This window comes from Hetaerina americana, unplaced genomic scaffold (genome assembly GCF_022747635.1).
Source record: "Hetaerina americana unplaced genomic scaffold, ioHetAmer1.1.p SCAF_3, whole genome shotgun sequence".
Taxonomy (NCBI): Eukaryota; Metazoa; Arthropoda; class Insecta; order Odonata; family Calopterygidae; genus Hetaerina; species Hetaerina americana.
In genome coordinates, this window is record NW_027286874.1 from 79,552,689 (window position 1) to 79,687,635 (window position 134,947).

At 35.3% G+C, this 134,947-nt stretch overlaps 6 protein-coding genes across 8 annotated transcripts; 4 read left to right on the forward strand and 2 right to left on the reverse strand.

Annotated features, from left to right (window-relative positions):
- Positions 1-24,673: 24,673 nt before the first annotated feature.
- sta (stubarista 40S ribosomal protein SA) lies at positions 24,674-26,332 on the reverse strand. Its single transcript, XM_071588377.1, has 7 exons — positions 26,261-26,332; positions 25,898-26,060; positions 25,617-25,822; positions 25,393-25,551; positions 25,178-25,306; positions 24,914-25,105; positions 24,674-24,822 (listed from the first exon to the last, which is right to left on the reverse strand). The coding sequence occupies exons 2-7, from the start codon at positions 26,028-26,030 to the stop codon at positions 24,709-24,711; spliced, it is 933 nt and encodes a 310-aa protein (XP_071444478.1). The 5' UTR covers positions 26,031-26,060; positions 26,261-26,332; the 3' UTR covers positions 24,674-24,708.
- Positions 26,333-35,393: 9,061 nt separating this feature from the next.
- drk (growth factor receptor-bound protein 2 drk) lies at positions 35,394-44,016 on the reverse strand. Its single transcript, XM_071587533.1, has 5 exons — positions 43,458-44,016; positions 43,220-43,317; positions 42,909-43,028; positions 39,235-39,400; positions 35,394-38,831 (listed from the first exon to the last, which is right to left on the reverse strand). Exons 1-5 carry the CDS (start codon positions 43,533-43,535, stop codon positions 38,658-38,660), a joined length of 636 nt encoding a protein of 211 aa, XP_071443634.1. The 5' UTR covers positions 43,536-44,016; the 3' UTR covers positions 35,394-38,657.
- Positions 44,017-44,051: 35 nt separating this feature from the next.
- Positions 44,052-93,158, forward strand: Ucp4A (Uncoupling protein 4A). 2 transcript variants are annotated; one of them, XM_071587965.1, is made up of 8 exons: positions 44,052-44,115; positions 44,471-44,626; positions 52,363-52,442; positions 54,669-54,856; positions 57,204-57,326; positions 79,243-79,440; positions 90,149-90,241; positions 92,352-93,158. In XM_071587965.1, exons 2-8 carry the CDS (start codon positions 44,533-44,535, stop codon positions 92,524-92,526), a joined length of 951 nt encoding a protein of 316 aa, XP_071444066.1. In that variant the 5' UTR covers positions 44,052-44,115; positions 44,471-44,532; the 3' UTR covers positions 92,527-93,158. The 2 variants fall into 2 exon arrangements, with proteins under 2 accessions (XP_071444066.1, XP_071444065.1); XM_071587964.1 differs by lacking the exon at positions 44,052-44,115 and adding an exon at positions 44,116-44,226.
- Positions 93,159-93,382: 224 nt separating this feature from the next.
- Amun (protein amun) lies at positions 93,383-113,147 on the forward strand. 2 transcript variants are annotated; one of them, XM_071587379.1, is made up of 6 exons: positions 93,383-93,536; positions 94,412-94,508; positions 94,584-94,743; positions 97,934-98,089; positions 103,097-103,272; positions 109,518-113,147. In XM_071587379.1, exons 1-6 carry the CDS (start codon positions 93,388-93,390, stop codon positions 109,851-109,853), a joined length of 1,074 nt encoding a protein of 357 aa, XP_071443480.1. In that variant the 5' UTR covers positions 93,383-93,387; the 3' UTR covers positions 109,854-113,147. The 2 variants fall into 2 exon arrangements, with proteins under 2 accessions (XP_071443480.1, XP_071443481.1); XM_071587380.1 differs by lacking the exon at positions 93,383-93,536 and adding an exon at positions 93,891-94,280.
- Positions 113,148-116,099: 2,952 nt separating this feature from the next.
- On the forward strand, positions 116,100-119,664 carry LOC139690253 (MKI67 FHA domain-interacting nucleolar phosphoprotein-like). Its single transcript, XM_071587593.1, has 6 exons — positions 116,100-116,305; positions 116,390-116,542; positions 116,653-116,761; positions 118,710-118,924; positions 118,998-119,136; positions 119,233-119,664. Exons 1-6 carry the CDS (start codon positions 116,222-116,224, stop codon positions 119,541-119,543), a joined length of 1,011 nt encoding a protein of 336 aa, XP_071443694.1. The 5' UTR covers positions 116,100-116,221; the 3' UTR covers positions 119,544-119,664.
- A 4,325-nt stretch (positions 119,665-123,989) lies between these two features.
- Positions 123,990-131,152, forward strand: LOC139690252 (protein AAR2 homolog). The gene is made up of 5 exons (XM_071587592.1): positions 123,990-124,379; positions 124,464-124,579; positions 124,665-124,784; positions 127,824-128,136; positions 130,404-131,152. Exons 1-5 carry the CDS (start codon positions 124,189-124,191, stop codon positions 130,846-130,848), a joined length of 1,185 nt encoding a protein of 394 aa, XP_071443693.1. The 5' UTR covers positions 123,990-124,188; the 3' UTR covers positions 130,849-131,152.
- Positions 131,153-134,947: the final 3,795 nt, after the last annotated feature.

Sequence of the window (134,947 nt, forward strand, 5' to 3'; positions counted from 1 at the left end):
GTGTTGGGATGACCAGTGCTCATAAGAGGGGAAGATAGGATTGTCCATTTTCACCTGTGTTTTTCAACACATGTTGAGCATAGTAATCAACCAAAATGTTCGCATGATAGGTGAGGGTAGACTACAGCTCACTTAATACTGAGCCCTATCATATTTACACACCAGGGTAGGGTGGAGCCCTATATATTCACCTATCCCTTCCCCGTTCCCCGCTTTGGTTTCTTTGGAAGAGCTCCAAAAATCACGCAGGTTTTTACCAGTGGAGGGGTGCCCAGAAGCATCTTCCAAAAATGAACCCAGGCCCTAAACTTAGTGTTCTACCACTAGACTTCCATACCCCTCCATTTCATCTATGATGAGCCAATATGTTTTCATATGTCCTGGTGTCTCGATTGTAATGCAGCCTTAAACCAAGGTATATAATTCAGAGCATATTTTGATGGCTGAATACTCAATATAAATTGGTTGATTTGTGCTCCATTACCATACTGTACAGGGTAAGGTTGATGTGCCTTTGATGTAATGATGTGTCTACGATGTTACTACAACATTTACAACAGAACAATATTCATGGTCATACAATATTCAAAATACAAATGAATATTTGGAATAAAAAACCATTACAGATGAGTTTCAAAGAAACTGCATGAGATGCAGCACCAGTAAATTTTAACGGAGTCATCCGCTAAGTGTTGCATTACAGACAAGGGTTTACATATAACGTGCAGTGATTTTCAATGTTTGAAGTAAGAAATAAAGTATTTGCAAAAGTGATTATCTTCTAGTGCCAATAAAGCTGTATCAAATTGAACTTAAAAGTCTATTTCTATTGCAAATTAATCCACTTGCCTTTCTCAGGCAACTGATTTTTTTTGGCATTATATACTGCCAACGTTGTGGGTCGTGGTAGTAGAGCGTTGTTTAAGAATGTTATGCCAGGTATTCATATCTCTTCAAACGTGTGGTTATCATGTCTATTAGCAAGAAAATGACAAAAACCACTTTTATAAACATCTGTTCAAACAAATAGTGTATTTTTTAATTTTGAAACATATTCTATTATATTATTAAATTTCCAATACTTTATACCAATTTCCATGGACTATATATATCTGAAATTATATTAGCTGAGATTAAAAAACGTATAGACATCATGAGATACTTTCCTGCCGCATCTTATTATTTTACCTTTCAGTGTTGATCATCGGACCATCTAAGCAATATAAACTTTCTCAGGTTTGAAACCTTTCTGTTATAATCTTGCCTGTCCTGGTTTACCTATTACTAAGAAGCAATATATCATTATAGTAAGCTGTCCAAAGTACTCCTATCTTAAATTCATATTTCAGCAAGAAATATTACAGTTAGGAGTTGAGGAAAAAGATACTCCAAATTCATCAATTACTTCCATGAAAAATGAAGATTTAAAAGAGGTAATGTATAGAAGAGTGTGGATAAATAATGAACCTGAAGTGGAAATGAACCGATTATATCATGTCATCAGTGCCAGATCAGCACTGACCAAATAACTGAAAACAAAGAAAAATGGTTCAATAATTGACTTTTTTAATGATATTTTAACTAATTCAATGACTCTTAAGTAACTAATCCAGAGCTGTTATAAAGCAGATAGCAGTGAAAAATGTAAAGAAAAATGATTCTTATACAGTCAAAGTGTCGAGTGTTGCTAAAGAAAACGATGGATATAACTCTAATCAATTTCCTTTAACCAAAGGAAATGAGGTAAATTTTTATTACTAATGTAATTTTTTACCATGAAAATACTAGAGTAGAGGCATTGAATGTTTGTAATTAACTTATCGTTTTGATTTTTTAAAGCCAGTGCTGCTGGAATCAAATATAAAATGCTCAACATCTAGTTTCAACAAACTTTCTCAGCACCATATGATGTACCAATTAGCTGACTTTTTCATAATTTATTTTTCTGACGGAGTTATTTACTTGAAAATATTATTGATAGATTTCTTCTCTCTATCTCAATGATATGCTCTCCTTCCTGATTCTTTCCTGTCTTGAACTATATATTTTTTGTATTCGATGATCTATGGATTGAGATAAGGGTTTTAGGGTCATTATGATTGTCACAAAGACCCCTTTGAACCTCATGCCAAAGAATATGGGATTTTGTGATGATTGGAAGATTTAAAGAAATTGCTATGTTAATTTTTTTTTAAAGAATAGGTGCAAACTTTCTTAGGATCATTTGATTTCCATTGGTGGCTAAACTAATTCGATCATTTCAAGACTACATCTTATAATTAAGATAAAACCGACTGGGAAAATCACTGATGTACAGGAACAATAATCTGTTGTGGCCAGCACATTATTAACTTCATGTGATTTTCCTTTTTATGGCAAAAAATAAGGATAGCATTTATAATTGATGGTAACTTACTGTGTTTTACAGGTAAATTAAAAGTTCTTCTTTGTGCCTGTGCAAGGTAAAATAAAGGTATAATCTGCAATTATTTTCCTCATATTTTCCTATGAAACTCATTTTTATCCTAAAATTGACAAATTTTAAAGTTTTCGGTCATTTTATTCATGTTACATGATAAAGAGAAATTTTGGTGGTTTTGTGGGGGAAAAGCTCTGGTGGCTGATTATCCCCTTATAGTGGTTGGAATCTGCCATATTGGAAGATTTTTTCTCAAAATATATAGCAAAGATTATGAAAGTCAAATATTTTTTTGGCAGACAAGCAAAAGAGAAATATTCAGGTATAAACTCAATATGAAGAGAATGCAGTCAGATTCAATTTAAACCACATAGAGCCTTTGTGAGAACCTCAGCAACCATAGCTTACACTTAATGAGCTCTCTGAAATCTGCTCTGCCAAGTGGAGGTGATAATGGACACCCTTATCTTACCCCCCTTCCTAACACTGCACATCCTGTCTCCCTCCTGCCACACACCTGAGCAGTCTGAGACATTTACAGGTTACAGATAAGTCTCCTCTCCATCCAATCTACTCCATTTTTTTACTGCATATTAATTCATTCAATTCAACTCACTCTATTGAACAACTTCTCAAAATCTACAAAACAGACATCTTGATTCCATGTTCCTCTCTAGTAGTGACCTCATTACTGCAATGCCATCAAGCTTGCCTCTACCCTTTCTGAACCCAAACTGATTATCCCCTACGTTATATTTTGGCCTGCTCTCCATGATCAAAAGTACAACTTTATTTGTATGCATAATCAGACTTATTGCTGTAGTCCTCACATATTACTGCCTTTCCCTTTTTTAAGATAGGAACTAATACTGATGTGATGAAGTCTTTCGGCCAAATGCCACCTTCATAAATACTACAAATTAGTCGATAAAAACTCTTCCTTCCATATTTTCCTAAAATCTGAGGTTATTCCATGGGTATATTATCTATTCCCACTGCCTTATTTGATTTCAATTCCTTAAATGCCCTTTCTATCTTGCTAGCAAGTATGCCAGGACCCAAGCTATCCTCATCTGCATTACCTTTCTATATCCAAGCTTGCTGGTCTCATGTCGCAATCATTTAGTTCCTCTATATATTTCTTCCATCTCTTTTGATCTTTCCTGGTTTCATAAAAAATTTTCCTGGCTTATCTTTAATTTTTGGCACAGATTTTTCTACACCCATTTCACCCTTCCCTTTTTAGTATTCCATATGGTCACACTTCATCTTCCGTTATGCTTCTTTTGCCCTATTTTTTCCTTGTTTCATTTTATTTTTCAACAAGTTGTACTTTCTTCTACCTAACTCTGTGTTCACATTCTTCCATTTTCTTCTCTCAATTATTTTTCAAATTAAATTGCCAGTAATCCATGGTGTTCTTATCCTTTTGATTTTAACCTTTTGATATCCCTTTATTGATATGTCCCCATTTTTCTTCTATTGTTCCCAACTCCTTTTCTTTCATATTTTTCTCTACCAATGGTTGATACTCCTTTCTTTTTGTTCTCAGTATTATTCTACATTCCATTTGTTAAACCTTCTTTCCTGTTCTATCCTGTTTTATCCTTTTTAATCTGACATTACCCTTCATTAGTACTAAATAATGATCAGAATCTGCATCTCCTCCTGGGGAGCAGTGCGAATTAATCCCACTTTTCCTTAATATTTCCCTAACCATAATATAGTCAGTCAATCAATCATTTATTTTTATCTATCCAATATCTTCCCAAATCTCCGGGAATTTTCCATGTTTACCTGTGACTGTGTTTGTTTAACAAATCAAGTGTTTGTTATGATTAACCTGTCCCACACAGAACTCTCTCATCACTTCCATCTCTTCCTTTGCCTACCATCATGTTCCAAGCCTCCATCACTACAACATGTTTCCCTTCAGGAACACCTGCAATTATTGTCCTCTAACTGGCTGTATACCCTGATGACTTCTTCCTTTCAATGATTGGTTGGTGGCATGTAGACCTGAACAATAACCAAGTCTGTTGGTTCACCTTTTACATCTGCTAATAATATTTTTTCAGTTGCTTACTCTATGTTTACTACGTTTCTTCCTACCTTTTTGTTCAATATTATTTACACCTCTTGCTCACACTCTTCCCCTGTGCTGTACAGTACTCTATAGCTATTGCTCCTCTTATCATCACTATCTTTCCATCTTACCTTACACAGCCCTGAAATATCTATATTGCCTTTCTACATCTTTACTTAAATCTATGAGTTTAGTCCTGTGTAGCAGACCTACAGTAAATTCTGAAGAGAAAACAAGTCTTTTCAAGGAGAAACTACTATCCTTTATTTAAAATAATAAACCATGCAGTAAGCTGATATGCAAACTGAGATAATATGACATTAATGACATTTCCATGATTTGGGTGCAGGATTATATTTTTGAGCCCAAACAAATAGTTTCAATTTTTGGGAGTTATTTCCAATTTTGTCAAGGTATACATCCCACTGGGAATCATAATTCGTTGCCTAATTTTCTAATTTACATAAATCAAATTAATTCTAAAATGATCAGCATTCTCATGTTATTCACTTGTGACATGAGATATATAACACAAAATAGACTGTGAGGTTCCTTCCAGCAATAATAATAATAATAAATTTATTGGTCCTGTTGATATGTTAGTACATATATAGGCCTTGTCAAATATACATTAAAATAGTAGTACATATTACAAGATTTAAACATCATACAGCAATATTAACAGTCATTTAAACAAGAATTCTTTTACATTGTAAAAACAATTGTCAAGTAAATATTTTTTTAATTTAATTTTAAGATACACCAGTCTTTGCTCATTTTTTATTTCTATTGGCAAATTGTTAAATAATTTACAACCCATATACGTAGGCCCATTGCTGAACATAGAAAGTTTATGAGAACTTGTTACATAATTGGATTTTTTTCTGGTATCATAGTTATGCACATTTTTATTTGTTTTTAAGTTAAATTTACCTTCAAAAGTTTTTACAAATAATATGGATTCATACATATAAATGCAGAATAGAGGCATAATCCTCAGCTTTTTAAATAGGCCTCTACAGCTCTCTTTTTGACTAGCATTACAAATTGTTCTTATTGCCCACTTTTGGAGTTTAAAAATTCTCTCAGATGGAGGGGAATTTCCCCATGCCACTATGCCATATTTCAATCTGCTATAGACATGTGCATAATATAGACTTATGGCTGTGTCAGTATTCGTAAGTTTTTTCATCCTTCTGATTAAATAACAACCAGAGGCAATTTGAGATGCAAGATTATCAATGTGACTATCCCAACTAAGACATTCATTTAAGAACAAACCAAGGAATTTAATACCTGTTGTACGTCCTAGACTGTTGTCTGTAAACTTAATGTATGGACTACAGTCAATTTTCTTCTGTGGCGTATGAAACAGCATATAGGATGATTTACTCTTATTTATTAGAACCTTATTATTAGAACACCAACTGTCCATGTTTGTGATAGCTTCCTGAGCTGGTAGAACCACATTTCCTGCCTGCTTTAACAGATGATTGGTATCGTCTGCATACATGAATACCTCACCATTTAATGAGTTTGGCAGATCATTAATGTATAACAGAAATAGCAGTGGCCCCAGAATGGATCCTTGGGGAACCCCTCTAATAATCTCCTGGTAGGAGGATGACCATTTTTTCATATTTGCACTGGAAATAGTTACACATTGCATTCTCTTTGTCAAGAAGGACCTTATTAATTTGGTTGCAATACCTCTTAGTCCATAGCAATGGAGTTTATGCAGAAGAATTACATGGTCAACAGAGTCAAAAGCCTTTCTAAGATCATAAAATATACAAAGTGTCTTGGCGTTATTATCTATGCCATCAAGAACAGAGTCAATAAACTTGTATAAAGCGAGCTCAGCAGAAAGTCCTTTAATAAAGCCAAATTGGGACTTTGATAAAATACTGTTTTTTATTAGGAATTCCATTATTCTGTTTGCAATGACAGATTCAAGTATTTTTGAGAACACAGAAACTTTTGTTATCGGGTGGTAATTGTCCATTACCTCCTGATTCCCACTTTTGTATAGCGGAATGACTACTGAGAATTTCAGCTTGTCAGGAAATACACCTGATGATAGAGAAGCATTTACTAAGTGAGTAATGGGAGCTAAAAGATAATTGCTACATTTCCCCTTAAGGAGTGAGCAGGGAACCTCATCCCATCCAGCTGAGTCTTTTTTGCTAATTTTTTTTATGATTAGTTTCACTTCTTGTTCACATGTTGGGCGAAAATAAATATTACTTGAAACTGAGATGACGGAGTTTTGTCCTCTATATAGTTGGGGAGCAAGATTTAGAGGCAATGACTTTTCAAGGAAGTTAAGAAAATGGTGATTGAAATGGTTGGCAATATCATTGGGATCAGAAACCAGTTCTTTTTCACAGAAGACAGAGTCAATAGAAAATTTTCTCTGTGACTTAACAGAGTTATTATTGATGATTTCCCATGCTGCTTTGGTTTTATTTTCAGAAGAATAGATGTAGTTTACATTGAAATTTCTTTTTGTATCAATTATTAATTTGGAATAGTACTTCTTATAATCTGAATACTGTTGTTTTACCTTGATATCATTAGTCTCTCTATATCTTGACCAAAGGGACTTTAATTCCCTTGAGATACAAGAAATTTCTGGGGTTACCCAAGATTTATAATGTGGCTTTCTTGATTTGGTTGGTTTCAAAGGAAAGCAACCATTGAAAGTGGAGATGAAGATATTGAGGAAAATGTCAAACTTTTCACTAACAGAATTTGTGCCATACACTAATTCCCAATCTGTTTTTTGTAAAATATTACAGAATTCTTCCATTGCCTCTTCTGTGAAGAATCTTTTTTTAGGGCGAATAACACTGTTGTTTAGAGCTTTTGAAACAACTGGTACATTAACTGATGTTATTAAGGCCTTGTGATCAGAGAGATGGGATTCTATCACAGTACCACAAGTGAAAGTCAAGTTTGTGAATATGTTATCAATTATAGTTGCACTATTCATCGATTCTCTGGTAGGTAGGAAAATGGTTTGCTTTAGATCAAATGATGAGAATAAATCCACTAGTTTGCCCTTCTCATTATCATTTTGACTTAGATCGATATTAAAATCTCCACATATTATCAGGAATTTGGTTGCACAAAAGGATTTCTCTACAACTTTAGCTAGATTAGTTAAAAATAACTGTTGATTACCTATTGGTGATCTATATAGACTCATTACGTAAATGTGCTGCTTTTCGATGAGGAGGTCAACCACACAGCATTCGAAGTCCTTCTCCACACACAAATCATCCGATATTTTACATTCATTGGAACATAAACCATTTCGAAAAAAAATAAGGACTCCACCGCATTTGAAGTTCTGCCTACAGAACATTGCGGCAATGTAAAAACCATCAATATTCACAGTAACTAGTTCAGCTGGCCTGAGCCAATGTTCGGTGATACAAACCACATCAGCATTATCAAAATACAGCAATACAGCAATTTCAAATACATTATTACTTTGGATCAGGAATAAGTTCTCTAGTTAAATCTGAGAAATTGCTTTTTTGGGAAAGCTAATCAAATTCATTCACAAATGGACTCAGAGGTAAACCTAAGCATGACAGACCAAGAAAAATATTTGGATTTCATGTGGTAAATGTATTATAAATATATACAAAACTATTTAAGAAAATGTATCCAATAAATATTTATCAAATATTTGGACCACAAAGTTCATGAGAAGTGTTACTTTGCATTTATCAGATCTCATCATGAATATAAATTAGTGATCAGGACCATACACAGACAGATTATAGAACAGGATACAGAGATTAAATGAGATATAGAAAAAAGCTGTCTGTTCATAAAAAATTACTGGATTGCAAAATGTGAGCCACTGGAAGCATGATTATTACATGCGAGAATGAAAATAGGTACTAGTTTAATAAAAATCTGGTGAGTTTAATGCCGAAATAGAAGGAATAACTCTAGACTTACAGTACATTGGTAGTCGAAGCCATAACAAGAAGTTGAGAGAAATTAATTATCAGAAAGGGCAATGTAAGAGATCCTTTTTCCACAAAAAATTAATGAACACATTAATCACCACATATGACATCCCAAAAATAAAATGATTTGTATGTGAATAATCATCAATTACACCCCTAGTGGCTTCCCACCCAGAGGGCGCGGGTTCAAATCCCGGCGGTGTTGAATATTTTTCAGAGGTATCTCGATCCCTACTTGAGGTACTTTGTGGAGGGCACTTTGAGTGAGTACGCCGTCCGTCGGATGGGACGTTAAACTGCGGACCCCTTGTCACCTTTCGTAAAGAGTAGGCTAATGCCGACGCCGGGTTTCTTTCCACCCTTCATCCTTTCCTGTCCATCCCCTATGGCGCAAATGACCTCAGCAGTTGGTCGCTTCCCCTAAAAACTACTACTACTACACCCCTAGTGTACTTCAAATCTCAGAACTGAGAAATTATGCTTCTATCCTGACATATCCTGATTGTTAAAGTAATAGAAAAAAGATGCAAAGGTTTCTCATTATATTTATGGCTACAGTTAAGTGCAAATGAATAGTTGTTAGTAGAGTAGTTGTATGTAAAATGATCTTTTAACTCAGCATTCAAAGTGACTAATTTTTTCAGTTGTGTCATCGAAAGTCACTGTTAATTTCCCCAAGTAAAATCAAATTCAGGAGGAAAAATCATACCTTAGTCAAAGGAACTTCGGCTTTACTTGATTACCACAAAAACAATAAAAATGAAGAGAGTGATTTGAAGAGTAAATTTCCTGAAGCAACAACTGACATTACTAAAAAAATATCAGATTTAGAAAACATTCTGAACCATTTAAGTGCAGAAATTGAGCACATACAGGTAACTATGTATTCAAAATATACTGAGGTTATTAATTGAAAATGGTTACCCAAATCATATTCTATGATTTACACTTTAATTACAGGTCGATATTTTGCCAAAGGAACAATTACGAGAAGGTAATTGACATCGCTGGAAATTGTTTTTAATTTATCCAGGTAGGAATGTATATTCCCCAAAATTAAATGAATTTTGAAATATTTCAGAAACAAAAATAAGGAAAATTGTTCATGAAGAGATTGTTGAAGTAGAAAAAGAAAAACTTGGTCTCCCAGATTTTGCTCTGGAGGCATCAGGTAACTCTTATTGCTGATTTTTTTTTTACTCAAGAGCCAATAATTATTTAATGTGTTAATTTCAACTTGGTACTAGCACTTGTTCGATCAACGTAAAGTCACATCATGCCACTCCATGTTTGCATATTTATTAAATTAAACTTAGTGTGTCAATATATAAAAATATGCTGCATACATATTTGAATATCCAGAGGATTGGCTTCTGGGGACAGAATGGGCAGTTGTTTCCCCAACCTTTTAAGCCCAATCACATATTCATGGGTATGGATTTAAAAGGGTGACTACCAACCTGGAAAACTCAACATTTGGCAGGTGTTTTGAAAAAATTTGTATTTGACACATTGTATGTGAAAAAGTTTTCCTTCACATATATTAATATGCTTTTAAGAGATCCTACTAATTTGCTTATAGGAATCTCTGTTCTTATTTGCAACTCTTATCTTACTTGACTCCTCCATTTAAGGACAATGCATGGCACAAATTGAGGCAGTACCTCATACTCTATGTAAACATTTGGTGTAAATGTTTCATTTCTGAATAACTTTGATCCAGAAGTTTCATTTTGTATTCATTTTTACTCTGGTATCTTGGTATTTGTGAATTATTTTATTTGTTTTGTTGAACTGTTTTATTTTATTCCTTAGCCATTTAGTTGCCAAGAAATTATATTCTTATGCTTGTGAGTTTTCTGTTGATCAAAGTGAATGATGATTTTTTATTGTTACTACAATGATACTGATATGATAAAATGACTCATGGTCAAAGTTGGAATACTTGTTCAGGGCTACAACTAAGATAAATGGTACATCACAATTTTCTTAGAATATTGGTTTCATTTTCCTGTACATATATCCATGTTGGCCTATGAATGGTCATTTTTCAATAAGTAGTATGGTCATTTTTCAATAAGTAGTAATAGCAAGAGAGTTTCATATGAGGATGCTGTACTCACTTGATAATTTTTACATGGTCACATTACTTCATGGTTGTCATCAAATGAAATCCTTGTACAGCTGAGTGGATGGCAAAAGAACAGACAGAGAGGAACTCCATGAGAATAGGACCTTGGAATGTTAGAATAAGGCTGAGGGCAGGAAAGTTGGAAAACATGAAGCAAGAAAGGAAGAGAGGAAATATAGACTTGTTAAGCCTATGCAAGGTGAAATGGAAAGACAGCGGGGGTTATTGGAGCAATAGTTACTGAGATATATATAGTGGAGGGATGGAGAGTAAATGTAGGTAGCCATAGTACTGGATAAGGAACTGGGTAGTACGGTGGTGAATGAGAAACATGTTTCATAACAGAATACAATTATTAGAAATAAGAGCAGACCCAGCCAATCTAGTGGTAATCCAGGTGTACCAGTCATAGAGGAGAAGAAGTAGATAGCGTACATAAATGATCAGTTAGGTGAAATGATTGTGAATATAGGTACTTGGAAGAAAACACTTGGTGGTGATGGGGGACTGGAATGTGGTGAAAGAGGTGATTGAGATAGTAGAATACGGTTTAGGAGAAATTATTTCCCATGAGGCAAAAAACACCACTGTAGATTTAGATGCATATGCTGGGAGATATCAGTTAAACTATGTTATGGTTAGTCATAGATTTAAGTAAAGCATGAATGATGAAATCACATAATTTCCCAGAAGCAGACATGGATTTGGTTCACTACTTTGTTCTAATGATTTTTAATGTTTAATTTAGTGACTGAGAAAGTGAGTGAACATTAGAAAATGGAATGTAGACGACTTAACTATGGCAAAAAGGAATGAGTATCAGGAGGTAGTTAATCATATTCTGAGTGAGAATAAGTGGATAGGTGCAGTAAATATGGGAATATCTGAAGTAAGAAATAATGAAAGTGGTGAAAGATATTCTGTTTACACTATTGCAGATGTAACAGATTAAATATTAATCAAAGAAGAAGAGGTTCTGAAAATATGTAAAACACATATGTATAGAGGAACTATAGGGCAAAGATGAAAACCCGGGTTTTTGAACTAGAAAGGTTTTATGATGTAGATAATGAGAACTCAGTGCTAGAAATACTTGAATACAAGATAGAAAAGACAGACTTGCAGAATTACTCAAGAATTGAGGAAAACAAGGAAAGGCCAGTTTTTATGTGCTCATTTGTAGCATTTATTAAGGGAGAAATTTGGGCAAAATAATTGACTAGACCATATTAATTTCATCATAAAATAGGGGAAAGCAGCATTGCGTTAGGACTATAGGTTTGATTGCCCATGCAGCAGAAGTATTATCTAGGATAATCAACAAAAGGATGGGAAATATAGGAATTGAGTACTTAAGCAAGTATTAGTTTGGGTTTAGAAAGGGAATGGGTATGCATGCTGCCAAATCAATATTGATGTTAATAGCTCAATATTGAGTACAACCAGGATGTATTTGTATTATTTGTAGATTTTGAGGTGTTTGACCAAATAAACTATGCTCAATTAATGCTCATTTTTGTAAAAGATAGGAGTGCTCATATATAGTGATATAGACAACTTATTTGGAGCCTTTACATTTCTGAGTCTGTACATTGGTGGATAGGAAATGGAGAGTAGGGATGGATAGTGCTAAGCTGTGGAGTTGGGCAGGCATTCCCATCATCACCTATTATTTTCAATATACGTATATGCAGAGAAAATGGCAAGAGAGTGATGGGAAGTGCTCTAGGCTAAATGAAATATGGTGGGGAAGTCATAAAACCAGTTCAATTCGTGAATGGGCAAACGCTAAATTAGTCAGTCAGCCAGTCATACCTTAGTGCATCACAGAATCAGCTTGATTGGTATGGGATGACAGTTGATAATAAGTAAATGAAGGTAAAGGAATTTTCAAGAAATAGGAAGGCTAAGACAAACATTAAAGTTGAAAGAAAAACTAGAACAGTTCACCTATTTAGGAAGTTTTTGAGAAGAAGTTGGGAAAAGCAGTTACTACATTAAAAGAATTGCATTTAGTAAAGAAGCATATACAAAACTTATACCAAGAGAACGGAGTACATGACAGGTGCCCTGAATAAAGAAATAAAGAAAAGATAAGCAAAAACTTTCATATGGAGCATAGTTCTGTATTGCCTGTGGAGACATAGTTATTGGGTCAAGAGGATAAGCATAGATTTTGAGGTTTTCAAAATTTTGGCATAGAGAAGAATGAACAAATAAAATGGATGGGATGGAAAGCAAGCAATGAAGCTGTCGACTTGTTAGGGGCAGAGAGAAGTTTGTAGGGAGACATTTGAAGAATACGCAGTGGATGAAGGAGATATTGAGAGGCAATGGAATTCTGAAGATGCCAAATGGAGGGTAGAATACTGGGCAAGCTAGAGGGAGGAAAAGAATAGGCATTTTGGATGGAACTAAGGAGTGGATAAGGAAAAGAAATATAGCAATGTGTAGTGTCATGTGGTTTATCAATAACCTATCATAACTTGGTATACTATTGCTTATAATAATAACTCAGAATAACTACTGTCCTGTAGGATAGGGTTGATAATATTTCTTATTATCACAATTTGAGCCCTTAAATCCTTTACAAAATCATTTCTATGGTTTGGAAATGGTCAGTAGTCCAACACTACCCCTGGACTACCGCGACCCACTATATATATGCATAATAACCATAAACACAGTTATCAACCCGAAGGTCGATTTGGTAGGTGATGGTAGAGTTCACCCAGTACTAAGCCCAACGGCATATGAAATTCACACATCAGGGTAGGGGGCAGTCCAACGCTCTACCCCCTGGGCTACCGCAACCCACATTTATATATATATATACAGAAAAAAAAAAAATATATATATATATATATATATATTATATATATATATATATTATATATATATATATATATATATATATATATATATATATATATATATAAACCATAAACACAGTAATCAACCTGAAGGTCGGTTTGGTAGGTGATGTTAGAGTTCACCCAGTACTAAGCCCGACAGCGTGTGAAATTCACACATCAGGGTAGGGGGGCCAGTTCCTTTCCCAGTGCCGGTTATGGTTTCCATAATTGTCAGTTAACAGTAATTGAATGACTTCATTACAGAGCTTTATCATTGAACTGCAATTTTTTTTCTTAATATATGACAGGATTCGTAGAAGTTTTGTTGCATTTTTTAAAGCTTGGAAGATCCTGCCAAAATGTAGCCAGATGGTGAGCATTCATTTAGCTTCTAAGGAAAACTAATATTAAAAAAAAACTTAACCTCCTATTTGAAACTGTTCAGAAATATTCAATATTCTTATTGCAAAGAAAAAAGTTAATGCTAACTATGTGCCAAAAGAAAAGGTACCTCTTGTACTGATTATAAATTAAGGAAAATTTTGAAAAGGTTCAGGGTCGCACGAATCCTTGCTACCTTAGTTAGAATATAATAAATTAACTTTATATAGGTAGGTAGTTTCTTGAAATATTCATGTGTTGATTAAAACTAGAAGTTCAAACAATGAAATGGAAGGAGTGTATGAATAATATTCTCTGAATCATTTTTGTGCTTATGAACGCTTATAGGTGGAAGTATCATTGGAACACCTAATACCAAAACTTATGCCACAAGGACTGTTGTCCAGTTATTTGGATTCCCTTTGTGGTATGTTGAGACTAGTCCTAGGAATGCCATTCAGGTTTGTAAAAAGGCATTATATTATTTAAAATTGACATGCTTTATATTCCTTTTCTAAAAAGCATGTGTGATGTGAGAGTTACTTCACAATATCATGAAATACTTTTGGAATACCTTCAGGCATCAGTGAGTCCAGGAGAATGTTGGACTTTCCATGGTACAGTTGGAAACCTGCGGATCCAACTGGCTGCACCAGCCATATTGTATGGCTTTTCTTTGTATCACATACCTAAGGAAATATCCCTTTCTGGAGATATTACATCAGCACCAAGAGAGTTTTCTGTAGTGGTAGGTATATACCCACTCTTTTTTTTATCATTTGAAAAATCATCTATATAAAATGATAAAGCTTCATTGCTTGAAATTATTGGTGGGTCATTTATGTATAAATGCACATGCATAGAGGGTCAACCCATTCATCTGTGCAGATTGCGCAACATGATGGGGGTCTTGTCAAGAGAGGGCACAATTCAGCGTTATGGGGGTGGGGGCGGGGGCACCACTAACCTCGCCTAATGGCACTCGAGTGGAAACTGAATTGAAACATTTCCACTGATGATGGCACTAACACAAATCATACTTATGTTTTGTTGCTCTTTACACTTCAGGACTTATTCATAGCCAGCACAGATTCTATTCAATCAATATCGGGGTGTATTATGGCAAAAGTTGTGTCTGTGTACCATATCTTATTTAATTTACAGTTAAGTTTCTAGATGATCAGTGCATCTTTGTGGGTAAGACGGACTTAATTCCTGACTTGCATATGATATGAAAATGTTTCTCAAGTTGGCTAATTAATAGCTGCAGTTTTTTTCAACCTGTAGTTAATTTGTGAACAAAAATATAATTCTCTACAAACCTAGCACAACCACTTACTATTATACACTGTCAAGCCAGAAATAAAGTTCATTTGTGAGAATATATATCACATGACTAAAAAATTAAGTTGAAAGAGATTAATGACAAATCAGCAATTCATAGTGCATAAAGTCATTTTGACTGACACAAACATCTTGGTAATACCTACACCATAAATTCTTCTTAACCAAGGCTATGCTACTTAACAATTTGTTAACAGGATAGCACAATATCCTTGGTGTCCTTCACCAGTGGTGGCATAGTAATTATTGGTGACTCTTTATTTTAGATGTTGACCACTCACCAAAAATAAGCAATATACACCATTAATATGGGGAGCAATCTGCCTCTCCTTATGTAGGAAATAAGAAGGGTTGTATTTGATGAGAAAGAAATTTGTAGAAATACACCAGGAATGATAAAAGCTGCACCAAAGTGACAATACCTTCTACTGCTACCCACAATAGATGTTCCAGAGATTTTGATGGACAGAATGGAATGACCCTTTTAGTATACAAAGTTATATGCTTGTAGTAATAACCATGAGAAAGACTAAAAAGAGACTTTTCAGACGTGATATGGTAGAATATCATGATTAATTAAAAATTGCCAATTTTTAATTAATAATGAGAGAGACTGATAAAGATAAAACTCAGGAAATATTTCAAAGCTAAGTTGTGAAAATAAGCTAATTGTTCTCTTCTAGTTAGGTATGCACACACACACACAGGTGAGGAAAATGTTTATGCAAGTATAATTATTCAATATTGCAATCAAATCCTATTTGAACAGGTTCTTGATTTGAAAAATGGCTGATTTCAGCTGACAGTATTTGCCATTTCTTCAAAGAACCAAACCATTACTGCATCTGATTCTTTTTTAATTTAATCATTTTAGAAGGAAAGAAAATTGACTTATTTTGTGGTGAATTGTGTGATTTTCATGGGAATAGGAAAGTTGTTTTCAATATGTTCAGATTTTTGTATGCATGGATTTCCATTCCTGAGACATAATATTCTTTGTCTTGGAATTATCTTTAACTGCATTCTCCCTCCATTCTCTTCTCAACATCACCAAAACACTGTAACATTGTTCTTTCGTATTGATATACAGTTGCCCTGTATTACCAGTGTATATGAACCACATTCTTTAAGGACATCTTACATTTTATGGTAGGGGCTCAGCAAAGGTTAGTCACGTAGCCATCCTTTCCTACTCGTCAAGGAAAATCCTTGGACAACCCCAAGGTGATGATGGGCAGTGTAGGTCATATAACATTGGTTCATCATGTAATGGACAAAGTAGAGTCACGTACACTATTAGTTCTTAGAGTATGAAAGATGTGACAGGAAGGAAAAAATGTAGATGTATGGTGTGATTTTGAATGATATGAATGCATATGTAAAGATAAGCACAAGAATTGTGATGTTGTCAAAATAATAACTGGTGAGTCCTCAGAAAACCAGAATGGGAAAAATTTGTTGGGTGTATGCATGCAAAAAATATTGCTTGCCTCAAATATATGGTTCAATTACATTGAATTTGTATACATGCCAAAAGGGTTATTCTAAGAGCATAACTGATATCATTGTATCTGATTAAAGACAGAGTATGAATAATATAACCGCAATGGTAAGTGCTAAATGTAAACTGACTATAGTATTTGGCCATCTCTGAAGTGAGATAGTTAACAGCAAGGAAGATTAGAGGGGAAAAGCATTGAGAGAAAAGTATAAACATTGAAGGGTAAATATGTAAGCATGCAGTATGAATGCATGCCAGAGGATATGCTGTGCTTCAATTAGTTGGAATGAAAACATTATTATGATTCTTGGGAATGATTGTTGGATATACTGAAATCATCTGATAGAAAGATTTGGTTGGGGAAAGATAATGAATACCTGATGTTTTGAAGATATGAAATATACTTTTAGTACAAAAAAATATGCATATTAGATGATGATTGTAGTTAAAGGTGAGTAAGAGAGCATATGGTTTGTACAGGGTGCGGCAACTTAACTTCCTTTTTTCAAATGAAAAACAAATTCAAAATAGGAAGTTATGTTGTCACACCCAGTACTAACATAATTAGAACTAGTGAAAATAACTCGTTTAAGAAAGTAATGAAAAATACAAATGATAAAAACTGTGGAAATGCCAATTGGCCCAAGGAAATAATAATTTGTTTTGGAAATGAGTTAAATGACATCATGGTTAAACAATGTAATAATACTAGAAGTAGTTAAAACATTTGGGATGAATTACTGAGAATTGCTGCTAGAGGCCTGAACTATTTTAGCTACATGTGCCCCTAAACTGCCAACATATGCGTTCATCAGTTCAGTTGGCTGCTCTTTCTCATGTTAAAATATAATCTAAATTACCATTATTTTATAAATTGTAAGATAAAAGTGCATATCATTTACCTACCATATTCTGCCCTCCTTTGTATTGTTGTGGATTTTATGCTCCCTCGGTTTGGATTTTTCCTCAAGTGTTTCTTTCTAAGCAGATTGCCATTGTTTTCCAATGAATATTGCATGATGATGCAGGAAAATAAAAAAATTGTCCATATAACCATATTTAACTAGGATTGTAATTGAGACATTATTTCCTATATATCCTCAGTAAACGTTTTTTATATGCAGGAAAGTGTTTTAAGTTGGCATTTTGTCGGTGGTAACTTACATTCAGTTTACATTTATGCATACAATTTATTAATAACAGTGTGGATATTATATATAGGCAAATATAGTTAACTTTTTTTAAATATATTTAAAATGCTTGGCAAGGGCTCGAATAGTTCTGCAGGCAGTCAAAGAGCGTTTTGTTGAGAAATGCAACTTTTCATATTTTTTCCTTGCACTAAGTATTTCTCCTTGTATTTATGATTATTTTTTCCTATAAAGTTAGGATTTGCGACATCCTGCTTTAATTTCCTCAATGCTTTTTCTCCTGCAATCATATGGAACATTCCACAGAGCCTGCTTCTATTTCTCCTTATTTTTAAAGATTCCCATCCAAGTATTTTTAATATTGCTGTCACAATCTTTGTCCTCCTGTGCTTCCTTAATACATTACTAGCAGCTTTTCTCAGTACCTTCCCTTGTTTTGTATGCCTTTTCCTTAGCTGCTCTATTGCTCCCTTTGAGCTCTCTCATCACCCGATGCAACATTTTGAAAGATTTTTTGCCTATGAAGTCCACATTTGGCCTCCACCTTAAATCCTCGGTTGAATGAACAACCAAGTATTTACAGCTATCACATTTAGGGATGACATTTTCAGAACATTTGTATTCCATTTTGGTTATGTTACCTTATTGATAAATGTGACAGATTCAAATTTACTAACATTAATATTCATGCTGTAATTTAAAATACAATCAGCCTATTTAGTTACATCACTTCACATGACTTTGTTATCCTTCTCATCTTTCCTGTAGATAATGCAGTCATCCGCAAAAAGTCTAATTTAAAAATTAATTTTAGCTGGGAGATCTATTTTGTAATTCTCATATTACCACGCTAACAAAACGAGCATGTTTATTTTTATTTAAATAATTTTTTTAACAAGACATCAATGGTATTGATGGTATATTTTGGTGGTAATCACAATTATTTGAGGTAGCTACTGGGTGAATAACAATTACTTTGTTAAATTATAAAAGAAAAATTTGGTTTCAGGGGTTCCACAACTTGGAAGAACCAAATCTTGAAATTCTTTTGGGCGAGTATGAATATAACAGTAATGGTCCTCCTCTGCAAACATTCGCTATACAGGTAATTTTTCAAAATATATCATGGTTCTCACTGGACATTTATCTGGCCTTACTTTGTGGAGCTTTATATACAGCTTCAATTGGCTCCACTATCAGTTGGAAAATTTCAGATACTAGAATATTTTATGCACAGAATTTTGATAAAAAATACATTAATAGAGACCATATCAAGTAATGTGTAGAGCATTATTTTTCATTAAGGCAATATTTTCATCCCAAACGAAGAACTAAGTCCTATAGGGTTATGGTTGGCATATTTATGAGTCAGAGATTTCCCTCGATTTTTAGGGGATAAAAGGAGAATACTTGGGGAAAGATTGAAATAATGGATATGAAAAATGTGGGTATGCGGATTTGGTCTTAAAAATCCTAATATTTGAAGTCTTTATCTTTAATTAAAATGTCAATGAGACAATTAGTGACACTTATTACAATCTAATAAAAGGAAATCATGTTAGTATTACTCTTAATTCACAACTGGGTGTTTGAAATTGTTGTTGAGTAGGTAATTAATAAAGAAATTTATGGCAATAATCAGGTAGGTACAACCTAAAGATACAAAACTGGAAGTTTCTTATTTGCTTATTTTGTAACCAGTGTTTTTAACTTTGATAGCTAATTATAATATCATCAAAATATTATTTTACAGAGGGATGTATCAGTTCCTCTAAGCAACGTGGAGTTACGGATTCATTCAAATTATGGCCAACCTGAATTCACTAGCCTCTACAGATTTCAAGTACATGGAAGAATTTTTGTTTAATTATCTCATTATGCATGAAGTTACCCATTTATGTATTTTAATTAAAATGAATTGAGCAAATATTCTCGGATAGGTAGAATCAATTCAATATGTACAATCATACTGATTCAACACGTATGAGGAGACCGAATAGATACAACACCTATAAGCACAAAATGTACATGGTTTATTTCCATAGCTTGATCTCTGGGACACACTCAAAACCCTACCAATCATTAATTTTCTGATAGATTTATTCGTCAGAGAACAATAAATTATTGTATGGGCTTTTTCAAGATTCAATTAAATTTACAGGTACATTAGATTTACATATATATAAATTCATAGGAATAATTAGGTACATGAAATGTATGGGCATTAAAGATTAAAACAAAACAGATTTCCCTGCATTGGCTCTTTCTATGTACTCGTGGACACAATAAAAAAATATTATTTACCAAATCTTTTAACATTTTTTTAAATTTATTTCCTGAGGGAATAGAGAGTAACAATTAGTAGTGATTAAGAATAGATAGTAACAACTTTCCACTAGATAATCGAGTGTACAAGTTAGTCTATGTTCCAATTCCACCACATCATGCCTGAAATTACTTCATTTATTAATTTTCTGAGTAGATAAGCATGTCTTTAGTTGAAAGGTACCTACTTGCATGTGTGAGAAAATCAAGGGGCAATTCAAGAAAAGAATCTGAAGGTATATTTCACAAGCAGCAGGTTAAGTCTTATACATTATATTCATTTTATTTGATAAAAAATATTCCTGCTTCACAAGGATTCAAATGTCAATGCTAACTAAATTTGTGGATTAACCAGAATCACCTGAGTAATAGATGGTCAAGGCACATTGGACATAAGTTGCATATGCAAGCAAAAAATTTCACAACAGATATAGATGTTTTATAATATATCACTTAACTTTATACTACTTTTCCAATAAATACATGACCTGAGCCCATAAAAACTTTATTTTACAAAATTTAGTCTCGCATGTCCCAGTCCAATGTGAAGGTCATGCTGGTGCTCCTTCGATTGGCAAGGGCTGATTCATTACGAATATGTCCCTCAAGGTTTAACCGTCAACAAAGAATTCTACTTAAAGGCTATGAAGAGGGTAAGGGTTGCAGTGAGCCGGAAGAGGCCGGACATGTGGAGAAACAGTGCATGGCGTTTCCACCACGAAAACGCAGCGGCTCACACGGCGCTGACTGTGATGGAGTTTTTCGCCAGGCCCAGAACTTCCGTGATCCCACAGCCACCCTATTCTCCAGACGTGGCTCCATCAGACTTATTTTTGTTTCCAATGTTAAGATCAACCTTGAAAGGGGCCGATAAGACTCCATTGTGGACATTAAAACTATTTGTACGGTGGTCCTGAAGAGGATCCCTAAGGAAGTTCAAGGGTTCAAGAGCTGGAAGAAACGTTGCCAAAGGTGTGACATCAGCCGAGGCATGCCCTTTGAGGGAGACAAGTTCAATTAAGCTGTATCCGTCCGAATAAACAAGTTATAAAATCAGTTGTCTTTTTTGGTCACACCTTATATAAGTAAATTTTTGGGTTTGGAGAGGGGAGACAACATTAACAGAAAGGAATAAACCAAAATTTGCTGGTGACGTACCATTTCTACTTGTCAACCCAGAGGTCACGGGGTTCTATCCCCCTAGGGGGATTTCTTTCCACCTAGGGCTTGGGTGTTTGTTAATGCCATAGTCATTTTTCTATAGTATAAATCCAGTGTGAAGGCCAAAAAATGCATTTTTTGACTAGTGAAAAATAAAGATTTCTGCATGTGCTGTTAGGATTTCGAAAAGGAATATTTAAGCTGTGTGAGGAAAATTATTCAAAGAGCAGCAGAACATGGTTGAAGGAATAGTTATTTGAAATCTCTTTGATAGCTCTTCAGTGACACTCGTTCCTAGTGCTCCACTGCTTTCCAGATTGTGCCTTTTCTGAGTCTGTAAATTTGTGAAGCATATGACATAAATAAAGGTAGTTGGAGGAGAATTGGGATTTTGTTATGAGGAGATGAATAAGACCTAAGGGGTCACCTTTCATCACTTCTTTTTAATTTATATACTGAGGAAATATAACACCCGACATAGGAAGGGAAGGAATTGGAAAAAAAGTGGGCGACGTCAATTAATCCTGCATATGATCAAGCAATAAGGGATCTTCGTTATTGCTCTGTATTCCATAAGGTCAGCGTTTGAAATAAGGTATGAGAATTAATTAAAAAATAAAGTATAAAGATTCTCTATTATAAAGCTTAAGCTAATATTATGCAGGATGGAAAGAGCTTGGGTTACTTCATATGCTACGGATTACTGTGGAGGAAAAGGGGCACAGTAGTATTAGGGACATCAGAGGATTTGGGCTGGGAAAATCAGTTTCAAGAAAGAGGAATCTATAACAGGAAGACTAAGATTATATGAAAAGATTATTATGATCTTCCATGTGAATTTTTATCACTGGATCTGAAACCTGAAACTTTTTCAGATTTATTTTGATTATCTTTGCTTAATAATTTGTGGAATCGTATTATAAATGACAGTAACACAATGGTGAGGATCCTTATAAACTAGATGCAACAATTCATAACAGGTTATTAACATTTTTTTGCTCGTCATCCATCTAGTATTGTGGTGATATTTTAATTTTGGAGGGAATAAGGATGGAGTTTCCCTGATTAACAGTGACCAGGAAAACGATTACAGAGGGGGAGAGCAAGGACTCCCTGAGATGGAATGTTATTTTTTCCCGGTAAGCAGGAGTTAACCAGAAGCATATCTTTTATTGCCAACCCTTAAGGGAAAACCAATTGTTAATTACGAATGAATTTGGCATAAAACAGAATTTAGTTTAAGGGAATCCACACATTTTGCTATTCATGTACCATGGAAGTTGCAGTGGCAACTGTATTCAATTTATGGAATTTTATATCGAAATATTTTGACTTTTCCAACCTAAAACCTTGGAAACCTATATGGGAGAGGTTGATTACAATGTCACAATTTACGAAGCGAGTTATCATCATTTAATACTGGTTTATTACTAATGGACGAAACAGGTGAATCATTGATAAATAATGAAGATGATTAAGTATTGAGTTTTTAAAAATATCCATGAGCTAACTTGATTGACTTGGATATTATCATCATAAACATTTCAGTACTTTATTGATTGATGCTGGTCAGATAGGAAGGGTGAAAGCCTATCTAGTTATATTTCCTAGTATCACTAATCTGATTTAGAATACCTTTTCAAGTATTCCGAAGAAAACACGATTGAAATGTAACTTTATGGGGAGATTCTTTATGGAACAGAAATAAATGTGAAAATCTGAGACTGTCAGGAGAGTTCCTCAGAGGACTGATTAATGACACCAGCTCGAGCAGACTGCATTAAGGCCTGGACTACATGGAGGTATCATTTGGACATGTTCATTTCCTTGCCAAGAAATACATAACATCCACCAGTTAGTGGGAATAAGGACAGAGCAGTTAATGTTTGCAGCTGGAGAATCTAGACATTCAGAAGGATAGTGTCCAATAGTTTAAAGAATTGGTTAAGTAAGTTCTTAACGATGAATATTGGCCCATGAAGCACTTATTGTAAAATCCAATGAGACAAATTTAGTTTAGAATGGGATGTGACCGTAGGTAGTTATTTTGATTAACTCCCATACTGATGCAATACCATTACAAGATGTATTTTAACTTTCAATGGATGCCTTTTTGTTCTGGCACACACTTGAATTCAGATAATTTTGGTTATATTCCCCCAGGATCCTATGAATTTACATTCAAAATGCATTTATTAAGTGACCAGCAAATTGTTTAAGTATCACGCCCTTATGCACTCGCTTTTATCCCAGGGATAAATAAAATGTTTCCCTACATTGGTAACATCCCCAGAATATGTTTAAGTCACCACTCGTGAGTTCCAAAGAAACTGTGGGAGATGCCTCAACAGTTACTTTCAACGGAGTCATCCGCTAATATGCATTGCAAAGCAACGATTTCAGTGTAAAAATTGGTCAAGGTGAATGATTTCTACGCCAATTGTTGCACCACTCAGAGATCGATACACCCAAAAATTACCTTACTTAACAGACCATTCATTCTGCAGGGTTATGCATCATTCAAAATGTCTTTGATGCTCTGTTACAGCTATACATCTAGGTTGAGACCACATTTGGTTTAGCATCTGATATGGCAAAAGTAGGGAGGCCATGTTCTAAGGATAAAGGAGACTCTGGGATGGGTGGTAAACACCATGAAGACAATTTTGTCTTGCAAACAAGAGGGAAGGCTTACACAGTCCATGGTCTAGTCAAGCGACATTAAAAACTTACCAGTTTGACATCTTACCTATCAATGATATCAGTATGTGTAATCCCCCTCCCTTATATTATTGTTAGTGTTATAATGTTAAAAGTTTTAGGTGGAGTCTTGAACTTTTCCCTTTTTCATAATGGAAACTACCATTCACCTTATAGCATTTCTGACCTCTTCATTAGCAATGCTGGGGGTAAAATTTAATCTTAACAGGGTAATAGTACCTGATTTAATAATTGTGATAGAAATTCTCCCTTAAATAGGCTAAAATATCCAATGAAAAACTTGCTTCTATTAGACATTCCATAAATATTTGAAGATGGTGTTACCAAAAATGAACTTCAGCTTCGACAGTGTGAGTCCCTGATATTAAATATTAAGGAAATTAGTCTACGAGAAGTTTGTGGTTGAAGGGCGAAGTTGCAACAGCCTACCACATCTCAATCAGACCAAGTATACACCTCACCCGAGTAGGTTGCCAGCAAAAACTGAGAAACTGATCTGAACAACACTACGGTTTAAAAATGCCATCCATCAACACTATCCAATATATTTAAGCATTCAACATTACACAAGGAGTTTCAGCCTTTGAAAAAGGTAAACGCATTAGAAAATTCATGTCACCTTTTATTAAGGAAGATTTAGTTAATTACAAATTTGGCACAACATTCCAAGCTGAACTCGTATTTGCGCCCCAATTTGGTGTTGCAGCTGGCTGTGTAGCAACTGGCACGGGCTCTGATTCACTCCAATCTTCAACTCTCTGAAAACATAGGAAGAATGACCTCAGTATTTATCCTCTTACTAACCTATCAATGAAATTTTTTAACTTCTGTAGAGAAATTACTACGCACCCGCGTGGCCCACTCTTCTTGAGGGGCGATGTTAGAGACGGCAGGGGCGGCATCAATAACAGGTGGAGCAGGGTCGGCAGGCCAACTAACACTGGCATCCTGGTTCATCCAATTTTCTGATTCCACTGCCTCAGGAATCTTAACAGCAGGCGTCGGCAAAACTTCTTTGGGAGCCTGCTCTTCCTTTTCAGCCTTAAAATACATTTGCTATTAGTAATCACGTTATAACGTATCAATCTGTGAGAAAATAATAAATCAACGCACCTCCTCTGGTTCCCTGAAGAAGAATAGATCCACAACTACATCCCACTTTCCATCGCGGGCAATTGATCCCCGCAGACGAAGTACCTCTCTGGCAAGGAGCCACCACATCAAACCAATTGAATGTGGAGACTGAAAGGGCACAAATTACAAATTAAGTGACTTCCAATGAAAATGATACACCCAACTAAGAGTCGCGCAACTCCACCATTACATACCTTATTGTTGCAAGGAATAGCAATGTCAACAAAGAGCAGAGGTGAATCAATGTTGCAAAATGCTATGACGGGGATGTTCACATATGAGGCTTCAATAATAGGCTGACGATCAATCATTGGATCCGTCACCACCAACAACCTCGGTTCACGGAACGCCGCCTAAACGTACTAAAATTAGAGAGGTTCAACAGGAAAAACTACGAAAATTAAACGAATACTGTTACCTGAATCTGATTGGTGAAAGCACCGGGTGTGAAACGTCCAGCAATGGGAGTAGCTCCAGTATGAGCAGCAAACTTGAGAACAGCTCGTTGCCCGTACGGCCGAGATGAAATAACGTAGACTTCCGAAGGATGTTCAATTGCAACAATTGCCCTTGCGGCGAGCATTAGCTTTTCCCATGTTCTTCTAAGATTGATAATGTGGATACCTGAAAATATAACCTCTCATACATGCTGGCAAACGATTCATATAAACTGTAAATTAAAATCGATTCACACCTTACCATCTTGCCGTCTTTTGTAAACGTATTGTTCCATTTGAAAATCAACATTTTCCGTCCCCACGTGGGTGGAAGCCGCCAACATTTTCGTGACATCGTCTTCTTTAAGACTAAGAACCTCTAAACCTCCCGACATCTTAACGTTCTTTGTGAGTTACGGATGAACCTAAGATAGAAATTTAATTTCTTTCATTCGCGAAAACACAAGTTCACACCAGTACTATCAATTAAAACTTTATTACAAAAAGAAAACTTAGGAGGAAAATAGGTGATTCTACCTATTTCATTTAGGTATATATTTCAGTTAATAGTTTACCGGGATTTTACAATTATACTCAACACAATAATAATTATTTCTAAACTTACGTTAGCAATGCCACATGGAAGGACCAACAACTTTGAGAGGAAATTGAGGAAGTAGATGGAGTCAAGTGTAAGCGATCCTACACAACGTAACCATATTGCATAAAAGGATAAGTAAAACCAATGCATAAACTATTTTAAAATAAATTTGTAAAATAAAATAATATTATGATGAATCAAATGTCTTTTTTTAAGTATCATTAATATGTCGGGCCATTGTTCATGACGTACCCAATTTTAGCGGGAAGCTTGAATGCAGGCCATCATTTTTCGTTCACTCCATTGGCACAGCTTAAAGAAAAAATTATAAAATTGTATTTGAGGAATCTTTATAGTAATTAAACTATATAAAATTACTATTTGAAGGCACTATGATTCTGCATCTTTATTCTTGTGAACACTTGTCCCATAAATTTTAAGATCAAGACAATCCGGTCGCCAGGTGGGATTCTCTAATATACCTATTTTCAGCGAAAAATTTGTTTTTTTTTTCAATAATAAAATGTCGTTTTGATTTAAATTAAAATTGCTCACAGTAAACAATTAATTTTTCTGCTAGAGGTAATTCTTTCCTTAAATATTCCAGGCAATCATTTTGTATACAGGCACCTTATTTCTGCTATAATTTCTAAATAACTTGGGCATAATTCAATATTGAAATTTTCTCTACATTATTTAAACTATATATGTGTGTATGTGTATATATATATAATATAACACAAATAGAATAGAATAGCAACATTTAAAAGGACACTCACACGGTAAATTGTTTAACAATAACAATTTACCGTGTGAGTGTCCTTTTAAATGTTGCTATTCTATCTGTGTTATATTGTGTCAGCCTATTATTGTGCCGCTCGTGTGAGTTTTTCCGTACAATCGTTATATATATATATATATATATATATATATATATATATATATATATATATATATATATATATAGGGGGCATTTGGGAATGTATGAATTTATATATATATATATATATATATATGTGAATAATAATGTATAACACTTAGCACTAGTGGACACAGACAAAAACACAGAAACACACAAAAAAGAGACTCACTATTTTTCGAATTTTCGGTGGTCGTGACCACCTTTATCAAGGAAGAGAGGGACAGAACTGAAGGGAATACGAGGGCTAGAGCGATGGATGGAAGGGGGATCGGGAGAGAATTCCGAAGGGACAGGTTTGGAGGGGCAGCGTTAGAAGGGTGGGGAAAATGAAGAAGGTGATGGGGATGGAAGGGGGATGAAAATATAGTTGGAGCAGGGTAATTAATGCCTAATATTGATTCCTGGCCAATTCCAGGACTCCAAGAGCCGGATGAAGGATTGCTCTAATGTTTTCAGTTTCAGTGGAGGATCAGAGGGTGGGAGGGATGCTATGATGGATACACTATAGCATTTATCAGAGGGAGTGTTGTGTTCGGAGGTGTGTTTGGGGATAGGGAGCATATCAATTAAGGAAGAGGTTTTGCATGAGGCTCGGTGGTTGTTGATTCTGATATTGAGGGGTGTGGTGCACTGCCCAATATAATAGGCAGGGTAAAGTTGGCACTTCAGCAGGTACACTACATTGCTAGATGTGCAAGTAGAGGAGGGAATTGGTGGGAGAGAGTTAAAAAGCGGGTGGGAGAAAGATGGGATTTTGGTTTTGAAAATAGGGTATGTTTTGCATCTAGGTTTATTGCATGGCGTGGGAGTGGTTTTGGGACGGGTTGGGGATTTAAGGAGTGGATTAGTTGATTTGAGGAGATCGGATAGGTTGGCGGGGCGTTTAAAAGTAACTGAGGGGCATTTGGGAAAAAGGTTGGCAGTGGCATTATGATTTTTTAGGATAGGGTAGAGGTCTTTTAGGATTGATCGTAGAGATTCTGGAGATTGGAGAGAGTCCTGGAATTGGCCAGGAATCAATAATAGGCATTATTACCCTGCTCCAATTATATTTTCATCCCCCTTCCATCCCCATCACCTTCTACATTTTCCCCACCCTTCTAACGCTGCCCCTCCAAACCTGTCCCTTCGGAATTCTCTCCCCACCTTCCCCTTCCATCCATCGCTCCAGCCCTCGTATTCCCTTCAGTTCTGTCCCTCTATTCCTTGATGAAGGTGGTCATGACCACCGAAAATTCGAAAAATAGTGAGTCTCTTTTTTGTGTGTTTCTGTGTTTTTGTCTGTGTCCACTAGTGCTAAGTGTTATACATTATATATATATATATATATATATATATATATATATATATATATATATGTATATAACTAACAAAACACAAAATCCATCATCCTACTCTATATCAGGTCCCTCTTCATGTCTGAGTACTTTCTTCCTCCCTTCATCCCATCCAACATCCCTATCCTGTTCCTTCCCTTTCCTCTTTTGCCCAACATTTTCCCCTCTATCACAGTCTTCAACATCCCACTGCCGGTCAACACCCCCTTCATCCACTTTTCCTGCCTCAATAGGATTGCTCCCAACAAACCCCTCTCTTCGCCCACCATACCAAGTACTTCCTCGTTTGTTTTCTTCTCTGTCCATTTCACCTTCTCCATTCTTCTCCACACCCACATTTCAAAAGCCTCCAATCTACGTCTATCCTCCTGCTTCAATGACCACGTTTCATAACTATGATCCATATCAAAGTTTTTACGAGTCTTTTCTTAATATCCTTACTCAACGTCCCTGTAATCAACTCCCTCCTCCTTGTGAAAGCCCTTTTGCCTATCGCAATTCTTCTCTTTACGTCCCTACTACTTTGACCATGTTGGTCCAAAACACTACCAAGATACATAAACTGTTCCACCTGCTCTAGTTTTTGCCTCCTATATTAATGTTTAGCTTAGCCTTTTTCTTTCTAGAAAATCGCATAACCTTTGTTTTATTAATATTGATTTTCATCCCATACCTGTTGCACTGAATTTCCAATTCACTAAGCAATGCTTGCAGCCCCTTGGCTGACTGACAAACTAAAGCTTGGTCATCAGCAAACCTAACTGATTTTACGAATTCCCCGCCCACTTTCATTCCTACCTCGAGTTCTTCCCATGCCTCTTTGATCATTTCTTCTGCATACAGGTTGAACAGCAATGGTGATAATGGGCAACCCTGCCTTGCGCCCCTTCCTAACACTGCCCATCCGGACTCCCCGTTTCCCACCCGCACCTGAGCAGTCTAAGACATGTACAGGTTGCGGATTAGCCTCCTTTCCCTCCAATCTATTCCTATTTCCTGCAATATACTCATTAGTTTTTCCCAGTTCACTCTATCAAAAGCTTTTTTGAAATCTACAAACAGGCAAGTACCTCCTGGTTGTGTTCTATATTCCTCTCGATTAATAATCTCATTACTGCAATGGCATCACGCATACCTCTCCCCTTTCTAAACCCAAACTGTTCATCTCCTAAGTAATCATTTGTCCTACTCTCTATCCTTTTGTTTATGATCCTAAGAACAACTTTAGCTGCGTGGGACATCAAACTTATCGTCCTGTAGTGCCCACATGATGTAGCCTTTACCTTTTTCGGAATAGGAACTAAAACTGATCTCACAAAGTCTTCCGGCTAGATTCCTTCCTCATAAATACTACGAATCAACCCATATAACCTCTTCCTCCCACATTTTCCTAAAAAAATATATATATATATAAAATTTTTTTTTAAGCAGAGATGAAAAAGCCAATGGGCAAGAAGTGGTTTTCAAGATGACAACTCTTATATCAGTATAACTGAAAGGTCACAAGTTATTAATTGTAAAATGATGAATTAATTGTGCAATATCTGGATCTATATAATAACTTGGTAAGTGTACACAATGCATCACTACAGTTCATTATCAATATTATAATTGTTAGTGTGCTTATGCAAAATTATCTCTTGGTAAATTTCCCCATCTCTTCTCAAATGTTCAAAAAAATATTAAAGGGGTGCAGTGTTCCCGCGAAAGTTCGGAAACTTTTTACCCTTTACAACTATGTTCACTTTGGCCTGCCATTAAGATTGCATCTCATGAACACCAACCCTCCTCCACCATCTCAGTACCCAGTCAAACCTGACCTAATAATTTTTTTTCCATCTACCAGAATCCTTACCCTCAATTCCCAAGATTTCTCCGAAAATTGTTTCATGCAATTTAATTGAAAAATATATCATGCAACCCATTATTAAAAATTATTGAATCCAACATTCTTTGGCAGCCAAATCCCAGAAATTGACTGCAGTGAGGACCTTGATTAGATCACTCACTCCAATCTTCCATCCAGAAAACTCTCTAGAGACATTCGTGCAAAGAATTGAGCACAAATTACCTCTATTTACACCTTAAAAATAGTTTAACAAGCTAATATGCACCACCATTTTTCATATGGTATATTCATCTCCTGCAATTCAAGGGCTGCAAAAATATTCATTCTCATTGCAAAAGAATCTGCTAAGCCATATCTTAAAATCTTTTCTCTCCCTTGTTTCACTCTAAACAAGCACATCAATCACTTTGAGGAAAAACATAGAGAGTAGCAGTTTGGAAAAGGAAGGGGGAACATTTCAGCATCTACCCAGAGTCAAAAGACTTCGGGCTGATCATTAAAATGGGGCTAGGTAAGTTGTGACTTCAATGTGAAGAGAATGGAGAGAAAGGGGAATTATAAACATACAGGAGGTAATTCAATAAAGATCTCATAGCATGTTTGGCAATTTCCAACTGTTTGAAGACATCCCATCTCAGGTCTTTTTGTTTCAGACAGAATCTCAGCACCGAAAAGGCACTAGTGGGAAGTATTGATGGGATATTTAGCCAGAAGGAAGAATAACTGATTACCTAGCACCTCTTAATGTTCTTTTTATCAGGTGACCAAGTTTCTTCCCAACTGACTGATGTACCACTTTCCAAAGTCATCACAACAATCTTTACACACTCCTGATTGAAGAAGGGGTATCCTTATTTTTACATCAGTGACTGGCTTGGGTATCACGGTTATCAAATCATCCTCGAAATTAGGCCTTGGGAAACTTTGTTGCCAATTTAAGGAGTAAAGTTCCTAACAATAATTATCTGCATTTTGTAAATTGAGGAAGGGTTAAAGCATAGGCTTTGGATATGACTTTTTTACTAGTATTTTCTGTAATAGCTTGGCAATGAATTCATCTTTATAGCCAATATATTTAGCTATGCTTATAATAATAGTTCTTATGTGAACCAACCTTTAAGCAAGGGTAAACTCACCAACCTATAGAGTATTGAATGGAAGGTGGCTAGTTCATAGGTGGGGTGGCCAGAATCATCAAGGATGATGGCATCAGACAACAGTTTCTCTACCTTAACCTTCATACCCCTTCCATTACTTTGGCTATATACTGGTTTTATTGTGTTGTTCTTTGTCTAGCGACTACCTGAAGACTATGTAGTTTAATGAGCACAGTAAAGTTTCTCTTCGTTAACCTTATCCTTCAAATTCCTTCCCTTACTTCGGCTATATACTGGTTTTATTGTGTTGTCCTTTGTCTTGCAACTACTTGAAAACTACATAGTTTAATGAGCTTAGTAAAGTTATATTTTATATAGGTGGCAAAAGTGCAGCACTTTTATTCTGTATTTCTTATAAGTACAAATCATGTACTTTCTTAAAGACAAGAGGTCCCCATGAAGGCATATAAAAAAAAGAAATCTCTACTCTCTCTCTGCCTAATCCTAGCACCTCCTCAGCTCTAGACTCCCAAAAGTTGATGAACATAACTCCACCAACCCATTTTTTCTTCCTTAAACCCCTCGACTGAACAATATCTGTTTTGAAAGTGAAACTTGAACCTCTAGTCCAGTCCCTAGCATTACACATATGATTCAATTTCATTGGAAAACAATTCAAACTCCATTTCCCAGAATGCAGACAATTATGGCCACAATTGATGTGAACTCACTCTACACATTAATCCAGTATGAAGGTCTCTCCACCTTGATATTTCATTTCTGAACACCCTTCTCAACAAATCCCAGAAAATATTTCCTTTTCAAGCTGACACATTTCTTTCTGACCCACGATTTGTCATATTTAACACGTTACTCCAGGTAAGAGGTTGCACCATTAGAAGCTGGTTCAGCCCATTTATACTAATCTGTACACCAGGCTCTTCAAACAAAATTTTTCCTACTAAAACCTTAATTTGGCCAAGGCACAAAGATAAAATTTTCCTCATTTGATAACATGGCATTGGCTTCCTCAAAATTTTTATTTCTTTCCTCAACACACCATCCTGTTTTCTCCATCATCTCCTAATTTAAAATAAATTTCCTTATGTCTAAATCTCTCACCCCATCAACAGATTGCACACCTCAGTCCATTTTAACCTGCATAAAACAACTATTTTAACCTTAATAATTGACACTTTTCACATATTTTACCCGTATTCTCTTTCTATACACGGCCTCATCTACAATACCACTGATTCCTGACATGAATCCTTATCAGATTTCATGCCCGCTCCTCTATCATGGCTACCTAGACTCCCTCCTACCTAATAAACTTCTCTAACATTTATTTACCCCTGAAACCACCCAAAGTAAGTAATATGAAACTCCTTCCACTTACACAACCTACTTGTTGTGCAGTCCCCAGAGATAATCCTAAGATGACCTTTGCTCACAATTTCAAACAAAACAACAGTGAATCTACTGCCCAAATGTACCTCTGTAACATTTAATTGTTCTGTGAACTGATCTCACATTCTTTAGACTACCAGTTCCCTTTCTAAATCCACAACAATTTTCAAAATCCCTCTTAACTCCATGTTACCACACAAGAAGCAAAATCTACTCTGTACTAATCATGGATTCTCTTCCTTAAAAGCATCATCTCCTTTCCTTTCTGGCTTCTTCCTCCACCTTCAGTAAAACAATACTTTCTCTAATGTCTACAATGCCCAGGCTTTTTCATCAGCTAATGAACCCTGCCTCCCAATATAAGAATTAACAACCACCAAGCATCCTGCAACTTCTTCTTAGGGGTTGGCGGTAGAAGAGACTAGTCTTAATCTTGCCCCAAAATAAAGATGGCTAAGTATCCAACCAGTTCTCTGACACACTGCTACCCTCTACAAATATTTCCAACAGTAACTCAAATGTAATCATTATTTGCATCCTTCCTTCCTAAACTGCATCAATCCAATCAAGGAAAATATAATTCACATGCATATGGCTATTTAATTCCTTTAAACTTCCAGTTAGATCTTAATTGTTAGCAATATTCCCATCCTGATCTCTCTCCAGCCATTCATTAAAAAAGTTCCACTTTAGAGATTTACCCGTTTGGCAAACATTGGGGTCTTCATCAAATTTGTAATGTATTTTTCAAACTACCATGGGTGATTTAAAAAACTCAGAGCTTGGAAATGCCCATATTTATGTACTACATAAAAAAATGGTTATCAAGTAGTTTTGGTTCATGTTAAAGTAAACTTCTCAATGCCAACAGGAAAGGATGAAGGGTGAAGAAAAACCTGGGTCCGGCATTAGCCTACTCTTAACAAAAAGTGCCATGGGGTCTGCAACTTAATGTCCCATCTGACAGATGGCATAATCACTCGAAGTGGCTCAAAAATATCTGCCACCTCCAGGATTTGAAACCGCATCCTCTGGTTGGGGATCAAGTACAAGTACGTTAGCCACCGTCCCAATCCCCTCCAGTTTATCCTGAACTTCTTCACTAAAATTATTATTTTTACAATAACAGCACCATATTAGACAATAGATCTGAAAATGCTTGAAGAAATAAAACAAAATGGTGTTTCAATCTCATTAGCTTACTGTGGATGTGGTGTAGCAAGATTCGAATTCTCTTAGCATAGTAAGACCTTCATTTTAATGCTAAGGACCATTTTGTTCTCAGTACTGCCAATTTGCCACAAAAAATCCTTAAATATGCACTTCACAATGCCAAAATCTCTTTCCAAGTCCCTTCCTGATCAAATGCATTTAATTTCCCATAAAATGCACAACACACTAATTTGATTTTATGAAAGTAAAGTTAATACGAAGACAGCATTGCACATAATGAGGTGAAAATAATTTCATGCATCACCCAATGATTTTGTTAACTTTCAAACGTAGGCCTATATTTATCAAGCAACAATTAGGAACCACAACATTTTCTAGTTATTTTTATGTTTGGTGTACCTCTCTCAACGACTTAATGAAGGCTATCATAAAAACTGAGATTTAGCATTAAGCACCATGGATTTGAATAATTTTCTTCAGAATATTGATGCAGCTGAGATTATAAAAGATATGTGGCAATCTCTTCTACAACATTCACTCACCAAGTAAACGTGTCTGCTCGGACATTACCGAGACCTTTCATGACAAAATATCAAACATAATTGTAACTAAACGTAATTTACTTTATGATCATTGAAAAAGTCCATTAATAACCCCACTCCCACGTCCATTCCTGATAAATAAATAAGAGCATCTACACATAGACGATAAGGTTTACACACTCGAAAATTTCATGAAACACGGATAGTATTGATATATACTTATCATAAAATTCATTTTCAGTTCCCCAAGTCAAATAATAAAACCACCACAGAATATACAAAATGACATTTCCAGGGAAAATATATTGGTGTTATGACAAGCAATGCAGAATATCTGTAAATGCTCAAAATTATTCTTCAATCATCAGTATCTATAATATTAATTTAATTTTTCCCTGAGAATACTGTTTCTTGTTACTGTTCAATATTCCTGCATGTTAGTCCTTGCTATTTGATAGGTCTTCCTCATTTAATGAAATCGGTTTACATCTCAGGTAACTGAGCTGGAAGGACTGAACAAACTGAATAATTCAGTTTATGCCACATGCAGTGTAAGAGAATAGGGAATTATTAAACAAAATATACATGCATATATTAAATTTCTGGTTTTATGGACATAATTAAAGCGGAAACAATTTATTACCCATTTTTGAAATAAAAATTTGGAAGTTTTTAGGACACTATTGAAAATTACATGAAATTTTGCAGGTCTCAATGCACTTACATTTCAAAACAGTAGTAAGAGGAGTTTTCTAACATGCATTACTTTTTCGTCACCATGTAGCAATGCCGTCATAGGCTAAGAAAATAATTTGGATGTAACAATATCAGAAGCAAATAATAAATTTTATCTTTTTTAAGATACTATGCTTTTCTATAGTACCATTTACAGCTAATTCACAATGCCACATCAATAAACAATTTACCTTGTGAATAGCCCATGCTGATATGCATAAGTCAATATGTACTTCAACTAACCAAACTATACCACTCTCATTGGCTCAACTGATGAACTTAACAGAATAAGCACAAAAAATTAAGTTTGAATTGAAATCATTATGGTGGTAAGACTAATAAAATTCCAGTATTGGAAAGAATCGACATCCAATTAACAGAACAAATTGATATTTAGTTAAACTGGTGAATACCATCATTATTTCTGACAGAATTCTTTATGTACCAATGAAAACACTTTCATGTAATGTAATAATTTCTAATCATTTGGAGTACAAAGTATTTCATCTTTTAAACTTTTACAAGTTGACAAAAGACATTGCAAAATGTATACCATTAAGTTCCATAGCAAATCAAAGAAAATTGTTTTATTGCTGCTTAAATGATCAATGTAAAATTTAGCACCAATTATTTTCAATAGCAACAATTTCGTAGCAAAATATTCCTGAAATCTCCAAAAAACATTTTCCCTCACATCTATTAATTCATTTTTCTCATAGCATAGATTTCGATTTTATGCCTTACTGCAGTTATTTTACAATGAAATTACTATGACCACGGGAATCAACCCAAAAATTGGTTTCAAGGGTGAGGGTAGAGCTCACCTCAAACTAAGCTTAAGGCATATGAAATTCACACATTCAAGGAATGGGAGGGTCAAATCCTTTTCCTATGCCACTATTTGGTTTCCCCGGAAATTATATTCACCAGAAAATGACACTTGTTGGAATTTAGATAGGGTTGTCCAAGAGTAAAACCCAGGTTTTGAACCCGGGACACATTGGTAGGTAGCCATATACTACCCACTTAGCAACTACACCCCATTAAAAAAATGAAATTACTATTATGTTCACTGTTCACTATTATCATATTAACTCTACATCACTTTTATCCCATAATGACCTTAAAATTTCAAGGATAAGTTTTACTTTTCTAACTGAGAGTTGGCGGAAACAAATAATTTTAGCTTTTAAGAACAAATTTAAATAATCATACATTTTTTATTTATATTTTTTACGCTACAAACAGGATTGCGACCAAAGGAATAGCTATAGCACTGGTTTTGTTAAAATAAAATTTGTTCTGAGTTTTTAACTAACTGAAAATGTCAACACCAACTCTCAGCAAATGGATAATACACATGCATCTCAACTGTGAGGTCTGTACTTAATTATAAAAAAATTTCAAACTAAATAGAAGATTACAGACATTTTAAAAATACATTTCCAACCAAAGCACTCAAATGACATATTTTTGATTAAATAATATTCACAGGCATGTCGAGCACATAGAGTATACATGGCAGTTATTGTGATTACCAATATATATATAATTTATTTTACAGAGCACTTCATGGGGCTATAATAATTCATTTAACCATGTTTTGCCTTCTATCATTCCTTAATTTTGATTGCCCTGCATTCTACCAAATTAAAAATGTTCATCCTTAGAATATATTGTTTTCAGTGAGCCGGTTATGTTAGTCACTTCTGCTTTCAAACACAAGGGGAAATACAAGGATATTGTCACATTAATTGATGTATGTAAATATAGCTGGAGTAAAGAATGCATCTATTTATAATTTTTTCTTATCATCATGGTGTCAATCATTTCAAAATATTTAAATGCCATCATTAATTGGAACACCATTCCTTTCTAACAAAAACTTAATTAATATAGAGCATTTTCTCTAACAAGGGCCAAGTAAAAGTCTTGTGACAATTTCGCAATTTTGGTAACAGATGTTTTTATTCCTTAACGTGGAAGTTCTCCGTTCCTTCATTTTTTAACTCTAGAGGGTACACCTTAGATACAATCCAAAGGTGAGAAGATTATAAAAATATGGTTAAAAATGTAGCCTATATGAGAAAGGCATATTTTTAAGTTCTTGAATGAATTAAACAACAAAAATCTTCAAAAACTACTAGATAAAAGTTATACTCCCCATAGACATCACTAGTTAATCATAAAATCAATTCACAACCACAACAGTCAAAGATATATTTTTCACATTTTAAAACAAATTTTCCATAACAAATGCATTCTTTTTATCAGCAGGGTTTCTATCAATTGCACTCAGACTTACAAAAGGCAATTAACATTGTTAAAAAAATCTGAAATTTTATAAAAGCATAAAAAGACAGTCCTGTTGCCATACCATGACAGGATTGTTATGATTCAAAACAGCCATTATCAAGAAAGGTCAGCTTTAAAATTATGTACAAATCTCAAATGTAAAGCATAAACCTATTGCCACGCACACCTCTGAATGCAGCAAATAGTCCTATTTTACAAATACAAAATGCTATTCTTCTTTAACCCATTAATGTATATTCAAGCCGCTATTCAATCACTTATGGCAGTGTTTCCCACAACTTACCTGGCTTTTTTGACACTCATGTGTCAAATGAATTTGCGGATGAAATGGGAAGGAGAGTTTGGTGCTTTCCTGGTGTATTATGTGAGTAGTCTTTGTGGATCTACAACCAGGCAGTTATTGAATTGCTGATGTCCGACTCTGCCCTTGTCCCAGAGACAATGAGTAACTCAATACTTGAGGGCAATGTCAGAGTCAGCCAATAAAGCATTGGTAGCTGAATACCCAATCTGGAGGAAGACCCACAAAGACTTTGCTTAAGTAGGAAGCAATTTGCCTTCATTTTGGGAAACACTTATTTGTCTTTCAAAAATGTACACCATAAATGATTTAGCAGATAAGTGGGTGTAATGATGTTGAACACAAAATGGTTATCAAACTACAGCCATTGCCTCAAACTTTCGTTTCAACTTCTTACAAATAAGTGCATTTCATATACTTGATAAAAATAGTATTTTCACAGGTATTTTCCCTCCCACAAAAGTTTTGGTATAAAAGGCAATGGGGCATTAGGGTAATTCGATGGCTAAAAAATAGTCGCATTGATTACTTACACACAGCTCAAACACACAATATTCAAGGCTAATCATGTAACCAACATTTCCTGTTAATACATACGTGGGAATACAGAACTGGGAGAGAATGCTCTTTCCTCGAGTGTCTTTTGGAAAAATTCCTTTAGCACTACACCCATTCTGTCAGCACAAGCTTATGGACAAACCAGAGTTTACAAATTACAAGAAAGAAGCAATCACAGTCTTTAAGAGTGGTAAGGTGTAACATATGTAGCAGGGAATAATCCCTTGCGAGCACCTATTTCCCCGTGCCACCAATGTTGATCACTTCGATCAGTCACAGTGATAACATCCCCACGACGGAACTCCAACTCACCAGGCTCTTGTGGAGTGAAGTCATACAACGCTTGCACCAAACACTAAGTGACAATGAGAAGTAGAAAAATACATTTGCAATTGATATATAACATGACTACAATTAAAAGATTCCAATCTTAAAAATTACTTCTCTTTAGAAGAAAGAAGTTGATCAAAATTTAGGGCCAAGCAAACATTGTATGGTGAACTGCACCATTGGTATGGATGATAAATACCACATATTAATTATATTTTATTTCTGATAAGGCCATTATTGTTTGGAATCCAATCATTATGTTCATGCAGATGTGACAATTGGCAATTTGACATGATTAAAACTAAACTTACAACTTAAGTTTCAATGTTGAAACATCATCAAATGGAAACATGAGAACAATTTCACATTTATGTGCTTTTGGCAGAGAGTAGAGTAAAACTAATTTTGGCTGTGAGCACTTAAGTTACCTCTTCCGGTACCATGTCTTTCAGCTTTACATCTTGTGAACGAGAAACTGAGGCCGTTCTATGATATTCCACCAGTTCATTAAGGCTATTGAACTTAACGACCCACAAGAAGAACTTTCCCTGGGCATCACGCAGAACTTTAAAATGCTGAACGCCATCTGAACACCTTAAACAAAAAGAAATTGAAAGGTAATGCATACTTAAGAGTGACTGGTTGACAATTTCCAAAATGGAAGAAATGTTTATAATACAGCTGGCACTAAAGAGTTAATTAAAAAAAAATATTTAGTTCTTAGTTGTGCAATCAAAATATTTATTCAATTCATATGGATGCAAAGAGCAAGATTCTCAATGCATATTTTGAGATATTAAACATGACCCCATTAACAAGCTACCAAAAAAAAAAAAAGTAATTTGCTTTGAGTAAAATCTATTGCAATTTCTGCAAAGAATAAAGCATAAAGATATCACTCCTCGTCATGTGAAAACCTAATTAACAGACAAAAGTTATTCTCAGAATGATACAAAAATTGATAGCCACTACCTATGTATTATACTTCAAATTGAATTAAAGCGCAATTTCTATTGGGTTTTTGTTTTATATCCTTAACAAAAATACAGAGAAAATATTTAACAGTAGGTAAATTGTAATGGGATAAGCATTATGATTAAACAAAAAGGTTAGAAAACAGTAACAAAACCATGGTGAGTGATAGAACATTCTTTTTAGGGATAAAATCAGATATAATTAACCTGTCATTCACGTGTACACGTCATCATGTATTCACAGGGAGGAAGACAAAGCGCATATGCTCAACTAGAAGAAATGACTGCAAGTATCCCTGTAACGAAACACTTTATGGTGATAGAGGACTAGAATGCAGTGGTTGGCAAGAAGAAAGAAGGCAGTAAGGATTATGTAGATGGGTTGCCATTGGTCAACCTGTCTGCCTAATCTTATACCTATTTGGTCTTAAACCAAGAACCGTTTTGCATAGAGGATTGGGTTAGGGAATGACTGGAGGAAAAATGTATAATTTGCAGGAGGGATGCCTTAATTACAACTGTCAAAAGGTTTAGACACAATATAAGATGCAGGTATAATTGGAAAATGCTGTACGAGTAATGGATTTACGTGGTCTGTGCAACAAATATGCAAACTGGTGCAATCTGGCGGCCAAAACACATACTATAGCCCCAGCAGCACTAGTTGCCTGACACCCAATGAGCCATCTGTGCTTAGTGGATTGTCGAGCAGGGTATATGGTGCCAGTTATGTTAGTTTCTGTTGTCCTTGTTTTAACTGCTTGTTGAATAGGGAATAGACAAAATCACGGAGCAACTAATCAACATCAAGTTTTTCGGTGAAATGTGGTAGAAGTTATCAAGAAATTGCTGAAATTTGGACCGTGATAATTCTGTTTACAGTGATAATGCTCTGAAAATAACATCCGTTTTCAAGCGGATTTGGTATTTTAAAGATGGCCGACAAAACACCACGGATGATACAAGGCCAGGACAACCTTCAACCACCTGTGTTGATGACAACATTGATCATGCGCGGTCCCTTGTCCTTACTGATCATCAAAAAATTGTCTGAATGACAATTTATGAATTGAATTTAGGAAAATCAACAGTTATCACTATTTTAACCGAACATGATAGAGAGATCCTTCACCATAACAATGCACCTGCACATTCAGCATTGATTGCTCACCAATTTCTGGCAAAAAATTCAATCAACATCCTTGATGATCCTCCTTATTTGCCAGACCTCGCCCCCTGTGACTTTTTCCTATTCCAAAAATGTGATGAGGGGACATGACTGGGAGGAAGCCAGGACACAATAAATCAAGAAACGACAACACAACTAAAAAGCCTAACTGCTGAGGACTTCGAAGGGTGCTTTAAATAGTGGAAAAGAAGATGGAATAAGTGCATAGCAACAAATGGAGGGTACTTTGAAGGGGACAAAATCGATGTAAACTAAAATTTGCAAAATGAAGTTTTTATGGCCACAGTTCGTGAATTTATTGGACAGAGTAGTAAGGACTGTTTAGTTTTTATTTTGGCAAGAGTCAGTGATTTTTAGGGGAGCTGACCAACAGCTAAGGAATAGGAGGACCAATTGGTAGTATATTCAGGGAAAAGAGTAAGGGCGGAGAGAGACAGCATTGGCATTAGCCTTTTTAATGATTGGTGCCAATGGGTCCACTGTTTAATGCCTTATCTGAGAGATGACACACTCCAATTGAAGTGGTCTCCACATAGCAAGAAGAGATCAGTATTCCACTAAAAAATCATGAACAGTGTCAACAACTGGCAGTTTCCTGGGAGGAGATTTAGATTCAGATCATAAATTAGTAATAATGAATTTTAATAAGAGCTTTTTTTTTCATTTATGTGGTAGTCAAGGGGTGGAGTGCTGGACTACTGATCAGAAGGCCCGGGTGCCAATTCCAATGCCTCTCTGCACCCTCAGCTCCACCCAAGCTGCGTGATTACTCCAGAAACACATCTTCCTGAAAACCAGTTGGCACAGGGAGAGGAACTGGCCCCCTACTCTGTGTGAATTTCACACGCTTATAACTGGTTGAACTCTACCATCACCTACCAAACCAACCTTCAGGTTAACTAATGTGTTAATGGTTTTTTTACATGTCATCACTTACTAAATTATTCATCAAATGGAAAAGAATGGTAAGTCTTTGGTGATATTAGAAGTAAAATGATAGTGTCTGCCAAGTATCACCAACAGGTAATTAGGACAACATTTTTTCAAATATGCCATCATGGGGAAACCTAACCGTGTCATGAGAAAAGTTAAGATATTCAGTTCTTTGAACCCCCTTTACTGTATTCCTGTCAAAGATAATGAATTGATATTATGTCTGAATAAATACCCCAAATAAAAAACTATTAATACCTATCCAATCCACTTGGCTATTTACAACCAATATATATCTCTTCAAGCAAATATTTACATACACAGACATGAATTGGAGAGACTAGTTCAGTAAACGAAAAGGCATAACTTTGGGTGATCAAAAACCATATTAAAATCCATGACCAATTTTGTACATTTATAACCTTGTTTTTCTCGATCCAACCCAACGTATCACCAAATCACATTACTTACGAGATCAATTTGTGGACTTTATACACTCGGTTAATGTACATCATTGAACATGCCACTTAATTCTATGCTATCCTCAACAGAGTGATGAGCATGCCTGAAACAGGCAATCATTATTAAGCTTCTAATTACTCGATAAAATTCGATCCCAATTCAAGTAAGTTTGGCAATAGAATAGTCCTTGTGTAGGAAGAGTAAACATTTTTTAACAAAAATGCGTAGATATTTCCTATAGAGTAGTCCTAAAAGATGTTAACAACTGTTTAGGTTAGAGATAAGCTACAAATCTTATTATTTGAGAATCGCTATATACTATATTTAGTGCTCAATTTACCGGATAGCACTGACGATGCACACTGATGAAAAACGAGGCAATTTGTAAAACCGGCGATAAATCAATTAGCATGCAGGAAATGGTTATATACACCAAACAATATCTTTTTTGTTACACCTCGCATCAAAAAATAAGTTCCTTCAACAGGCACGGTGATATTCTCACCATGCCATGTATGGGACAAATTCCAACAAAGTTACTTACTTGACTGATAGGGAGAAGTCACCAGGTGAACTTTCACTGACTCGTATAAGGAATGCTCCTTCGTGTTTATTCAGTAGTAATTTTTCTGCATCTGCTCGTGTTATTCTTCCATAATACCAGCTGCGGAAGTAAAAATATAAATACATGGCAATGAATATTCCAGGTGTTATTCTTTTATCATGCTTTAATTAAATTATCACAACTTATGTCTAGATAGGAAACCTAGAGTCTGGAGCATCTCTCAGAACACTTGCTGTACATTGACTTTAATTTATTAATTAAAGTCGTTTGATGTGCATCATTAAACTTACTCATGATTCTTCATTTCGATATAGTTGCTGGGAATTAGGCCTTCTTTGCCCTCTAATTCGGCTCTGTACCAATTCATGTCATCTTCCATGTTTAGAATCTGAAAGTTTAAGATTCTCATTAAACGATAGTCATGACTCGATAATTAAACAAACTCGCGACAACAACAAAAATGAAACCTTAAACAACAAGCAAATTACACATTACGATAATAGAACAAATTTCGGGAACTAAAATAACCTTGAGCACTTGGGTTTTCCTGAAGCTAAGTTCGTCGTCAGCTGTAGCATTGAAATCATGCTTTGCTATTGCTTCCATTTTGACGATTAATTTTTTCTATAAGAATTTTGAGAACACTTTATCAAAGGCAAATGCTTCCAAAATTTTTATTTCTTCTTTTATAAGTTAATTCCTTAGCAGGCGGTTGATACTTAACAAGGCGAAGAAAAGTCCTCTCCCAAAAAATAAGGAGTATTATTTAGTGTGTTCCACCAAACGATTACAAAAGTAATCTGATGTAGCGCACAATTCACATTTCACTTTCCACAATGCCTCCGGCATCCATTAGTTCCCGATAAATCCAGCCATAACTGTTTACGATAAACCCTTCCGCGAGACTGATTCGACTCAACAAGAGTAACGAAGTGCTCGAATTTCAGTGACACTCTATACTTATAACGTTTAGGAAGCTATATTGAACAAGGTCCTTCGAATATTATAATCTTTCGATAATTTTCCTTCCCCAGAATAACAGACAATGACGTTAATTCTGGAGAAGGAAACCACTCCCAGGTTTTCTTTTATTTTAAAAAGTGAACATCACACTGCAAGTGTCTCAAGAGCGCTAGAGATCAGTACAAATATATATATATACATGATCGTAAAAATAAATTATGTGGTAAGAATTGTGTGTTAAAGGTTCGCAGATGTTCTTTGTGCCAAATAGTAACAACAACTACATCTAGTTCTAATAAAAATTATATTTAGCTGTTTAATGGTCTAATCAAAGGTATTGATTTCTTGGTTTTTAAATGTTCATGCATATTCTCTGCGTTCATACAGTTTATTTTCGTGTTCATGTTGCTCATAGGTAAGGGTATTGTAACTTAAAAGTTCTAACATTAAGTGGAAATCACAGTTGTGATGCTTCACCCACTAATACTAGTATTGACTTATTAGACGAGAATATGCTCGGAAACTACTAATTTTTTGGGCCCCCAGGAAAATCTGATTAAGGCTTGTATTGTTTTCAGCCATGAAGAGTTAGTCTGCATATGCTAGATTTGTCTCTGCAAAGTGGGCATTTGTGCCAATAATGACACTGGAGAATTCTAGCAAAACAAACTATGCAGATAGTTTCATAACCACCTACATAATTTCTGTAGTAGCCGCAAGCATAGCAGAAGTAGGTAAGGACTAAAATTTCTCTTACTCCTAAAAGCGTCTCTTTTGAGAACCTTTTGGGGAAAACTGCTGAATGGTTTGTGTTGGGACTTTGCTAGTGATTACTGGCGCATCAGTCATAAATCAAGATATCACGGTTGATTTACCAATTGTTTATGCATTCATCCGTGATTGGTGATTACATTCATAATTAGTAATAAATTAGTTCTTTTAGTTTTCTGCGATGTTTCGTCTCATGATTGATAACTGATTTCTATGGTGAATTTTGGACTACAGTAGCCTCTATTACGGAGGTGGGCCGAAGGTAATAATCGAGCGAAATCTTCCCTATTTACTGGAACTGGAAACGAATCAATTATCAGTAAAGCAATGTTAAATACGAGGTAATCATTCGGATGATAATATCTTAACGATACTGTTGCAACATAGTGGATACCGATCATCTCCCGGAATTAATATAAGTGACATGTCAATGCATCGGGCCCTTGGTTATAAATTTTTAAAACCCGTCTGATTAAATTATTTTAGCGAACGAGTGCATTTCTGTGAATACTAAATATGAGTTGGCATTTAGAATGTTTGCCCATTAAATACGAGGCCATTGTCCTTCCTGATCGAGTACCAAGTACATTTCCTTCTGTACTTTGAATTTAAGGAAAAATCACGGATAATATATATCGATTCCAAATCCTTTTTTTGGCGGAGAAATTTCTCCTTAAAAAATCTCAGCCATTCCGTCACCTCTTGTAAACGGAAATTGTTTGCCTTGCTATTATTAGTCTGGCTGATGGGCAGTTCCTTAAGAGGAAGCGAACGATGACTCCGATCGTCGTACTAACTTCTACTCGTAAATAATCTTCAAACAAATGCTAAATAATAAAAAAAATACTCTTGGTTTTTATTTCCGAATGAAGTTGGTTTTATTAGAAGAATAATTGATGGAAGAGGTAGAGATACTCATTTTTTTCATTTTCATATAACATAGCATTTTAAATTATTGGTTCACATACTATGCCCGATGAGAACTAGTTTATCCGTCTTTTTTTTAAATGTTTACCCGGAATTAACTTATTCACTCATCAACTACGGAATTACCCATCATCCCTGTAATTCTTTAAGTCGGCGGCAATGTCTCTAAAACAGAATTTTGTCGATACGTGAGCCGTCCGAAGATTTACTGTGTAACTACAAGTCACATTTTGCGTTGGGCCTAATTGATGACTACTTTAAAAAATGGTGTGCAACCTCAACTATATCGACGACTGTTTTTCCCTATCCCACCCTTTCCAGATGTTTCCTAACCGGAAGAGAAGGTGACCGAAGTATGAAATAATAGCCAGAATTTGAATTCATGTGTCTGTGCATATTCGGATGGGAATTTCCCTCCACAAGGGAAACCTCTCCATAATTACACAAATTCTTTCGATACTTGAAATAATACCTTATTTACGGGTCAAAACCAACTCGTATAGAACGTTTCCATACGCAGACACTCGTAAAATATTGAGTACGGTTTTTACTGACCAAATGCCTAAATAGGAACAAAACCATATAATATATGAAAACATTTCAATTACAAAATGTTATGGCAATGAAATACACAATCCAAAGAAACGGTTAAACGAATCGTTTAATCAAAAGGGAAAAACCAATTGTTATGTATTTCTAATCACATTTACGACAATTGTTGTGGTATTTCACATAGATATTGGTTTCTAACAGTCTCCAATTAGTTTTGAATATGTCAGTAGAATTATGATGTAGTTGGTGTCTCCGATTTTTTATGGCCAAGTGCATGTCTTTCTTATTTATTTTCCTCCAAGAATTTCTGACGAGAAAATTCACACTGCTCTTACAGCCATGAGTGGCATGTTAGTAAATTAGCGTGTGAATCTTTTTAGTCAGTTCTGAGTAGAGTATGACTGGTGGCTGTACTGCTAATATTATAATTTTTGTATTATAAAGGTATTGAGAAACAAAGTAAAACAGGCTCAGAGAGCAGTGAGATATTAAGATAGTAATTCCTTGATAAATTGTCTATGTATGATAAATGAGCTATGTTCTAGACATTGTGGTCATGCTTGAGGCAGTAAGTCTTCAAATGTTTTTTGCCAAGGATAACTTAAAAGATATAATGTTCTTTGAAAAAGTACAGAAAGTGGAAGAAATCCTAGAGGCACCTACACCTTAAAGGCACTTGTACTCTGGCCTCGTCAATGTCAATGGCTTGGCCTTACCAACTTATTCTTAATGCTTGGATTTGACTCTAGCTCAGTAAATGAGTGTTCTATTTTTCAAAAAATGTGTATCTTTCGGGGGATCATATCAATTTCTGCCAATTGAAGTTAGCCTGAAAGGTTGATGTAATATGTAGGACAATGACAAAACATGGATGAAGTTCTCTTGAGTTTCCAGCCAGGTTAGATAAACAGTGGCCAACTTTTTGATGGCTAACTCTGCCATTGTCCTTAAGACTGTCAGGTTGAGATTCTGCCTACAAAACATGGGCTGGTGATAACCTGACCCGGCTGGTAGCCCAAGAGATGCTTCACCCAAACCATTCGCTGGGAAAACACCAGATCTTTCAATGACCTAAAAGTAATCAAAAAGTGAAATAATGATATTTATTTAGCATTAAGTATGTAATATAATTCAGACTTTTGAATGACCTTTCAAATTTGCTACAGGGTATAACGTTGAAGAAATGACATTTTGATGCATGTTTGGGAATTATCATATTTCGAGTCAATAATAAATTTGGGAATGAAAGAATGGATAATATTTTGGAATAAAACTTTCTTGTGGGATTTGGAATTTAACTTTCTGTAACACAAGGGCTATGTAATAAGTATTTTATCCCCCCCATGAAGAAAAGTGAGAGTATCCCCTCAGTTCTTAGTAAATTTGTATGCGTAGTAAATGTGGCAACATATCGGAGGAGAAATAATGGCTAAGGGTAAAATTGGCATTATAGAGTTTTATTTGAGTTAATATTCAGGTAGACAGAACTGCACTTTTTGGGTCAGTACATCTATGCATGAAAAGTTTATAATCAGAAAATGGAATGGTAGGACAGGGAAAATTAGCTGGAAGATCAGTAACTATAATTTAAAATCTACTGTGCCACTCCCTGAACCCTGATTAACACCAAATTAGAGTAACAAGACTTTTATTCCTTTCCAAGATTTTGCATATGATTATTGAGGTATGATTAAATTAGTTTAAATGCATAATGTTGTCTATCACAGTGATTAAATTTATTTAATGGTACATATACCTTAGGTTTAGGAAAATGTGGGAGGAAGATTCTATGAGGAAGGAATCTGACCAGAAGACGTAGTGAGATCAGTGTAGTTCCTATTCCGAAAAAGGTAAAGGCTACATTATCTCAGGACTACAGAACAATAAGTTTGATTTCACAAACAGCTTAAGTGGTTCTCAGGATCAACAAAAGAATCAAGAGCAGGGCAAATAATTACTTAAGGGATGATCAGTTTTGGTTTAGGAAAGGGAGAGGCACGAGCAATGCTATTGCAGTAATGAGATCACTAATGGAGAGGAATATAGAATACATTCAGGACATATTTGTCTCTTTCATAGATTTTGAAAAGGCCTTTGATAGAGTGAATTGGGAAAAACTAATGAGTATATTTCAGAAAAAAAGGAATAGATAGAAGGGACAGGAGGCTAATCCGCAACCTGTACATGTCTCAGACTGCTGAGGTGCGAGTGGGGAACAGAGAGTCCGGATAGGCAGTGTTAGGAATAGATGGAAGGTAGATTCGTCCATTATCACTGGTACTGTTAAACACATATGTAGAGGAAATGATTAAAGAGGCATGAGAAGAACTGCAGGTAGGTATGAAAATTGGTGGCGAATTCGTAAAATCAGTTATATTTGCTGATGACCAAGCTATAGCTTATCAGTCAACCATGGGGTTGTAAGCATTGGAGAGAGAATAGGAAATTTAGTGCGATAGATTAGGAATGGGAATCAATATAAATAAAACAAAGGTCATGGGGTTTTCCAGGAAGAAAAAGACTTGAGTAAAATGTTAAAATGGGATGGCAGAAAATAGGGCTGGTGGAGCATTTTATGTTTCTTGTAAGTGTTTTGGGACCAAAATGGCCAAAGTTGTAGGGGCATAAGGAGAAGAATTACCTTAGTCAAAAAGCTGTCACAAGAAGGAGGGAATTGATGCCTGGACATAAAGTAAAAATGATAAGAAAAGGCTTGTTAAAACTTTGATATGGAGCGTGGCTACGTACAGCACGGAAGCATGGTCATTGAAGCAGGATGATAGGCATAGATTGGAGGCTTTTGGAATGTGGAGAAGGATGGAGAAGTGAAGTGGACAGAAAGGGAAGCAAATGAGGAGGTGACTGATATGGTAGGGGAGAAGAGATGATTGTTAGGAGAAATCATAAGGAGACAGGAAAGATGGATGAAAAGCATATTGATTGGCAGGGGTATGTTGAGGGCTGTGATAGAGGGGAGAATGTTAGTTTAGTGAGGAAGGGGCATGTATAGGATAGGAATGTTGGACAGAATGAAGGGAGGAAGGAAGCATATGGAGTTGAAGAGGGGATTGTTGTAGAGTAGGATGTTGGGTTGTTTTGTTAGAAGTGACAAGGTATTTATTCAGTAGTTGTGTCCATCAAAAACCTACCTTAACTGGTAGATAACGAAGAAAAAATGTGTTATCAGCTGGATATCTCAGGGTTCACAATTTAATAACTTGGGAAAATTAGGATGATGCAGTGGCTTATTTACTACCCTGAGGGTTTCGGTTCAAATCCCACTAATGGGAAGATTTTCACTGGTATCTCAATCCCCATTTGGGGTGCTGTGAGGAGAGCTCTTAAAGTAGAGTATGCCACCTGTTGGATAGGACATTGTATTTTGAAACCTGTGGCTCCTCGTGTTACGTGTAAACTAATGCTAATGCTGGGTTTCTGTCTACCCTTCCTCTATCCCCTGAACATCCGCCCCTATCAAATCGCCCATCTATCTCTTATGGTGTGAATGACATTAGCTGTTGGTTGCCGTCTCTAATAACTGCTACTACTTGAATGACTTAGTAAGGCCATATGAAATGTTGAGTACACCTCTTCGGAGACTTTTGATGCAAAGGTTTTGATCAGTCAATTTGATGAGTGACGAAGTTCTTGACTTTCGTAAACAGAAGTTAAATTGAAATTGACCTTACATATTATTACTTCTGATGCTTACTTAATCACATTTATAAATGATTTTATTATACCAAAGTTGGGAATTGTAGAAATAAGACTATAATTGAATGAGATTACATATCAACTTTTTCTAAATGGGACTTCTATGCTAAATTTTCAGATTTATAGTTATAATCTTTTTTATAAAGTCAGAAGTAAACCTGTATAAATTAGAATACTTAGTGGTTTAATACATTCCCAATAGGATGAAGTTATGTTGGCGAAACATTTTTAATTTAAACGAACCTCATCAATCATGGCTTCTTAGCATGTGACCTGGGTGAACAGTGCCACTGCTGCTAGCTGACTAACAAAGTTTTGTTTAGATCATCTGAGGTGGAAGGTAGCCTATGGCTGTATTTGTTAATCTAGCCAAACTCTTTAAATGGTTTTGCGACTATTTACTGAGTTAAGAATAAAATCATTGCCTGCTTTGAATTTTGCAGAGTGCCATTTATGCTTGTATTTCTTCCTTATTTCTTTGGCAGCTATTCATTCATTATCATTTACAGTCATGTTGTCAGGTTTTTTAGATTGGTGAAGCTCATTTATATGATTCCTAAGTAAAGTAAATAAGCATTTGTTTCTGTTGAGATTCTTGAAGCACTTTTAAATACCGATTGAAGGTAAGCATAAAAGTGTTTTAAATTTGAAAAAGCATCAGTATCTTCATCTGTTCGTAGACGATACAATTAAAAAAATCATAGGTCATTTTGAAATTAGGTGTAATAGATGTTATATTTCTTGGTATAGGAATTGATTACACCTCAGGCTGTATTTACTGAATAATAATAATGGTAATGGACGTTTATTATTTTTATGATCCTTCATTAATGTTGGATAAAAATGTTAGTACAAATGTATAGAACAATGTGATGATACTACTAGCAAACTCTTTTTACCAGGAAATTTTGACACAATAATACAATTTCATTTGCAGAATTAGGCATACTTGACATCTTTCTCAAATAAGACATACTAGTGCTTTAATTTCAAGTGGCAGTCTTCCAAGCCATCTTGTTCCCACATTTTTTGATAAATGCTGACTGCTTTTCCTTCTAAGAAGTTATCATGAAATCCAATAAACATCATGTAAATAAAGCCATAAATATTGATAAATCTATAGGTGACACTCCTCTCTACTTCTTATTTCAGGTACTAATTGTAATCATTACCAGGTATATTTATTGTTAGTCTATGAGAAGGATCTGTAACGGGGATCGAGATGGTGCGGGGGCTAACGTACTGGCTTCCCACCCTGAGGGCGCGGGTTCAAATCCCGGCCCTCAGGGTGGGAATTGATAAATCTATAGGTGACAATCCTCTCTACTTCTTATTTCAGGTACTAATTGTAATCATTACCAGTTATATTTATTGTTAGTCTAAGAGAAGGATCTGTAACGGGGATCGAGATGGTGCGGGGGCTAACGTACTGGCTTCCCACCCTGAGGGCGCGGGTTCAAATCCCGGCGGTGTTGAATATTTTTCAGAGGTATCTCGATCCCTACTTGAGGTGCTTTGTGGAGGGCACTTTGAGTGAGTACGCCGTCCGTCGGATGGGACGTTAAGCTGCAGACCCCTTGGCGCCTTTCGTAAAGAGTAGGCTAATGCCGACGCCGTGTTTCTCTCCACCCTTCATCCTTTCCTGTCCTTCCCCTATGGCGCAAATGACCTTAGCTCTCGGTCGCCTCCCCTCAAAACTACTACTACTAGGATCTGTAACTAAAACCTTCCAGCGGCTTTATGAGAAATACATGTTTAGCTCTACCACTTTTTTTAATAAAGCTGATTTACTTTTGTTAAGATCAGGTTTTGCAAATTTTTAATTTTACTGTGACACTTAATTTATTATGAAGTACACTGTTGTTGTTAATTTTGTTTCTTTTGTCATTATAATTTTTCTAAATCTGGTGTAATTGATTAAATTTTCAATTTATTTCTGATAAAATTTATCATAAAATCATAACGTAGTAATCAACCCAAAAGACAGTATGGTAGGTGATTGAGTAGCTTCAGGCATGATGTGATGGAAGTCGAACTTAATGAATAGCTGATTGAAGCACTTTTCCACTTGATAAATTTTTTTAATTTTATGACCGGGTTTCGATGTGATACATCATTATTAGTGATGATGTAATACATCGAAACACGATCGTAAAATCAAAAAATGTTATCAAATGGAAAAGTGCTTTCACCAGTTATTAATTTGGTAGGTGATGGTACAGTTCACCCAGTGCTAAGCTTGACGGTGAGCGAAACTTGCAAATCAGGGTAAGGGGGCCAGATCCTTTCTCTGTGCTGACTGGTTTTCCAGGAAGATCTGTTACTGAAATAATCACACAGCTTGGGTGGAGCTGGGGTGCAGAGAGGCATGCCTGGGAATTAAAAACCCAGGCCCTCTGATCAGTAGTCCAACGTTCTACCCCTGGACCACTGCGACCGATAAAATTATTATATCATATGGAGATTATTATGGATTGGATCGTTAATATATTTATTTTCCCACCAGCTACATACCCTTTGGACCTTACCAAGACACGCCTTCAAGTACAAGGAGAGATAGCAGCAGCTGCTCACGAAAATTTAAATGTAGGTATTTATGCTTTTGTTATAACTCAGTTTTTTAATGAAAATTAGATGTTCCAATGTCAAAAATAAATATTTATTTACTATAGTACTAGTATATGATGTTTGCCTTAGCAAATATCCAGTGCTCATGATTATCCAAATGTAAAATGATGGAAACTAATAATTATTAATAAATATTTGGTAATCCTTATTAAAGTGACAAGAGTCACGGTCATCTTCCCTGATATGTAAATTCTGAAAGATTGAATTATTTTTTGAGGCTTTTCATAATTTCTGTGGCCAGAAGATTAGCACGTTCAATAATGGAATTCTCATGTGGCAGACAAAATTGTCCAGAAAAAGATGGAAGACCTGGTATCTTTGTAATATGATCTATGGGCAAAAAAAATTGTATTATTATTATCATATCGCATTTTCCTTTCCAATTTCTTTATTTGATTTTAACTAAATTGTTCCAGTATAGAATTTTCCATCTAATGTTCCATATTTGAAATTCACTGAGAAAGACTTTTTCTTTTTTTTTTTGCAATTAGTTTTTACTCTTACCTTTATTATGCAATGCCTTTTTTCCATTTGTTCCTGTATGTAATGTCTTGTCAAGTAGTATTTTGAAAAACATCTGTTTTTATCATCTAAGCAATTTTGTTGGGTGTATAATTGTAATGTATTTTTGTTAATTTACTCTGCTATACTACGAGGGTCATCCGGAAAGTAGTACCCGTTCGTGAAATAAAGACACAAAAGTAAATATTAACAAACATAAAAAATTTTATTTGAAAGAGGATACTTTAAACTACTTCTCAACATAATCTCCAAGCAAATTAAGGCATTTGTCATAACGTGTGACAAGTTTCTGTATTCCTGCTGCATAGTCCTTCGCCGCCAGCTCATTGAGATACGCGAGGGACCCATCTTGCACAAATTTTTGCATAATGCAGATGGTGTTTAACAATTTCATGAACAATTGTTCGAGAAACATTGGGAAAATGCTCACAGATGTCATCAATTGTGACGCGCCGATCGTTCCTCACGAATTCGTCAACTGAGCTCACCAGTTGGTCTGTAATGACAGACGGTCTCCCCGAACGCTCATCGTCATGTGTGTTCCCCCTCCCCATGTTGAAGTTGCGACACCACCGCCGAACAGACGACTCGTCCATTACATTGTCTCCATACACCTCCTTTAATTGGCGATGAATATCACATGGGCGAACGTTTCTTGCATTGAGGAATTTAATCACTGCCCTCACTTCACAACTGGCGGCGTTCTCAATTTTTTTAAACATTGTAAACAATCACAGAAACAACACAGGCAATGCTAGCGTCACGCAACTTGGCTCAGAGAAGGCAGACAAGCCACTGAAGCTATCTGACCTCGTCCAGCGGCTACTCGCGTCGTCAGCACTTCATGCGGCACGAACGGGTACTACTTTCCGTATGACCCTCGTACATTATTTTTACATGTGTAATTTGCTTCCTCATGGTAAGTACCAAAAGTAATTGGTACTCTGTCCTCTTCTGAAGCTTTGCAACCAACTATTTACTGTATAAAATTCATGAAGTACATATTCCTTTAGCTCTCTGTCTGCAAAATTTAACCATAAATAGGGAAGTTCTTTAAATTAGCCTTTGCAAGTTTCCAAACAATGCAATTTAATGCCATATGTGACTGCATTCACCTATGGAATTTTCTTTACCATTGGAAAGCCACCTGAAAAATGAAAATCTTAATAAACTTCATGGTTTCCGGCTTGACTTCGTGAAACTTAACTGAGACAGAAAGAAATCTGTTTTTTCTTTCCATAAAATTTCAAGTTACCTGCATGGTGAGCATTTATCTAGTAGTGAAGCCATGGTGAAAGATATGATTTTGAATTTGGTAAGAAACTTATTAGAAGTTCTACCAAGAAAACTTCACTTGAAGCACCTTTAAAGGATCCCCTCCTGAAAAAGAATGAAAAGATTAATAAAGAATGGCTTTACCTTGAGTGTTGCATTGGTGAAGTTAATGTAGTACCAATAAACCCTCTCTACAATGGCGATTGATTGACAGTTTCTAATGGCATTTATACCAGCGTAGACCACATTTTTAGTAGTTTTTGTTGAGCAACAGTTTGTCCTTTGTTGTTATACCTATTTCAAACTGTCAATATTGTTCATCATATTATTGTTAAACCTGTTTCAAATTTTCATTTTATTATTATATCATTGGGTCTCTTTTGATAGGTGCCTCATAGAGGAATGCTGAAAACTGCAGTAGGAATTGCAAAAGAAGAAGGCCTTACAAAACTATGGCAAGGAATAACTCCTGCTTTGTACAGACATGTTATATATTCTGGTATTCGAATCCAAACTTATGAAACCATTCGTGATAAAGTTTTCAAGAGAGATCAGGATGGCTCATATCCATTATGGTAAGTACATGTCATTTATGTGTATTCATGATTATTAGCTATAATGTCATGCCTTATAATGTGGACTTTTGGTAAAGTATTTTGCATTGGAATTCTCATCTCTTAAATTTCTTTCTTCAGAGAAATATCATTACATGGCAATTGGCCTCCCAAAAGTCATCATTGTAATGGTTAAATCTTGGAACTTTGTTGGCTATTGTAAATCACTTTATGCATGCATAGATACGGAAGGCCTCTGTTATATATCTAGACCCTGAAAAGGTTATATGAATGATAAGTAAGCAGGAACGCTTTGAATATATTTTGTTAATCCCAGATACAATTTTTTTGGTCCATCCATAATTGAAACTTATTGCTGTTACATAGTTTGTAGAATGCTGCTGTCTTGTGATTTCAAACTAAATGCCAACACTTATCCTTTTCATTTTTTGTCATTGGTTGAATTTCCAAAAAGTTTCTTTTCCATGATAAAGGTTCCTTTCAATTTGTTCCATTCAATTTCTCATTATGTACTCGACTTTGTTGAACTAGGCAGTAAATTGTTATATTGAATATTTCTTGAATATCCCTTTAATATGTTGTATATACTTTTTGTTTATGTATTCAACTAAACATTGGGGTCCAAGGGGTATCAGGGCAATCAACTACCTGTAAAATCTGGAAAAACTGGAAAAGTCAGAATTTATTTGGGGGGTGGAAAACCTGTCTAGTCAGAAGTCAAGGAGAGAAACACTTAGTGGTCTGGTCTTGTAGTATAACATGTCCATGTAGTCTTCGGGTTTTCACACCACAGTGGATTATTTTGGAACTATTAAATATTTTTTCTTTATCAATCTAGAAGCTTTCCGCATTCCTTTTGTGAAAGTTTTAAGGTGGTTTTGGGAGATATAATATGTTTTTAGCTTGTAAAATTTATTGTTACACCTTGCACAGTCATGGCTGCATAGAATTAAGGGGAATGAGCAAAAAAATGTTTATGCAAAGTGTTTGCTGATAATTTGTTTGATGTACCAAGAAGGTACTGATGGAAGTTCTGACAAAAATCATAGCGAAATCCCAAGTGACTGTAATGAAGATGTAGTAATTACCAAGAAAACTGTTCATGCTCTACCTTTGCAGTATTCCAGTGATTCTGAAGTTGATGACAGTAATGATAACTAATGCGGCAAATGGCAATATTTTAGTTTGGTCAAACAATCACATTATACCTGCTTTAGAAACCAAATATCATGCATGGAATGGTTAATTTATGGTACTTTTAATTTTGATTATGAAAAACACAAATTTTGGCCTGGAAAAGTCAGGAAGTTTTAAAGGCAGAAAGAAATGAAACTCTGGATAGTTTCATCTAAATGAATTCCTAACACCCATAACACCAAGAATCACTCTGGTATAATCATCTACTTAAGTGCAAAGTGTCGTTCTTCTGTTTAATTTTTGTATTCCAGAGATGAGTTGGCTATCCATTCAATAATTTTTTGTCACCATAGGACAGGACCCTAAACAGTATTGCACAGAACATTTTGCATTTATGATAATATGTTTGGAAAGTTGGAAGCAGAATTTTTTTTAATTTGAAAAACTTTCATTTATGAAAAATTTAGCTTGATTAGACACTGCAATTGCATTTCCTACTCTAGTAGCATCTAGATTTCCAAAATTACTTCTTTAATTTAATGGTCTTTTAGGCAATGATGCCCTGATAGAACACCATTGAGATTAGTTTGTGCTTAAGGTTATGGTTATGCCAACATCCTGTGTTATATCATATAAGTTGGTGTAATATCTTAGGAATGACTTAAGATGGGATTATACAAAATTTTACATAGCAGGTTTATTTAGCAGAGCACTTGAAGTTCACAGCTATTCATTTAAGACTGCTCTTTTCAAATGTCAAAGTATTCTAACACGAACGAAAAACTATCCAACTATTATGCAAATAACTTCAAAATCAAGAAAAAATCTACCGGGGCATATTTTAGGCATTGCTCTTATACATTACGTTTAATTTTTATGTAAACAGACCTATATTGCTAGTAAATTGCAATTCATCATCCCCAACATGCTAATAATTTTGGACACTATTACAGGCATGGTAAGAATTGACCGAGAAATATCAGTCTTGGTATGCATATTTCACAGTTGCTCTTGCAATCATGTTAAAATTTGTGTAGTTTTATACAAAGGTTAGGTTTTGAAGCAGTTGCCTGATATTCTGTGTAAGATTAGTATATACTGATCTGCGTCTTTGCAGAGAATTCTGAAAATCTGGCTACTGTGAAACTTAAACTTGAAAGGAAATTCATTTTCTGGCTTCACCTGCTTCATATGTTATTTCAATTTTCAGGAAATCAGCGTTGGGAGGGGCCACAGCCGGTGCAATTGCTCAATTTGCTGCAAGTCCAACTGACTTGGTCAAAGTTCAAATACAGATGGAAGGGAAACGAAAACTCCTTGGAAAACCACCTAGGTAACTCCCACTGTCTTTGATTAAAAGTATTCTAATATTATACTTTTTATATGAAATCTAGTCTTATGGATTTTCAAAATACTTCCCAAAATTATGGTATCTACTAATATGTTTTGTAGGATATGGCATTTTTTGGTGGAATTAATAGTAAATTATTATGCCAACTTGCTTTTATTAATTATACACAAATAATGTTTTATATACCCATTTAATGAAATTTATGAGAACGACTTGGAACATTATAAGCATTCAAGTGAAACCTATCATATGCCTCACTATTTGCATTTCTTCATCGTCCTCAGTTGCTTAATTTACCATAAGTAACATACTTTAAGCAGTATTTATTTAATATTGACTTAAGTTCCTGTTATCTTGCTGGATTTACTCAGTATTGATTTTATGTACTTCTGTAAGAATTTCTTAGACATAAAATGCAGTAGAAAATGCACCCACCTGCTAACTCTTAAGGTCACAGGTTTGGGACATGTCTGGGATATGGGTGCTATGTGATTCCAAGACATTTGATCATAATCAGGCTTGTCAAGATTCCAGGGTGAACTATTGTGATTGAAAAACTAGAAAATAACATCGTGTGATGTTTCAGAATAGTCCAGGTTTTTCCCACTGCATTGATTCAATAACCTTGCATTCATGTAAAGCTTACACTGTTTTACACATTTGATATTACTATGTTCCACAGCTGTTAGTTACCAACAAATACTCCCACAAATAGAATATGGTTTTGACTCTGCCACTAATAAATTCAACATTTACAAATCCTCCCTCTTTCCATTAATAAATTTCAAAAGTAATTTAAAACTAGTCTTAAAAATTAATGTACACCTCCAATATCTGCCCCACTGCATTATATGGCAGTGAGATCTGGGCTGCTTCCCTCTCGGCAACTGAAATCAAAAAAACTTCAGATCACACAAAATAAAATCGTAAGATCAATTGCAGCAGCTCCCCAGTTTTACAGGGGTGATCAACTGCACTGCGAACTGGACACCTATCTTATAAATGAATTTCTAGTAATTCAAGCCAAAAGATTTGAATCCTCCCTTACAAAACATCCAAACCCTCTCTTCTCCTCCCTGTGGTACCTTAACATTGACCCCAATTTCCATCCACTTCAATCAATCCTCTCCTCCACCAGCAATTTCCTCTGAAAAAGACACAAAGTTAAAATCTATGAAAAAATCATTCACCTGTGCCAACTCAAATTCAGCAGTCTCATACCATCCCCAATTCCCCTCCGATTGACCCCCCCGCCATGTACCTAAATATGCCAACCCACTAGAACCAGATTATATCTCACTCCACTTTCATTTTATAAACCTTTCCACACATAAAAAAAACACAGTAATCAACCCGAAGGTCGGTTTAGTAGGTGATGGTAGAGATCACCCAGTACTAAGCCCTATACGGCGTGTGGAAACTCACACATCAGGGTAGGGGGGCCAGTTCCTTTCCCTGTGCCAGTTATGGTTTCCCAGGAAGACCTGGTACCCGAAAAATCACTTTAGCTTGGGTGGAGCTGCATGTGTCCAGAGTGCCTTGGCCGGGAATCGAACCCGGGACCCTCTGGTCCGCAGCCCAACGCTCTACCCACTGGACTACCGCGACCCACCTTTCCACACATAAACCTGAAAAAATAACCCGATAACAAGATTTTCCCCATAACTTCCTTTGCCACCTTATAAAGTCCATGCTTCGATATGGTCCAATAGAAACTATTCCCTATCCTTCCCTCCCCTGACCGGCCCACATATTTTTCTTAGGAGCTGCCACAATGGGAAAGCTGATGAGGGATAGTAAAAAAGGGACAAAAATCTCGCACACAAAGAGAAAGAGAGAGAGATCATCCCAGATAAGGTGGTCACTAGCGAGAGTAGTGACTGACATGGCCGTCCTCCTGGGCTTTGATTACCTTCCTTTCCTTACCTCTTCAGGCTATTACAAATAAATGAATCAGCCAACACTTTCCTTACAACCTACCTCAATGGCAGAGCTGAAGAGGAAAATTAAAAAAGGGTTCATTAAACCCTGTAACAAAGAGATGTAGAGATAGATTAACTGTCACCAAGTAATTCAATGATGTTGAATTATTTCTTTCAGTTAACTTTTTCAAAATGGCAAAATCTCTAAGTTTGTGTATAAAAATATTGCAAAAATGATCAAATTACATACATTAATTTTTGTTATTATAGTAGTAAATTATAATTATGTTGTATATTAATGAAAGCACTAATTTTATTAAAAATTATGTTTTTATGCGTACATAACTACCTCCTTACACACTTAGATAACTAGACCTATAATACAAATTAAATTCAGCTACAGCTGTTGAGATAAATTGGTCCAGTAGAGCCATGAATGTTTTTCAGTAAATTGCTGCTGTGAAATTCAATGGTCTCATATTATTTATTTAAGAGAAAACTTTAAAAGAACATCAGTTAGTTTTTTGCACTCATTTTCCATTATTCAAGGCAAAATCTATTTTCCTGGTACCTATAGATAACTGCTAGGATGTGTAACATGATATGATTTCACACTAGGCACGTAACATCAAAAATACAATATTTCCCAAATCATAAGACAGGTGCATGAGATGCAAAGATTATTCTGGTTAGAAATTATGAAAAATCCTTGGATCAGACAGAAAAGGATCAAAGTACTTTGATGTTGCATTTAATAAGAAGAAAATTGAACATCACTGGGCCAAAATGCCTTTAAGGTTCCTTTTGTCCATGTTCTGAAGCGTAATTCATGAATTCAAGTTTAAATGAATTCTGTTTGACAATCTTCTCTCTCAAGACCCCATTGCATTATAATCATTTTAAACTTTAATGGGGCACTTAGTTTTTGTTATTATTTTGATAATATCAAAATTTGCATCAATAGCAACTATTTTCTGTGCATTCATGACATTCTAATGCTACTTAAGGTTGATTGCCTGTTGACTCCGAGTTTATCGAGAGTGATATAATGTATGTATGTATTAGCAAAGGGGTGACATCCCTGTTAGCCCAACATGTTCGAAGTTCTGCAGCAGCGCCTCTTATGAAATGAAACTAAACACCCTATATTGTATACGAGGGCGGCTCAATAAGTACCCGAGTTAGAAATGAAGAAAACATTTTTTTTATTTTTCAACATAGCCCCCTTTTAGAAAGATGCACTTTCTCCCAACGTTCCTGCCATTTTTTAACCCCTCCAAAAAATAGGATTTGTCAAACTCTCCAAAATAAGCCTCTGTCTCAGTGATAACTTCCTCGTTTGAGCTAAATTTTTTCCCGCGAGCCATTTCTTTATGTTAGGGAATAAGAAAAAGTTGCAGGGAGCCAGATCAGGTGAATACAGGAGGTGCAGCAGCAATTCATAACATAGTTCATGCAGTTTGATGGTCGAAGTTGACAGCCGGATCAGCTTGTTGTCCACCGTGAGCAATCGCGGCACCCATCTAGCTGACAATTTTTCATCGCCAACTTATCATGTAAAATATTAATTGCCATTTCGGTCGACACACCCACGGCCTCTGCTACTTTGTGCACTTTTGTTCGTCGATCAGCGAGAATCATGACGTGGACTTTTTGAATTATTTCCTCGGTAACCACGTCGGCCGGGCATCCTGGTCGCTCCTCATCAAAAACATATGTTTGCCCGCGTTTAAATTTGTTGAACCAATATCTAACTGTGGTCATAGATGACGAAATGTCCCTGTAAACAGCATCCAACTTTGCTTTTATCTCTTTGCATTTCTTCCCATCCAAAAACAAAAAGCGATTTACCGAATGATACTGCTCTTTTTCCATCTTAGCGAAAATCACCAAACACGTCTTACTCGAATGGTTGCCAAATCCAAACTAACCTTTAAATCAGTCTGAAATTTGTTTCACCGTCGTTTCATAGATGGCAGCACACAATGATAACATAAACTTCCCTCAGGAACACCCTTTGTCGTCAAACACGGGTACTTATTTAACTACCCACATACATAAATGATTTATTTGGAAATTTTTCACAGAAGCACTTTCAACGAAATATTAAAAACTCAGTTGCTTACTACTGAGTGAAAAGTGATATTATCAAAATTTGGGATAAAGGTAACCATTTTATAGGCTTAATATGGGAAAAAATTCTTAATAGTAAGTATTTTTCCGGCTAATCAGCCTGCGCTTGTAGACCGAAGTTATGCCCATGTATCCCCTGCCCATGAAACACAGGCTGATTTTTGAGCACATTTGGAAGTAAAAAAAGTGTGCCTTATAGGCTAGGGAAATATAGTGAGTTTTTTATTAACTTTTTTTACAGTAGGGGTCATGAGAACAAGCCCTTCCACTATGTCAAGGTTGTAGTCAGTTTGTAGGGCCATGTGGCTTAATTTGATAATTTATCTCTCTGTCACCTATTCTTTAAAACATTTGTTTTATTATTAAGTCCTTAAGATATCTTCCAGCTAAGGAGAACCTTTGAAATTTAACTTTAGACAAGAAATGCAAATCTAAAGGAGATACATAAAAAAGATTCAAGATTAGTATAGTCTGAATGGTTTGAAGATTTTCCAAAACTTTAATTAACAATTATGCCATCTATGTACATTGCTTCACCAATGAAGTTTTGCCATTTCCTAGGTTTGAAGATAAATGAGATTTTGCCCTAATGTTTGAGTTTTGTTTTTCATTTCTAATAATTTATTTGCATCATTAATACATTGAGCTCAAATATTTGATGTTGGTAGCTGCGATGCCATGTTCTGGAGAGAAAATTCCTGGATAAAATTTTCAGTAACGTTCAGACTCATATCCATTAATGACTTTTGAAATAATTTCTTAATTTCTGGGTGCATTAGTCCCATAGATAAACTTCTAACATACTGATCCTGGGTTTGGTTCTGGGTGATGTTATTGGGCCCCCTGAGCTTCTATTTACCTGCCACTGCTAGGGTGTGTGGCAGAGGTCATTATACACTAATCATGTGACATCAAATATCAAGTCGCCCTCAATTTTTAGTTAAAATATATTAGTGTAAAAATTTCTGGATTTATTTTGTTTGGCATGGAAATGTGATCATTGAAGCAGGATAATATGTGTAAATCAAAGGATTTTGAAATGTGGGTGTGGAGAATGATGGAAAAAATGAAGTGGGCAGAAAAGAAAACAAATGAGGGAGCTCTAGGCATGGTGAGGGAGGAGAGTGGACTCCCGGGAGAAGTCCAAAGTGAGCAGGAAAGATGCAGTATTCAGAACACTCTTCAAATCGAATTTGCGCATCTGCAAAATTGCATGCAAACAGACGACTCGATGACAAAGGAACTACCTATGAACATGAAAAGGTTAATGTTATGAATTAAGTCTAGTTACCGCTGTATGGATAAATAGGTCCAACAATGCTGGGCATATCTGGGCATATTTATGTATAATGTGTATGGGATGAAGATTCTATGTCATGGATCAAATGGTGATTTCCAGTTTTGGATAACAGGAATTTTATATTTAACAGTTTTATTAAAAGTAAAACAGTTTATTATATTTTTGCCAATTTTGATGCAATGGAAGTAATATTTTACTGATTGGTTTTGTTAGTCTTATATTTTATTTACTTTTGTTACTCTTATAAGTTTGAAAATTATAGTATAAACATTTATAATTATATTTATTAATATGTATTAAGAAAAATATATTATGAAGGTAATTTGAAAACTTCTCGAAATGGAATAGAAATAAATGACTTACCTCAGTGAGCATTTTTTTATTTTTCAATATCGTCTCCCTTTACACTAATGTACTTAGTCCAATGATGTTCCAATCTCTTGATCCCATCTAAAAAATTAGGTATCTTTAGCCCTTCAAAATAACTGTCTACTTGGGCTGTTAGTTCTTTGTTTGAAGAGAATCTCCGTCTACCAAGAATAGCTGAGCTTGAGAAAGAAATGGAAATCTGATGGAGCCAAATAAGGCGGGTGTGACAACAATTCATGTCTTAGTTCACGTATTTTTGCCACAGTTACGACTCTTTTGAATGGGCGTGCATTTTTGTGATAAAAGATGACTTTCTTCCTTGCCGACTTGGGCCTTTTTTGTGTATCTTTTGCTGTAGTCGGTCCAGGTTGGTTAGAATAGTATTGCCCTGTAATTGTTTGACCAGTGGGAAGATAATCTATCTGCAGAATCCCTTTTGAATCCCAGAAAACTGAAGCCATCACCTTACTGGTCGACCATATTGCCTTTGCTTTTTTTTGGTGATGATGAATTAACATGTTTCCACTGCTTTGACTGTTGTTTTATCTCTGGGGTATAGTAGTAGGCCCAAGTTCCATCTGTGGTCACAAACAGGCACAGAAAATATCCTTGGTTGCTCTTAAAATGGGTCAAATATTGAGGGAAATTTCCATTCTGATGCATTTTTGATCCTGCGTCAAGATATGTGGCACCCATCTAGCAGATAATTTTATCATATCCTATTCCACGGTTAAAACTTGATATGCCCATTCAGATGACATCATTACAGCTTCAGCAATATCTTGCACTTTTAATGGCAATCTTTCATGACCATATTATAAACTTTTGCAATTATTTATGGGGTACTGGCACATTTTAGCCAACTACTATACAGGTCATCATTTCAGCTGTCTAGACCTAACTGAAACTCATTTGTATCCTTGGAAACTGTTGAATATGGAGAAGCTGAGTCTCCCAGAGTATTCTGAAAGTTGACATGAATTTCCTTTGCTCTCTTACCTTTCTTTACGAAGTATTTAATCACTGCTCGAATCTCAATTTTTTCCATCTTCACTAATCACTTCATGGGAACAATAACATAGAGGCTTCCATGCCACATCTCTTCCCAGAGCACTGACACAATATGTGTTTACTCATAAAGGATTACCTATTACTACGCAAGAAACTCATTGTGCTAGAACCTTAAAAACTGTTCTCATACATACCGACAATAAATATTCTAATATTGTGTGAACTTAGTTTTTAGGAAATAGTATGCTCCAGTAGTTTGCATTGGGGTATGCTAGATAAGCTCTGCTTGCCATTGCTTCATTAAAATGTCAGCACCAAGAATTTTGTGCTGCAGTTGCGGGCTACTTGCTCCAAGCTGCAAACGATGACCCAGGTTTTCTAAATTAGGTCATAACTGGAGAGGAGTCACGGGTATATGCCTATGATCCTGAAACAATAGCCCAATCATATCAACAGTCAGTTGACAAGATAAAGGAGAATTTAACAAGGCAGCTTATAACCATTCTGAAAAAGGACTTTACTGATTGTAAAATGGTGGAGACGGTGGGATATGTGTGTCAGGTCCCAAGGGGAATACTTTAAAGGGGACTAAGGCCTCATTGTTCTAGGTAGGCTATTTTTCTCAAAATAGTGCATGGCTGGATACCTTCCGGACAGACTTCATATGCTCAAATGAACAATATTAAGCTTCTGTTGTAATCAAAATGAATTATCATTGGCTACGATTGTATAATCAGCATGGCGATTAGGTTGATTGGAGTGACCTGCACTCGCATTTGAAGCTTAGTGGAACTCTTCATCCAGAAAGATCCAGTAGCCACCTGTTCGAGTCACAGAAGTGGATTTGATACCATTTCATCACTGGTCACTTTTGGCAGATTTCCACGGATGAATAAAGGCCCCTTGCCTTCTATTTCCTAACTTTCACCTCAGTTTTAAGCTTTGCTCTCAAAAAGTCTGCCACCTCATGATAATCGGTACTTAGGTTTAAGTTCTATGACTATGAATATGGAATATTTTTTAAGGTATCTTGACGTATTACTAATAGACAATTGCTCTTTGCACTTCCCCAGATAAACGCTCTATGTTTCTTGTTTGGGGATATGGTTTAAAACTCTCAGCATCTGTTCAACCTATCTAATGGTTGTAAATATGAGCAGTATATGCTGGAGAAATGATGAACATAAGTAACTCTGTTAAAATTTTTTTGAGTAATGCTTTGTTGTGATCATGTGTTTTCACAGGGTTTGTTAAAGCATCATTCTCCAAATTAACAGGACAACTTTGAGGCAGGTTTGCTTTTAATGCTGCTTGCTTTTAATGAGAAATCTTAATCTACTTGATTACATTATGATGATTCCCTGACTGTGCCCTTCCAAATATGATCACATCTTAGCATGTGTGAGCCGCACAGTGGACATAATTGGAAGAAGATTATCTTTGTCTCATCTTAGAGGCATTGTTTAAATCTGTTGCAACATTCAATTGCACCTTTTATAATGCATGGAGGAGTTCAGTCTGCAGGGATTGCATCTTTATATTTTCAACACACTCCAACTGACTACTTTTTAAAGCATGCACAATTTTTCCAAGTTCTGCTTGATTTGTAATGATAGAGTAAAGCTTATACATAACGAATTTGGCAGGAAGAGAGCACTTAGCAATCTTTACATCGATGTATTAATTCATTAGATTGATTCAATGCATTCACAGTAGATTTGGTCAAACTGACGCAATGCGTATGAAATTGTGACAAACAGCAGGACACATGGTTAATTACATTATTTTTGTCAAAAACTTAAGAGCAAATGGTGCGCCATTCTGTCCCTGTCCGGTACCTTATTCCATCATCTGTAGAGACCTGAGATCCCCTGTGCTCTCCCTCTCGATCTCATTCTCAATGCCAATGCCTACAATACAGACTGGCTGGCTGAGATTATGCATTGTGTGCACCACTAACTAACGTTTACCATTACATAGGGATTTCTGGGAAGTAAGCCATGACATCAATTGCTTAAGAATGTAAAATCTAGGCACTGCTGCTGCATAAATACCAGGAAGCCCATATTTTAGCAGTAAAAAGGCATAATGAAGTGTACTGGTTAACACTCTTCAATAGGAAGAGTATTAAATTACTGAGTAAACTTCAGACAATTTTTCATTTTATTTAAACTTTATGATTTGATTAAGGTTCTTGGGAAATGAGATGATAGTTTATAGCATTCATTAGAAAAAATGCTCATTATTAAAATAGTAATGGCATGAAATTTAATTTCATTGCAGAAGAATTATTGTAGCACTAACTCTGTAAATTTAAATTAATCTTTAACATTTCGTTATTGATAAAAGACATTCAATTTATCTTCAATGATCGTTTGTAGCATGGAGTTACATAATTAAAAATATCCGCTAGAGTGATTCATAAACTTGTAATATTCTGAATAAAATGATAGTTGATCAGTTATTTCAATCTTATCTTAATAATTCTTTTGTTGGAATGTCCAATTGAAGGATTGAGCTTATTTTTCTTTAGTGTCAACAAAATTTAGTTAGGATGCTAAATTTATGCCTTACCTCGGTAATTTATTGCATATGTGTTGTTAATGCATAATTCAAGTGGTAGTTCATGTTTTTAATAACTAAAGAAAAATGCAATGATGGTAAGCCAATAAATAAATATAATTGGTATTTTAATGCAACAATTTCAGAGCGTAAAAATCATTCGCCTTGACTGGGACTCGAACCCAGATCCCTCAATATCCGGTCGAGTGCTTTAGCCACTTAAGCTATCGAGGCATCCTCTTAAACTCTGAAATTTTGGGGCTTTTAAAGGAACTAGATGTTATGACGAAATACCGTACATACAATGTCACATGCATTCGTAGTCGTGCGCGAGGCGCCACTGTCCACGAGGTTAAAGCCAACTTTAAGCACGTATGGTGTTTTCCCTTTGACAAATTCCAAAGAAACTGCGGGAGATGCCGCAACAGTAACTTTTAACGGAGTCATCCGCTAATGTGCATTTTAATGCAACAATTTCAGAGCGTAAAAATCATTCGCCTTGACTGGGACTCGAACCCAGATCCCTCAATATCCGACACTCGAGCAAACAAAAGCTCGACAAAAACTCGACAAAAGCACTCGACCGGATATTGAGGGATCTGGGTTCGAGTCCCAGTCAAGGCGAATGATTTTTACGCTCTGAAATTGTTGCATTAAAATGCACATTAGCGGATGACTCTGTTAAAAGTTACTGTTGCGGCATCTCCCACAGTTTCTTTGGAATAATTGGTATTTATGACATTCTAAGGCAGTGTACAAATTGTGGGTTTTAATCTTTGGCAATCAACTTTGTCTTCACCAATGTACTGTTAATATCTTGATAGGACTTATTGTATAGCTAAGGCCAGTTCCAATTTATATTACCAGGGGTGGATGGATATAGAGTCTGGCCTAGAGTCAAGGGGAGAGAGGCTGTTGCATGTTAGTTTGTGTATTTGTTTACTTAATGGATGAGAGTCAGCGTGTCATTTACTTTGTTTTGAGGTGATGAAAGGTTTTTGACATGTTTTTCATGAAAACATCTGTTGATTCTTATTCAAGTTCAGTGCCTGACTCTTCTTAGGTTTTTATCCAATTTAGGATAGGTTTTAGATAGACAGTGGGACCACACAATGCTCATAAGAACTGAATAACATTACACAAAATAGCCTTTGGCCCTTAATAAATGTTACAGTAACTCCTTCTTTAGCTCTGCATACCTTATACCTTTATTCCAATAAAAATGTCTAATCTTTCCTCCCCCTTCACTTGCTTAGCATTTTCCGCTCTCATCACCATCTTCAGCATCCCATTGCTTCTCAATAACCCCCAGCATTTACTTGTCTACGTTCATTTTATTTCTTCCATTCATCTTCATACCCAAATCCAAGTCTTCCAATCCATGCTTATCACATTTCATCAATGACCAATTACATTTTCAGTATTAGCTGTTTGATTATAGGAGAGAATTTCCTGTATATTTATTGGCAGTGTTGTGTTGGTGGCATATAGTTCTGATATGCTAGGCCTAACCCAGGAGAAAATGCTACCATGTATTCAAGAAGTTCTCTCAGGTTTCCCACCGGGTCAGGTTGCAGTACACCGACGTTTCGAAGGCTGACTCTACCATTGTCTTCAGGGTGAAGTGACTTCACCCTGAAGACAATGGCAGAGTCAGCCTTCGAAACGTCAGTGTATTGCAACCTGACCCAGTGGGAAACCCAAGAGAACTTCTTGAATACCATACACTGGGAAAACCTGAGATCCTTCAATGCTACCCTGGACCACTGGTATTCTTTATGACTTCTGTGTGAATCTATTTTTCAAAAATCAGTAATGCTTTAATGCTCAATGGATACATGCATAACTCATTATGGTTTGAATTTTTTCAGATTAAAATCTTTAGCAATAAATGTCTTTTAGAGAGAGGTAATGTTTTTGCAATTCATTGTGACAACTGAAGCATTATCATAGACAAAAAAGTTGTGGTGAAATGTTGTAATTGGGTTTTTGTCATGATATGTTAGTTGAGGTATAATGCTATATTTGGCAACAGAAAATTCCTTATTCAGTAATTTTGGATGACATAGCTACTTTTATATCATGATGAATCTGGGTCCTTTTTTAATGCATTTACCTTTTGTTTAATGTATGTGTAAGTTATAAAAAGGTTAGATTCTTAAGTAAATGCAATAAATGTGTAAACATAAAACCAATTTAATTCTGTAATTTTATTTCTGTATTCAGTGAAAGTTACATTTTTTCAAAACCCATATCTAGTGTGGAGTATTTGTCATGTATTCTCTGATTCCAGCTGGATAGTAAACTGGCTGTGTTACCAATTGTTTCTCACTTCTTGTAGATTTTTCTTGGTTAACTTTGTCTTATATGCAAAAAAATATGGGTATCTTTTGAATGATTATTGATTGCTCTTATAAGATCAATATTTTAGCAGCTCCTATATATTCACTTATTCCTAAGATGTGTTTTGGCCACTCTCACCTAGTGTCCTCATCACAAAAGTTTCACTATTCCGATAGATTTTAGCATAAAATTTTTTCATCCAGATTTGAAAAGCAGAAGACATCTTTTCTTTAATATAAAGAGCTGGCAGAATATACTTTGGAGGCACAATTTTTAACTCAGAAGAATTTTTGACCCAGCAGTATGTACAGCATTTTTTGAATGGTGATAGATAGAACTCTGATAATGATAAGAAATAGCTGGTACCTCAGACTTTTATATTTGTGTGACCTGACTTACATCATTGACACACATAAAAAGAGACGTTTCAGGCATGATATGGTGGAATATCATATTAATTAAAAATTGGCAATTTTCCACAACATAAAATTTAATGTGACCGATTTCAATGTAACTACATCATCATCACCTGATGATGATGTAGTTACATTGAAACCAGTTGCATTAAATTTTATTTTGTGGAAAATGCCAATTTTTAATTAATAGTTGACACACAATATGTCAAATGCATATAGTTTGTTAATTATACCATTTGTGCATTTGGGTGTAGATTAAAGAGGATGATATAAATACTGAATCCAGACAACACCAGTAGTGCAGCTTTTTCAGAGAAAAGTTTGTATTAGTTTGTTGATGGAGTAATTCATATTTGTTATACACTCCTATAAATAGACATACTCCCTTCTTGGACAATCTCGCAATCACAAGGGAATTTAGATTTTGGGTTCTCTATATGAACAGCATAATAATAAATTTCATTTGCCCAAAGATTATATTACAAAATACCAGGTGGATGGTGTATGTACCTGATGTGAGGTACTTTGAAATCCAGTGTATGGTTAGCATCAGCAATTCAAATTTTTCTCTCACTTTTCAAACAAACTTATTAATTCTCTAATTTCCTAGACACTAAAATGCTGTTAATACATATCCAGTTTAGCATTTTTCATTGTATTTAATCGAATAAATTTTGCATTTCAATACCATCTTCTAGACCATAGACAGGTAAACATTTTATTGCTGGATTTCTACTGCATCTGTGATTCTCACCCTTAGGGAAAATGTATTAAACTTTGTTTAAGCAGTGTTAAATTAAAGATTGGTTGTATATAAGAAGTAGAAGTGAATTCAGATCATAATTTTGCACTAATGAAGCGTAATTTCAAATTCAAGAGGGTAAAACCGGGAATACTTATGATTGAATGGAATGTAGAAGCATTAACCAGAATAAAAAGATAGGATACCAGGAGACTGTTGAATACATTATGAGTGAGGACAAGGAGTGGAGTGGTGGGTCCTGTGTAAGGTAAAAGGTAACATATCATAAAGGCTGTTTAAGCCAAAAATGAAATGTTAGGAACAGGAAATAATGTGAAATAATTTATAGGAAAAGGACAAGGAAACCATGGATAACTGACGAGTTAAATGGAAAGATAGGCAAGAGAAGGAAATGGATGAATGTAAACACAGAGCCAGGAAAAAATGAATAAAGAGAATAATAATAAACTGAATCGTGGAAACTAATGGGGCAAAAGAAGTGTGGAGGAGGAAACAGTGCAAGGACATGAAAAGTTTACAACGGAAGGGTGAAATGAGTGCAGGGTATAGAAGAAGAAAAGATCCAACAGGAATGCATAACTGATAGTAGCACTTTTCCACTTGATAAAATTTATTTTATAACCAGGTTTCGATGTATTACATCATCATCGGGTAACAAAATGAAGTTTTGTGCCGTCTTATCTACATTTAACATTCTGGAAGGAGGAGAGTGGATGTGGTAGGAAATGGGGGAGGGAGGGAAAGAGAGGTGGGAAAGAAGGGCGGAGCAAGGAGATAAGGGGGAGAAAGAGAAGGGAGATGCCGAAACATTGAAACCCGGTCGTAAAATAAATTTTATCGAGTGGAAAAGTGCTACGATCAGTTATTCATTATGTTAAACTTCCACCATATCATGCCTGAAGCTACTCAATTTGATCTATCAGGAAAAAGAAAGAGACAACTTGTGCACAATATTAAAGATACCATAGAATAATTACTAATTGAGCCTGGAAAGATTCAAAAGAGATGGAAAAAATAGATTGAGGATTTATATGGTAAAGAAATGAAGCCAGGCCTAGGATATTAGGCCAAGTTTAGACATGTAAAGAGAATATTTCTTAGATGGAGGCAGTTTATGACCATCCATACTTGATTGCGAAAAGAAAGGGCATTAAATGAATTGAAATGAAATAAGCCTGTGGTAATAGATAGCATTCTCACAGAATAACTTAAAGGTTGATGAAAACATAGACGGAAGAGTTATTATGGATTTATTCATAGTGTATATGAGGGAGGAATTTGACCAGATGATTTCATCAGATTTGTTGTGTCTAATTACAAAAAAGGAAAAGGCAACTGTATGTAGGGACTATAGAATAATACATTTAATTTCATTTAAATAACAAGTTATTACCAATGCTTTTCAACTTATATGTAGAGGATATGGTAAAAATGACATTGAAGGAACTGGAAATGGTAATGAGAGTTGGTGGGGAATTCATAAAATCAGTTAGATTTTCAGATAATCAAGCTTTAGTTAGCTAGTAAACCAATAAGTTATAGACATTGCTGAGGACATTAGAAAAGCTGTGTGATAGGTATGGATGAAAATCAATGTAAGCAAAACAAAGGTTTGGGGGATTTTGAGAGAGGAAAGTTAAGTTGAACATCAAAATAGGATGAGGGTGAAAAATAAGAGAAATTTTACACTTCCACTCACTTTTAATGTTCTACGACCATGGTTTCGATGCTGCGCATTATCATCAGGTACAATATAACGAAATTTTTCAACTTATATAGTCAGGTGCCAAGAGGGGAGTAAGGTAGGGGAAGTAAGGTGTACTTTACCTTTCCACACATCAAAAGTATGTGGAAGTGTAAAGTTTCTCTTATTTTTTTACCCTCATCATGAAGGAATTCCATAAAGTTAAGCCTGAAACTGTTAACTTGATCAAAATAGGAGGCCACAGGTAGAACAGTTAATGTATCTTGGAAGCGTCTTGGACCAAGATGGTCATAGTATTTCAGGTAAAAGAAGAAGAATTGCATTAGGTGAAGAAGTTTTCACTACAAGGGAATAGCTGAAAAGAATTTTAAATAAGGAAGTCAAGAAACAACACATGGGTAACAATGATCAGTATGAAGAGACTACCTTAGAGATAGTAAGGAATTGAAGAACAGTTTATTGTCATATAGGGTGTCAGGTTTTGTGTTATTAGGTCAGGCTAAGAAATGTAGGAGATATGTGCAGTCTGTGTCCATTGAAAACCTACCTCAAATCATAATGCTAGAAAAGTTAAAGGTTAATATAAAGATAAATTACACATCCCGTTGAATTTCTATCGTCTTGCAAACAAATCTGAACTTGCTCACTGACTATTCACAATTACTACAGTAGCCATGTTACTTCATTCTGAGGCAGTCGTAATGGAGGTTAAATGTATTAGGTGTTTTGTCTCAAGTAGTTAGCTCACTGGCAGTAGGAATCAAATTGACAAATATTTGAATTTCCAAATTTGTAATCAGTATAATTGTGTTTAAATATGGTGCCTATCACATTTCTGATAAATGCAAATTTCAAGGTAGATAAAATAATTGTCCTGCATTAACTGATTTTCAATTCTAAACATAGAAATATAATTTAATATATTAATTTAAAATTTTTATAACACAATTTAATTTTACAGAATCCTAGTAAGCCATTAATAAACCTTTAAGTCAGAGAGCCCCTGAATTATGATTTTTCAACCTCCAATTGATATTTCAGGTTCATTTAGGTTTAGATAGAGGCTTTATATGTTGTTGTTAGATAGAGGTTGTTAAATTGAACAAACAATGGTTATATTGCCCAATAACTGTGTTATTATTCTTTTTCTCAAATGCAGGATTTGACTGGATGCATTGAAACATTGGATGTGTAGGTAACAATTGTTGTGTTCCTAAATGGTTATATTAGAACTTACATTTATGCTTTAAAAACCCATTAGTATGTTTCTTAAAATAAAATTTTATGTTCTTAACATACATCCTCAGAATATAAGGTAGACGAAGGTTTATTTAATCAGTAGAAATTTACTCTTGTAAAGGGGATTGGAGAACTCACTTCAGTAACAATTTTCTGAGTGGATCTCAAAATATTGAAGTAATGGCACCCCTCTTGACCTTCAGTCATTATATAACATAACTAAAGCCCCTTATCTACTAAGTCCATGGCTGAAGCATAATTCCTCTCTTGTTGATGTAGCTGTCACATGAAACAGTTATCTGTTGTCTTTTTCCCTATAACCTAATGAGTTATAACCCTGCGGGAATTGGAAAAGTTTTACTTTTAGTTAGCCCCGTCTCTCACTGGAGTTCTGTTAAAGCTGTAGCCATCATTTGGTTTCATTTTCATAAACAATGTAAGCAACAAACATTTGTTAATTTTGAAAAATGGAAAAGAGTTTCTGTGATGATTGAACTAAAAGGCTTAACGCTAAAGGAGATGAAAGCCAAGTTGGATGAAGTTCATGACATGTCAGCAGTGTTTCAGACTGTTTACAATTGAGTTAATGAGTTTAAACATGGTTGTACATCCGCAAATGTTGAACATTTGGGATGTCAAGTGAAAGTTACTCAAAAATGTTTCACAAAATCCACAATATGGTTTTCAGTGATCGACAGATCAAAGTTTGTGAGATAGTTAAGGCTACAGGCATATTGCATAGTACAGTGTTTTCAATTTTGCATGAAAATAGAATGTGAAAACAATCTCGATAGGATATTGGTACCTCGTTTGCTCTCTGTTGAGAAGAAATACAATTATGAGATTGATTCGGAGGCTGGTTTGGTGCTCTTCCATTGCCATCCTGATGAATATCTGCATCCATACACATTGGACAAAACAATGATACGTTAATACACTCCAGAGACAAAGAAGTTGTTGAAACAGTGGATTGCTAAAGGCAATCTGGCTCTGAAAAGGCGAAGATGGTGAAATTGGCTGACAAAATGATGGCCATGGTTTTTTGAGATGCGCAAGGAGTTATCTGCATTGAATACTTGCAAAAAGGACAAACTATAAATAGAAAGTATGATGCATTGTTATTTCATCGTTAGAGTGAAGACATCCAGAAAAAACACCCTCATTTGGCAAAGAAAAAAATTTTATTCCATCAAGGCAATGTACAGATTTTTTTCCCAAATGTGAAAAAAATGGCTTGGTAGAAATGGTTCATGTCAAACAAGGAGTCCATCACTAACACAAATGATAATTTTGAGGACCTTCCGAAATCTTACTTTTTGAACAGCTTGAAAAAGTTGGAGAAATGATTGGTAAAGTGTCCAGGGTTAAAAGGAGATCACATTGAAAAATTGAAAAACCTACCCAGATAATTCATTTTTTTTCCTAAGGATTTATTAAAAGACCCTCATAACTCCCATAAAATAATCCTATGGATCCACTTCTCTAGCTTGTTATATCCAATACAGTTATGGCATTATTTTATGTGGAACTAGTATAATGTGGAAATTCCAATTAAAATTTAATAAAAACATATAGTTTGAAAGAATGAGTTTCTACCGCCAACAGTATTTTTTCACCAGCCACACCTTGATTAATAGAATGACAATTGAGTGAAGGAGCCGATGATTTTCTGTTCTCACTGTTCTCTTTATCCTAGTTCATTTCAGTGACCTTCTGAGTCAAGTTATGGGGCTGTAGTAAATAGCAATTTTTTTGTCAATCAAGTTTTCAAGCAGGATTTTTGGAATTATGATAATTTTTAGATTTGGCAATAAAAATTGATGATTCCAGTTTGATTCCCTCAAAAACTATTTCCATTTGATTTCAAATTTTTATTCAATTATAACTCTATTTGAGGTGATTCATTCGAAATAAATTCTGATTTAATACCCCACTAATTCCTAACTCTAATATGAAAAATCAATATGGAATTATATTGGTGGATATTGTTGGGCATAATATTGGTGTATATTGATATGAAGTACATATCTGTAAATATAGCAACAATTGCCTTACATCTTTCCATACTTTTTGGACTTGTGGATGTTAATCTGACCCCAGACAGAAGTATTATGGAATTTGGATTCTCTTTTGAAGAGAGTATGGATTTATGCCTACTCTTCCTTGGTTAGATAATACTAAATGAGAAAAAAACAGAATGTATAACTTGATGTCAATTTTAATGCTTTTATTTTAATTGTATCATTAATAGTAAAATTCTTGCCATATTAATGGGTTTTTAGTGTATGAATAATAAATTTTGAAATTGACTCATTTTAGTGTTTAGTGAGTAATCTCATTAATCCTCAGTTTAAGTAATCAAATTTCATTAAATGCAGCCTTGTACTTCTTAAAAAAAACATGTAAGCAGGGGTGATATTCAAAACATTTAACAACCTGCATGCATGGGTGTCTACAGGATTTTCTGTAGGGGTTTGAGGGACAATATTTTGTTACCAAAATATGTTATTACACTTTTATTTTGCAAATGACAACCGGTAATACAGGGTGCGGCAACATAACTTCCTTGTTTCAAATGCAAAACGGTTTGAAAAAGGAAAGTTATGTTGCCGCACCCTGTACTTTAACCAGATTAGCTACAAATAAGGGTAGCACTCAGCCTTGTTTGCAGAATTGGATAAAAAGTGATGCCCCATTTGGAGAGTATAACTTTATATCTAACTTTTTTATGTTAATATCATTCTGTGTGTTGTCCAGACATCAATAAATTATGAAAGTAAATGAGGATCACATCCACTTAAAGTCTTTAGTCTAAAAAATACTGGAAATATTTACAGTATTTTGCTTCAATAAAGATATGATAAATATAGTGTTAAAAAGAAAGACTTTTCTTTAATTTTATTTTTTCTCTCATTGAACTAACTGGAATTAGGATATATGATCTCTCTCCCATAGTTAAATAATGTATTTTACAAACTGACATGCCTGTACCAGGTGAATATCACCACTGCATTTGACTAAGCTTATGAAATATCTCTGTACTTAGGAGAACACATTTTGATGGAGGAAAACAATGATAATATGCAGTACATATATATATTTAACTGCTTGAAAATGCTTTTATGTGAATAATATAAAGTAAAGATGAAGGGAATGGCATGAAGACTGTATCCATGCAAAAGAATTCTATTCATTTACATAAAAGATTTAAAAATTATGATTTTCTGTTTTCATCACTAGTTCATGATAGCTGCATGTCATATGTTTGTAATATGCAAAAATGCCAAGGATAGCCTGGAAATGCTTCACTTTGAAGAATAGTAACAAAAAATAAATTCAAATAGGTCTACCTCTACTGATTACATTACATTAAACCTTCTCCTCTCCCCCACCATTCTATTTAACCACCACCCATTCACTCCCCTCCATGTGTAGGGACATGCATTTATGGGCAGCTTCATGAAATGTGAGAATTTGTCATTATATCATAGCTTACTTGATATTTATGTTGCATATGTTTAGCAATATGATGATTTACATTTAAGATGCACACACTGCCATTTTAGGAGAAATTTGGATATACGAGGGCAATTCAAAAGGTTAGTTCCCCTATTTTTTTTCATGAAAAATAAAATTTATTCTCCACTTTGCGTACATTGTTGGAAAGGTTGAGAATTTAGCTATTTTTCTGCATAGTTGCCTTGAGGATCAATCACTTTTTGCATCCTTATAAGCAGCTCTTTAATACCGTCATACCTTTCTCCCGCCGCATCGCAAAGCCAACTGACGGCTGCTTCTCTGATATAAATTCATCATCATTTAGTGGAAGTGTACGGTGAGAAGGGTATGGACATCATAAATGTGCAGAAGTGGTGCAGGGAGTTTTTTGATGGCCAGGAAAACATCCACGATGAGCAGCAGTCAGGGAGGCCGAGTTTGCCGGAACCAACAGTGGCTCCAATTGACGAGGTGGTGCGCAATAACCAGAGAATTACCCTTCATGAGATAAAGGAAGGCCTTAATGAAGAGAGTGGCTACTTCTCCATGCATATTGTGTTGGAGGTCCTCGGTTACAACAAGGCGTCTTACCAAAGGAGTGTGTTTGTATCATGACAATGCACATCCACATGTGTCACATCAAACAACCACCCTACTCAATAAATTCGGCTGGGATATCATCGACCACCCTCCTTACAGCCTGGATGTTGCCTCCAGCGACTACCACTTGTTTTCCGCTCTCAAAAAACACCTTAGAGGACAGAAATCAAGTCAGGCAAGGAAGTGCAAGAAGCAGTCGTCAGTTGGCTTCGTGACACTGCGGGAGAAATTTACAACGCTGGTATTAAAAAGCTGTTTACAAGGATGTAAAAAGTAATTGATCATCAAGGTGACTATGTAGAAAAATAGCTAAATGTTCAACCTTTCCAACAATTTACACATAGTTGAGAATAAATTTGATTTTTCATGAAATAAAAATAGGGGACCTTACTTTTCGAATTGTCCTCGTATATGTGTGATTAAGTTTTCAATTTCTTTATAATCCCATTTTCCTCTGCATCAGGAGTCACTAAATATCAGATTTTATGTTTTTACAACTAGAAACATTAAACTTTTGTTTGTAGTCAGCAGGTGATGCATATGAAATATCAGCAATGTAATCTGGCTGCAATTTACGATAATACTTTTATTTTATATTCATGATGTGATTGATGAGGTTACGGAAAATAATTGCTTTTTTATAAAATTAATATTATGATTGATTCATTTCTTGTCATTGAAAGTTATATTATGTCTGTAACTTCTAATAAAGGTTCATTTTTCTATTTTATTTGCTTGCCAGATGCAGTATGTTACTCCTAGTGGTTATATATATATATATATATATGTGTGTGTGTGTGTATATATATATATATATATATATATATATATATATTTATATTTATATGTATATATATATACACACACACACACACACACACACACACACACATATATATATATATATATATATATATATATATATATATATATATATATATATATATATATATATATATATATATGCCTTGCATTTAATTAATACATACTTGCCTTTCTAATGGAGTCTTATTACAGATTACATATTGCCTCCCTAACATGTATTCTGTCTTATGATCCCAGTCTGCTTTATATTTAGTTGTTTCCATTTTTATTTCTCTCTTTTAAAGTAGCAGCTTGATTTAACTATCTCTAAAAAATCTTTTTTAAATACAGGGCTTCAACGGATGCATGCTAAACAGGAATCATGAGTAGGTAATTTTCTAGACTTCTAGTTAAATAATAAATATCAGATACTAACTGGCAATGTTTCTTACTTATAAGCTTTATTAACAGATAAATAATGTGTATGTATTAACTTCTGAAGCAAGTATGTGCATAAGTCTACCAGCTTGTAGTTATAACTTAAATATCCATGCACTGTGCATGTAAGCTGTGTTATATTTCCCCCTATTTTATCTCATTTAAACCAATGTAATTGGAACATCCAAACTTTAAATGATTGCTGAAGCAACATTTTAATTGTTTAATAGTCAATGCTTAATATTCAGCTTTTTTGTTAAAGCCAAGCACTTCTATATCCTTATTTTTAACCACAGAAAGATTTCTGTCATGCATTTCATTATTTTAATGTCATTGTGTTTTTGTAGTGGGGAACTTACCAATGCTTAATACAGCCTCTTTGCCAGTGCAGACATTTACTTGGTATATATAAAGTACTAATGGATTAAAATTTTCTGGATTCTTTGAAAGGCATGAGTTTAAACTCATCCCTTTAATTTAAAATTGGCAAAAACATTGCTGGGTGTTATTTTAGTCCCTTTCTCTTTTCGATTCCATTATTCATCATTTATACTTATGCAAAATTCTGGACAGGGCTTGAAACCTTATTTGGGAAGCATACTGCCTGCATCAGCTCTAAACCAAGGCTTAGTAACTACCTGTTTCATTTTGTAATGTACTCTATATGCAATAATTAGTTTTGCTTTTTATCCTTTTGTATTTTCAAAGTTTAAATTGAGCACCTGCTTATACAGTTCATTCTTTTAAATTCTAGTAATATTATGTACTGATATGAAGTTTTTATTTACCTATTAGGGTCCAGGGAGCCCTTGATGCATTCCAGAAAATATATTCTCAAGGTGGAATAAGAGGATTATGGAAAGGCTCAATACCAAATGTTCAAAGAGCAGCACTAGTTAATTTGGGAGATTTAAGTACTTATGATTCTGCCAAGAGAAATATCCTAGCTCATACATCATTGCCTGATAATTACATTACACATATTATGGCAAGGTAAGACTTTCCTTATGCTAATGTCATCATATTTTAAGAATGATTTAATTGGACAACAGATTTTTGTTTGTTTGATCGGGTATTTCAAATCAATTATATATAAGTCATATATTCATTATATTCCTTGTGACTTTTTTCTATGAGTAATTATGTGGTTAATGTACAGATAACAACAGCTAAGTCTGCTTCAGGAATTTGAATTTTATTTTAGTTATTTCAGTAGTTTGATTTTGGATGATTGTATTGGTTGACATGCAGGTAGGATTTACATAGGTATTCACATCAGTGAGTATTGTCATTCCATTTATGACGCCAATTCCATTGTTTCAGTGTCAATAAACGAAAGGTTGGTGTCTTTGTATTGATTACATTCCTTCTGTGTGCTTAAGAGGACAATCTAGTGGTTGAAACACATATGACCACTGTGCACAATTTATGATTATTTCTTTTTGGACTCTTTTGATGTAAGACTCTTAGCTTTCTTTTTACTGATTACAACTAAACGCCATATGCCATTGGCCTTTAGTTGTAATCAGTAAAACCTGCTGTAGTTTGGCACCCCTGTGTTTGTGTGTGTTCATTCACCCTGAATCTGGCCCCTGACAAATGGATTATTCTCCATCTAAAACACTTTGTGACCAATTTTTGAGTTTGAGTTTGAGTCTGTACCTAGCATGAGATTAAAATTCCCTGTGAACTAAGTATGCCTGTGGCCTGTTATTACACCTGTCTTTATGAAGTCCTCCAAAAACCCTTATCAGGCTCCAATATGAGGGTTTTTGGGCAGTGTGCTGTGTGTAGGTGCCTGGTGGTACATTAATTTTCATGGAATGGAGAGTGTTCATATTGTGGCTGTGAAATTGCAATATTCAATGTAGTTCCTTTTGCAGGATGCCCAAAAACATCAGAAAGGTACCCATTTTGTTTATAGTGTATTATTAGAGGCTATCTCTGGTGTAGAATTGACTTTCCTGTAAATAAATGTAAGATTTGTATGCATTGTTGGCTTTCCTTTTTTTCCATGAATTTCATTGAGCAGTTTTCTCATATTTGGTGACAAAGTCAAGTACAGTCTTTTGTGAATATTACCCCTTTTACCTTGTTACAGGTCTAGATTATTAGATCTCATCAATTTTCTCTCTTAGCAGGTATTATTTAACTGACTTTCATTATCTAGCATTATTTGAAAAAAATTAAAGGTTTTTACATATCTGTTTTTTAATGATTTTTTAATAATTCTTTGATCTCCCACTCTTCTCAAATGTTTATTTGGGCATCGCCATTGTCAGATTTTGACAAAAGGCTGAAATAGTCACTTCTGGTTGGTCACTGTTGGCCAAAATCTAATACATAATGCCCACTAATGTGCATGCATGTATTTAATTTAAATGCGATTTCATCTAAGTTGAGTGTTAGAAATTTAATTAGTAAGATTCCAGGGGTACGAATAAAACATTTTCTAAGTGATTCCCAATAAGATGTCTCTTTCCTTATTTCAACTATTAATACCGAACCAAAATCTAAGCAACAGTAATTCAGAAAGCACTTTATGTATATCCACGAGCAGATCAAAACAAGGACTGGCAACTTAGCCTCTTTGCCTCTTTCTTAAACTCTTGAAAGATATCTCAAACAATTAATAATTCTGAGTGTCAATATAAAGTAGATCCTGGGAATGTTGTTTTTGTTTTACAGTATTTTTCTTAATTTATGAATTATTAGTCTAATACTTGTGTTTTAACAGCCCAATATCAGTCAGAAAAGCTAAAAATTCAACAATATCTCAATATGACAGTAGGAATAGTTGATGAAAATACTTGATATGTTAGGTAACATATGTGAAAAGTGACAATTATCTTTCATTTTCACCTTGGTGTCCCACCGGGTTTTGAATCATGGAGGTGGTGGAATTTTCAGAGGTATCCTGATTACTTCCTGGTGCCATTTGGATAGCCCATCAAGTGGAGCATGTCATCTATCCGATGGGACATTAAATTCTATACCCCTTGGTTTTTCACTTAGAGTAGGGCAATGCCAGGTTTCTCTTCACTCTTACCTCATTCTCTGAAAATCTTCTCTCTATCAAATTACCTGCCTAGCTCCAATACTGGAAATGACCTTAGCAATCAGCCACCTCCCCCATCGAATGCAACTTCATGCTATTATCCCTTATATAACAGCCTATAATATCTTACTGATTCTGAATTTCTTCCGCCTCTTTTTTGCTAACTTATATGAATTTTTCCCGAAAACTTCTTTCTTTCCATAGTATATGTACCTCTTTTTCATTTGTGCGCACATCCAGCTTTAATGTACAGCCTCATCCCCTCAAACCCACATCTCCGAAGTTTTCTAAATATTTCTCATCCGCTTTCCTCAGAGAAAATGTTCTGGAACCATATAATACTGCACTAAAATCAAATTCTTTTCTGATCTTCGATTGATATCATTGCATTAAGTCTGTCATAAATTTGTTCATCTTCTTAACTGCGTCTTTTGCCAGCACATTTATTCTCTTTATTTAAAGATTACTTAGCCCGTTTTCACTCAAAGACTGCCCTGTTAATTGAACTTTTCCACATATTTTCTTTTAAATTAGTCCTAATTTGATATTTGACTTAAGTTGAAGTTTTGCTGTACCAAAATCTGTGCTAATATTTTATTCTCATATTTAGTTGAAAAGATGTTGTATATTTTCTCTTCTTTGTAATTGCACCATGTGCTAATGAAATTCTTCTGCTAATGCCTTCACTAAAATTTTCATTCATGTCGAAAAAATCTGAACTTTTCCATTTGATGTCAACTGAGACTTCTCTTGTCTCATTAATTTTATTTCCTTGCAATCTCTATTGTTATACCATAGCTCTCACATTTTATAGTAATCACAGTTATCCCTTATATGACTAAAGCTACATCATCCCAATATATTTCTTCACCAGTTCTCTTCTTAGCTTGATCTATAGCTAACCCCCTTTCCATGCATCTGTTATATTTATTTTTTGCGTAAAAGTTAATAAGGATGAGAAATATCAGAGATACTCAATTTACTTCCCTGCAATCATTATCCATCTTAAATCACTATCTGATTCTTTTTAAGATGTTTATCCCTGGTCTAATCTTATATTGTGTGATATTTTTATTTGCTTTACTCTTGCAAATTACTAGTCAGAATCCATACTGTATGGAAAGGCATCCAGCTGTATTTTATTCTTCCATATTTCTTCTTATTAAAGTTCTTATTAATGCAATGGATTCAAGTGTTCATCTCTATATCCTATATAAAATTTGATCATCAATTATGAAGTCATCTGCCATTCTCCAAGCTTATGTTGATGGCTCAGTACTACTTTTGCCACATGCAATTATAATTTAAGGTCCTATAGTTATTTATCACATACTTGAATTTTTTTAAGATGAGGAATGGTCCAAAGCCACATGCCTTACAACTCAATTGCCTCAAGGTCACTTTGATTGTGACTACTATTAATATCCTAACAAAGACCCCCAGTAAAATTCCCTCCTAATAAATGCCCTGACAGAGCCAAAAATAATTCCTCCTTCCAGTTTCCCTTAAACTCTGTGGTAAATCTGCTAGGATATTATCTATTCCAGCCATATTTTTACCTTCATTTCAATTCTTTTTCAATCAGGGTATCTTGTATACTTAGGACCAATTTATCCTATGTATTAAAATCAAAATCTCTCTCTTAATCTTAAGTACTGGTGTAATATCTTTAACAAAAAGTTTTTTGACATTTTTTTCTATACCTTTCCTGTATCTCTTTTGGTTCAGATAATGAATTTCCTGTCCTATCTCCTATAATTGGCGTTGTTATGCCCATTTTTTTTAATTCCTTGACGATTCTGTTACCTTCTTATATAGCACATCCATTTTTCCTTGTCTTTTTAATCCAATAGCCCAATCGGCATCTGAATACATTCCCCTGTATGAATATCCTCAATGTCTTGGTGTACATGCTACCAGCCTCTACCTAGTATCAAATCTATCACCAAGTATGGTGAAATTCCTACGGGAGTTACACTGTATCTTCTTTGTTTAATTGAACTACTGAGAAGACTGAATTTGGTAGTCTATTCCAAGTAGCTGTGGAAATTTGTCCATGGTGAGTAAATACATGTTTTCAGTCAAGTATCTCTATTTTCATATTTTAGCACCATTTAGTACTTATGAATCAGTACAATATAGTCAAATAATTTTATTTTATTGCTATATAATCCGTTCCTAGATATTTAACTTCTGTATTAGTGAAATTATACCTTTGGGCACAGTGCCCAAAAGTATAATTTCGGTTTCATAACAATCAAGTGAATTTGGTGCTGCTGGTGCTTACCATGCCATTAAGCATTATAATATTCCCAAAAGCAAATTATTTAAAGTCATATATTTGTAGAATGAAGAATTTGTTAAATCACCTGATTTTTGTGGCATTCAGTTTTCAGGTGACAATGTTTCATGTAAAATTTATTTATAATTTTATTATATTTATGTACTGCAATAAAATGGTGAATTAACAGTTTTTGCCCCTTAAGCAAGATGAACTTGAGTCCTTCAGGCTTTATTTAATAATAATAATAATAATAATTTTTATTTGTCCAGAGACTGCATCATACAAAAAATTGTACACATAGTATAGGACAATAAATATGAATTGATCTGCCAAGTTAACATATTTTCTTGGATAAGGTATGTGTTGGTATTAAAAAATTGAAAATGGAATTATCTGGTTGATTTCATCAAAATATTTGTCTTATTCCTCTGAGTTACATGATGATGGAAATACCACCTTTTGAATGTTGAAAATCTATACTTTATGAGACAATCATAGTTAAATCTGCAATGCAAATAGATAGTGCAAAATTTGATTGACATTACTACTACATTTGACATGAATGTCTATTTGTTGTAGATTTCAATTCCAGGCTGTCAACTGAAGGATGGGCAATCTAGAGTGAGAATCAAACAAGAGCTACATAATTTCATTATAGTGAATGGGTTCAAGCCATTTGTAAATCCTAAGGTTTACAGCCTAGAATGAAATGAAATACCATTAAGATTTCTTAAGAAATTTAAAAAACAAAGGCGTAGGACATTTAGTGTGGTCATGCAATAAGATCCATGGAATAGGTGAGTAGCCGGAAGACTTTCTGAAGAGTCTTATGGTGCCAATGGCAAAAAAGGATGCGAACAAGTGCAAGTTGAATGAAATGGTTAGCCTCATCTCGCAAATGGCCAAAATAGTGTTTAGGTGTTTAATAGGAGGATGGTTAACAAAATGGAAGGGGAAAATGGGGGGGGGGGAGCAGTTTTGTTTTAGAAAGAGAACAAGAGACCGTGGTAGATGTTTAAGAATAATTGGAGTGTGATATCTAGAGAGATACAAAGAATTAAGGTTTTGCTATTTTAAACTAGGCAAATGTTTTTGAATAATTGGATTGGATGAAAATAACATCGATTGTAAACAAGAAAGACATGGACTGAATAGAGAGAATTAGGATGCTGTACATGAATCAGCAACTTGTAGTGAGGGTTGGCAAATGAATGAGTGAGTGGGACGAGGAAGGGAATGCATCTGGAAGAGAATAGAAGACAGATGGAGGGAGTGAACATGGAAGACGAAAAATTAACATGTTTTGATGGTTAATGGTGTGTGAACATCTGCTACCCCGACATTTATTCTTTTTAGTCATGTACCAGGTTGAATTGGGCAAAAATTCAGAAATCAGAACTCACATGTACTGCACCAAATGGATTTTTGTATGCATCACTGACACCAGGTGGAAAATCTCTACCTCCAAGTTTAAGGATCAAAATCAGTGATAGTGAGTGAAGTTTATTGGTAATTCACTACCAATGACAAGTATTTTATTTATTTAATGGCTTCATTTGGGTGAGATTAAGACTTTCAAGTCCCTTTTTCCTCCGAACCCCTACATATTACATTAAATGATATTACAAACACCCAAACCCTAGGTGGAGGAAAATCCACCTAAGTGGGAATCGAACCCATGACCTCTGAGTTGCTAGGCAAGGATATTACCCCGCTGCCACTGAGGCTGGCAAGTATCACCCTGGCTAGGGAATTTGACCCTAGAGTTGGTCCTCAATGGTCAATTCATTAATGAAAAATGGCATGTTCTACACCTGTGATATTAATGAACATAAACTCTTGGAAATGGGTTTTAAAAACAAAGTTAATTACTGGAGCATATGATAGTTGTGCACTTATGTACAGTATTATTGACAAAAAAAGAACGAAGAAAAAGGTCTGGGTGAACTTCATCTCTTATTCCTTTCTTTAATCACCAAGAATTGGAATTTATAAGTAATTTATAGAATTGGCTTTTTTTGCTGTGTTGAAGACTTGTGAAATTTTGTATTTCATTTGAATATAGTATATTTTGGAAACTCCATAATTATGAGCATGATGAAATTAATGTGTGAACCCAAATAGAAATTTCCTATTGTTCGTGATATTAATAACATATGCTATTATAATGTGTTATTTATGGTATGACAAGATTTCAGTAACAATTTTGGACATTGTGAAATTAAAATAGCTATAGCAATATTTCAACAAATGGCAATATTCTAAAATATTTTTTGTGTGCGTACAAAGTTAAATAAAGAGGAACTGCTTTAAAAATCAGATGGTTAATGAAACTGCCTTTTCTGGTATAGTTGAGTTTATGCAAATAAAATTTCTTAATTTCTAAATTCGTTAGGTCTAATTGTTTTTTTTCTCAATTTGCACAATTATAATAATTATTTGCCATCATTATGACACATGGACTGAAATGTGTCTACTTCATTAAAAGATGAAAAGGAATTATTGCTTTATCTTTTGTTACCTGAAATGTTGTTTTCATTCAGCCTGCCTGCTGTAAATATGAGTCCTGTGACAAATGTTTAGGGCTATCTTATTGATTTTAAAACTCATGAACTAATGGTCTGATGATTCTGAAATTAAAAAAATAACATAATTGTAATTTCCATATTCCATTCCATTCCAAATTTCATAAATGTCAATTAGGATATTCTGTATCTCTTGCTCCTTCATATTGTCATCATAAGAAATTACAAGAAATACATTGGCTGTAAATACCGATGTCTCAATCCTTTCCCTGCTGAGTATGTTTTGTCTGCCAGTGATTGAAAAAATAATGCATATAATCATTGAATAAACCCCCTCGGAAAACAATAAAGAATGCAAGTGTGGTCACATTATGCTATGATTGGTTTGTGCTCTGAAGGAATATTTGTCTTTGTTGTGCATAAATATGTATGTAAGTATAGCATTTGGAAAGAATAACTTCTTTTGATTTTTCCACTGACATGATTGTTTTGCAGTTTATAAGAAGCTATGGGTGGCTTGTTTATTAACAGTGATGGATTACATTGGTTATTAGAACCCTAGAAACTCAAAGATTTTTCTAAGAAAATGTAGGGACCTGTTCTAGCACTGTTGTGGAACAAAGCAGGTCTCAACCCAACACCAAAAACCCATGTTAGAACTGGGGCGTAGTGTATTTCCTTATGAAGTTACCTTTTTAAAAATTTTAAAGAGCTAATACAACTCAGATATATTTATTAATTAGTGGAAAAGAAATATTTTCAAAATTAATGTACATAATTGGAAAGGAGCTAATGTTTAATTTATGAGAATAATTGAATCAAATTTTCATTAAGAGTTGCAGTATTCAAATGAAAATGTATTACATGAGTTTAAAAACATATATGTGAGGTTGTAATATGGTTGCTTGCCCTTGGATGTGGGATTCAAATCTGGATATTGAGTTCATTGCACTGGACTTGTTCTCTGCAGTTTTACCACATACAAGGTCCATTCAATAAGTATTAGGACTGGTTCCAAAAATCAACATTTATTGCAGTTATCATTGCAATAACTTAATAATCTTCAAAGTACATTCCTCCTGCATTGATTCACTTAGTTCAGCGCGTCTGCTACTCGTCAAAAGCCCGCTGGAAGTCGGTTTCCAGAATACTGTTGAGAGCCTTTGTCATCACTGCTTGAACCGCCTCGATGTAGTCGAACGGATATCTTTTGAGCTCCCTTTATATTTGCGGAAACAAGAAAAAGTCAGGTAGAGCCAGGTCGGGGCCGTTCGGGGGTTGAGGCAACGTTGCTCTGCCAAATTTCGTCAGTAGCTGCCACACAACAATCGCACTGTGGTATGGCGCATTGCCGTGGTGAAGTTTCCATTTCTTCGCAATTGCTGGTCACACGTGCATTAGGCGATTTTGCAGGGGTGTCGGTACTTGCATGTAAAATGCACTATTTACAGTCGTTCCAGTTGGCACAAACTCCTGGTGAATAATGCCCAGTCAGTCGAAAAAACAATGCTTTTTTTGGACGTGGGGATCCCTGCGTGTAACATTCTGAGCTTTGATGTTTTGTTTCCGGGTGGTACTGGAACTCCCACGTTTCATCGTCGGTAATAACGTTGTCGAGAAAATCTTCATCTTCCTGGACACAGTCCAAAATTTCTTGCAAAATTTCCACCCACGACAGTTTTTGTTCCTTGCTCAAGACTTTTGCCACCAGCTTCGTGTACACTTTCCTCATCATAAGATCCTCTGTTACAATGGTGTGGATGGTTCCGACTGAAAGGCCGGTCTCCTCACTGATAAGGGCAATGATTAAATACCTGTCAGGTTCCAAAACTTTTTTCACTTTGGCCACCTGAGCATCGGTTCGAGCAGTCGTCAGACATCTGACGCAGTGCTCGTCTTTGACAAGCTCCTGGCCTTCCTCAAACATTTTATGCCACTCAAAAACACTTGGGCGGCTCAAGGCATCATCTCCATAAGCCTGTTTAATGAGTTCAAGGGTCTCTGATGTGGATTTCCCGAGTTTAACGCAAAACTTCACAGCGTATCATTGCTCAATGGTTTGCTCCATGCTGGGATGACGACACCACAAACAATAACACGTCACAAAAATCCACCTCCTGTCTCAACGCATGCCCGTAGGCGATTGAACTAAAGTGCGCCTGAGTGGTGGGGTACCCCTCAACCGAGTTGACTGGTTGGACCCCCATCCACCGCTCTGTTGAGGCTACAGTAAACCTGTCCCGATACCTATTGTACAGACCTTGTAATTACATGGGCTGCCCAATAACTCTTTAGAAAGTTCAAGAAATGGTGCTCATAGTATCACAAAAGGTTTGCTGATGGTAAGCCTAATCTCTCAATAGACTGCTGATAAAATTTCTACTATTTTCATCATGTGGTTTCATTTTTATTTTCAATTGAAGAAAAAACTTTTGTTTATTTGGTAAAATAGAAAAAGTAAATTAATTTGGTGATTAAACACTTCTATTTAAAAGGTTTAATACCAAAAGAGATGAAAGCAGAGTTAGATGAAGTTCATGGCATGTCTGGTCATAGTTCATGAAATAGTTGAGGCCATAGGCATATCACAAGGTACAGTACAGTGTTTTCAATTTTTTACAAAAATTTGGGTTTGAAGAAATCTCAGCAAGATGGGTGCCACAGTAGCTCTCAGTGTAGAAGAAACCCAATTATATGGTTGTTTTGGAGGCTGATTTGGTGCTTTTCCATCACAATCCTGATGAGTTTCTGCCTTGATACATAACTGTGGACAAAGCATGGATACATTACAACACTCCAGACACAAAGGAGCAGTGGAAACAGTGTGTTTCTAAAGGCAATCCTGCTCAGAAAAAGGCATAGATGGTGAAATGGGCCTACAGGGTGAGGGCCATGGTTTTTTGGGGTGCATGCTGAATTGCTGTATTTATAACTTGCTGGAAGTACAAATGATAAATGGAGAGCGTTGTGTGTCTTTATTTCACTGGTTGAGCGAAGAAACCAAGAAAAAAATTCTCATTTTGCAAGGGACAAAATTCTCTTCCGACTATGCATTGGTGCACACCTGTGTAGTTTAGATGGTGAATATTATAGAATTAAAGTCAGAATTGTTACGATACCCACTTTATTCACCAGAATTGGCTCCCAGTGATTTTTTTTTAATATCCAAACTTGAAAAAATGGCTTAGCAGAAAATACAGAGGCCGATTTTGAGGACCTTCTGAAATCCTGTTTGGACAGCTTAAAAGTAGGAGAAATACTGGGAAAAGTTTATGGAGTGAAAAGGAGATTATGTTGAAAAGTAAAAAATTACCTTAAGTAATTTGTTTTTTTTTTTAAATTTTTTCCTGGAAACTTATTGAATGACCCACATATAAAAAACTAGGAGTAATTTGAAGCAATTATTTTTTGGCTGTCCTTCCATGATTTTGTAATTTCATTTGCTAAGTTGATAATGAGCCCTGCTCTTAAAATTTGTGGTTCTTAATTTGGAGTACTTATTCTGAAGCACCCCCTCAGGACCTGAGGATGCAAGCCACCCTACCTGGAAGATACCTTATTATGGAGACACCTTATGAGTGTCAGCGATTTTCAATTTTCAAACAATAATGATAGAACTGGCATGATTTACATCCCACACTTCGTTATGGTTAACGTTTTGAGGAATGGAGTTAAAGAGTGTGTCTTAAAGATGATGTAAGGTGCTGGGTGATGTTAAGGTGAACTGCTTTTTAAACTGTAGTGAGTGGGTTTTAATGCATAAACTGTAATGTTAAACAATTGTTGCTCTTTAATTTTCAAATTCACCCACTTTTTGTTTTTGTTACTCCATAGTGTGTGTGCAGGTTTTTCAGCTGCTGTGTTGGGTACTCCAGCAGATGTAATAAAAACTAGGGTGATGAATCAACCTACTGATGAGACTGGAAAGTGAGTTTTTGGTTAAGTTTTATTAATATAATTACATACTAACAGCAATATATAAATCAAAATATTCTCTTTGTTTTCTTGAGGTTCTGATTCTGTTAAAACAACCCCTGGAACCTCTGTTATGGCTCGGGTATATCGATGATATTTTCCTTTTCTGCCCACATGGTACTGATTCCCTGAAAACTTTCATTTCTGACCTCAATGCTTTGTCTTCTGTCTCCTTCAATTCTACGGTTTCCTCCTCCCAAATCACCCTCCTAGATGTAAATGTATCATTAATAGACCAAAAATTTCACACTTCTGTACATATAAAAACCACCAACAAAGAACAATACTCACATTATAACAGTTGCCACCCATATCACGCTAAATGCTCCATTCCTTGTTCCGTGTCCATTAGAGGTCACAGAATCTACAATGACCTCAACTCCTTTGATAATTTTCTCTCAAATCTACACTATTCCCTCCCCAAACGAGGCTATCCTAAATCCCTCCTTAACAAAAGGATCTGAAGACATGCTTATACTCCCAAACCTTCCTCCTCAGTGGAAACCCACCTTCTTTCAATTTGCACCACATACTTCCCTGACCTAGAATCTCTGCGATTAACCCTAAAAGACCTCTACTCCATCCACTAAAACCATAATTCTGCCGTCAACCTTTTTCCCAAATGTCCCTCTGTAACTTTCAAACGCCCTCCCGCCAACTTATCAGATCTTCTCAAATCAACCAATCCACTCCTGAAATCCTCCTTGCCCACTATACCCCTTACTTCATTTGTTTTCCTTTCGGTCCATTTCACCTTCTCCATCCTTCTCCACTCCTACATTTCAAAAGCCTCTAATCTATGTTTATCCTCCTGCTTCAGTGACCACGTTTCCACGCGGTACATCACGATGCTCCATATCAAAGTTTTGACGAGTCTTTTCTTAATATCCTTACTCAATATCCCTGTCATCAACTACCTCCTCCTTGTGAAAGCCTCTTTGCCTATCACAATTCTTCTCCTTACTTCACTACTACTATGACCTTGTTGGTTCAAAGCACATCCAAGATAAATTAACTGTTCTACCTGCTCTAGTTTTTGCCCTCCTATGTCAATGTTTAGCTTAGCCTTTTTCTATCTGGAAAATCGCATATCCTTTGTTTTATTTATATTGATTCTCATCCCCTATCTACTGCACTGAATTTCCAATTCACTCAGCAGTGCTTGCAGCCCCTTGGCTGACTGACAAACTGAAGCTTGGTCATCAGCAAACCTAACTGATTATATGAATTCCCCTCTGACTTTCATTCCTACCTCCAGTTCTTCTCATGCCTCTTCAATCATAACCTCTTGATTTCATCTCCCTTGTTGCCCCTTCTACCTCATCGTTGAGTACTATGACATGAGTTGAGTCACGTGAACCAGTGCCGTAAAGCTACATAAACTAAACCCAGTCATAAATCCATACTGAAAATAGTGCATAAACTCACTCCCTCACCAGCATAATTACACCTCTGCCATTTCCTAGACTTCCTACTATATGTACACCATTCACAGAGCTATTGTTGTATTAGCCTGATGTTAATTCATCACACGAAATAAAAACTGAATAATTACAAAAATTTAATTACAAAAATTTCTTTTCAGCTGAAAATATCCTGGCACAAATTAAAGCCTAAAACAGCTATAAATCGTCATCAGGGAAAGTAATTAGTGACCTATGTCAAGCAAATAAGTTTATGGAAAAAGTTAGCATTTTTGGGGTTGTACAATTTTTCCTACTTATGCATAGAATAAAACAGCAAGGGACAAGAAACAAATTTTAAATCTTTACAGCCAAATAATATTATTACTCCGTGATCCAAATTATCCAGAACAATACTTGAGAGAAGGCCAATTGATGGCAGAGTAGGTGCATATTTACGAGTACCATTGTGGATTTCAGATATTCTGTGTTGTGGTTATTTTTAAAGTTAATGATTGCCTATTTTGTAAAATGTATTTTCACTTACAATAATTATATCTTTTTAAGACTGTAGGCTCATAAACCTACTTACCAAATTTATGTTCGTTTCTTTACTTAAGTAATATTTTCATTAATTTTTGTGATTTATATTCTTTCAGGGGCTTAGTGTACAAATCATCAGTTGATTGCCTGATTAAAACTGTCAACAATGAAGGTCTTCTAGCCCTTTACAAGGGGTTCTTTCCTGTTTGGATTCGTTTAGCTCCTTGGGCTCTTACATTTTGGGTGTCCTTTGAACAACTGCGGCATCAGTTAGGAGCTGCTACTTTTTGATAACAGGAGTTATTTAACTTCATTTGATTTAGTATTGATTAGAAAAAAGGTGTATATATTTTACTTGATTTTTCTGACAATACCTCACTATTTTTGTTGACTTGATTGTATATAAAATTGTTAAACATCTATTGAACTGAATTGGATCTTGTTTACTCTATGAAAATTTGTTAAATTTTTATTTATTTTATTTATAGCGTATTTGGATATACTATTTTACTTCAAGCATTTACTTTTATGCTTGGTCAAATTTCCACCATGGTTTTACAATAAATATTTGTTTAATACCAAGTCAATGCCTTGTGGTGAGTGCCTTATATAAAAGCTACATATAATTCATAGTTTTTATCTCTTTTGAATTTTGTGTGATGACTACGTTGGTGCTTTTATTATTTTGCCATGAAATGCAATTATGTAAAAATTAACAATGAATTTGTTTGCCCATATAAAGGTATCTAGAGATACTGATGAAGTGCAATAGAAGCGGTCAGAAAGGTACTTACTCGTTGAGTTAATCTATTATGATGTGCAGTATTAAATGTATACACTTTATCAATGCAATTATAGGCACAAAATAGAATTATTTTATTTGTACCATTATTTTAGGAGAAAATAAAACTTATTAAAATCAAGTGAAGCCTTTGGTTATTATTTTTAAATCTTAAATGGATTTAGTTGTTCTTTTAATAATAAACCTCGCATTTAGACCTAAACCAAATAATTCTTTTGGTTATAACTCATTTCGGATGCATTTTCTCATTCAAAAAACCCGCTTGGTATTTTCTCGAGAGGAACAGCCACGGCCGTCAATTTAGTGCTGCTACCTCGCGTCCTCCTTCACTTCTCAATAGATGTATCACAATGGCTTCCGTAAAGGACACGGCGACTTTCTTCACGAAAGGTACATCCTCTCAATTTGAGCATATGCTTCGATTATATCCCGAAGCTCTTCGTGTTAAAGCGGAAAGAAAAACTAAAAAACCAGAAGAGCTCATAAAGTTAGATAACTGGTGAGTACCGAGCCAATACTTGGCTTTTATATTGCAGTAACAATGTCATTGAACCTTGCTTCCTACTGCGCTTCACGTAGCAGACTATTTGCTAAATATTTACTTAAATCATTCTCGAGTGCTAGTGCATATCGTATCCTTTAATTTAAACAAGAAACAGCAAGTGTAGCGGATGTGTGGTTGGGTCCGAGTGGTGTTTGGTATTTATGAGACGTTGCGGAACGTTAGCTTGTATGGTCTTAGCGTCATGTCGGTTGCCGAGCTGTCGTTTGAGGCTGAACCATTAATATTGAGAATTATTTGTGTTGTATAGGGCAGTGCTTAGGAAGAAAATTTTGGGTGAACATTTATGAAGAGCTGTGTGTGTTCCCATGCATAATTTATGTTTTCCATGTCGTCTTTCTGCGTTAAATATTCTAGTTCCGCAAACTGGCTTTCGTAACTACCTCAAATCAAAATGGAGACGAGAATGATAGGGTTGAGAGGAGAGACAAAGCTCAAATCGATTCTAAGCCCGTTAAATGTTTTTATTAATGTAATTTGCCTACAATTTCCCACTAAATGGGCGCATGGATTTATTTTGGACACCGTAGACTAATATTTTGCTGAGGCGTTACGACAGGCGTAGATAGGTCGAGTGCGGTTGCGTTGCGACATAGTTTTTTATGGTTAAAGAATGATTGAGAATGTTATTTAGACTTCATATGTATTCGGTTAAAACGGATATTTAATGCCCCAGTGAAAGTGCGTGTGAAAGTGACAAAATTTCTTGATTACTACCACTTTGTGATGATATGTCACGGACCAAAATAGAATGTTATACATGAATTTTTGTTAAGCTACGTTTACTATTGAGTATTTTACTTGGGTTTCAGGTTTCAGAATGAATTGCCTAAAAAAATAAAATCCAGAGGTAAAGATGCTCACCTTGTACACGAAGAATTAGTGCAGCTAATGAAATGGAAGCAAGCCGTAAGTATATTGTCGTGGTCCTATTCCCGCAAATTTACTCGTGGTTTATTACTAATGGTTATTTTTTACTTACAGAGAGGAAAGTTTTATCCTCAACTGTCGTATCTGGTTAAAGTCAATACACCAAGAGCGGTAATTACAGAAACTCGAAGAGCATTTAGAAAACTTCCAAACCTGGAACAAGCCATCACAGCTCTCAGTAACCTCAAAGGAGTTGGCACAACAATGGCTTCTGGTAAGTAGTATCATTTTTTTATAGAAATTTGACTATAATTTCCCCTAAGTCCTGGAATTTGTGGAATTGTTCAGTATTGATAATAATTAATTAATTTGTGCTAAGTGGATGTGGTTAATAATAGTAGTCGCATACAGTGCATACGCTACGGAGTGTATTTCTCTAGCAACTGATCACTTCCATTCACATTCGTCATCTCTTGTCATAAGTATTTGATTTCAAGTTTGTGTGTGTTGGTTTTGTGAAATTCATTGGTGGATTTCGATGTTTAATTGACTGCACTTCTGTGAATCATCGTAATTTGTAATTCAAGCTTATATGTTGCTGATTAATTAACATCGCATGTTTGAACTATAAATAACAAAACATTTTTAATCAGATGACTGGAGTCCTCAGGTTTTTATTTATTTTTGTTGGAAGACTTCTTATTATTATTGAAGCATTTTTGTTTTGTGCTTGTGAAACTTATTCAAAATCATGTAATACCATGTATGCAACACAGTTATGTGAAGCTTTAATTTTGTTCTAAGAATTGGTGGGCCTTTAATTATCTTGCCTAAATCTTACGTATGTATTTATTCAATGTTGACCTTTAACATTTAAACCTTATTAGTTTGTTGAAAATTGTCAATGCATTAATTGTTAAGACATTGGTTATGCGAATCCCTGCAGTTTCCTAACAGAATTGTTCTATGGTATTTTTAGTGCTAATAATCGAGTGAGGGTGAAACATGACAGCAATCACACAGAACTAGTTGTGAGGACTACTGTACAATACTTCTGTCATTTTTTGAGTGAATATATCCCTATTGTAAAAGGCAGTTAATATCCACAGGAGGAATTTGTTACAAGATCTCATGAAAACGTAGCATCAAGAAATGCCTGCCTCTTGGTTCCATATTTCATTTTGTTGAGAATACATATAATGGTGTTCAATTTACCTATTATGGTCTTTGACAAACCAGCTGCTGTCATCAAGACAGATCTTTTGTTATTTGCTGATAAATTGCAAAATACTAGTAAAAATCCTGGTCTGGGATATGAGTGAAATTTATGCTACAGGGCTCAATTGTGTTCAGTGTTTCATAAAGTTCTGGCCTTAGGAGTTATTGAAAAGGGGAAACTACCCATGATTTATTTATTTTAATCCCTTTTTACGTATGAATTACTGAAGATATTTTTTATGATGCATAAAATGTGTCAGTCATTCTTTGTGGCACATAGATGATGATAACCCCTGCTGCTTCAACTGCAGACATTTAAAATTAAATAATAGCTCACAGTACAGTTGAAGAAATATGAAATAAGAATTGCCAAGTGTGGAAATATGGTGAAATAAAAGGAGAATTAATTCTAAGAGTAAAATCAATAACATTAAATAAAATGAACATAGGGAGTACTAGAAATGCATACAGAATAGAGCTTATTGGGGGAGTTTTGAGAACTGGAAATCTGCTCGGATTGATATGGAAATGAATTGATTTATACTTGCAGATTTTCTGATTTTTGTAGTAGAGGTTTATTTCTTCTGCTACTTAAGGAATAACAAGTTTTCATGCTAATGTAACAAATAAATAGACCATCCAACTTGTAACTTGCTTTTCTCAACACTGTTTAGCATGTTAGACAATGAATAAATGTGTCAAGTACAAAGGTATCTTGTTGATCCTATTAACAGGTGTTGAAAATGAGCATTACTATGGGAGTTTTTTTTCATTCTATGGTCATTATGATGGAAATAATTATCATCAATTTCATTTTAAATAAGTTGAAATAGTAAGTATTATAAATCTGAAATCTTGTGAAGATTAATCCCTAATAGATTTATAGCGCTAGTTAACTATTTAAATTTAAAAGTTAGGTGTAGAAATGGATTATATCAATCTGAAGTGTGTTAAAAATTATGAAGAAAAATTAGATGGTGTAAAATGATTAAAGTATTAATGCAAGGGAAAATAAACAGCTACAATTAGAAAAAAAATCAATTATTTTTAAATCACCCTGGAAAAGGTTTAATTACTGCGATAAACAGACATGCCAATGGGTACATTCTATTATTGGTGTGTAGTGTACTTGGCTCTACAGATGTATGAGAAGAGGTAAATGTTGTGAAAAAGCTACCAGGTGTTCTCGCTTCTTTGAAGTAATTTGCAGAATTACAATATTCTGCAAAGTTCTCAAATGTCCACAATATTTTTGCATGAGTGTATCCAATGTTTTATCTTTAAAGTTTATGATGGTGCTCAGGTTCTTCCAGGCCTTGGATATTTTAACTATTTTTTTTCGCCAGACTCCTGCAGATTCCGAAGTTTTCCCACTGCCTAAACAATATTCTGAACATATTTCTTCAGAAGTCAATGTTTGTAATGTTTCAGTAGCATAAAGTCAGTCCTTAAAATCTTAAATAGTTGATATTTCCCCCACAGTGTTACAAAGTTTCTGATTATCTTTAGGGTCAAATTCAGGGAATTGGAAATCAACGCCCTCTTTGTACATACTGTTATTGTGAATTGTTTTACCTCTTTCCAATAATCATCTCAGCTTCAGCACACATTAAATGTTATTGTTTTTTATTCATTATTGTTAGTTCCCCTGCTGTCTTCAATCTCATCATCGCTTGACTCTAGCCCTACAAAAACCTTTGCCTGTGCAACATCTTTCAAGCTAAAATTACTCCTTAATCCATGAACTGAAATAATGTTGTATTTGGGGGTGAAGCAAGGCACCTAATATTAACATCTGACTGCACAATTTGTTAGTGACAAGATGGGAGCAGGCATTGTCCAAAATTAAAAGTGTTTTATCTTATCCTTTTGAATTCCCAGAACATTGACTTAGCATTTCATAACATTGGCAACAAAATGATTGTGGAACCATTTTGTTGTGATAACCCCAGTAGAACACACATCTGCCAAATGCTAATGAAGTACAAGGAGGTCATTCATTATTTTTCTTGGAACTTGGGGTTGCCAAAATTATCCCATAGCAACATTCTCCAATTTGTGGATATCATATGTAATGGTACACACAAGTGTTGGGACTTCCTAAAGATTTTTCCCTTGGGGACCTTAGTTTCACTCTATAAGTTTGGGTATTTTCAGGCAAAGCTCTCAGAAATATGCTAAGTTAGCTATGATACACTCTAAATACCACAATAATTGTTGCTATGCTTTACATTTTTTCTTCACAGCTTTATTATCTGCAGCAGCACCAGAAACTGCACCCTTTATGGCAGATGAGTGCCTTATGGCTATCCCAGAAATTGAGGGCATAGATTACACAACCAAGGAATACCTCAACTTTGTTCAACTTATTCAAAATGTTGCTGAAAGACTTAACAAAGAAGGTAATGTATTTTATATTGCTGTTTTATATTTGATGTGGGTATCCAGGACTGCATATGGCCCAATGGATAATAAACATATTTCATCATTAATACTATTGGAACATGTACATTCATTCATTGATTGATATAGATTTCAAGTTTTCCTTATGTTCTTTTGAGTAGACAAAAGGTTTAAGTAATTAAACGAGTATGTAATGAAGAGTTGGCATTTCACATTTAATAGACCCATGTTTAGACTACCTAGGAAATATCTGGGGCACATCAGGTAAACTAGTAATGAGTGGTTAGTTTAGCCAAAACATTCATGATAAAAAGTATGCATGAGCCTCTTCAGTCATAATTGGGACAAGCCAATCTGACTTTTGCAATGTATGTAACAGTCATTTCACCTATTCAATCAAGAGATGTTTAAACTAGACATTATTTTGTCTGATAAGACTGAAAATGCATAATGAAACTAAAAATAAATACCCAGTATATGACTTCATTTTTGTTTATTTATTTTATTAGCATTTGCACTCTTCAGAATTTATATGCATGTTGTAGGTGGGGAGGAGGTAATTTGGCCAATCATATGAAAGAATTTTCATGTGTGTGGTGTGAATTCCATCCTCTAAATGATATAAATGCCCTTTCACCAACCTCTCTCTTTTTACCTTTCCAAATGTATGCATGAAAACCGAGGGTGTTTTCAGATTCTCAAAGCATATTGAAGCACATTGTTACAGCTCTGTTCTTCTCATTAGTGCACTTATAAATCTTAACATAATTTTGAGGGAAGTGTTTCTCCTTGAATCGGTTTAAACCAGAGCTTTAACTCAAAGGCAAATGTGGTAGATGTGCGCAAAAATGAAGCTTCTTTATAAAAAGTGCTTATGCTTTTAAGTACAAAAAAGCATGAATTTGAACTCCACAAAATTTTTCAACCATGAAAATCATGTAACTATGATATTGTAGTTAGTACTTTTCAATGAGAACAACTATGGTTGAAACACAATCTTAAAAACAAAATAAAAAAGTTCAAACCATTGGAGCCACATATTTTAAACCTATTATTTGTTTGTTTATTTGCTGGGGGAGGAAAGGGAATATAGTGTTGTGCCATTGTATAGGCTGTGCCCATCCAAAACTTAATATTAACTGGTAAATACTAAAAGTAGTAATAATAATATTTTTCTCTGGGCTGCAGGGGAAATCAAGTTAATATTCCTAAACCATGGGGTAGATTATGTTGAAGTAATATTTTAATGAGGGAAATAATTCCAGGGAATACAATTCCGTCCTTAAATCATGTGATTGTTATCATGTCTAAATTCCAATTCTAAATGCTGGCAAAGTTATGTCTGGCAAAATTATGTTTTTGATCAGCAGCATCTTCAAAAACAGTCCATGAGGGGCTGTTTTTGAAGATGCTGCTAGTTGAAGATGATGCTGCACCTTTGTAGTGAATGGTCTCCCAGTCACTACTAAGGTGAACCATGGAAGGAAGTGTTGCCTCCTTCCATGATTTAACCTCTGGATTTTCTTGTATTCTATACTTCCAAGCAATTCTTCAGATGCGTAGAAATTATGTCAACTGCTTAAGAGGCGTTTCATGCGTGATGTAGAGGAATGTCATGATTAATTAAAAAATTGGCAATTTTCCACAAAATTAGTTAAGATAACATCAATAATTGTTGTATCAACTGTTGTTATAAAGGGTGTCAAGATTTTTTGCTGCACTGGCCCTAAGCCAAAGTGAATGCATGAAGAGGTATTTGTAAATTTGCTTTGATGTAAATACATATTTACCCCGGACCCAAGAGTATCTAAAGAATTCTTTTGTCACCCCTTTCGGCTGATACTAAAAAATTCATATCCTCCAGGATTTCATTTTCTAACTAACTCTTCATTGCCTTTTTAATCTTGTATACCTTGACCGTTTATACCTCTGTTCATTAGCCAACCATTTATTCTGTTTTTCTGTGCATGGATAATTTCTTTTCAGTCAGATATAATTATCCTGATTAAGTACGTTAAGTAAGTTATGTTGTCATTAATGTTGATCCGAATTTGTAATACTGTTTTGTAATATTTTCTAATGATTTCTAAATTCCAAGTTCTGTGGAATTGTTTGTCTTTTGGGATACCAATTATTGTTTGCAATATTTAAGCAGTTTCGTATTTCTACAACAGCCTCTTTAAGAATGATAAATTGAAGACTACTGAATGCATCAAAATGTGAAATTTTCCTTAAAATGCTTATTTTTTGTGGATGCATGTAATGATGCACATGAACACAAGCTACTAAGAACAAATATGTGGAGGAAATTAGATGTAATATGTTACACTATTAGTCATATGTATAGGGAAACTCGAAAACAATGAGGGTCAAGTAACACTTATTAAAGGAGCTACGAGGGTCATCCGGAAAGTAGTACCCGTTCGTGAAATAAAGACACAAAAGTAAATATTAACAAACATAAAAAATTTTATTTGAAAGAGGATACTTTAAACTACTTCTCAACATAATCTCCAAGCAAATTAAGGCATTTGTCATAACGTGTGACAAGTTTCTGTATTCCTGCTGCATAGTCCTTCGCCGCCAGCTCATTGAGATACGCGAGGGACCCATCTTGCACAAATTTTTGCATAATGCAGATGGTGTTTAACAATTTCATGAACAATTGTTCGAGAAACATTGGGAAAATGCTCACAGATGTCATCAATTGTGACGCGCCGATCGTTCCTCACGAATTCGTCAACTGAGCTCACCAGTTGGTCTGTAATGACAGACGGTCTCTCCGAACGCTCATCGTCGTGTGTGTTCCCCCTCCCCATGTTGAAGTTGCGACACCACCGCCGAACAGACGACTCGTCCATTACATTGTCTCCATACACCTCCTTTAATTGGCGATGAATATCACATGGGCGAACGTTTCTTGCATTGAGGAATTTAATCACTGCCCTCACTTCACAACTGGCGGCGTTCTCAATTTTTTTAAACATTGTAAACAATCACAGAAACAACACAGGCAATGCTAGCGTCACGCAACTTGGCTCAGAGAAGGCAGACAAGCCACTGAAGCTATCTGACCTCGTCCAGCGGCTACTCGCGTCGTCAGCACTTCATGCGGCACGAACGGGTACTACTTTCCGGATGACCCTCGTACATATGAAATATCTAAGTATTCAGAGTACCCTGGTGTTTGGAGTGGTTGTACTTTCTTAGTCTGTGGTGTCAACTAAACTATATCGTCTCACAACCGAGTTTTTTTTATCTAGGCATAGTTTTTTATGCCCCATTGATTTTCATTCTATAATTAGTGAAAAAAATTAATTGAATTTTTTTAAATGTTTCACATTTTGAACAATTACTGTTTTTTTAGCAACAGATAGAATGGTATTATTACATGAGGTGCATAATTGTGCTATACTTTCTCTATTTAAACAGAAATATTTGTTTAGTTTTTAGCTACTGTAGTTTTCCAATTATAATATGCACACAATGTTATGCAGCCATGTTTTCATGAAAGGAATGTTTAAATTTACTTATTATCATGTACAAAACACCTCATGTACAACCTTCCCTTCTGCACAATCTAACTCACTTAATTTCCTGGTGCTGCATTGCCAGTGGTTGTTAACCACCCCTTTTCCCTGTCCACGTGTATTTCTATACATACTTTTTGTGCATCAGATTTATTTTTTGTTGTAGGCACAAAGAGTCTATCTTCTATTTCTAGTTAAGCTGTGGAATATGTACAGGTGATGTCAAGGATTGCTAGTGATAGCTCCATTTTGTCTTGTTCCTCCTCCTTTCTTCCTGTGTTGCTGGCTGGCTCAAGTGACATTGTAAATATTTACTTTAAATCATTAGGTCTGCAAGTAAAGGAAAAATGTATCACATTGACATCCACAGTGAGACAGACTGAAGGATAAGGAGTATCCCTCCATAATTCATCATCCCTTAAACTTATCTGCCTTGAAGGATAGATCGCTGGATTGAGATCTTAGAAAAAATTGCTGTACCATCAGTTTCACGATAGCACAAACCACTTGTGGGCCATGTTTGCATATAGGTTTCTGAGATATGATGTGACTGTGGGAATATATTCTAGTTAATAGATTGTATGTATGCCATTGTATTTGTTGGACTAATATTAGGGTCATTTTTATTTTAACGTCCCTTGTAGTCTGTTACATTTTCTATTCTTTATGTAATTGTTTCAACATGGCTATATTGATCAATATTTTTGCCCAAGGCTTGTGAACTGTGTTATTTGGAATCTCTAAGCTGAAGGTAACAGCGCAACGAATGCATTGAAGACAGCATTTGTATGGACAATGTTTCTTGAGGGATAGTCCTAACAAGAATGTCAAAATTTAAAAAAATGATGAACTGATGTCCATGGCATTGTCTTCGTTCATGGAATCTAGTAGGTTTTGAAAAATATTCCTTGAAAGAAATGCTTATTTTACATAGAAATTATGGGTTGCGGTAGTCAATGGGTAGAGCATTGGACTAATGACTGGAGGGCTTGGGTTCGATTCCCAGGCACAATCAGCTAAACCCAAGCTGTGATTATTTAGGTACTAGATCTTTCTGGGAAGCCATGAACGGCACAGGGAAAGGCACTGCCCCACCTACCTTGATGTGTCAATTTCACACACCGTTTGGCTTAGTACTAGGTGATTTTTACCATCACCTACCTAACTGACTCTGGGGTTGATTACAGTGTTTATGGTTTTTTAAATAGATGTAATCAGGAGCAAATAAAATGGCAGATTAAAGATGAATTTTATTTTATTTGAAAGTTTAAAAAAATTCATTTTTTGTTTAAAAACATCAAATATTGGTTAAATATGTTCCTTAATTAATGTTCAATGATTCGGTCTACTTTTGCCATTGATCCGTGTGTAGCCTTTACTAGTTCTTCACATTAATTTGTGTGAGGTGTTTAAATATTTTTTGCTATGTTAATTTTTAGTGTTATTAATTTTTTAAATTTTATTTGCTAATTTTAGCTGGCAGTAGCATGTGGAATCCCCACCAAGTAGAATTGGCTCTCTGGACTCATTATGTTGCTGCAGAACTGAAACCTGCTCTTTTGGATGGCATTCCTAGTTCAACATCCCCAACTGAAAATGGAAACATAACACATCATTCATTGGACACGAAGAATGGTGACAAGGGAGAAGAGGTGGGTTGAATGCATCTTTAATTTAAATAGAGGTTATGCCACTGTTCAGTTTTACAGTCACCTATGAAACTGGTATATAGTAGTTGTTAAGTGGATTGTACCATTACACTTATTTTAGTTTGTTAATATTCTAGATGGTAAGAGATACGTAAGCCTGTATTTGGCATGTTTTTCAATTCAGTTTTATCCATTTGTGTGGGAGAAATGATAGTGGCAAATAAGTTAATTTAAACACGGAACGTAAGGTGAAATTTCTTTTGAACCTGATACAATGAATGCCGGTTATCTTATGTTCCTAAGATGAATTGTAACTATATAACTAGTGTGGCCTAATGGTAAAGGTGATACTACTAAATATGATTTGATAAAATTTTCTTCATGATATGTATTCACGATACTGAATCCTCCATTTTTATGCACTTAATTTGGAGTAGACCTTCATTTTTTGTCGAATTAAATATATCAGAAGTGTTCAATGGATTAGAGAATGCCTCAATCGTCACTCATATTATTGCAATAAATACTAAAATGCCATGTGGCTAAATTTTCCTTTGAGTGTGTACATTTTTATTTATTTCCATTGAATTCCAAATTTATCAATTCCTCTGGGGAGTCTTTCTTTTTATTTATTTTTCAAGGTTTTAACTGTGTAAGTTTAACTGTTGTTGAATGTTAGGGCCTTAATTTTCGGTTGTGCTAGATGTTGTTTTCTTGATGAGGTTAGAGGTTCTTGGAGATGTTTCTTTGCTTGAACAATGAACTTTTCATCATTTTTCACATAAATAATTTACAGCATCTTGAATGATACATTGTCTTTATTAATTGTTCAACATTATGGTTCATTGATTCAAAGTTGGCAAGTACTTGAATCTTTTGTGAAAAGGAATCTAATTATTCCTTAGCAGTGCATTTCTGGCTGGCCCCCCTTCTTCTTTCTTGCTTTTTCGTCTACCACTTTCTCTGCTTCCAATGCAGTCAATTCTTGATCCAAAACTTCTTTTTTCTCACAATATAGCATCTCCTCTATTCCTTCCATTTTTTGTTCTAATTGAAGATTTTCATAAATTTAAATATTGGTTATGTTTTCACTTCCAGCTTGTATCCTTTTTTATATCCTTCAAATGTACTCTTTGGATTACATCATAGACACATATTCCAAATTCTGGGTATGCAATTCTTTGTTGCTAATTCTAGTCAGTTAAAATATTCTTGATACAGCAAAGAATGTTGTGATGCTTCCAAAAGTCTCTCGAAGAGAAATCAGCATCAGAATCTATTGTTTCCATAGCTTGTGTGAGTGTCGTTCTGAGGTAGTGAACCCTGCATGTTGAATTATCACCATGATCATGATTGAATGTGAGTGGTTATATTTCTTGGTGTAAAACCAAGTAAACATCATGATGAAGGTCATCCAAATGAGGAAGATGGCCTGAGGCATTGTTCATAACCAATAAAATCTAGGAAAAAGGGATCATGGAATATGTAAAATATTCGCAAGCATCAGGAATGAAGTTGTTAATGAACCAGTGATAAAGCAGTACTTGAGTCATCCAATTTTTACGGTTTGAACTGGAGTAAATGAGCGGTATGTGATGAAGGATTTTCTGTATGATAAACCAGAAAAGGCATCACCTTAAAACCTATGGCATACCCTGTAGGCAGCAAAGTTAACCAATCCTCAAAAGCTCCTGTCATCCATGTTGCCTATTGGTGTATGTATGCCCCATTAGGTGTGCTTTTCCACTGCAAACCAGTTCAATCTATGTTGAATATTTGCTCCGGTAAATAACCTTTAATTGAAGAGTTGAAACTATAAAAGTATTATTGGGTGCCATTTTCATCTGTATTCCTGCTTCCTTTGAGACATACACTGCGACCAGACTAGTTAGGCATTAGGGAGCATGGATTTAGGTGCTTAAATGTTAAGTAGTAGTAGTATTTAGAGGAGGCGACCGACTTCTGAGGTCATTTGCGCCAGAGGGGATGGATAAGAAAGGGTGGAGAGAAACCCGGCATCGGCATTGGCCTACTCTTTACGGAAGGTGCCAAGGGGTCTGCAGTTTAACGTCCCATCCGACGGATGGCATACTCACTCTAAGTGCCCTACACAAAGCACCTCAAGTAGGCATCAAGATACCTCTGAAAAATATTCAACACAGCTGGGATTTGAACTCGAGCCCTCTGGGTGGGAAGCCAGTACGATAGCCACCGCACCAATCCCCTTAAATGTTAAGCGCGTAATGAAAAGGCAGCTTGAGTTTGGACACCCTATGCCATCTATGTAGCTAGAGAATAAGGAATAATCAGATGTTCGAACGTAAATATTTAGATATTTAAGGTAACTTGTGCAAACATTTGTGTGTTGTTGCAAGACTGCATTATGCTTTTTTGTATTTCTGAGTTCTTTTTACAATTCATTTGGCAATCTTTTATGAAAGTTTTCGATTTCTTTGTAGTGTTCTTCATTTTTTAGAGAACACAATTTCAGGTTGCAGCGAGCAATCCGCTTTGTTCTGGCAGCCTCAGACAGCATGTGTCGCACCTTTATTGTGTACGACTTGTATCGTAGGTCCTCCTCTGCCATCAAACACATCGTTAGGTTGCTAGCTTTCAATTCTGATGCCAATTTTCTCAGCAATCATCCCGAGTTCTCTGAAATCGGTACCTGAGCCATCTTGACGACTGCCGCAGTTCGTGACATGGGTTCCCTCAAATGAGGTTTCCTCGTTAGGTTAGCGAAACCTTCCCCAGACTTTTCCGAAGCATTATACTTAGCCACCATATTGTAAACAGTTGCTCTGGGGTACCCGAAGAATAAAAGTATTTCACTGGGCGGACGCTCAGAGTGAACACTTCCGATAAATACGGCTCTTTGATTGTACTCCGCACTTGTGCATAAAATTTTGGCCATTTTGGGGTAATGACTGTTTTTTACATGCGTATAGCTTTCAAGAACGCCAATCGTGACCTCCAGTGGAATAACGATATGGTGGGAAATTCAAATTGAAATTTGTCCAGAGATAAACACCGCACCCTCTTAATTTTATTAAGAGCTTTACTAAATGCTTAATCTCTCCAATCACATCATTACCCTTGAAGATTATTTTCTGTAATGTTTATATGCCAAAATAAGATTTAACAAGCACGCAAACGAGGCATGGATACATCCAAGATAACGAAGATGATGTTCTTAGCCATGAAATGAAGCACCAAACAAAGAAATTTTTTTTACCTCTACATCAAATATGTGTCCTATAATTTTAAAATAAGGTTATTACAATGATAAAACTACATTCATGTTCAAGAAGTCAAATTTCTCTTAACCAAGGAAAGCTCTGCCGTTTATCTCTTTGTGTTAATAATGACTTTGTTTTTTCAGTGAGTAAATTTGTACTTTCTCAAAGAAATAACAGATATCATTTGACCAACATAACTAATGCAGTCCCGCCATGGCAGTTGTTCTTATGCTAGTTGTCTTGCTTCTAAAACTTAAAATTCCGGGGTTGCAATCTGGCAGATTTTGGGTACACTAAGTGTGTCCTAAATCCAGGGCCCAATAATGTGCATAAATTTCGGCCCTCTCGCTGCCTTACAAGATAGGACACCCTTCAAGATGGCGTCTACCCTAAATCAGGTGATTTAGCTGCCTAAATGGCTAGTCTGGGCACAGCTGTATATATTTTGATCGGAAAATCTTTTTTTAAATTGGATACATTACTTATTAGTAGCCTAAAAATCTCCTGTATCATCTCTGGTTCATGTTTTTTTTAACTCTGAAACAGACACCTAGCCTTCGCTTGAATTGTGTGATGGCTCAAGGGTGTATTTTTTGTATTAATCTTGCATCAACATAAAAAAAAGTTTCTTCATTTCATGGATGGGGTCCTGTCATTGTTTGGTTAAAATTGAATTCTTAATAGGTGCTAGGCACCTTTTTCAGCTTCCTGAATCCTTTCTTTGTCATTAAGTTCATCAATACTGTGGTCAAAAATTGCTTGGAAGAAAACGGTGACCTGCTATCGTATTCACCTTTTTCTACTTCATGTTGCAGGATAACTTACATTTTACACTCATAAATCAAGAATTTTCCTTGACTTCTTAGTGGTAATGTCCGTAGATGAAAGCATTTTCCTTTAATTAAACATATTGTGGCTATTTCTTTAGACTTGTAATTAATAGGTAACATGCAACAGATGCATGAAAGTGACTGTACGTATGGGAGGACTGTTTCTACAGATATTGCCATGTTTATCATACGTGCAGCTTCCTTTCAGTGTCATCAGGCCTCCTGTCATCACAATATCTCCTAACTACAGAACATTGTATCAAATGTAAATATGTACATTCAACTGTTGCGAGAAATATTTTTGTTGTTTTTTGATTTTTCCTTTTATCATGCATCCTTAAAGGCTTGCCTGATTGAGTGTTTACAGCATAGTTGTAGGGAAAATAATCTCTGATAGATGCCAAACTTGACTAACTGTCCAAAGAAACTGTGGAAGATGCCACAGCAGTAACTTTTAATGGAGTCATCTGCTAATTTGCATTTCAATGCAACAATTTCAGAATGTAAAAATCATTTTTTGTCCAGTCGAGTGGTTTAGCCAGTTGAGCTATCGAGGCATCTTCTTAAACTTGATAGCTTATCTGGCTAAAGCACTCGACCGGACATCAAGGGATCTGGATTCAAATCCAGGTTGTGGTAAATGATTTTTACACTCTGAAATTGTTGCATTTAGTAACTGAGCTCATCTCTTTCTCAGTATGGTGCATAGCTCATGCATCTTTAAAAAATGAGTGAAATTATGGTCCTTGCTATTAAAAAACAAATGATTCTCTGAGGAAAGTTTCTCTACAGTTTTGTAATCAACAACAATTTTTATGCACAATATTTGCCCATGTATAAGCTTAAGTTATTTGACCACAATTCTCATTGAAAAATCACGTATCAGCTTAATTTCAACCCTCAAAGTGACATCTTTATTTCTCTGGGCAATATAATTTATATTTTTTTAAATCTCCCCAGAGGCAGCACTCTTGGAGTCTGGTTAAAGTGTTGTTTAAAATTGGTCTATTGTGGTTTATGTCAGTATCATTGGAAAAGAATTTGCAGAACACATTCATTGTCTCTTACAGGTGTGGGTAATTACAATGAGTTATATCCATTTGAGCAAATAAGACAAATATTTAATGAATATTATGTTTCAGTCCTTCTGACTTGTTGCGATATTTTTTTGCTTTTTGAAAAATCTTTGTGAGTTCTTTCTAAATGCTTTCATAGGCTCAAAGTTGTGATGGAACAAATATTCTTTGTAACTATTAAACGTTAAAATAGGCAAATGTTCATAATTTTTATTGTTGCGTTCTGCATGTGAAATCCCTTAAAAATAATCCAAGCTGTCACACCATTGGGGCATTTCATTGAACCTGGTAGGTTTGGGAACCGATAACAGAATGTTTAGTTTCCTTGGCTCATGCTTTAGTTCCACTCATCAGTATAGTAAAGTGATACTGTGAATAGACTTTTCTTGAATTTTGTAAATATCATCATGCTGTTTTGCCATTCGTTGACCATTCATAACCAACCACCTCTATATCTTTTTATTATATTTCAATAATTTTTAATTGTTGCTACTCTCATTCAATATTCAGTTGTTCCCTGCTCAACTTTGTGGAAATTCATGTTAATTAAATGAAGAATACAATGTATCTTTCCACTGTCCTCTGTGGACAGATACATTGGGCAAAGGAACAGGACAAGGGAAAGGACGTTGGAAAAGTCAAAGGATAGTGGAAAGATACATTGTATTCTTCATTTAACTCTCATTCAATATTCAACTAAACATGCATGGGTCATTCTGGTCGGGCCGAAGCTATTCACTTCAATTTTTCTCAGGGTGTGCTTAAGAGTCAGCCAAAATAAACTAATTTAATTAACAATAAAAAGATATTTTTTTCTGTCGTTCATCTATACTGGTTTGAATGAGGTTTTTTTTTAGAGCTCTACCTGTGTACCTTTGAATACCATATAATTTTTGGCTCAGGGCTCAGGAAATTATAACAGTGCTCCAATGAAATGAGACTGTAAAGAGCATTAAAACAAGCACACGGAAGCCGCATTAATATTTTCAGGGTTATATTCGCAAATGTACCAGATGTTTTGGTATTGTATTGAGATGATAATTTGAAAAAGAATGAGCAAATTTTTGTCTATGGAGTGAAAGCTATGGTTATGTTTTTTGCAGGACCAGAGCTCAGATGACAGCAACTTGGATGCAAATGGGAAGCACATGCATCATCATACACCAGACATTGATGGCTCCACAGATGAGGAGGCTGTAGCTCTCCCAATAAATGCCCCTGGGGGCCATGTTGATGAAGATGAGGACAGCTGCAAAGAGGTTATTGGGGTGTCTTCAAGTGTTGGTTTGCATGGGATTGAAGACTCAACCAATGACTCTATGCCGGAGTCTTCGGATAATGTTATTGTCGGTGAAGTTGGAGAGTCAAGGAATGGAGCTCTGGGCTCTCAGGATGTAGAAGATGACCCTCCGGCAAAGAAGATTCGAGTGGATGATTAGTGAATGTCCAGTTTACTAATGGCCTTCCCTGGCATCTTAACCCTTTCCCTGTTCCTGCCACAGCTGGTACCATACCAGCCTTTACTGCTTAAAAAGAATAAGAAGGGAATCAATCTTTTGACTCTCCCCTCACATTGTAGTGCCCTAAATTCATTATCTTCTGCAGAGTTTCAGAAGTAAGAAATACAACTTGAGCAGCCACATTGAACATTCCATAGAATGAGAGTCATCCTTGAAAGAAAGGAATCTCCATTTAGAAATGAGATGCTGAGGAAGTGCGGCATATCACCTGTCCTATGGCGGCCCACATTTGACTCCCATATATGCTCTCATGTGCCCACCAAGACTTCTTTATTGTATGATCTATTTCAAGCTGGATGGTGGTACGATTTGGGAGTAAAGGCAGTCTCGGATATGTATGCCTTATTAGAATATAATATTGTAAGGATTAATATTATCACTACTGCCAAGGTTAGATGGTGGGAAGATGTGAGGGAACCATTTGTGTTCTAATGATTTGATGAAGAGGGTTGGAAGTAGGTAATTTGGACCATTAAAAATTTTTCTCTTCATACTCCCTACTTGTCATCCTCCTCCTCCCTGCACTCTTCCCTTCTAAAAAGCAGTTCCAGAAACATTCATTCTGTGTGTGTGAATGAGTGACTGAATGCATGTGGATGTATGTTTGCCATGGAAGTGCGGGTAAAGTGTAGTGGTGGATCTGGAAGTGAAGGAGGCATAAGAAAATTAGTGTTGCTGTGGCGTTGTAGGTTCCCTTTTTTATTTTTTGTGAATGAATATTTCTCAGGTTACATAAGATTCTTCTGCATTTCAGCAAGTTAAAAACACACTGCATTGGGCAATGCCTAGATTTCCTAAATATTCTTGCAATAGACTAGGAGCTTTAGAAAAACATGACACTCCATTTTGGAGGGTAGTGATGTGGTTTGGTGATAATAATGTCAGAAAAGTGAGGTAGAATGTGTGATTGAGAGAATGGTCCAAATATTATTTTGTATTTGAAATGCAATCTCAGTTGACCGTGCTCCATGCATGGTCTTGTCGTAGTCTTGTTCATGTGCTTTGTGTTTTTCAAGTGGCTACGAATGGAAAAAAGCCGTGATATTTTTTGTAAGTCCTTACCAAAGGATAGGAACAGGGTTCTGCAAAAGTTTTAATGTGTTTTTATTTTCAAGTTGAAAGTATGCATTAAATTCACAGACACTACCCTGAAGTTTCAAGAAAAGGAAGTGTCCGTGAATACATGCAGATATATCTCTAAAATTATAATAGCTATTTTTATTGTTGATGATGACTATGATAAATTCTTGTTTGAGTATTTTAACCGTATACATGGAGTAAGAAATTGAAATAACAATTTTGTTTAAATTTAAGTCAATTTTTTACATTATACAGCAGCCAATATTTAAAAATAATGTAGTCTTTTGCATTATCCTGTTCTATCATTAGGATTAAAGGATTAATTGGTTCATTATTTGTTTAATATTTATGTTGGAAGCTCTCATTGCACAGTGTATGATTTTTGAGATTGGTATTGATTTTGAAAACGTTTTAGTGGTGTGGGTGTATAACTTAATTGATGGACATGAGATTCAAATCAATTTTTGAAAGCTTGTATGTGTGACTGAATGGTGTTAAATATTTATTTTAAATATACATACATGGATTAATGTTGGCTACATGCATTAGCTCCTGTGTGTGTGAGTGTGTGTATGAAAGATTGTCTGAGTGCTTTAAGAGTATTAGTTGTACATTTTGTTACATTATTACTGGGAGCAAAAGCTGGTGTTCTACTTGTGGTGCCAGCATGTGTAGGGAGTAATGTTTTCAGAAACAATGTACATGACATTGTGAGTGCTGCTTTGGACCCACTTGTGAATTATTTTGGGCCAGGTCAAGAACATGGCCAAAATAATGACAGTGCAAATGCTGTGGTGCTTCTTATATATAATACCTCATCCTGAGATTGAAGCATCAAGCCGAGTTACAATGTCCATTCCCTCATTTTGTCCACTCTTATGATGCAGTGTATGATGAAATGGTTACAATTCATAATGTACCGATATCTTTGTAAGATACTACACTGTGTGATGATTTGAAAGTAGTACAACAGAAAATAATTGATATGCCTTCTCCCTAACCTCTTCACACATCATCCAAAGAATTAACTTAACCAGTTTTTGCATGTGGATGCCATTTTATGAATAAATTAATATTTAGGAAGAGGGATTTCCATCAAACGTGTTCTATCGTGTTGCATACCTCTAATATTGCGGTTAACTGTAATGTTATGTATTGGGATATATGAAAATATCTCCATTTAAGCCAATTTCCTTTTCTTAAGAAGAAATCATTGTTTGAAAAGAATTTAGTATTCTATTATGGCGCTTTTGTTAGTGTAAATCTTTCAATTCACATATGCATTAAAAGTGAGATAAAAATCATGCAATCTGAAATATATCATATTCGATATCTTTCTGTGAAACAAATTTCATGGTTATGTTCAGTCTCAAGTGTGTGTGTGTGGATGACCCAAGCAGTTGAAAGCAACATTTGTTGCGATATGGATTACTGGAGAAAATGGAGGCATTTGGTATGAATCATAGAAATATTTCATAATTTTGAAATTGGCTTAAAGTCTTTATTTAATGAAACGTATACGAGTAACAATTCTGATTTGCATTACTCTTGTCAACATGTGCTTTTTTTGGTATGACAAATATTTGAAAAGGTGAAGCTGTTGCTATTCAAATAAAGATCAAAGCATTTGAGAATTATTTTTGTGGTGTTGCCTCAAATGTTGGTGAGACTGAACAATGTAAGAAGTACTATAATAGGAATTCTTAAAAACAATATGACAAAATGCCCTATTTATTTATTCTGAATTGTTGCAATCCTCCAGTATTGCTAGCTATTTTTTTTGGATATGAAATCTACAAGTATTTTACTCCTGTAATTAGTTGATATTATGTAGTGGGCTTGTACTATTGTCCATTGAAAATTAATTTTTTTTGACAGTCAGTATGTGATGAATGCTGAGTTGAAGGACTGCTGATGTGTTTCTGCCAACATGATACCAACACTTCTTTTAAAGAGTATTTCTGAAAACATGGTAGTGATCATTTTAACATCAGTTACTACCAGTTATCAGATTCACATAAATAAATGCTATTGTTAGAGGAGAATCCATGTGGATATTTTGTACACTTCTGGATGAGTTCTTGGATCAACAATAAAGATCAAGTACTGCAGTATCGACTGCCTTTTTTTCAAGCCATTATTTTTTATTATGGGCCCTGTTTAAGGTCATATCTCATTTGTTGAAGCTACGTGGTTATCAGGAGTGTGCCCTAGCATATAATTTCCAAGCTGAACCCATCATGATTTAAAAGTGGCTTCATAACTATTTGCCACGCTAATTTGGAGATCATTTTTTGTTGTTCCCTAACTAGGAAAACCATTTTCTAAATCTGTTGCAGCCAGATGCTTTGTATTGAAGTAGAACATTTGTGTTTAGCACATATATAATTAATTTAATGGAACTTTTATTTTCAGTCTGTCTTTATTTTGCTCAATAAAAAACATCAAATTTCATGCTGACACTTGTTTGCATCTAATTATTAAACATATGCGAAAGGATTGAGAAATGAAAACAAGGGAGTTCTGAGATTTCATGTGTATTAGGTCCCCTGATAAGGTTAATTAAGATTTAATCAACTATAGGCGAAATAAGTCTTGCAAATGAATTTGGTTACTCCTGAGCAAGTGAAATTCAGCGAAATTTAATGATTATCCTATATATTTTAAGTTTTTAAGACTCCTTTAAAATAGCCAGAAAATTAAAATTGGCCCAAGTGTCAGCTTTTGGTTAAAATAAGGGAAAGTTTGCTGCCTAAGGCTCTTTTACTATTTTATGAGTTAATACATTCAATAGGTTTATCATTTTGGTCATTCAAGGTTGGTTTAGTTACCTAAATAATTGAATGAATTAACTTATATGTTGAGTATGAAATGGTACTCATAATAACTAGTTTATATATTATTTTTTAAGCTTGAATTTAATATCGGTATAATTTTTAGTGACTACTACCTTTACAAGTGACGACTTTTAGATGTATTTTATTTAGGAAGAATTTGGTATTGGTTCTGATTTTAACCGCTAAAATATAACTAATTTACTCGATTTTTGTTTATCATTGTCTGTAGCCATGCTGTCAAACTGTGTGTCTTAATTAATATCACTGTTAGATCACTAATCAATGTGTATATACCAAGTGGTTAGCAACCCTATTCCACCAGATAGATAGTTGATCATTCTGAAAGGATACATTTCAAATTGGATTATTTAAATCTATTTTATTGGTAGACTAGGTTTTTTGAATGTTTCTTAATCTCTGTAAAATAATATTGCAAAAACCAATTAAAATATACATGCAAATATAAATAAAACTAAGTGAATGGGGCTCATCAATGAAAAGACGTTGAGATAACCCATACATTTTATAAAACATCTCAAGTAAGTCTTTTGTGATTATGATTGCAGAATCTTAAAGCGATACATTGAGTACCTGTGCTAATAGGTTAAATTATTCATGTACAGGAAAGGGCTCCCTTTCGGTAAATTGAAGATTACCTGATGGGGGCAAGGAATTGAAGGTTATTAATGCTTTTCACTGCCACATTAACGGGAAGCCTTTAGTACATTTAGCATTTTAAAATCGGTCGAACTAATGGCTTTTGGCAAAATTCACTGTTCAGCTGTGCAGTGTCAGGATGTAAGCCCTAGGGAGGGTCCTCAAATTGGCGATTGCATCTACAGCATTTTTCTTATCCCAATTTTTATTTCTTCTGGGACCGATTATTATAATATTTAACAATAATTTAATGGCCTCGTCTGTATAGAATACTTGCTGTGATAGGACATTTGGCATTGCTTTCTGTGAAAATGCAGCTGTACATAAACATATTGGTGTTTCACAAGATTATGTTACTAAAACTGCTCTAATGCTCTCTTTATCCAAGGAAGCCCGGGCATAGCTAGTGACTAGGACCAGTATATTTTGCATTCACTCTTTGAATCCTAAAATTCAGGAATAACCAGAAAGAGTTGGTCACCGTTTTTGTTATGTTATTATTACACATGCTGTAAAGTAAATTTTGCATGGGCCTTTTGGTAGTACACAACCAAAATCTTCGACAGTGCCCTCTAACCGTTATTTTTTAAAAATATATCTTCATCATTAAGTCCCAGCGCAATTCCATTATAATTTGGTAAACCTGGTGTGCATAACAGAATTGGTAAAAAATAATGATACTAAAACTGATCCAGCTCCGTAAATGAATATATGTCGAGTGAATTCATCACGAAATCTTGATAGCTCTTCACGTTGAATTACTTAATAAATTGTACCTAGTGATTATAATACCATTAACTACCATCGTATCATAAAATACTACTGACAAAAGCTATATTAATGTACCTTGACTAACATTTGAAAACCTAGTCTTCATCATTGTTGCAAAAATGGAATTTCAACGTTATACATCTCGCGGCATTATCCCAGGAATCCATTGTATCCCCCTATTAAAGAATACTTCCCTCCTCTAAAAGGTATTCCCTTCCAGAAGATTGGTAATGAAAAGTGATTCCAGGCATTTTTCTATTATCGACTGTAGCCATTCCTTTACATATTATAACATTAGTGAATGGAGTTGAAACACATTATGTGAAGACGCAATTATTTTATCTTAATTACTACTCTCTACCAATGGTGTTTGACAAAAACTCAATGAAATAATTACGTTCTGATATTTATGTACCAAATATTCGGCAACTGACCGCACACCAGTAAATTTTTGGCAACGCTTAACTCCCGCAATGACAAAATAATGCATATTGCTGTAAATGTTTTAATACCACTTTCAAATTACTATATTTATGGTTAATAAATTAAAATAAAGCCCTTCCTTTCACGCAAAGCCATGCCGAAATACGAGAAAAATTTGCATGGGGTAAGAATACAATTATTACACATAGGTCATTTATAGAGAATTCTGAATTACAGAGAAGGAAATTATCACTTAAATTCAATATGGGCACCACCATATTTTAGCCAAAATTCTACCAAATTTCCATATTTAGCGGGGAACGCGTAGTGGTGTATGATGGGTAATCCATTTAATAGCATATATAACAAAATATAAGCATAATTCGTATCACCTGGTCGAATGCGTGTTCCTCAACCTCATTAGTCTCAGAACACATGGTGTTGGTATTACAGGAGAGTTGTTGATAAAATAAAGAGGAAGGGAGTGAAATTGAGTTGGGAGCTACAATTTCAAGTGAAATGAGTTCAGGAAACATATCACTGAAGAAGGAGCAGCAATCTTCGTTTGATATTGCCGTCAAACGTCTGAGGAAAAAAGTTAAGGTAAGTTATGCCTATTTTTCTGTATTGGTATACATTGTCATGTATCCTGGCAATGCGATGTTAAGACTTTGGTGTAACTCATAGGATGGCGATGTGGGTCTGCTAGGTGAACAAACTCAAAATAGAGGGGTTGTAAGGCTCGCATGTATTCCGCATGGATTTTATGAAGATGAGATGCGTCAGTATTTTAAGCAATTTGGTGTTGTTACCAGGCTGAGAGTCGCCAGGAGTAGAAAGGTAAAATTTAATTACCCTCTTGTTTTTTATTTTTTACTTGGATGAATTTTGTATGGAGATTTCAACTCCCATAATGATGCATAGTTATTCAAAGTATGTTTTATTTACAGACTGGCAACAGCAAAGGTTTTGCATTTGTGGAGTTCAAGGTTCCTGAGGTTGCCAAAGTTGTTGCCGAGACAATGAATAATTATCTAATGTTCGACAAAATTATGAAAGGTATAATTAAATACCCAAAACTAATTGGCCACGTCACTGATCAAATTTTATTTGTTGCTTATGTGTTACCATTTTAAATCCATATTTATATTTAAGTTATCAAGGACTACTTCCTTGAGAGTATGTTGAGAAATGCAAACCAGGGCTATACAGGTTTGGTGGCCCGGAGTTGCAAGAGTTTAAACACCACCTTGGGTGCCTGAGATTTACTTAGATGTAGTATCGATGCTTGGAAAGATACTTAGGAAATGGAATATGTAGGGGATTGAGTTAGAAAATTGTTAATAGGACTAGTTTATTTACATTAATTAAACTAGAAACTTGTCCCAGTTCTAGTAGTATAGGAGATGATCCGTTCGAATTGGCATTTTGACCAAAGGCAAAGAGTAAATGGACGGTCAATAGTGGCTGGTAGGTTGAACCAACAAGAAGTACATAGTCATGTAAAAGAATGGTTTTAGGTGCCCAAGTACATTGATGGGCGATACTGGAATAATAATCAAGGGGTCATAGAAATATCAAGTTTTTTTTTGTAAATATCATCTTTAAGAGATACTTGATTATAATCAGTTAAAATTGTACTCTCGCATCGTCAACGTTCAGAACTCTACCGCAGAAATACTAGGCAGAGAAGATTCTCATTTCAACTAATCCTCAGATGAAATCTTCATGTTGGGATAACAAATAAGTTCTTCCTGGAATATAAATTTACAACACGTTCATCCATTAATGCAAACAATATTCCTATTGCTTTGAAGATTTTCGTAAAAACCAAAAGAAATAAACGTAACTGTTCTGATAGAGGGTCCAGATCCCAATAACTTAAAATTATTTAATCTTTAAACAGAGCGTCATCAGATTAATTATTCCTGAACATAATTAGATATTACAAAATTGATAAAAGTAAAACTTGAACTTGAACAAGGAGCTTGAGATGGAGGCAATTGTAATTAAGTTTTTGACCAAGCGTTGGTCTGCAGGAAATTCTGGACTCCCATGTGCGGTTGAAAAAATGTGGATGATTTAATTTTTTTGGCGGTGATGTGGAAATACAGGTCATTCAAATAAACTAACAGACAATGCAGCAGTATTAAAAGTCATGAAGAGGAGGCCCCTATTATGTTTGAAGAACCTAAAATTGCAAACAATAATGCTATAAAAATGTTTGTATGGAGCATGGTGCCATATGATCAGAGGTATACTATTGGAAAATCAGACTATCAAAGACTATAAACCTTAAAACTTGCTCGAGTAGAATTCTGAAGATTAAATGGAAAGAGAGTGAGTAGAGGAAGTGGTAGAGAAGCAGAAGAGGAAAGGAATATGGAGAAATCGATGGAAAAGAAGAACAAAATAGATTGGACATACCTTGAAGCAAAATGGATTAGTGAGAAACATAATAAACCATAAACACAGTAATCAACCTGAAGGTCTGTTTGGTAGGTGATGATAAAGGCCTGGGCCAGTTCCTTTCCCTGAGCCAGTTATGGTTTCCCAGGAAGATCTGATACCCGAAAAATCACAACTTGGGTGGAGCTGCAGGTGCCCAGAGTGCCTTGCCCGGGAATCGAACCCGGGGCCCTCCAGCAGACAGTCCAACGCTCTACCCACTGGACTACTGCAACCGGCAAAAACATGATAGAGGGAACAATTGAAGGGAAGGTCCTTCGGGAAAGACCAAGCGACAAGTACATAAAACAAAATAAAGATGTAAAACTGGGAAGCTATTAGGGGTTGTTGAGGGCAATATCACTAAATAGACTGGAGGGTGGCCGTAAATCAACATCAAGATTGAAATACTAATGAGGATAGGGAGTTTATTTAGAGATGAATGTCAATGTAAGGAAACTTTCATGATGATGGTGATTCCTATTAGATTGTATTATGTCAGCCAGTGTTAGTATTTGGAGCTAAAATTGAAATCTTTCAAATATACTTTTTTTTGCAGCAAGGTACATTCCTCCCGAGGAACAAAATGTTAATTATTTTATTGGAGTTTCTAAGACTAAAGTTCCTCGAGTGAAGAATAGAAATAATGCTATTGCATTGTACAACCGCAAACTGACCAAGAAGGAGGGACAAAGTTTTTATCGCAGAATAACTAAAAACCTGAATCATCAGTTGAAAAAAATTAAGGAATTGGGAATCGAATATGACTTCAAGGTAAAATGTTGGTCTGCAAATAATATGGCCTATTTTCATGGTATTCGTTACTCATAACATTCTTATATTTTAGCCCGTGGATAAATCAGATTCCAATAAAAACAAGGCGGTTCTGACATTAGATGAAAGTGATGAAGAAGTTACTTTCAAAATTCCTCGGAATGTAGAGGTCATCAAAAGAGAACATACAACCATTTCTGTTGATAAGAAAGGTAAGAATTAAGTCCATAAATCTTACACTAACCTTTGCAGTAATGTTACCAATTTTAGCTTAATGTAATGGTGCTTCATTCTTTACTTTGCAATAGATGATCCTAGTTTCAAAGAAGAAGATAATTCAGATTCTTTGAGGGATAATTTGATGCTAGATAAAGCCATTACTTCAAAATTTATGAAAGGTAAACCAAAGGGTGCTTTATCGAAATTGGACAAATGTGGAAATGGTTCTCAGGGAAGTGGAAGCTTAAGGGGAATAAAAAAACCCAGAAGCTTAAAGGCTTCCACTAAGCTAAAACTTAATGATAAAAAGAAACTGAGGGATGCTGTGCAATCGGGTATGGTGAGAGTGAAGTCTTCAAGTAATTTCAACTCTACATGGCAAGTTAAAGAAAGTTGCTGATTCTTCTCAAGTGCTGTGGACAATTGCATAGGATGTGTGAATATGAATCTTTGCATTTCATGGTTGAATTTTCTCAATGTGTATGTTTAACTGAAGATTTAATAAAGTAATCCACCTGTAATTGACATTTTATGGAGCAGGGATATGAAGCTATCACAATATGAAGTGTGATTTTGTTTGCTGATACATGTATTAGGTAAGTGATCCCAAATATCATTGTTTATGGTAGATGTGAGTTGGAAGCTTCTGCGTTCAAGATTTTTTGACATGCTATAAGCTATTGTATTATTTAAACAGATTTACCCCTGGAACCAACGTCTAAAATAAGGTGCATCTGTTCTCCCATTAGTTTTTTATGTTAATTTTACCTATAAACTTATCTTCCCCCACCATATTTACAATAGTTTTCCTTTCTAGTCAACTTATTTTCTCTTTTCATTTTCTAACTCCCATCTCAAAAGCCTATAACCTAAGCTTACTCTTTTCTCTAAATATTTGATTTCATTTCCTTGTAGTGAAATACTCCTTGTTGAAATTCTTTAGTAGCCCTTAATATCTTTGCATATTGTACCTATCATCTATTCTCTTTTTCTTTAAATGCTTCTTTCAATAATGCAATTCTTCTAATACTCATTTTCCTCCAAAAATTTGCTAAATAAATGGTCGTATGCATCTAAACTTGTCCATTCTGTTCCAGTGTAATGCTTAACTTAGCCTTCCAACCTGAAACTCATTACTTTGGTTTTTTGTGCTTAATCTTCATGCCATGCTTCTTGCATTACTTTTGAGTTGCTCAATAATTACACTCCCTTTATTTGTGTTAATTTTGTTTGTACATGACTTTGTCTCCAATGTGCTTTTATTCATGCCCATATATTTGTTCCAGCCCATCTGATGACAGGCTTTACATTTCTAGTTTGAATGTGTAAGCTTGGAATATTATATATAATCAGAACTAGAAAACAAGATGGGGAAAACATTAGTGATGCTACAGTAATGGAACCTGAGTTCCCCTCACCTGATGCTGCTGGTAGAAATAGATTTGTTGTACTTTCAAATGTGCCCCCCTTTCACCCTTCATCCCTCTCTCTGAGGGCAATTCCTCACGCGATTAGCTGTTACCAGCAGGACACTGCTTTTTCTACCTGCAGGATAAGGAGTGGCCTCAGAATGAATTAAGAATTTCCAGAAAAAGTGTATGGTCTTGAATGTACAGTATGAGACACAGTAGGGTGAGGGTGTTCAGATCAGAAGACGGTTCTATAGATATTGTAAGCCACTTTTGATCTACCTTCAGCCAGCTCAAGTGATTACATGATCCGCCATTGATGGTCACAGATTCACCTGGAGAGAAAGTATGAATTTTGCAAATTATTGCCGGTAGAGGTTATTGAATTCTTAAGGAAGTTACAGAAACTTGGAAAAAGACTTCTTATGCATGATAGCATCTTCAGGAATAGTTTTGAAATGGACTTACTCTATGATTTCCTTGTATTATAATAGTTTACATTTAAGTATATGGTCCTGAATGAATGGCAAGTTTGGCAAAACCTATTTTTAGAAGTGGGGATAAATTATTGTAGCACCCAGGCTTGTCTATAATATCAACAATCTTTGAATTGCTTATAATAGATGTGTATTGTCTGCCATTAAAAATGTTTATAGAACAGCATGGCTTTGCGCTTGCTAAATTAACTTGTACCAAGAAGATCCTCCGCTATGAAAATTTCCAATTCTTTTTTAGAAAGAAGTCGTGTCGACTTTATATACAGATATTTCTTTAGGTCAGCAAGTTACTCTTGTGACTCAGAGCTCCAACAAAAAATCTTAAGATGTCCTAGTGCTCTGTAGTCCCTTAGAAACCAATTGTGTCAAATTGAACACTTCCTAAGCCATAGGAAATGCAATATCCTCTGGCTTCAAGAGGACTTCTATCACCTTCAAGGATTAACTCTTAGCTGTACATATTGTAGTAAATCACTCGTACATGGGGGAATGTATGCATAGTTAAATCAAGCATTTAAGACTTCGGATGTATAGTGTTTCTGTGTTGACTTTCACTTTGAAATTGTCGCTGTTTTCTTTAAGATTTATAACTTGATTGTTGTCTCCATTTATCGCTCACCAAGAGGCAATTTTAGTATCTTCTGTCATCAATTAGAGGACTTGATGTGTCATCATAAGTATTATGCTAATACTGTCATAGGGACTAACTTAAACGTTGATATAACCTGTGATTCAAGGTACAGTACTTAACTTGATATTTTACTCGGGACCTTTAATCTGTATTGTGCCGACTCAACCAACCAGATACTCAGCATTCTTAAAAAATAGTATTACTGGTTACAATTCCCGGAAATATTCTGTAATGTTTATAATCCTTCGATCGCAGTGCCATTGCCTTTAGTGTGTTGGATGTTCTTCAGTTATGAACGGTATAAATACTAAAATTACATGGCCAATTAATCCAAGCTGTAAGGCGAATTTCAAACATATTCTTGCTGAAATAGATTGGGTGTCCTTACTCACTACAGGTAATGGCCTTCAGAATTGTTCTTTGAAACAGTCATGTTAATATTCAATCATACATTTTCACTAATATTAATTAAGCTTAAGCCAATTAATAAAAAAAATAACTGGTTTACTCCTGAACTTGTACATTTAAGAGAACATCTGCTGCGGAACTATTCCGATGTTAACAGAAATTCTATTGATGCTACGCTGAAAATGTACAATGAGTTCGAAAGGGAACATCGTTAGAAGGTAATACTGGCTGAATACAATGTCAAAGCAGCATTTATTGACAGCTGCCAAAATAAATGCAAAGCTACCTGTTTAACCATTAGGAAAATAGGCCCTTCAACTAATATAACAAAAAAACAGCAATACATCCCCCTGAATTTACTAACTTCTTCACAGGTCCTTAAGATAATACTCTTTTTTTAAAAAAGTAGAATATCTATGGTCTCTTAAGTGATATTATTGAGGTAATTGCTGATCAAATTTCCTCCCCACTGTCTGCGGTCATCAACACCTGTTTCTGGCCTGAACACTTTCTGATGTCCTGAAATACTCTAATACTAATACCAATTTATAAGCGGGATGTCTAAAACGGCCCAAAAAAGAAAAGTCGTGTAACTGCAATCTCCAAAAAACTTTCCGGGAATCTTTTCCTAATCAGGAGACTTAAGAGCTGGGTTCCCGAGGAACATTTGAGGTTTTTCCAGTCACCTGAGTTACGGCCTAAAGCTTTGGGGATATGCAAGTGACACTTCATGTTGCAAAAGAAAGCAGTTTGGAATATAACCAGCTCTGGCCATCATGATCACTGTAGCCCTCTATTTGCCAGGCTATGAGTGATGCCGGTCTTTAACATATACACTAACCAGGGCTTAATTCATGTAAATAACTATGCATTAAGAGGCAATATACACAGCCATAATACGAGTTCAAGAAATATGTTAGACATTACCAAATGAAGATTGTTTATAACCTTCAACCCATCGGATGACCTTCCCTTAAAATTCAATATCAAACTTCACCATACTGCAAGACTTACTAGCTATAATACGTTCAAAAACGTAATTGAGGATCGGTAGATTTCATACCCCTTGTATTTCTTAAGTGAATATTTTAAACTGGACTTCTCAAGAACGAAATTATAATACATATATACCTCTTCAACTCGATAATGAATGTATGGGTTTACATGTTTTTCTTTCACAACATCTATAGTGGTAAGTGCGGCTCTCTCATGAATAAAGATATACTAATTATTAGATTAAAAATATTGCTATTTCTAATCCACTCCTCTCTTTGTTTGAAAATCTTATGATGGCTGTTTTATCTTCTTGACCGTACATTTAAGGTATCAATAATGTCTATTAGTTCCAATACTGGTTTCACCGTATGATGAACATGCGTTTGAATAGTTGGCACATTTTTACAACAATGGGTTTTTTGTTCCTTTGTTGGAATATTTCCTTTGTCACGGTAAACTATTTATGCCTTTTAGTTTTCATAAAACCTATTACAATATTCGCAATTGATTTGTACTTTAACTATAGCAAAATTCTGCATTCTCACAGAAAAAAGTAATGCGAGAAAAAGAAGCCTATTCTTAGGAATAATAAAGTTGTAGGATTAAGGCTAATTACACTGTTGCGATAAATTGGAATATAAATGCTTGAATCGTGGGTCACATCCTATGGGGTTTTTAAATGTGTAAACACCGAAAAGTAAATGACTGCGGCGGTACCAGCTCGATCCGTTCCTTACAACAACCATAACGTTAAGTAAGGTCTGTGGCAACCGCAAACACTAAAATCTTCATAAAAATACATTTTATCTATGTATTATTGACGTTCCCGTTCATTGAGTAATATTACGTATTGTTTTGACCAGGGACACCGGGTTGACGCTTTCAATTGTTAATAATGTCGAATTCTTGTGTTGAAACCCCGCACATTCAGGGTGGTGTTTATATTTATTCGTAAGAGTGGTTTCAGTAGTTATCGTCATCGATCGTGATTGGAAACAATGGAACGCAAAAATATAGCTTAAAATTAGCTGTGCAGTATTCCTCACCCGTTTGAGTTCAAAGTGTCATATATCTGTTGCAATTAGGATTAAAGTAGTTCAGATAATGGCAACGACTTCTAAAGTGGAAATTGGCCAAGAAGTTGCCAAACAAATGCTCGTTGAAGGGGCTGTATTAATTATTCTTGACGTACCGTTGGGGACAGAATTTGGCATTGATCTTAAATCATGGAATACGGGAGAGAAATTCAAAGGTGTGAAAATGATTCCACCTGGACTACATTTTGTGTTCTACAGGTAAATTTAGTATTTGGAATTGCATGTCCTTAATTGGCAATTAATGGTTACGGTGAACAATGCTTTGTTTCTTTATTGCCTTAGTCCTGTTAATGAGTACGGTGATGCAGCACCAAGAACTGGATTCTTCTACTTCTTTGAAAAGACAGAGTGTCTTGTTAGAAAGTGGGATCCTAACACGGAATCATTGAGTAATGAAGGTGATTGGACAAAAAATGAATTAAATTATAATGTATTTCAATATTTGTTTGCAATTGGTAATTATTTCTTGTAATCAATTTTCAGTTCTTGCACCAGAGGTGGTTTCACGCTACAAGAAAAATCTTCTAAACTTAGATAAATTTCTGGGCGCCTATCCCCTGGATATATGGAAGACCTGGAAAACGTTGACTGGCAAGATATCTGGTAGCTTTTTGTCCACATATAATTCTAATTTCGCTTTAAGTTGGAGAATCACTTATTGAGAAAACACCTGCACTCCTTTACAACAAATAGTGAAATTCTGGCCTTACGGAGCAGGAATCGATTTACCGAGTTGAAATTTTGCAGTTTAGTTTCTTAACATGTAGAAACCTTGGGAAGCACGTTACTTTTAGGGCTATTATGCGACTTGTAGAATTCTAGATTTATCATCAATTCAACTATTTAAATTCTACTAAATTTGCCCCCAAAATATATAAATGCTTACTCTTACACCTTGTCTATTTGCCCTTATTTTTATTTTTTGTCCCAAAAAACACAGTTACCCATCACTAAAGTGAGTAATTGTTTATACACGGAGTTACCTTTATCCAGGCAAAGATGCCATATCTCGTAAATATCAGTTTTTGTCCTTAAGATGGTTAAATAAAACAATAGTAATTTACTGTACTTTTAACACTTCCCTCTGTTGGGTGACGAGATATCAACCTATGGGAAATCAAACCTAAAATGGCTCATTCCAAAAGCATATGCGTTAGTTTACATTCCACAGAGAGGCTTCAAGAGGCATACTAGTGTTTTGCCTTATTAAACCATTTAAAAGTCACCAAACCCTATTTTCCTTTTTAGGCATGAGGTCTGCTGTCATACCTATGATGATCTGATATCTTTCTCTGTAATGATATTAGACATAATATTAATGGGATGGATTGTGCAATGTCTATAAGCAATTGAAGAGAATTGATGATTAATACTTGTGGTTTCCACTGTACTATTTTTATTCACATGACTGGGGTTTCAACCGTGTGCCTTTTCAGGTGTAAATTATGTACATATTGGCAAATATATACCCTTGTTGATGACAGGAAAGAGGAGGGCTTTGGTGGGCAGGAACTGGACACACATTGGCTGGGTGAAAGGGCCAAAGAGGTAGAGTTGGTGAGGGTGAGGGAAAGAGAAGAACTAATTTTTATGGTTTCAGACTCTACTTAGTGCAAATTCATGATCACTGAATCCCCACACTAACTCAAAAACTCCACCACAACACTAGTAGTGTAGTGGAGTGGAATGTAATCTAAATTGTTAATATTCCTTTCCTTGGTAATAGTGAAAGTTAGCACACCAGACATGCAAGACTTTGAATTTAGTTAATCAACTCACAGATATTTGTAAATGTTTTAATCTTTAATTTCTTTTAATGGAATGCGGGGAATCTCTGTAATTGAATAAGAGGTAGTGAGGTAGCTCAGGAGCATATCAATGGAGGACAATGCAGCGAACACCAAAAAGTTTTGGAGTGGCATTATTACACCTGCAGAATAAAAAAATACTTCTGCTCATCCCAATGTTACTCCGAAGAATCTATCTAATTCCTGAAAGTGAAATAAAGCATTTACAGCTATTGGGTGTTTGCTGGGATTTGGGCCTTCATATATTTGATGCTGGAAATTTAGGATTTATTGCGTGAAAACTTTTAAGTTTCACTACAATGTGTACGTACAGATTATTTCATGAGTCTGTGTTTCCCCTACAATGTATGGGGCAAACATGATCGAAGTGGATGCCTACTGCAGCATGGATACTGCGCAAAAGTCTTTAACTTAATAAAATCGCTTTTCACTTTGGGAATTCTTTTATTCATAATATAAAGTTCAAAATATTTGTAACTATTTTCTCCAGATCCCTGAACTCACTCACATCAATTACCCAAGCCTCAGGACCTCACTATTTCCTTGCGTCAGAAATTTTTATGAGCATCAAGTTATATCCAATTTGCATCTACTAAAATGAATCTAGTTCATTTGCCAAGCATTGGCAAATGGTTTCCTGGCCAAAGCATTAGCAATGGTTCATAAATATCAATTTACTCATGGAAATGCATGAAGATTCACATTAATCACCTGATGTTTTGATTACACCAATAAAATAAACTGCACTCCTAGAAATGCCAGTTGCATAGTTGCAAACCATTAAATAGAATTATGTTGAATCTTCATTGGAATGAAATTATGAATCATTATGTTAAACAAAATATTATAATTTTGAATGATTTAGCAGATAAACATAAAAACTTGAAACATGCTATTTTAGACATTAAAAATCATTAAAAACTATGAATTTGAAATTATTTATTGAATTTCCATTCTGACTGTAACATAGTATTAGGATTATAAAAATTTTCCACTCAGGCTCAATCTTCAAATAACTGTTAAAGAATTCTCTTCTAAACCACACTCGGTCAGGTAGTCCATGTTGTATGTGTCCAATAACTTCATTGGCTGTACAACAACTTACTGAAGTTATCTGAGTTCATTTGGGAATGAATCAACTTGAAGTTGGGTTGGAATCTACAAATCATGTGGAATATGCCACTTCAACTCTTACCGAATAGGTCACTTAGTATGTACTCGAGCATCAAAATGAGCTATCACAAAATCTAAATTATTTCATACTGGGCTCATTGAGTTCAGTGTGTATATACTGATAGAAATTGAACTCAAGTTCAGAACGGAACTGTGTCTTCTGATTTGTTTCATAGATTAGCCTGTACCTGTATTGTTAACTACATATATTGTGTAAATTAAGTTGCTTGGGCAATTTCAAGCATGAATGCCATGCCATTGGTGCTTTAATCTACAACCTCGTGCATCTCTTTTTAACCTATATCAATGCATTCTCCTGCTCTTGGATTGAGTTTTTCTCATTTCTTGGTGGCTCTAGCCCATGCTTGTCATCCTAATACATTCCGGCTGTCTAATTTTTGCCTATCAGTTTTTTGTCTCATATTCATTGGTGGTAAATGGTCATAAGTTTCTATTGTAGCAGTGCAGATGTATTTGGCACCTCTCCCCAAAATGTCTCTGACAAACATGACTCTGGTAACATGTTTGTCCACTCTGGTGAAACTGAATTTTATGCTTTCCCATTCCACTGGGAAAGCTGTTTATTGAAAGTTTGCTCTTGCCCATGTGATTGTTCTGATATGTCATTCTGAAATTATGTTTCCGTATATTTTGTTTTTAGAAAAGTTGGTGATACAGTTAACCCCAGAGTTAGGATTGATCAAATCAGCTTTAGAATTGATTCCATGTGAGAAAGCAGAGACTGGAAATTCTTCTAGTAGAAGAATTAATCGCCGAAGTTACACACATTTAGCAACTCTTGAAGAAAAAGAAAATGCCCTGCTTCCTAAAATGAAACCATTCCCTGGGACAGAACTTCGTTTCACTCCTATACCAGAACAACATTTCCCTCCAGGTGCATCACCATCAGAAATAACTCTTCATTCCCTTGACTCCAGTTATGTACTGGAGAAGATGCTCTCTTGTTGTGAGAGGTGAGTACATCAGTGCAATAACACATGGTGGTTTAAGTTACAGTGGCACTTCGAGCTCTATGTTATCATTATTTTTACAGCTTTTTTAAATAACAAAATGCATAAATTACAAGAATATAAATTTTTGAGTTGTAGGAATGGAAGATATGCATATATGTATTATGATTGAAATGCATTTACAAGTATTGTAATAAAAGCGTCTTTATTCTTTACTTTTACTTGACTCTGTTGTCATTAGTCTAAATTAATGTTATATGATTAAAAATATTGTTTATTTGTGCTCTTTAAAATGATATCAAAATGAATGTCTATGCATTAACAGAATATAGAGGTTAACAATTTTAGCACATGATAAAAAAATGCTTAATTTTTATTCATCATTTTGAATCTTCTCTTTTTACATGAGGAAGCTGGCATTTACTTCATGAGTGTCAGGAACAAAACAGAAGCATCCATGTGTTGCTTTGATTTGATAAAGGACTGGGTAAAGTGAACTCATGCCTTTGTTTTTGAATGTGAGATCCAGTTGAATTCAACCCTGTAAAATGGATTGAATGAGGAAATGCAATCACTGTGTGACATTGGCAAGTCATTCCCCATGGCAGCTGTGCTATGAATTGATTTTTTTCAAATCAACGGTCCTCAGGGTGAATGAAATACTCTGTGGTCTCTCTTGGGCAAAGATTTGGTCCATTTTGGCATATCTTGTCACTCTCTCATGCCATCTGTTGAAGTATTGGCTCTAGACACTCCTGGTGTCACGTGGCTGAGACACTGTACTCTATCCTCAGGCCATATCAGTGACTGCAAGAGGTATTCCCCACTCTTCTCTCTGGTGCAGGCTTTTTATATTTCTTTATTAGAAAGAACATACAAAACTGATGTGTATTACTGACAGTGGCCATTATTGATGTGAATGTTCATTTATAAATCTTACATCATGGCAGCATCATTTGTCCCACTCAGGGATACATAAATCTTTAAATTAAGGTTTAGTTACGAGCACTTGTTTTACTACAGCTTGCTTGCAATTTATTTTAGTAAAATTTTCAAAATGCTGCAAGGGTAAATGATATGCATTTGTATACATAATGGGCTCATTTCTCAAATCTAAAAATTAGTTTTTAAAAATTCCATAAACTAATGATAATTGTACAATAGCATCTCATTTTTCCAAAGTTAATAGGTTCTTAATTCAATATGTGTAAATGAATTTTCTACTTAACTAGTACTTCATATTATAAGCGTAGCCAAATGGAATAAGGAGCAAAAATTACACAGAAAAATTTGATTTAAGTTCATCGGTAAGTTGTTTCCCAACAATTGAGATTATTTTTAAATTTAATCATTGTCATTCCATTTTTGGGAAACATGAGTTTTTTGCAATGGTTACAAATATGATCTCTGTTTTCAATTAACTCAGTGCTATGTTGCTCATTAGGTGGCTGTTATCTCCTTTTGGAGAAAGATTTAGTGAATGACATATGACTGATGAACACAATGATCATAGAGGTGTGTTAGTGCTTCAGAATTATTGGTGTCAAATTTTATAACAATTCCGTATAATGAGTTGGCTTATTACTACTAAAAATAGCATTTTTATACTACCAGCATTTAGTAAAAATTGTATTGAGCTATCATTGAAACTTTTCAAATTGCATGTGAAATTTAAATGAGAGGAAAATGTTGTCAAGATTTATTGTTCTGAAAATCCTTAGTATAGAAAATATATATGGAATACTACATAAACTTCTAGTTTTGGAAAACAAACCCTATTGTTATCTAGGTCAGAGGTCCTCAAACTTCTTTAAAGGAGTTCCACGTATGTTTGCTAAATTTAGTTGGCTGGATCTAATATCTATTGAAGAGTAGAGGTTTTATCAACAAATTCATTTCATTGAAGTCTAGTGAATTCTTATGACCTCATCAATCTTAGCAAAAAGAGGAAAACTCCTTAACTTTGACATTAAACATGCAATTTGACATAAAAACAAGCATCAAAACCAAATGTGTGGTGGAGATCAGTGGAGTAAATAACAATTTTTCTCCATAATAATAAAACTTGAAGGCTTTAGGTAGGGCATCCCCAATTTCAGCTATGTGGAATGTGCAGAAGTTATCTTTTGAGCAATTTATTCTGTTCATTGAATTCAAGATAGTTATATGTGTTTTTTTGTAGAAATGTTGTTTGCCATTTCCATTCACATTTTATCATCCTTTTTCTTGTTCTGACAACAGTGTAAATTCCTATATTCCCTTCTTTGCAGGCCATCAGATTTACTTGGTGAGATGCAGTTTTCATTTGTTTGTTTTCTGGTGGGGCAAAGCCTGGAGGCTTTTGAACATTGGATGCAGCTTGTTGGAATTGTCTGTCGAGCTGATGCAGCATTGGTGCATCACACTCCATTTTTTTCTGAGTTTATGTCAATACTTGAACTACAATTAGTATCATCATGTGGGGATGACAGTGTACCTGGGGATCTTCTGGCTGATGTTGTCACAGGGAAAAATGCAATATATGCTGCTCTAAGAGCTCTTTTTCAGAACATTCGAGAAGGTGACAATGTTGATGCAAGGCTACAGGCTAGAGCATTGCATTTGAAAGAACAGTTGACAAATGGGATGGGTTGGGAATTTGGCCCTGAGGAAGCTGAGGAGGATGAAGTGGAGTTGGGAGAATATGCACCAGTTATTGTTGAACTTCCGGGTTGAAATATAAATTGATACATTACCAAAGAAAGTATTTACACAGCTTTATTTTGAAAAGCAATGTCCTGCTCTTTTGGGAATTCATTTCCCCATTGAATTTATTCTGTTGCCGAGAGGAGCATATAATATATTTGTGTGCACTGTGCAAGGTTATATGTCAAATGGTTGCAATAGTGGCATTTTGAGCATCAAGGCAAACCAGAACACCAAATAAAGAAAATAACTGGTAAAGAATTTACAGTAATCTGTTGCCATCTAAATACATCACGTATTTTAATAGGTTAAGGTTTTCTGGAATATTCAAGGAGACTTAATATTTAATTGCCGTTTTAATTTAAATTGAGAGATATTTGGTATAATTTCTACTCTAAAATAGATGTATGTCTAGGAGACTTGTTTTATCCATTCTGCACATGATACTAAGTGGTTAGTCAGCACACACAAGCAAATCAAATTATTTCATGCTTGTATTCAAAAAGTGCTGACTCATGTCAAAGTGCTATTGTCTTCATGTAGCTCTTCTTATCAATGATGGAATTACCGTAATGTGCATGACAAATAATCCCCTTAGGAAAAATATTGGAATCATCTAATGATGGGTGTAGTCGAATGAAGATGGTTTTAATAAAGGGGGGATTTTAAAGGAAAAAATTTCGATCATGATCACCCAGTTTAAAGTAGATACTTCATGCTACATTTATCATGCACCATATGCCCTTACTTGAAGGCTGTAGAGGTTGGTATACGTACCATACGCATTGAATTAATCATACAGAAATGGGATGGCAAGTGACACTCTGTTGTTTCATTGTCCTCTTAGTATATTTGAGGATCTGCACTGTCAGCTTTTGTATTATTGAATATTGGAATCTTGTTATTACCTTTCTTGAAAAATAAAAGCAGTGAGCACAGTTGTTAAGTAATGAAGATAGGGATTATGGGCAACCATTTTCAGTGGTTTTGTCAGTTAACTTTGATTTTAAATATGTTAAGTTTGCAGGTTGAAACATTCAGTTAACATGTTGATGGAGATTGTTAGTTCTGGGGCAGAGCATTCGACTACTTACCGACCAGGGGACCCGACTTTGATCTTTGGGCACCCTCAGCTTGACCCAAGCTGTATGATTTTCTGGATTTTCTGGATTTTCTGGGTACCAGATCTCACTCGGAAACGATAGGCAGTAAGGGAAAGGAACTGGCCATCCTACCCTGATACATGAATTGAACATGCCATTTGGCCTATGTTATGCTACCCAAAGCTTATAGAAAGTCTGTTTTTCCCTAAATAGCAATTAGAAAATGGTTGTATATGTTTGAAGAAGGGAGACAATTTCTGAGGAAGGTGGGCCTGGAGCTCCAGTCTCTGCTTTTATGGAAGAAATCTTTAACACCGCTCTTGCTGCTATTGTGAGTGAAGATTATTGAATAACATTTAGAACACTATCAGAAGTATTGAAAATTTCCTTGGGTGCCACCCAGTTGCTCCCAAGACTGCTCATATCTGATCAAACAGACTCTGGTTCAGTTTTTTTGCGGTTAAAGTTGATTAATAGGAAGAAGAGTTTCTTTTGAATGTTATCTCTGTAAATGAAGCTTAGCTGCATCACTTTGATTCTGAGAGCAAAAAGAATAGCTCCGTAAGGAAATCACCAACACAAAAAAAAGTCAAAGTGGTGACCTCTGTCTGGAAAATTTCTGTCTAATCATTTTCATTATTTGATAATCAGGGCATCAGTATGCTGTGCCAGCCCACATTGCTTTTTGATTGTCTTCAAGGGGCAAAGTGGTATGCTAAAAAATTACGCCCATTTCCAAATTGATCCAGTAACCTTCAACAACTGCTTTACCTCCTATTACTCTGGCTGGATTTCAGTAGAATTGGGACCACAAGGAATATAATCAACCTAAAAATTAAAGCTTTTACCAGTTGTGATATGAATGGCTTTTAAAATTTTCAAATTGTTATTCACTTAATAGCTTATCCTCTATCCATCATAATTTAACTTGCATTTGTTCTGAATTCTACCGTCTGATTCAGAAAATTTCTCAAATTCAGAAGGTTTTTTCCAAAATTTGAAAGGGTTTAATTCATCCATTTAATGATTCATCAACAAGTCAAAAGATTGATTACATTTCTTCAAGGAATTCCAATCTCTGAATTTTTAATAAAATAAAAAAATAGATAAAGTTGTACAATTATTTCCTGAATGCAAATGGGTTTTATATAATGTATACAAACTATGTTTACATTTAATGCATTTATATAACTATATTTTTGTATAAAATGTGTAAAATAATGAACAATGGTATTAATTGGATGCAATTCAGTCATTCTACCTATTTAATGGTGAGTTCTGGATGGTCCCTGAGGTTGATTTACCAGGGCGATTTGAAAAGTAAGGCCTCCTATTTCTTTTCATGAAAAATCAAATTATTCTCAACTTTGTGGATATTGAAGGAAAGGCTGAGCATTTGGCTATTTTTTTACATTGTCACCTTGACGATCAATCACTTTTTGCATCCTTGTAACCAGCTTTTTAATACTGGTGTCATACCTTTGTCCTGCTGCGTCACAAAGCCAACTGACGACTGCTTCTTGCACTTCCTTGTCTGACTTGATTTCTGTTCTCCAAGGTGTTTTTATGAGAGCTGGAAACAAGTGTTAGTTGCTGGGGACAGCGTCTGGGCTGTAAGGAGGGTGGTTGCTTGATATGACACATGTGGACGTGCATTGTCATGATGCAAACAGTCCTTTGGTGAGACACCTTGTTGTAACCGAGGACCTCCAACACAATATCCTGCACGGAGAAGTAGCCACTCTCTGCATGAAGGCCTTCCTTTATCTCATGAAGGGCAATTCTCCAGTTATTACATACCATCTCGTCAATTGGAGCCACCCTTGATTCTGGCAAACTCAGCCGCCCCGACCACTGCTCATTGTGGATGTTTTCCCGGCCATCAAAAAACTCCCTGCACCACTTCCGCACGTTTTTGATGTCCATACACTTCCACTTAATGGTGATCAATTTATACCGGAGAAGTAGTCGTCAGTTGGCTTCGCAACGTGGCGGGAGAAAGTTATGACGCCGGTATTAAAAAGCTGCTTACAGGGATGCAAAAGTGATTGATCCTCAAGGCGACTATGTAGAAAAATAGCTAAATGCTCAACCTTTCCAAGGATGTATGCAAAGTTGAGAATAAATTTGAATTTTCATGAAATAAATAATAGACCTTACTTTTCAAATCACCCTTGAACTTCTAAATGTCTTTAAAATAGCCTTTTTCTGTGCTCTACATTATTTCTTTCTTCATATCTATAAAGCTTCTGTCTGCCTTCATGCTTTCTAGAAGGCTGATTCTTTTCTTTATGCTGACTCTCTTGCCAAGTTTTCTTCCCTCTTTTACCCCCTCCCTTCAATATTCCTCAACCCCTTATTACTTCCTCCACCCACTTTGTCCTTTTTTTATATTTCACCCAGTAATTTCATCTATTTGCTCCCCCTATTTAAAACTTCAGCATTCATCTTATTTGAAGACCAACCCTGCTCAGGCGGCCCTTCAACATCAACAACTGATAAAAACTTCGACAAAATCAATGCCCTCATTTGTGAAGACCATCACAGAACCATTGATCAACTCTGAGATGTCTGGAGTGTCATGAAGTTCAATTCAGAGGATTCTATCTGCAGATTTGCATATGAAAAGGGTTGCAGCCAAATTTGTCCCTTGCCATCTCACCAACGAGCAAAGGGAGCATCGAGTTCAGACATGTTTTGAGCTTCAAAATCAGCTCGAAGAGGACCCTGATTTTTTTTCCAAGGTGATTACTGGTGATGAATCGTGGTGCTATGGATAGAATCCTGAAATGAAGCAGCAATCAAGCCAATGGAAGACAGCTGGGTCTCCTCGACCAAAACAAGCTAGCCAAGTGAAATCAAAAATCAAGACAATGCTCATTTGTTTCTTTGATTGCAGAGGTATTGTGCACTCAAGAGTTCATTCCCCCGGGTCACACTGTCAACCAGAAGTTTTACCTGGAGGTTTTGAAGAGATTGAGGGACAGTATCCGAAAGAAAAGAGCAAATATTTGGCATACAGGCGA

What these genes read in the sequence shown, in the direction of transcription:
- drk (XM_071587533.1), bottom strand. Translation starts at nt 43,535, where the DNA reads ATGGAAGCAATAGCAAAGCATGATTTCAATGCTACAGCTGACGACGAA. An exon ending in GGAAAACCCAAGTGCTCAAG is followed by an intron (nt 43,318 to 43,457) that starts GTTATTTTAGTT and finishes TTAAACTTTCAG; the next exon opens with ATTCTAAACATGGAAGATGA. An exon ending in ATCGAAATGAAGAATCATGA is followed by an intron (nt 43,029 to 43,219) that starts GTAAGTTTAATG and finishes TTACTTCCGCAG; the next exon opens with CTGGTATTATGGAAGAATAA.
- Ucp4A (XM_071587965.1), top strand. Translation starts at nt 44,533, where the DNA reads ATGACACTGGAGAATTCTAGCAAAACAAACTATGCAGATAGTTTCATA. An exon ending in GATGGCTCATATCCATTATG is followed by an intron (nt 54,857 to 57,203) that starts GTAAGTACATGT and finishes TTCAATTTTCAG; the next exon opens with GAAATCAGCGTTGGGAGGGG. An exon ending in ATTACACATATTATGGCAAG is followed by an intron (nt 79,441 to 90,148) that starts GTAAGACTTTCC and finishes GTTACTCCATAG; the next exon opens with TGTGTGTGCAGGTTTTTCAG.
- LOC139690252 (XM_071587592.1), top strand. Translation starts at nt 124,189, where the DNA reads ATGGCAACGACTTCTAAAGTGGAAATTGGCCAAGAAGTTGCCAAACAA. An exon ending in GGAATCATTGAGTAATGAAG is followed by an intron (nt 124,580 to 124,664) that starts GTGATTGGACAA and finishes ATCAATTTTCAG; the next exon opens with TTCTTGCACCAGAGGTGGTT. An exon ending in ATGCTCTCTTGTTGTGAGAG is followed by an intron (nt 128,137 to 130,403) that starts GTGAGTACATCA and finishes CCTTCTTTGCAG; the next exon opens with GCCATCAGATTTACTTGGTG.
- Amun (XM_071587379.1), top strand. Translation starts at nt 93,388, where the DNA reads ATGGCTTCCGTAAAGGACACGGCGACTTTCTTCACGAAAGGTACATCC. An exon ending in TAATGAAATGGAAGCAAGCC is followed by an intron (nt 94,509 to 94,583) that starts GTAAGTATATTG and finishes TTTTACTTACAG; the next exon opens with AGAGGAAAGTTTTATCCTCA. An exon ending in TGAAAGACTTAACAAAGAAG is followed by an intron (nt 98,090 to 103,096) that starts GTAATGTATTTT and finishes TGCTAATTTTAG; the next exon opens with CTGGCAGTAGCATGTGGAAT.
- LOC139690253 (XM_071587593.1), top strand. Translation starts at nt 116,222, where the DNA reads ATGAGTTCAGGAAACATATCACTGAAGAAGGAGCAGCAATCTTCGTTT. An exon ending in GTCTGAGGAAAAAAGTTAAG is followed by an intron (nt 116,306 to 116,389) that starts GTAAGTTATGCC and finishes TGTAACTCATAG; the next exon opens with GATGGCGATGTGGGTCTGCT. An exon ending in CATTTCTGTTGATAAGAAAG is followed by an intron (nt 119,137 to 119,232) that starts GTAAGAATTAAG and finishes ACTTTGCAATAG; the next exon opens with ATGATCCTAGTTTCAAAGAA.
- sta (XM_071588377.1), bottom strand. Translation starts at nt 26,030, where the DNA reads ATGTCGGGAGGTTTAGAGGTTCTTAGTCTTAAAGAAGACGATGTCACG. An exon ending in CTATTCCTTGCAACAATAAG is followed by an intron (nt 25,307 to 25,392) that starts GTATGTAATGGT and finishes GTGCCCTTTCAG; the next exon opens with TCTCCACATTCAATTGGTTT. An exon ending in AAGAAGAGTGGGCCACGCGG is followed by an intron (nt 24,823 to 24,913) that starts GTGCGTAGTAAT and finishes CTATGTTTTCAG; the next exon opens with AGAGTTGAAGATTGGAGTGA.